This window comes from Periophthalmus magnuspinnatus, chromosome 3 (assembly GCF_009829125.3).
Source record: "Periophthalmus magnuspinnatus isolate fPerMag1 chromosome 3, fPerMag1.2.pri, whole genome shotgun sequence".
NCBI classification, from domain to species: domain Eukaryota; kingdom Metazoa; phylum Chordata; class Actinopteri; order Gobiiformes; family Gobiidae; genus Periophthalmus; species Periophthalmus magnuspinnatus.
In genome coordinates, this window is record NC_047128.1 from 27034997 (window position 1) to 27156892 (window position 121896).

A 121896-nucleotide genomic window follows, 5' to 3' on the forward strand; every position below is an offset into this window, starting at 1 on the left:
AGAGAGCAGGGGATCACTCACCTTCATCTTTTAGATTGATATTCTTTTTAAATGTGACTTTAGTGATGTGAATCTGCAGGGCTGACCGCAGCAACCAGGAAGGAAACTGTTGTATTTTGTTGGACTCTTTGTTTGGAAAAGACGGTGTTTTATCCTGCTCTTTTTGATTAACGGGGTGATACCAAGTTCACCAAGATTAGACACAGAAGTTGTTAAAATGGGTTAAGACATTATTTTGAATATATTAATGCAATAATTTACTTTCATTTTTGTGATTATTACGGTTAAATAAGAAGAAAACATAAACAAATCTTGCAGTATTGAATAAAACATGATGTTGTTGCATCATTACGATTAAAAGTCACGATTGTTTTGTGCCACCTGCCGCCATATTGGTTCTGGTTGCTAATGTAAACAAATGTAAAGTAAACATGCACGAATTACCCATATCACTGACATTTAATACGTTTTTTTTGGTGGCTTTGTGAGCTTTCAGTTCTAAAATTTAAAAATATCCCTGTGAAAAGCACTTGAAAGGCTGTGTTATTTATTATGCTGCACTGGCCCCAGTATCTATGTGGACTGGCCAATGCAACTATGGACAAACCTATACCTATACATGTATCTGCAACTTAAGGACATTTTTCACTTTCAAAAATGACTTTGTTGTGTATTTACTGCAGATTTTGACTAACTCTGACTGTAAAATGCAACTGTGTTAATGTGAGCCTATCCCATGTTATTAATTTCCTCACATGAAGCATAAGATGTAGCACTAGGCACCAGCGTGTCTCATTTGACCACAGCCCGCCCACACGTGTGCCGTACAAATCAGAGCACCGGGAGGCTGCCTCGTGTCCCACCAGTGCTCCATGTAAATATATGTCCTAACTATTCCTCTACAGCCACATCAATCATGCCCGTATGACAAGGCACTCTTTGTTCTGGGACAGTGCTTGCAAACACAGCTGGCCCCTCTCTCCCCATTCTGTATCATAGCACTACACCTGTCAGCACAGCGCATCAAAAGCTCATTTAAACCTCTGATTAGCCCAATAACACCGATGCTGTTTTCCCCACTCCAGCCATTATCGTCTGAGTCCAACCTCGGCTAATTAAAGACACGCCGTCAACACATGGTCAAGCATGAAAGGAGACCTACCTCCCCCCCCGCCCCAAACACACACACACACATACACACACAAGAGGGGGGGGGGGGTTCTCCATTTATCATTCTGTTTATTTTGTCATCATTTATTTAGCAATCAGGCCTCTAGAGGTTTGTCAAATAGCTGCACATCAAAGTAAAGGCTACATATTTTATACAAGAGGCTCACGTCTGAGATTGATAGATAAAGGAGTGGATAATTATGCTGAACCACTGAACACTGAACCATGAGAGCTGGGGAGAACATTAGTTTATGAAAACACACTGGATCTTATTTAAATATAGAATATCAAAGGTTACGTTAAGGGTAAACTATAATAGACATCTACTATTGTGAATTATTTGCATTAGAGGTTTTATCAAGTTTAAAGAATGTGCCTAATACGTGAACAAGAAAAATAAGACACTTCGTTGGTGCATAATTGTAAAAGCACCAGAGAATCTCACAAAACCAGAAAGTGCATAAACAACAAACAAGCAAACAAAAACATGTATTTGCCCCGACTATGAATTTGATATGATGCGGTTAACATTTTATTTATAAGAAAGAAAACCCAGTATTTCATGATCTTTTACTGCACGTTAAGAAACACTGTACAGTCTCCTTAAAGGTGCATTATGGAACTTTACTAGCTTGTCTCTATGCAGATGTTATTGCTTTACCTGGTTTGTTCCATTAAACTTATTTTGCATTTATTTAACTCCAAGTGTTCCTAAAAATACATTCTAAACGTGCATTCTTTCTGTCTTATCTGTCCTGTAACTTGGCCTGGTGGTGCCATCTGTTTTTCTCCATGGAGATAAATAAGTTTAATGCCATACTGTGGACCATTACTGGCAAATACGCAAATTCTCCATGGGGAACAAGTAGGTGAGGAACCCTCCATCAGCAAAAGTTATGCATTACACCTTTAATCATCATGTAAAAGAATGTGTGGAACAGTTGACAACTTAAAGCACCTCTTGAGTTGAACAGTTTCCAGTGTCACTTTATCCTGTCGCCACTTTTAAAAAACAAAGGTAATGAAAGGTCATGAGGACTGGACATGATCACATGACCTTGCTGGGATAAAGCTCTGCTGCTGATACAGACTATGAGAGTGCAGCGAATTTAATTTTGATTCAGCCGAGTAGTTTGGAGTGTTTTTGTTCTAATGGAATGACAGAGTTGTTGTGTAGAGGTCACCCTGGGCTGCTTTTCAAATGCTAGAGTGCAGTGCAGACAATATAATTATATTATCTTCTCTTCAAGTGCATGGTATGCTCCTGTATTGACTATAAGTGTACACGCTTCGGCTGTATTTTGTCTTGTTTTTTTTTTTTCATTTCAAAAGCAGTATGAAGGCTCAATGACAGGACACGTTGTCATTGGATTATTATCAGTAGTGGAGGAATTCAGTAAGTAAACAAGACAAGTTTAATATTTTAGATCATTTTAAAACATGGATTTGTTACTATGAGTGTTCTGATATAAGGTTGTCATTGGTTGTCAAGTACTACTCGATACTAAAACTAGTATTGAAACACATGTACGGATTTTTTTTTTTTCCCATGTATGTAAACTCAATTTGTCCTGCCCCTGTACAGATATATTGTATACGCAGCACTTAAGATCAAAATACATCTGCTGTGAACTGTTTACAACTTATCAGAGACCACTTTATGTCAAATAATCAGAAGGTGTGCGTTAACATGCTAGTTGATGTTAGCTTTACTGTGACACCAAAACTCCACTGAACATTTAAAGTCATTTTTGGTGAGTTAGGATTTTTTTGAATACATAAGGTAAGTGAGGAATGACTAGATAGATTCCAGCAAAGTAGTTTTACTTTTTATATTACCACTGCTCTTAACCAAGCAATCAGTAAAGCGAGACCTCCCCTGGCCATGCACGGACTGCACTATGAGGGAAAGTGCTTTCTCTCCTGCACTGTGTCCATTTCTTATTCTATTCCATTTTAGCTCAAGGGCTGTGGACTTTCTTCGACAAGACCTTATCAAACTCACCAGCTATGTTTACAAATTCTGTGAGGAGAAAGAGAAAAAAAAATCCAATCCTCCTCTGAGTATTTGGCACTTTTTTCATATATTATTTGAGACATGTCAGGAACAAACTAAAAAAATAAAAACAGACAGATCTCCAGCGGTGTATACCTGGCCACGTTCTGAATTATTTACTGTATCTTCGGTGGAGTCTTTGAAGGTGGATCTTTGTGTCCCTGCTCCTGACAGCTGAGAAACAATGCTCCAAGTTTGTTTTGGGTCTTCTCCTTTAATGCTCTGCTGGTTTGCCCTTTAATTCCACCTCTGGAGTGAGGGACCGCCTCCGCACCCATATGAAATACCACTTGACCTGGGACAGCGTTGTCAGAAGATACAATGACATTTTTCAAAGTCAAAGTGTGTAGAAAGAGTGGCTGTGGGGGTGTGTGCTAAAATGTTTATGTTGTCTGTATATAGCTGCAAGGTTGTGTATCTGTATCTGCAGTTCATACTGTAAATACACATAGTCGTCTGTCTTGTTGACGGGATAGGACTTGTTGCAATGAGATGTTAAAATGCTATATGCCCACAACTCCATATTGGAAGTAATAGATTATATTTTCCTGTTTTTGTGCATCTTTTGACACTATATGGTTATAATGGTTTTAATGGTTTTCCCTCATTGTTCATGCATGTTTAATTAATTCTGCATCGTCCTACATTTCAGGCTTAAGTGCGTTGAGAGTCGTTTTAGATCAATATTGCAGTTTACAATGAACAACATGTAAAAGTATTAGGGTTACGGTTATTTATCAACATTCAAAGAAAAGTTCGAACATACATGTGCACATGGTAAGTGGTCACTTTTTTAGTGGTTCGCTTTTCCAACTTCAAGGCAGTGCTTTAAATCAAGGAACCACTCTCCCATTCAGACACAGCAATGCACAAACGCTCTACAAACTGAGCAACTGTCGCTCAAGATATGATATAGTATTGTTATTAAAAAAAACAAATATAATACATTCTTAGATCCAACTAAAGTGTTTTCTTGCCATTTTAGTTATATAGTACCACTTTTCTTCCAACGATTGTTCCAATATATTTTATCTGTTCAAGTGAGACTTCTATATACAGTAATACCCTGAATACTGATTCTATTGACAAGCTCTGTTCTCTCTATAAGGTACTGCACCTATGGAAGTGCATCACCCCTGTGTGTAAACAGCCTCTTACAAGCCTTGAATCAAATAGCCTGCATACATGCCGCTTTTATTATTACCATCTCAGGGGCTCCACACAACCAAATAAAGAACAAACTCTACACACACAATCCACATGTCTACCTGTCCACGTTGTAATAAAAGTGTAACCATGCTAGTGCTGGTATAAAATGATCTCACTGGGGTTTTATTGCCTGGAGGGAGTTGAAAGGAAACCTGGGTCTTTTCTTTGAGAGAGGGGGCTGCTTTCACATGTGGACATTTTACTCTTGGCTATACAAAAACATGAACTGGATTAACAAAGGTGGTTTACTGAATACTTTATGTGGTTTATTTTAGTTTGGATTGAGATTGATTTCTTTTACTGAAGTATGTCACTCAGAACTGTCTGTCTTTGACCAGTAGATATACCTGGGATCATGTGCATTCACTCATTCATTTACAGATTCCACTTGTGCGTCATACAATTGAACACAGCAGTTATGAAGTGCATATGTAGATGATAGTTGTTTAATTCATAGGCTATGTTTTCAAAGGTATGTTTTTATAGGTTATTAGCCACTGTGTCACATCACAAGTCACACAGAAGACACATGACCCACTTTGCTTTCAGTGTGGATATGTTGGTGATCGGAGATGGTGCAAATTGGCAGCCTTGCTTCAGTGAGTCTGCCCCAGGGTAGTTGTAGCTATAATAGTAGTTTACCACCATGAAGAAATGTATAACGCACAAAGCTGTAAAAGTGACTTTGACCATCAGGAGAAGCACTAAATGAAACCAATGCATTATCTAATTGGTTCAAAAAGTGTAGGAATTTGGCAAAGGTGTGGGTCCGGTTAGGGGATTCCAATATTATTCAAATGACTACAACAGGCTGCTTGTGATAACATATGGTGCTTGAGTTGAGCATGCCATATGGACCCATATGGTCGTTATTCTCTGCATAATGACAACAGAACCAAATTTAGGGTCATTTCTGAGTGGATTAGCTTGTGAAGGAGAGGACGGCTCTAAATTTGGCCCCCTGTCATAAAGTCTAGCCAATCCACAAAAAGGCTGGCAGAGAATGCAAAGAAGATTGACTCTGCATGATCAAAGCGACAGAACAATGACAAGTGCAAGTCACAGGGGGGCGCCGTGCCATATAGTTGCACACTTGGCAATGATGAGTGTTCCAAGAAAGCAAACAAACAAGACAAGCACTCATCAAACTGCTTTGCATATACAATCAAGTGCCAGATAGTGATAGGGATTGAGACCAAAATTCAATCAAATCTTGGACTGGAAATGTGACCAAATAAATACAAGCTTGATTGGCCATCATCTAGAAAGTTGGAACCAATTGAAGTCTGGCAGTGTCAAGTGAGCAATTTTCTCTCGAAGGCTATGTAATTGTGGGGCTGCTCAAATCACCTTTCCACGATTGAGCAGCTCTTGGTGAGATGGAGAAAATAACACAATTTATAACCTGTGCTGTAATCACCAGTTTTGCATATAGAGAAGGAATGATGGGCGTCTAGTTAGGTCTTTTGGTTCACTGGACAAATGAAGTGCCAGGTTTGGACAGGGCTGAAAGTTTCTCAGGTGTTACATTTTAAATAAACATGTGTGCGCTCATTACAATGGGCCAATGGATGGGTAAAGATGTGCTCATTTACTTGCTTGCCCTTGCGCAGTCGATCTCTCTAGCCATTCCGCGATGTTGGCAGAGCTTCGGGCACAAAACTCAATTTCTTGGCCATTGAATAGACATCAATTGGACCAAGCTAACTCAATTGTGAAGATAGTGCAGCCAAGGTCTTGAATAAGATTGAGGCGTTGACTTTAATACAGTGGTGCTCATGTGGCTTGCAAAAATCACATTAAATTTCATGGATGATGAAAAACGGCATATGCTAAAGGCTGAAAACAATTACAAACAAACACACAGCTGGTGTGGAGTTTGCCAATTTTGAAATAGAAAATTTAATATCTAAAATGACTATTACTACGTCTGTGCCATAAATTGGAGAAGAACAACTATAAACACAGACCATTTTGTTATTGGCATTTTGGAAAGAATGTTAGAGGTTTGTAGCCTGGACTTGAATCAAGAGTGTACTAGTTCACTATCAATGCAATGAAAAAAACTAGCCCTTTCAAGATAATTATTATGTATCGACTTATTGTTCAATACATGATAGATCAAACTATAATTTTGGTAAGTCAATATTGATCGTAGGTACTTTCTCGTTGTACTAGTGGCAAATTATCACTATTTATCCATTTTTTTGCAGCTCATATTTTTATTATTTATTTATTTTTATTGTATTTATTTATTTTTTATATTATTTATTATATTATTAAAGCAATAATGTTTAAATGTATTTATTGTATTTATTTATTATATTGTACTTTTAGAATACTTTTGGGGTACAATTCTGCTTTATGGCTTGATTTTAATATTATCATTTATTGTGTATATTTACTTAAACAATATATCACACTTCAAAATTTGTTATCGTGACAGGCCTAGAAAAAACTTAAAACGTCTTACTTCTTGTGAGAAATCATCTTCACAGTAGAATTACAACTTTTCTGACAAAGTTGATCAAAATATGACCACAAAAGGCAAGTTTCGATTGGCTCTGGTATCTAGACCTGCTTAAATGGCCTGTGCTCTATTTTTTCTCATGTTTTTAAGCTAAAATTGTATTGTCCCAGTGCAGATATATTATACAAGGTGACCCAAAAGTCATTGACAGTTGAAAAAAATTCATAACTCTTTTGTTTCTGAATATTTTTCTTTGATTTTTTCAGAGCATTTAGAACTACCCTTCCAACATTGACATGAGCAAATACAGCACCGAGGAATGAACCCTCATTGTACAGTAGTACTTTGAGTCACATGGATCAAATTTAGAAACCCAGCGGTGTTACCGGCGACATTTTAATACCAGAGATGCCCCAAAAGTAAATGCCATTAAAGGAATAAAACATTTTCAAAGACAGGGGGCAGTATGTGATCTCCACAGACCTGACTAGTCCCGATTTCTTCCTGTGGGGCGATCTTAAAGAAAAGGTGTTTGTGAATAAACCTCAGACAATAAAACACTTAAAACAGCCCAGAAATGCTTTCAAATGTTATGAAAAGAGTGTTGGATAGGGCTGTTCAGTGCAAAACCATAAGTAGTGATAAGTTCAAGTGTAAGTGAATATTATAACCATGCATATTGCCAAAAATCTCAGAAGTTTCTGTTTACCTGCTGTTAAAATTTAGTGAGTATAACTTAAGAATTATACGAGTTATTGAAGATTTAAAAGTGTCAGTGACTTTTTTCTGTATGAGCAGCTCTTGACTCAAAATAAGTCGGCTGTGTACTGTCTGCATCTTATTATAAAGTGTTCATTTGTAAGAGAATCAGGATGCACGTGTTAGCATGCTAGTTGTCATTTGCATTACTGTGAAGGCAAACTCTGCTCTGACGTCCGACGGCTGTGAAAGTTCTTTTAAACTCACTTATAATCGTTTGGACCACTGCAAACTAGTTCAGCTGTCCATGTTTAAAAGACAGTCAAAATCCATTACAGCGCTTTTAACGTAACTAGCAACAAATCATTATCTACATCATAGCTATATTGATCATGTCAGCTTTGCACGTAACACCACTGTTAGCACTGAGCTCGATTCAGACGGGAAAAGGGATAGCGATCAAACTATTTCAAGTTGGCAAAGTTTGTTCTTTTTGACAGTTCGATAAAATAAACAGAAAATATAAGTTGACGGGCTATAACTTCAACATTTGCTTCAGCAGTTGGAGCTTGTTACTTCCAAAGCGTGGGCTGAGGGGAGCGCTGGCAACATATCAAACTTAATTACCTTTCGGCTTCTCTCATCAACTGCGGGCTCAATGAAGACAGATAGTATCTTTTCACAGCCACCACAAACACCTCTTGCTTATTTCTGTATTTTAACGGGCCGCTGGAACGACTCCCTCAGTGCCATCATAGACCCTTAACAAGAAAATGTTCCATATTGAATAGTTTTGGTCTGCCCATATCTTATCCCAGTATACAGATGAGACCTCTTACTCTTAGGCTAAAGCAGCACCACAAGGTTGCAGTTTGGATTACATTTGAGCTATAACCGCCTGTTTACCATGTCCTACCTGGGTGATCCTTCACTTTTATGTTGTAACTGCCAGTTGCTTGCCTGGTTTATTGGGTATTACTTTTGTTTTATGGGGCAATTTTCACATGCTGCCCTTGATGATAGTGGCCTCACTTTCCCAACACAAGCAGAGAGCCAGCTGATGAACATGCAGCACAAAAGGGTGATTACGGAGCGCTAAACTAATGATTGCCAATGAGGAGCGGAGCCGGCCACAGAGCGAATTCATTTCTCTGTCGCCGGGAGTTAATGGGTCCTTTTAAGGAGATGAAATCCGGCCACTGGGGATAGACATTGTGAGAGACAGCAGGTAGTGTTTTCCATTTGTCTCTAGCTCTTTCTGCTAAAGTGGAACTCCCGTGGATAGGATGTGCAAACATTGTGAACCTTTCCATAACTTTGATTTTAATAAGGAAAAAACACATCAGATATGTTTAGTGAAAAGAAATGAAAGCTACAGAAAGCATGGGTGAAAATGTTTTATGCAAATGGAAAATGGTGGTCATCCAACCGCAAACTTCATGGTTCAAATCCAACTATAACCACTACATTGTGCTGTTGTGTTCTTCGGCAACACACTTCACTGACCTTTCCTAACTGATTGGCAGTAATTGATAGTTGGAAGTTGGTGTTTTGTGCTAGTTAGCTGGTTACAGAGATTGGCTAGATTTTCAGTTTCGGGAAGAGTCAGTTTTTTCGATTGATGGCATTGCACTTTGGTATGACATTTCAAAAAAGCAAAAGCACTAAAGTTCAAGGTTCATTTAAGTGATGGGCATTTCAACTCTTTTATGAATATGAATCTTTTGGATCCATTCATTTGTTCAAAAAACTTGCTCTTTTACCGTTTAATTATAAGACAGAGGCCGATTTTAACAACAAACTAATCACAGAGAGAAATAAGCGAGGCGCAGATCTGTTTAAAATGTTTCAAACTGAGAGCGGGAGTGAGTCTATCCTTTGAAATGATGCATAATCTACATAAAACATTTAAACTAATAGTTATTATGATGTCAAATATGTTTTTTTGTGCACAAAGCTGGTGTCGCCTGCCCTGCTTCTGAGCTGATTCTTGTGTCAGTTCAGTGTTAATTTGTACAAAAATGCATATAAATTAGAAAGAAAAAGATTCAACACTTTTAAAAAACTAGATCCAGACTCAATTGTTCACTGTATTACAAACAAAAATCTGCATCTTAACAACATTCATTTTATCTGTTCACTAGTGTTAAATATGATTGCCCTATAGAATATTGTTATGTCATTGAAACCCAGCAATAAAATACACAGAGACAATACAGAGTGAGATCTTCATGAAGCTCTCAGTACTACCAGAGTTCACTGGCTGTGCATCTGAGGTCCTTAACCTCTTGTTTGCTCTCCTTCATTTTTCATGTGCCTGGTTTAGAGTGTGGCTCAGGTCTGCCATAGCCAATGCAGCCTGTCTAAATGGTGATGCTGAAGAGGATTTGCTACATATACACTATCTATTGAGTAAACATTTATAAATGATTTAGAAGTGTGGGGGGGAATCTGCAAGCCACAGCAGCTGTTGGATCAGCAGTTCTATGGCCACGACTGCAACCGCAACTTATATAGAGCTGAGAAAGGCATGGGGGGGGGGGAGTTTAATTGGAAAATCATTAGTGTATTAAAATGTATTACCTTGATGTTCACACTGCTGTTAACAAATACTTTTTTTGTGTTGCGCTGGTAGTGTGAATGGATAACAGACAATGTAGCACTTGAGTGTTTTGCCCAGCACAATATAAATCTGAGTGGTTCTACATCTTATTAAGGCTCTATTGCTGTCAGACAATATACAGCCTTGTCTTTGTCATCTCTTCCGCACTTTCTCTGGCGTCCTCCAGCCTGTCTTCACTGCAGCAGCAAAACCAACCCACCCAGCCTCTTCATCTACTCTTCACCATCGAAATTTCCACTATTCTTCTATCACGCTTTAGTTTGTTTCTGTTGTTCTAATTAAGATAATCTGCTCGTCTGCATGGAGATGTTAATGCTTTGCCTGGAAAGTTCCACAGTAACAAAACTATCTTGCATTTATTCAGTTATAAGTGTTTCTCTTTACAGATCTGACCTCTCTCTTAACCCGGTGGTGCCGCCTCTTCGCTATGTATTTGGATGAAATTTGAATACCAGACTGTGAAACATTTGAGACAATGCAAAAACACCTCACAACATGGAGACAAAAAAAGGCGTCAGACCCTCCATCTGAAAAGTTACCGCACCTAACCCTCAAGAATGCAAAAATAGTAGCAACTCATGTAGGTTCAGTGAGATAGTAAACGGTGTACTTAATGTGCATGCCTTATTTAGTTATAGCTCTGTGACATTTGGTGCAAAACGAATACACTGAAAGGCTGTAAAAGGTTTATTTTGAACACAGCACATATGCTAGGTGATAATGGCTGAGAGCAGAGTGTGTTTAATGGAGCTAATTCAGAGCTGCACTTTAGCACTTGATAAATGCAGAATATAAATACACCAATAAACAGATTTTATGTCTTATAGAAGTACTGACTTGTAATTCTACTAATGCTTTCATCAATCATGTATGCATACTTTTAATCTTTGGTTATGGAAAAATATTTAGCTGTGAAGGTAAATAAATGATAGGAACCTTAAAGAAGAAGGTGCCATAGTGTCTGTTAGTTATAATCTTTGACATCTGTGGATCATTACTTAACATTTTTTGACATTTGAAATCATAACTTTGATTTAAATCGACATAAACAAAACAAGTCCACGAGCAAATCTGAAGCGTTGATTTCTAATTCCTCCTTTACAATACATCACCACAAACATGATCACAACAAAGTGCCGTACTGTCGGGCCATGCTGACGGCTCTGGTTATGGAGAACGAAGTATAAAGGAGTGGGTGTGTATGAGGGGTTGGTGAAAATGGGAATTCTTGGAGCAATGACATCTTGATTACAGGAGAATAAAGCTAAACCTACAAGTCCCTTCATAACCTGGCCCCTCCCTATCTCACCGACTTTCTTCATTATTATTATTGTTATTGTTATTGTTATTATTATTATTATTATTATTATTATTATTATTATTATTATTATTATTATTATTACTATTATTACTATTATTACTATTATTACTATTATTACTATTATTATTATTTTATTATTATTTTATTTATTTTTTATTTTATTATTAAATGCATTTTTGTTTAAAGGGCCCATATTATGCTCTTTTCTGATCTATGTTATAATGTTATTTCCTCATCACAAACACACCTGGAGTTGTGTTTTTTGTTTCATTCACACATATTTAACACAAAAAACCTGCACATTTAGGCTGAGTTCTTCTCTCAAACAGAAAACACTCTGTTCCACCTTGTGATGTCATCATGTGGTAATACAGGAAGTGCTCCACTGTGTTTTTAAACTCCAAAAACCTTCACTAGAATCATTTGGATGATTTCAACCCATCTCTGCTGAACAAAAGATAAAAAGTAGCTGTTAACTTGAAAACTGCCACTTCATGACATCACAAGTTGGACCAGACCATTTTGCGCTTTGGAGATGTGGACCAACTAATAATAAAGAGTTACTCAAACATATGTGAACGAAACAAAACGTAACTACGGGTATGTTTTTGAGGAGGTGACAACATTATAACATGGCTTTAATCACACAAGACTCACTTTTGTGTAATATCGGTTCTTTAAATATTGATATAACGCCATAATTCATACAGTTGCTCACATTATTTAGGATTATATAGGATTAAACTGAAACCAAAATCTATTCTGTGTTCTTTAATCCCAAACGCGAGCATAAAACAGCCTGTATATATTATTTAGAGACATTGATCACTCTTATTAAATCTATGACATTGCAGCAGAAATTACATATCTTATGAAAGTCCTGGTATCGCTCTGTTTGATCTGCCTATGTTCTTCTGAAAGGCTCAAGCACTTCAAAGAGGAACCAGAGCTGTGCAGATAGAGGGAGGAAGGGGGGTATGTGCGGCGGATAAAGGCGAAATATCACCAAAAGGAACGACCTTATAGTCCATAATATAGTGCCTGCAGATCTATACAGTATCAACAATATAAAGACATGAAAGCACAGCACGGATTTTCTTTGCTAAATAGAAAGAAATGTATAGAGTTGCCATAATAACATTTTCTACATTACTTTATTTAGACAAAAAACAATTGCCCAGGTGCCCTTGCTGTATCAGAAAATAATTAGAACCATGACAATTACCTCCTCTTACCTATAATTTTGTAATATAACCATTTGTAGGAGCCAGTAATAATTTATTCCGTCCTGTAATAGCCTATACATCACTGGCAGGGCTTATATTTCATTTTCCTGAAGCATGAAGGCGAATAGAAATCTTAATGATTTGCCCTTGCTAGCATAATTTTAATTATGGATTTTCTTCTACATGATCGATTTGGAGAAAGCCATAGTAATACAAGTTGTACATTCTACTGTATTAAATATTTGATATACATTAATTTTTTATGATTAATGCTCTGGAAAGAATCAGTTTCTCCAAGCCCGCTGGTTTTATTGCAAGCTAAATTAGGGGTTTTACGTCCTCTGCTAAAGACATAGTCATATATTGTAACAAAGCTCGGGCTGTCATACGAAATAGAGCCATTTTATATTGATTTTGAGAGCATTTTAAATTGAGAGAAACAGCCCTCCAGTGACTCATTTGAAAGGGTTTCTAGCTTTTTACGATATGAGGTATTAGGTTTACTTATTGCATGGTATTAGTTATTTAAGTGTGCATTATAATAGGAACACAGAGCAAGCAGATCACGACCAAGGCATTAGGGCTTCCTGCAATGGTGTAGTGATATAGTGAAAATCATCCAGTTCTGGGATAAACGCTCTGTAATGTGATACAGCCTTTATAAATAACCTATTAAATACCAGGATCTGTGCAATAATGTCATTTAAAACATGTTTATTAACCACTTATTGGCGTAACTCTTTAGCAACCTTGAATAGAACTTACAATGATGGTTTATGAATGAAAATAAAGAAATAGTACCGGTAATTGCATAAAAACAAGCAGCGATAGTGTTAGTTATTGTAATGTTCCCTCTCAAATCAAACGTCTTTAACAACATCATTAAGAATGGCCATGAAAAACTTAGCTTAACTTTTTGGCATATTAGTTGTGGAGTTCTTCTGGCATTGGTTCTACTGAGAATAACAATACATTGCTCCTTCAGCGTGCAAACAAGCGCTGCTGCGTCTTCTGTTTGCATATTTTTAGGTTTGCTGTGCACCTATAACAGATAACTTCATTTATAGACAGTAGGAAAAGGCATATTAGCTCAATATTTTGACCATTAACAGCGAAGAGGATGCTCATCTTCACATCTTCAGTATCTGCAGTGTACATCGTCATGGCAAGACAAATAGAACTGTATTAAACTGCATTAACTCATGAGCCATAATATTACGACCAATCCAACTTCAGTCACCACTTTTTTTTTTTTTCTATTAGCAAACTGTCTAGCACACAAGAATATATAAAACTTAACTTTATCTGTTATCCGTTCTCCCCAGTTAGGCATAAATGGCATTTTTACATGTTACTACTGAAAGGGCCGGATAGGGACTTAAATGCCATTTCAGAAAATCTTACTCTGCTACATTTACTGCTTACTTGGGATTTCACTCCAGTTCCCACCGTTTTAATACAACTCCCACATGACACAGTCTCTGCAACATTCTCCTGTCTGCAAATTCATTATCATCAATAAGTCAAGTCTATTCTATCCTTCATCATCAGATCATTCTTTCCAACTACAGCACCTTTTCTGCAATGTAAACCGATTTATTTCCCCCCTCCATTGCAGATAGTATTAAACAATGCCCTAAGAGTAGAGGGTGTCTGAATGGGAATGATTTATTACAAAGGGAGAAGTGGGTGCGTGGCTTTGCGGAGCTCTGCAGTGTAAAATAAGCTCATTTATATTCTATATGGCTGGGCCTGCCTCACTTAATATTCCCGTCAGCACTCTTATGGCATGCCTTCTGTTGGCTTCGGCTGCAATAAAGCGCCTGCTTTTCAGAAGTGTACAAATAACATTCAACACATTTCATCAGATTAGTGCAATGAGAGGGGAGAACCTGTGATCCTGCCTGGCACTAGGTCAAGTGAACCCTTTCTTTCCCTTATGCACAACATGTGATTGTCAGTTAAATCTGCATCAGCTGCTCCCACCAAAAATATAAGGAGAAGTTTAATTTATATAGACACAGCATCATAAATGTTTCAGGGACTTGTATCTCTCTGTGGTTGCAACCTATATATCAGAGTTGAGCCAGATGTTGTGCAGATTGTTTTGGTGTTAATATGCATACACACTTAGACCTTCATAATGAGACAAAGAGGAAAAAAGAAGAATGGAGTACTGCAGAATACTGTACCATAACATGTGAAAGGTCTAATATTGCTGAGCTGTGCCATTACTGCTCGAGTCATTCTACCCCCTCTGTGACTCGTGGTTACCTCTCATTGCAGGAGAGAGACCAACTACTTCACACTCCCACTTTCAGCACAAGACATTAGTTTGATGATGCAATACACAGCAAAATCAACAAGTTCTTGTATAAAAATGTGTCTCATATCTCTCATATATCTCATTAACAAATCAAAGGTGGACTCCATCAAATGTACAACGTGATTTTTTGCAATTTTTGTTTTATTTTGTTTGCCTTTTAAATGGAAAATCTTGAAGGATGTGTGTATGTGTCAGTATTATATATCAAAAGTCAGTATTGTATATCAAAAATAATTACATTCCAGGAACTTTACTTACTTTTTTTGTGTTTGAGGTTTGATGCATTTCACACCCACATACACCACAGAACAATAACAACACCGAAACATAGTAAGTAAAACTGCATTTGATGAAAAGACATTTGTGTAGCAGTGTTCCATACATTAATTTTGAACTGCATCATCAGTTTTACCATGTCTTTTATTATTCAGAACATCTTATACATTCAAGACTGTATATAAAATACTTATGAAGAGGGAGCTGTAAACCACACCCTCACTTTCAGGTGTATTCCATCATGTTTACAATTTATGTATATTTATTTCATTTAATACACACCATAATTACAACCGCATCAGTTACGTCTTCAGTTTGATCAGTAAATTGCCACGATGGCTCTTCTGTTTCACACCTTTTTTCTTCCCTTTGACGTGATTGGTGGAGGCATTGATTTGGAGACACACCCTTATCAGTCTAGGGCAGGTGAACGCCATCGCCCTGATTTGGACTCTGCCAAATGTTTAGCTGGGAAAATGTGTTTTAATTAAATAACACTGTGCAATATCAATCTCTAAATACATAACTGTAAATAGAATAAACAATAGATTAAATTCTGTAGTAATTTTCCTATAGCTAAATTTACCTGCTTAGTTGTTTTGGCCATATTATATGTTTTTTTTTTTGTTGCACTGTGGTTGTTGTCTGTCCTGGGGAGGTGCTGTCTGTCAGATCTGTGATGGTCTAGTCTATTAAAAGGTGCAGAGGTCGCAAAAGTTCCCTTTGTTTTTTGAACCACTCGAATGCTACGACTTTCCTGGGCTAGTAAGACGCTAAATTGCACTTATACATACATTAAAACATGCTTTGCTCTGCTTCTAATCCCACTGAGTTGCCCACTCAACAATGACCATCCCATTAGTAAAGCAAGACAGACACTTGAACATATTAATTTTTCCTCCGTTTGCTCATATGGTTGTGCTTTCTCAACAAGCCTGCATTATCTTAAAGACCACTAATGACTTTCCCTCAGTGCTATTGTCTCTGCCTGTATCCGTTCTCACAGCAAAACAGCATAATGAAATGATTTTGTCTTTGTCATCATTCTGCTCCTCTAATTAACCACATCAAATTGGGCTAATTGCTCTTTATGAACTACATGATTGTCATTGAGTGCTCGCAATACCCGCAGCGTCTTCCATTTCCAAATGAACATTATGACCGCAGCTAAATGGCTAAAGCATTGGATTCCTCTCATTGAAATAAAGTGGCATTGACGCCGCATACATTTTCCGTATCAATCGAAAGAAGATGCGTTTATGAATTGCTGGGGGTATTTAAGGAGGATAAGTGGGAATACGGAGAGGGCTATAAACTTCACCTGCCATACTGCCAGGTGAAGTTAGCAAAATTCTGAAAACGGCAGCTGCGCCATGAGAGAACAATGTTACACCTTTCCTTAGCACAAGAGACTTTTTATCTAAGCACCTCTTGAACACGTAAATGGAAGTATCCAGCCATTAAAAACAAGTCCATGTTCTAGTTTTTCCTCTCTTCAAACGTGTTCAGGAAGGTCCACAGGAAACGAATGATTTTAACACTCGAAGCGGCGCAATACAGTAACTGCTTTTTGCACACCACTCCATTTAAGTGCTTATAGATTTGCATTATAATACCACTTTGTTAATGCACATAAATAAGAACGTTAAAAAAGCGAGTGTTCCGTGGAGAGGTTTTTTTGTATTTTGGGAAAATCTGATAGCGGTAAATCGAGGAGGAGTGGGCCCACGGCTAATTGGCATATGTTTATCTGCCGTCGGTGCTATGGTGCCCGTTCAAGGACCCATGCAGTCCCAGTGGTATTCAGGGTGCTGCTTTGTGTTTGAGGAAGGCAGGGACTGTACTTGAAAGCTCAACCGACTATTGCGAATGTCCCTGGAGAATTGATTCGAGTGTACTTACATGTGTATTGTTAGACTGGATTTGTTAGGGATTTAAAAAGTTTGAATAAGGAAATTTTCAAATCATATTAATCATACATAAAAGCGTGATTTTGTCCTGAGGCCTTGTTCATTAAATGCCTCCAAATAAATGTAGCGCTTGGGTCACGGAGCAAGGAGAAAGCTAATTTAATCGATATGTATCTGGTCTCGTTAACAGTTGATAACTTCATCCAAATAATATAATTGAGTGCACAGGTCATTAACTGCAAATCTATTTTTTATGGCCGCGCTGTTAAACTTGATCTCGATTGCCAGTTTCAGTATATGTAAAACAAACTGAATACATGCTGTATCATTTAGCAACTAATTTGGTGATGATTTTGTTCATTTTTTACTTTTTCTTTTCGCAGTTTTACTCGATGAGATCACTTGAGATGAGGCGAACTGGCTTGAAACGATCTGAGATGAGTTGATTTGAGATGGGAAGATTTGAACGCGGTATGAGGTGAATCAAAATGAACTGAGTCAAGACGACGTGAACGAGATAAGATGATGACGTGAGCAGAGTTGAGGAGAGATTAACCGAGATCACATTAACCGAGATGAGTAGATTTGAGATTTGGCGAATCAAGATGAAGTGACTAAAGATGGAGATTAGAAACAAGAGCAGTTAACTCGAGATGAGATGAACAAGACGCGATGAAACAAGACGAGGTGAGCAGAAATTTATTGACTCAAGACGATAAAATGATGAGTCGGAGAAGATGTAATCCAATATTCTGTACGTTGAAGCGGTGAGATCCAAGATAAAGTGATCTGAGATGACCAGAGCTTGGAGACAAAACGAGCGAACTCTAAATGAAGGGACTAAAAATGAGGTAAACAAAGACGAACTGAGTTGCGAGGAAGTTACCTGAGATGGAGCAACTCGAGATAAGTTGAGTCGAGATAATGACTTGCGCAGAGAAGATAAGAGATGACATAAACCGGTGAGGGAAGCGACGACGAGAGTTGAGCTGAGTAGAGATCAGACGATTACGTTATCAATCGTTTTGTGAGTTCAGATGATGAGAGGCAAGATGCGGTAAATTGAGATGAGTTAAGTCAAGATGAGGTGAGATTTGTTGAGTCAAGTTGAGGTGACTCGAGGTGACCAGAGCTTAGAGACAAGAGGAGTTGACTCTAAATGAGGAGAAACGAGAAGATAAGATGATGAGTTGTGCAGAGAAGATAAGAGATGGCATAAGACTGGCAAGATAGAGATCAGCTGAGATTAGATAATACATAATGTTGTGAGATGAGATGATGAAAGCTAAGATGTGCAAACTGAGATGAGTTGACACGGGATCAGTTGAGCCATGATGAGGTTAGCTTAGATAAACTGAGTCCAGAGGAAGTTATCTGAGATGTATGGTTTATCCAGGACAATATAGGTCAACTGTAAGGCAGAGTTGTCATGTTTGTTTTTATATATATATGTATTTTTTCAGCTTTTAGTGCAGCTTTTTGTACTCAGACAACTCAACTCACTGCCTATGTATATTCTCTACGGTGTGACAAATTTTAGTGTTTGACAAATTGTTTACACACTGTAGTTTTTCATAACCGTGACAGGGGTGTTTGTGTCTTAACCAGGTCACGCAGAAGGCAGGACACACACAAATGCTGGGTGTCACCCCTGCTCCAGCCTCCTCATCCTGTCACTGTCTCTGGGCTGTCAGGGAGAGAATTGATGGCTCTGCTACTGCTCAGCCTATTCAGCTTTCCTGCACTGCTACTCCGCTGCCATGTTAAAGTCAATGGAGCCGATCAAACAGGTGTGTCAACTGAAATGGGTAAAATGGGAGTTGTTTTGGTTTTTCTTCAGGAATTCTTCAGGAATACAGTTAATCTAGTAAAAAAAATGGACAGTGCAGCCTGCGATGGGGCGTGTAAAATGCTTAAATATTATTTCTTGATATAATTTCATCAAATTTTACTACAATTTTAAGAGGGGCCAAGACACAAATGCCCATTATATATTGTACAACATACTAACATTCATTCTTTAGCTTTGAAATATCGTGGTTCCTTGACAAAAAGCATTTATTCCTGAACCAAATGATTTAGTCTAAGTCCAGGAAACAAGTGTCTACAGCCAGATGGATAAAATACTATATATACCCAACATAATATTGGACCCAAAGCTGTAGCAAACACTAGCACAGAGAATAGCATAGACATGTATTGACAACCCTTTATAATGCATAGCTGTGATCACAGTTTGAATTTCCCGAGGCAGTCATCTTTACAGAACCGTGAACCGCATGCGTGTACAAGTGTGTACGAGTGTGCAGCACCACGATCACAAATGAGTTCAACACTATAGACTCCTTTTTACAGTTGGATTGTATTTTCTGTTATATTGGTGCATTTGTGAGGTCTTATCAGAATCAATCACTCCTTATGTACCTCTGTGGACAGTACAGCCCAAAGGATATCCTATATTTAAAGCCTTACATAATGTTCAAGGATAATGCCATTTTAAATTATGTAGCTGAATAGTGCATTACTGAGGTGCTGAAAAATAAATTAACTTAACATTTTTGCCTTGACAATACCAAAAACAGTCAGTCACCTCATCAGTATTCCTGCAACCTCTGGCACATTGGTTTCTCTGTAGTCCTCGTGTTGTCTTTGTATCTCAGTTGGGTTCGCAAAAGCGTTTGATTGTGGGTAAAAAGGGAAAGACGGTTGGACCTTCTTGGTAGGGGACAAAAGAATAAGATCTTTGAAGTGGAAAATAAAACCAACCATTTTACAGCTTTGATAGGGGGTGTCAGAAAACAGGCATTAGTGTGAAATCAGACCACTTATTTTTTTTTCTTCTTGTGTGCAGTGCTCTTAGCTTACAGCTTTTTAAAGTATTGGTGTATTTTACAGTTTTGTTCTTAATGACACAGTCCCAGTATTGTAAATGCAATGTTAAATGATATAAAAGGTTATATTAAAGTCTATAATTGTTGGTATTTCCAGATTACAATAAGGGATTCCACACATTCACTTCTACATGCCAACTGCACCATAAGTAAGAAGAATATTGACCAAGCTAAACCAAGATAATAACTCTTGCCCTGTTGTGTATGTTCCAGGAAAAACACACACATCAATTATTTCTCTACAAGATCGAATTTTAAAAGGATCTATATGGAAGATGATTAAAAATACTGTTTTACATAGATCTACAAGTCCAATAAAAATACAAAACATAACTAATAGATTCTCATTCACTCTCACCCTGTCAAGCATTTCTGTCATTTCTCGTGGCATTATGCAGATAGACTAGGTAACTATGTATATGTAAAATATGTATAGCAATTAAACAGTGCAATCAAAACATTAGTAATTCAGTAATGAAATAATCCATGTCACCATTAAATGCAGATGAGGCTGGTGTAATTGAGAGGCGCTTGTGCTATCCCCAGTGCCATTAAAATTTCATCACCCTCACACGTTTCCATGAATGGCATTATTCAAATTATGCAAAACCACATCAGCTTTTCTACGGGGCAATGCATGGCATCCATAACAATGACCAATTTGCAAAGTCTAGAATGGCTCTGCATGTGATTCACCAGAACATCTCCTATTCTCATTTTGAACTGTTATAAGAACACCCTGGTGCCTGATACATCTGAGCTGAAGCAGAGAGGAAATTGAAAGTTTTGATTAATGTGGTGACATAGCGTTGAATTGAATAGCATCTAATTTAATACAGTTTATTTGCATTATAAAATATTTAAAGCAGACTTATTATGCAAAATCGACTTTTCAGAGCTTTTAACCATGTTATAGCTTCTCATGTGCCCTCTCAGAGTTGTTTTCGGAGTGATTTGTGCATGTTTGAGCAATCTTTAATCGCTTATTTTCAAGACACCACGTTGTTGATCAATCTCCTTTTTCACCGCCATCAGTACACGCTTACTTCGTTCTTCAATTTTATTTTCTTAATCGATGATACATATAGGATTTGTCATCGTTACATAGTCTTTTTGGTATGAATGAAAAAAAAAAATCTGCTTCTCGCTAGCATGATGTGCAGCTATCCAGGAGGGTCCGACAGCTACACGAGTCTTTGTTGTGATGACGTTTACAGTGACGTCAGCTCCATTGGGCAAAACAGTTTTCTAACGCAGAACTTAGCGGACTTATCTTTTGTTTTGCTGTATGAATGAACATTGCAATTCAAAATTTGCAAATTATAACATAACAGGTTCCACTGGTGTCATAAATTGTAATTATATAGAAGACACAAGCACAATAAGTTTTCTTTAAAAGGATGTGTATGTAGAGAAGTGAGTGCTCTATCAGCCAATTTTATTTCTCATAAATGTAACTATTTAAATTCACATTAATACAGATAATTTTTACTCAACATCCCAGGAATTGTCTCTTTTTGCATAAGAACAAAGCTGCTGCCACAAAGGTTTTTCTTCTGTGGCTAATATCACATGTTTTGTTCATAAATTAACAGTAAAGTGATCCTTAGGTGGTCTCGGTGCCTACTGCGACCACTTCCAATAATAGGTCCATTACAATGAGCATTACGTGTCTGAACGAAGGCTTTGGGAATAGCACGGTGATTCTCATAGTGATTTTGTGATAGCTGCTGTTAATAACACATGATAAATAGCTGAAGGAGGAGAACAAAGCGGAGTGTAATATTAGGTGACCCCGTGTTATTAGCACTGAGAGGAACCATTAGTGAGTTTTCTTAACCTGCCTTAATGAGGTCTCCCTGCTCTCAGTGCAAGACGAGACTGGAGCGTATGTGATGAAGGAGACACAAACTATATATAATCAAACTATGTAGAGCTTTGTGAAGAATTGTGAAATGATAAAGTGTTTGCGTTTTGCCTTGGGATAGCAGTGGACAGTCAGATCAAGCGGAATAAGACAGTGAATGGATAACAGTGTCAGCTCATTGTTTATTCATTACAAAATACATAGTAATGCTGCCAGTTCATTTAATTTTTATTTGTGTTGATAGTCCAGTGTAATGAATGACCTGCAAAAGAAATTAAAAAAATGTTGATTAATACCATAATTACATTTATTTTAATAATTTGTGGGGCATAGGTATTTATTCCCATGCTTGGTGTGTGGTACTTTGCTAAATATTCATGTTTAATTATATGTGCCAGGTTGTAAAGATGATGTTTTTGTTTTGTTTTTTCATTGGTAAAATATACTAAAATAACAGTGCTAATTAACTGAAGTATAAGCCTGCTGCTAATATGAATTTATCAGAGAGCAAATGAGCTCGACTCATGTATAGGGCAAACAATAATGGACATCCTGGCAATGTGCAGAAACTAGTCAGACGTAGAGAGGAAAATTTAAAGTAAACATCATCTGAACACCAAGGGAAAGTTTCTGTGTCTCTGTGTGTGGGGTCAGACTGTGGAAAAGTCTTGTGGAACAGCACAAGCAATGTACTAGTATTCACAAATGTAAGAAATTGCATAAAAACACAATATTTTGACAATATAGAAGAGTATAGAAGCAAGCTATAAGGGTGCTTTACACTTTGTTTATTTCACTATTGTTGTTTCAATTATTTTTCAATTCAATTTTATTAAGTTACCCAAAGTCCTTCACAGAAAAGTAAAAACAAATATACGGATTATACGACACATAGGCAAAGAACAGAAAACAATAAAACACCAAGATATCCTCACTAGCTTGACTTAAATGCCAGGGAGAAGAGGTGAAGTTATCAGCCAGTACTGTTACTGCTTTGCGTTGCACATGTACATTTGAATGTTTAATGTTCTGAATATTATTATGAGATTTGTGTGACTTTATAATGCACGTACAGGAAGCATATTACTGTAGAAATGGATTTTACACGCACAACACGGGGGTGTGAATACATAAGCATTACAAGTGTATTCATGATTTCTTTTTCCTTTCTTTGACAAGTATGATAAATTTTTCTAAATCAAATACAAACTGTACTTTCATAGTGTAGTTAAAGGGTGGATATTATTGTGTTTTCTGATCTGTTATAATGTTGTTTCTCATCACAAACAGACCTGGATTTGTGTTTTATTTCATTCACATATCTTTAACACAGAAACACTGCATATTTAGGCTGAGTACTTTACTGAAATGGAAAACGCTTTGTTCCACTTTGTGATGTCATGTGGCAATACAGGAAGTACTCCAATGTGTTTTTAAACTCTATACATCTTCACTAGAATTATTTGGATAATTTCAGCCCTGGAATTGCCAATCCCTACTGAACTAAAGGTAAAAGGTAACTATTAACTTAACTACCACTTCATGACATCACAAGGTGGAACAGAGCATTTTGGAGCTGTTTGGAGCTTTGGAGATGTAGACAGAATATACATAATAAAGTATTACAACACGTGAATGAAACAAAACACCACTCCAGGTATATTTTTGAGGAGGTAACGGCATTATAACATGACTTAAAGCTCTCAAAAGTCAAATTTGTGTAATATAAGACATTCAAGATAAGCGTACAGTAGACTGAAATACCTCAATTTGATTTTCTAGATATACATTTTGTCCATCCACACCACCAATATTCTGTTAGTACGTTGTTTACACATTACACCTATTTATACAGTTCAACTCAGCAGGACTCTTGTTAGCTTTGTTTACAAAGTACTTGGAAATCTCACAGATCTCAGTGGTTCCTGGATGAGATCAAAATCACTTATCTTTCCCCTCCTATGGCTAAACCCCCACTGATTGGTCATTGTTACACATACAAACATTAGTACATCCCCACATCAGCACACAGTTTAATTACCCCAGGCTTCTGCTGTTATATAATTGCACATGCTGGCATTGTGGTTATTAATTATTCAGCCACATAGGTAGGTAAAGCTTATTTTTGGACGATAAATGTGAGTGACCTAGTTGGGTGTAATGCATGACTAAACAACTGCACCTGTGTTTGCATAGCAGCTTGTTTACTCTCCTGCACAAGGAAACAGATATGCTGGCACTAAAGGTACACTATGTAACCTTTGTTGTATATTACCTGCTTGTCTCTATGGAATTGCTAATGCTTTGCCTGGAATGTTTCACAGCATAGATTTACACTCATCTATCTTGTTTTTATTTAGTTACAAATGTTTTAATAAGTAAATAATACATTGAAAAAGCATGTATTCTGCCTGACTGGGGTCTTTTCTCCACAGATCTGGCCCATAACTTGGTACCAGACTTGTCTTCATGCATATAGTTAAGTTTAATGTCAGCCAAGCAATAAAATCTCCAAGGAGACGGACCCTCCACCAGAAAAATGACCTTTTACGCCTTTAAAGAACTGCTATAAGAAGTTAGTTTCCTCTGTACTTTCAGTTTGGGTTTGGTTAAAGTTAAGCTCAAGATTTGTCCAGTTTGGTGCTGTCTTTCTACTGGTGGAGGCAGGACAACAGCGCCATCTGCAGTCCGACTTCCTCAGGACAGTATCCCAGGTGTGCGAGAGTAAAAAACCCCCCTCGTCCCGCTTTAAAGTCCTGTGATCACGTTTCCATATTTCCACTGCCTCCTTAATCCAGCGACGATGTTTGTTGTCCTCTGTCCCAATGATATTTGCTCCGTCCCCGTCCATAATGTGGTTTTCTCTTTTGCAGTGGTCAGAAATAGTCGATTTGAGTTGCTCCTGTTCTGCTTTGTGTTTCGTTGCTTGTGTGCACGCCTGAGCTGACCCGGCACGTCACAGTAACATCATGTGATCACTCTGAGGAAGACCGCTAGTGAGCAGTCGAAACTGTCAGGTATGAAAACAAACTAAACCTTGGTCTGGAAAAAAAGAATCTATTAAAACAGAAGACCAGATGAACCTCATCGGACTAAAAAAACTGTGAATTTGTGCCAGTCATGTGACACAGCCTCATTACACAGCCATCAGTGAATTGTGAATCTGTGAAGTGTTTATTACTCTGGCCTTCAGGGGAAAATCCATCTGAAATGACAGCTGTTAGGTCCAATTTAGTGAAAAGTGTCGGTGACCTGTACACTGCACAGGAACCATATACAGATCAGTGGATTGGCCGTGGATGTTTACTGTGAGATCTCATGAACATGAATGTTGGTCCAATGACAACTAAAACACATATATATTTTTAAAACCTCCTTACCACCAATAGTGTTTTTAGAACAATTATAACAGCATTGTACATTTAAAATACAAATAAATTAAAGTTATACAGAAAAAAAGGTGAAGAGACCAGATCAGGAGAGTTGAGACTGTTTATTTTATTTGTGTATTTTCTTAATACTAGTATGCTTTATTATTATTTTTTATTTATTTTATTTATTTTTATTTATTTATGTATTTTAATTTGTATTTCTTTCTTTCTTTTTTTTTTTTTTTTTTTTTTACAGAAACACCAAATAGTTTTGCTGTAATTGTTGGTCTATTTTTCATTGTCACGACCTTTTTCTATGATTACAAACTGTGCTCAGGGGACGACAAGTGTAAATTCCTGCTATAATCTGGCACCAGCATCTTTCCTATAACCTTTGTCTTGGTTAATGTACTGCTGTGCACTGCCCCTGTTTAAATAAAAAGCATACTCTATTATACCATACTATACTGGACTTAACTGGACTGTCCAAGCTTACAGAAAGGCAATGCCAGGGAATATGGTTATGCAAACAATATTTAAAAAAAAAACAAAACACAAGGACAAATTCTAATGTTAAAATTATTATGGTTCTACACGTGTGACCTAATAACGAACTGACCCTTCCCATATATAGTCACTGGGCTCATAAAGAATAACCTACATTGTGTTATCTCTTCAGTTACAAGCAAAAGTGCATGTTCAGTCATTTGTCCAGCTACAACAACCACCTGCCCTCTCTCTATCCCGCTTAGAACGCAATACCTCAAGTCTATCATTTACACTGTAGCTCTCGGCTGGATACAGAAGTGCACACACGCCACCGCGCTATGTCCCAGTGTCGCAGGTCTGTGGGGAGGCCAGGACAGAGCACAGCTGTTAAGTACTTTTAGCAGGGCCATTGTTCAGTGAAACAAACAGCCCATTCAGCTTGGCCCCTTTCCAGCGCCCTCTCTATAGCGGCACAAATGTTTATCATTGTTTTGACACTGCATAGAATAGGGCAGCATGGGGTGTGCCTATAGATAACAGCAGAGCGCGGTGTGTGGAGAGAGAGTGGGAGTACAGTGTGTTAAGAGGAGGGGGCATGCTGAAGCGGAGCAAATGGCTTGTTTTACAACACAGTGGTATGGAGGGGAAGGATGCTAACTACGGCATAGATTTACAGGAAAATAAACACAGGGGAGGGAAGACAGATTAATAATGTGTCGTTTTTATTCGATTTCACCTGGTAGATCTGATGATAACCCACAGAAAGGATTTTTCTACCTTCAAGGCACTCAAAGCTCTTTACATCAAGGAAGCACTCACCCACTCACCAGTGTTTGCAGACAGTGGCGGGTGAAGTGTCTCACCCAAGGACACAATGACAACAAACCGGAATCGCACTACCAACCTGTGGACCAGTGGATCCGGCCACTCAACCAATGATGTTTACGTCAAGAGCGGGATTCAAACTGCTAACCTTCAGATCAGAGGGCAAACACTCTACCAACTGAGCTCTATGCTGCATGTTATTCTGAGATATATCACAATTTTTAAGAATCTAATACATTTTAACGACAGTATTTTTACTTTTAAACTACTATCTGATCAAAAATGTGAATATGTTCATTTGCAAAAACAACCTTTATTTCTCTAATCAAGTAATAAAAGTAGCACTATCACAAAATAATTCAGTAAAATATACCAAAAATACTCATGGCAATGCAGCAGCTCACGATCTCAACACTGAATGACCACAAAATATTTTCACCCATCCCGAGCCATGAGGCAGCAGCACAAGAGACATACAGCCTAAACAATGGTTACCACATAAAATACATCTGCAGTATACATTAAAACTGCACCTGCACTTATCAGAAAAATGTAACTCGTAGCATGGACCTGAAAGACTATAAAGGACTATGGAGTTTCAGTTACACTCAGAACTGTGTTGTTGTTTCTAGTATTTTTAATTATTATTATTCACAGTCTCACAATTCTCTACATTGTCCTGGTTGTTTCAGGTATTATATATAATGCCTTATTATTATTAACTTTGCCTGTAATAGATAAATTTAATGATGCAGGAATAGCAAAAAACATATTTGTGGATAGTTCAGAAAACAGCATTTCATTCATGATCCGTAATGACTTGGTTTTAGTTAATATTCAGACTAAGACAAGACACATCTGATGGACTTTAAACGATCAGTTTTGACTGCAGGCCCATGTTGGCTGCTTCTGTAATTGTAGCTCTCCTCTTCCCTTACCCATCCAATCTCTTCATTGTGCTAGTTTGCATTGCCGGGACAGTCCTGCTTTATTCTAATTGCATACTTTCGATTAAAAAAGCTTGTTTTCCTTGATTACTTTGATGTCGAAATGGGAGCAGGGGAGCAATTCACCATCGGTTCAGCAGTATGTTCCTCCCCCTCCCCCGCTCTTTTGTGCTAACAGCAGAATTCCTATTTATATATTGGCAGTGGAACTAAATTACTGCAAACATCTCTGTGGACCAGCCAGGCATAACAGATTGGCAGGATCTTGTATCGTGTCAGTGCCCCCTACTGGCCAAAAAAGGATGTTCAACATTATACATTCAGGGCACGTATTGCATCAGGGACTGTTTGATACACAGTGAACTGGGCTCATGGATTCTTTAGAAGGGGCTGGAATATTTTTTTTTTTTTTCTCAATTCTCTAATGGGAACAGGGCAGCATTGTTGTTTACTCACAGCTAGCAGGAGCAGGAATAGTTGGGCTAATCTCTACATTATTGACATCTAGGTTACAGTTGTCACAGAAACCCATCTTTATGAGTAAATGAGTATAGGTCATGTACCAGGTCGAAACATCTCTCCAACCGTCTAAAAGTAGCACATAAATTACCCTATACTCAATCATATCCCATACATAATCGTCCTTATTTCCCATTAAAGGAACTGTATGTAAGATTGTAAATTCCATTATTTATTCCATCTATTTTTTATTACAAAAATATACCTATATATATTGGGCATGATGGTGAAGTTGTGGATCTCAAGAAAAGCAGAATGAGCATCACATGAGACTCTCATTTCGGTTGCTAAATTCAATGCTAAAATCCTGTTGGTACAACCTAAACCCCAGCACCTGCAGCCCATCATTAATCAGTGCTAGACAGTGTCCTCCCATTCACTTTTTTCTGGAAGTTGCAGTAGGCGCTGCCATCTCTATTCAGGTTGTATTATTTTCCAAGGGGATGTCGATCTTGGCAGCTCTGTACAGTTCTATAGAGTTCTATAAGGACTACAGAGGTGCTTTAAATCCTCCCAGAGGACCAGTGCATTGTAGACTTGTTGGACATGAACATTAAACATTTGACACAAATCAACCTATTTTATATAATGTTTTAGTGATGAAACACTTCCCAAGTTCTCAATTGAAATTAATGGGACTCCAGGTTATCCGGAAATATAACAAGAAGAAGTGTGGTTTTGTAGCATTTACAGCAAAAGTAAGCAGGGCAGAATAAGGTCAATATACAGGTTAAGTTAAAGCACTGGCAACCCACGTTCAGTTGTGAAACTGTAAGAGCGCAGGCTGCATACAGTTCCTGTCACATGATGTAGTTATAATAAGAAAATCTCACATTTGCATTTGATAATATTGTTACTGTTATCAGCTCATGTACAGTATATGTATGCTGTGTACAAATATAGCACCATATTGAAATGATTTACATTACAGTAACCAGCAGTTCAGTATTAGATTTATTGCCCAGCAGCATGGCCACAGCAAAGAGAGGATAAATAACATTCTCTCTGTGCCTTATGTTATTTGGAGTACCCAATGTCTCTGGGTGTAAGACTGCACTCTGTATAACTCTGCACCTCATGTTTACTGTGCAAATTAACCTCGGTGAAAAGCACAAAAGCGAGGCTTGAGTTTAAAGACCAGAGTTGAGTCCCTGCTGAGATGTGAGCTCTCTGAAGTCCCATCATACACTGCCCCAACCAGCACATATCAAAGCACCAATACATGTATGTTTATTCCACATCTCTTACACTTTGTGGGAAGTGGGATTATGCAGGGCAGCAAGTGTTACAAATCAGCCATAGACAAAATATTCATGTAGGAACTTTACAATTTTCTTACATATACATTACATGAAACAAAAATATATATGCATAGAAACTGAACAAATTAAAGGCAAACAAATAGAAACTAACAGAAAATAACAGCCAAAAACAACTGTAAAAAGAACATTTAACACATTATTCTCAGTTTGTCCACCTTAGGAGAGGAAAGATGATGATTTTCTTCAGTATTTACAGGCTGTTTGTCAGTTGTTGAATGTCGACCTCTTCTTTCTAATAGCAGCTAATATGATCTATGTAGCCCCTCCTAACAGCTCTGCGATCCATCTCTTTCTTGTCATGTCAAAGCCTCAGCAGATGCGTCTTGTTTGATGGGTTGTGTTCGTTAGCATCCCGTGTTTTTCCACCGTTTCATGTGCGGGTGTCCTCCTGTATTTGCAGAAAGCAGTGAAAGGCCCAAGACACAACAGAATGTGGGTCACGCCTTAATCGCTTTCATGCTATCTCTGTACTCTCGGAGCTGTTTGTCTCCCATCACACATTTTTTCCCACACTGGGGCTTTCTTCATACGCACCTGCTAACCAACGCATCACTCTCCTTTCAAAGAGATTGGATTTGAATTTGAATCATGAAAACACGGGGGACAGTCGCTGATGTTTAATTTTGATGTTAAATTTATAGCAAACAATAGCGATTTTAAAACAACAGATGATAAATTGAACTCAGTAATTCAGTAAACTTGTTGTATTTTGTTGATCCTTTAGACAGTAATAAGCACAGACAACAGTAGAGCATTCATCTGCACACCCAAATGTTGGCGGTTTAATCCTAACCAGTGCATAATGTTGTTGTGTCCTGAACCTTGGCCTTATGAATGTGTGGCGTGTGAGTGCGAGGCGTTGGCTGGAGAGGCAGTTGGCGCAGATCAGGAACAAGATTCATTAGTCCGTTATTCAGCTGTGGCGTATCAGTGAACAATGCAATGTGAAACGCTTCAAAGGGGCAACATAAACCCACAGCTTTGTCATTAAAATAGTAAGTCAATAGTCACTTCAGCTGGAACATTATTTTTTCCATTTAACATTAATTAGTAGTTAATCATATGGGTTTATGCACATACAGCAAACATTTTAACACAAAGTAAATACTATGAATGCACAGTTATACTAAGCAAAGTTGAGAAGCAGAACAAAAGGTTGCTCGAGTTGTGAATAAAAAATGCAAATCTTGCAAATTAAGCTAAAAGTAAAACATATAAAACATATAGATTACATTATAGATACAAAGTAAAACATATAGATTGAAGTATAGTGAAAAAATAGCACTCTAAAAACAGCTAATGACGCATTGAGCTTGACATAACCCCCAAACTCCTATCTTATAAATGCTAATGCAGCTCCACATAATGATTGGTACCGACTGTGTCCCACCTGGTCAATAACTTTAAAGCAAACACCATACTGAACCCAACAATTTGCTCTTCTTGTAAAAGTCAGATGTCACCAAGTACACATTCATATGACGTTTGTGCTCTATATTTTAGGGCCAATCCTATGAATAACATTAAACTGTGCAGACACACTGCTACACTGTTTTAATCTCATGTGACTGGCTTCGGGTCTATCTCAAAGGTCACTTGGCCTTATATTGTAAACATGCCATATCAAATCCAAATGATATTTTCCTACAGATTTATAGAGGAAATAAATCAAAAACACCACTAGTATACACTGTGTTGGACTCATAGGCATAAATCCATCCAGGAATATTGTTGTTTGCAAATGTGCTGACATGAACATAAAATCCCCACTCATTTTGACCTCTAATTAAACTATGAGAAATAACTTGGATAGGGGATGATTTACCTAACTTCATTTGCCAGCTTTAGGCACAAAATTAGAACAGCGTCAGCAGTTTTATAAGCTCCACACCTATTGTTCCCACCACTTTTCATTACAATTGCATCTCTGTCTCGAAAGTGAGATATGGAGTCGGTGTGTACGCCACAGTGATTAGTGACTATGATTTAAGCTCTTTTTAATTAACCTTGCTTTTCACTTGAATCCCGTCCTTATTTTCTAGGAGAGAAAATGAATTTGTGACTTAAACTGCACAGGCAGCAATAGTCTATTGAGACGTGCTGTTACAGAAATGCTGAATGACTTAATGTGAAGTACAGGTGACTTTGAACGTGTGTTTTTCTATTTGTATTAGTTATTGATCATGTGCCATTGTTACTTTGTTTCCCAAGTTGTTAAGTCACTGTATAAATGTCTCTTGATGTCAGTAGGAAAAATCTGTAAAAACATAAGATGTGACATTTTATTACTATTAGAATATTTTATGGAACTGTATATAGAGTCCAGACATGTTCTAATGCATTAGGCAGTTTCACACTATAATAATAATTTACAGTACTATTTTGATACTCCAGTTTCCCCCATCAATCCAGAATCTGCTTAGGACCTGGAGATGGGTCTGCCAGTGCTACACCGCAATCACACACTGTTCCTACTTCTACAAATACAAATCTATTTAGGGTCCCAAACCCACAAGAGTCAAAGTGTTCGGTGACATTTGTCAGACTAAACTGCACTGGTCCATGTTTACAGATCAGACGAGAGCTCTCCAAAAGTCATGTTAAGTACTTTTAAAAAGCAGCCCTGGGCCATACAGAGTGCAGAGTGGTTTAATCCAGTGACCACATGTCAGACATGTGGATCTGCATGGCTGGAAACCGCTCTGAGGCTATATTCATGAGCATGCCATATTAGCCCAGCACACGACTGTGCTATCTCCCCACACACCTGCAGCTCAGACAGGCCATCAGTCTATTAGGGAGCTGAGCAGCTACACTCAAATGGATTACCTCTGCATTTGTGCATACTGCCTGTGTAATATCCCATCATATTATGAGCCAAAACTCAGGTTATCTCAAGGCAGACCTCAAATGCAGAAACTGCAGAAAGAATGTATCAGAATAAGGCATTAAAAAACAAAAATAGAAAAACAAATATGTTGGTGTATGGACCTGCAACACGGTCAAATTATTATTGCTGTGTTGTGATGACAGTGATAGTGTATCCAAGAGACACTCTCCAAATTGCCCACTCTAGTCTCAAGGACAGCATCCAATGTAAAAAACAAACAAAAAACATTGTAAATCATGGCTGCTTTTTATGTTTTTAAGCCTTCCCCAAATGAAAGACAAGACCCTTTACACCTGAAACTATATTCCATGTAAATGCTGCACTCATTTCAGGATTAATTCAATCTCTAACAGCCTTACCTGGTAAAAGTGTGCACATCATATAATCTCTTGTGTGCGTTCCCCCGCTGCAGAACAAGGTGCTGATTATTCCTATTAGAATCATGTTGTGTTCCAGCCACAGTAACAGCAGTGTCATCTGCCAATGTTATTTCATGCTCGGTTGGGTGTGAATCAATTTCATTCCAGGGAACAATTACTGAAGATTGCAGATTTTTTTTTCCCATTCTCTAGTCTTCCCAATCATAACATTTGTATCAAATACTTGTCTGCAACCTCCACACAGAGCCAAAATCAAAACATGTCAGCAGTGATCATGTGACTCTGAAGGGAATGACAGGCAACTTTCAAAATAAAAGCAGTTGTTTCTTGTACAAAGAATATATAGGCCTCAAACCAATGGCAAAAACAAGATTCCTCCTTGTTCCACCACTGACAGTTCTTTCACAGGCTTTACAGTAAAAGGAATGGTTACACACGAGGATCCATGCTCCAACAGTTCGAGGTTGTGTAGCTTTTTCGCTAAGACGGAGGTGTCATTCAAGCCTGGCTAACTCTAAGTGGAGGAGAGGGTCCATCCATGGATCACTAAACAGGAAAGACAGACAGGCCCTTTACAATTAGAACCAAGTCCAATGGATCCAGCCGTCCACTGGCCTTTAGTCAGACATGGCTGCTCTGACTGTTCCTGGTTACAACAACAGTGCTCAGTAATTCAAACTAATAAAGAACCAAATTAGCTGCTATTTTTGCAGCAGCATATTGTCTTAAGCATGAATGTTTCTGTAAAGTTAAGAGCTCTAAATTAGCACTTCCCCTTCCACAGCATAAATATTCTTAGGCACAAAAATAGCAAACCCTTTTGTAAATTTGCTGTAAATAAACATCTTGACTTTAAGCATTTGGGCTTATAATACTTGCCGTAGATCTGTGGACTTTAATTAGATGTGACATGATGACATCTGCTGCACAGAGATTATATGGTGTGTCTAAGAAATATGGCGGAATAATGACATCCCCCTCCCTTTTGGAGGTATTGAAATTTATTGTAAAACAAGTATATGTTTGAACTGGCACTTGAGTCTTTTTGCACATATTGACCTTTTAATTTTGTTTAGTTTTACAGTATTTATTTTTCAGTTATATTGTTAATTTATAGTTATTTGATTCATTTTTGCTTATAACAATAGTGTAACCACCTCAAATTGTAGAAAAAGAGGGATGTGTTATGAATGTGGTGGGACATAGAGGGACAGGTCATACATAATAACTAATACACACAGAGACAAGAAAAGTAATAGGTGCAAACATATTACAACAGCTTTATTTTTATTCACAAGAAAAAAACAAACTTCTATGTCTCTCCTTATATAATTCATGTGGTATCAACATAGACTTTATATATAAAAGGACATAGCTAACCTGCTAGGTGCTGCGTTCCAAATAGGAAGTGAGCACGGGCGCGCTTCTGGCTCCATCGATTCTGGCTCCAATTGACTTTCTCTTGAAAAACTGTCGCCCGTCTCTCTGTAACTGCTGCTGTCAGGCTTGTCATTTTGGTCTTAAAATGTTCGTATTAATCTGCGCTACATGATTCTGGTGTTTTTGGCTGTTAAGAACATTAATAACCAATGAGATGCCTTCTTTTCCCGAGGTCACTCCTATTAGCATTAGCAACAGGTTTGACTGACAGCATTACTAAGCACTACCCCTGCTAAACCAGCGTTGCAGGCGGGGAATTGGCGATACTTTCAGCAGCCTCGCTCAGGATTGGCTCTTTGGTTGCTATGATACTCGAGGTCGTAATTCCAAATATGGAGCTCCAAATTCGCCGCTGTAACCGCGAGCCTCGACGAGCTTCATTTGACTGGAGATGAACGCTGTGGGTGACATCGTACTCACTTAGTCCACTTCTTTATACAGTCAGGGGTTTCGATGACAAAGTGGGACAGATCATCTTAAATAAATGGTAGTTTTAGACGTGGAGGACGTGAAAACAAAAAAGTAATGTTGGTATTATAACACAAACGCTCTACTAAACATTCCATTACCTTGACCTCTCTTTAACAAACAGGCAAGAGCTTTTTAAAAGATAGTTACCAAGTCTCATTTCACACTTTGCACAATGTCAAATCAACATTATATGAAACGGTTTCTAAAGAAGAAGCTCACAATGAAGTAACAAAGTAGTATAGGAACACAAATCGATAGAGTCCTATTTTACCGCGTGGTCCATCACCTTCCACCCACTCTTCACAGATCTAAACAGACACTGGGCTTGTTGTTCATCGTGTTTCCACAGCAATATTTCTGTTTATCCTGCAAGACAGCTATACAAATAGATGAAGTGCAACAACCTGACATTTTCTGTACTTCAATTACTTTGCAGGGCCGGGCCACGTGGGTTAAAAGCCAACAAACCATAACTTTCCCTGACATTTCCTCCCCCCACAGTGACCGTTGATGGATTCTCCCTGACAAAGCATTCATTATCCCAGAGAACAGAGAGTGCACTAAAAATCTCTCCTCTCTTCTCTCCTCTCCATCCTTTGGCTAAATCAAGATGAACTCAGCCACAGAAACGAATCGGCTTCACACTTCCCTTGTCATGAAGAAAAAAAGCATTAAATCACTGTAGGATATTCGCCGGCAATCAAAAAGTATGTCCTTATTGCGGAGTGGCCATTACGGAGAGCTGGGCAGAAGGGCATAGCGAATGGAGACAACTGTTAGGTGCCAGTTTGCGTTTGAGTTTGCTACAATGAGGAAGGCTGCAATGGAAATGAGCTATGATGGCATGCCAGGGAAGATTAGCGCTGTGTTATCATTTATCTGGAGTTTAGTGCACGGGGCCTTTATGGGCTGAGACACAGTGACTACACTTGACAGAATCTGGCCGCTAGCACATTCAGATACAAGGACAGTGTACAGTGTGGAGGTTTTAAAGGGGCTATGTGTAAGATTTCAATTTTAAAGTGCCCGTATTATGCTATTTTCTGATCTATGTTATAATGTTGTTTCCTCATCGCAAACATACCTGGAGTTGTGTTTCGTTTCATTCACTTCACACATGTTTAACAGACACACCCTGCATATTTAGGCTGAGTTCAAGCAGAAAATGCTCTGTTCCACCTTGTGATGTCATGTGGTAATACAGGAAGTCCTCCACTGTGTTTTTAAACTCTTCACTACAATCATTTGGACAATTTCAGCCGTGAAATTGCCAATCTCTACTGAACAAAGCTAAAAGGCAGGTGTTAACTTGACAGCTACCAGTACATGACATCACAAGGTGGAACAGGGCATATTGAGCTAAGAATAAAAGATTACAAAGCCAAACTCCTGGAATGTTTTTCAGGAGGAAACAGGATAAAGTATAGGGTTCTTAAATTTCATAAACTTGACCAACCTGTATCCCCAGATAGAGGTAAACATGTTCAAATCAAATATAGCTTTTTTGTTTTGGTTCTCAAGACAATTATCCAATTAGAAAACAGAATGAGCCTCACATGAGTCTCAAGTTTAGGTTGCCAGATCTGACTCCTCACCACCTAAACCCCAGAACCTGTAGCTAATCATGAATCAGTGCTAGTGCAGCCTCTACAGCTCAGTGAGTGAATTTTGGAGGTTCTGAGCTCTTACATAAGGCAGCTTTGTATATACACTGAGGAAAAAAATGTATGTGTCCTCTATGTGCAGGTTTAGGCATTGGAAACCCAAGAGCACAGGCTATAAGTTCCTTTAAGTGAAGTGTGCCATTAAACTGTAAATGTAAGATTACTGAAGCATGGGAAGTAACTTAATAATTTAATAGTGGTTGGCCTATGTCTGGTGATATGCTGGCTTCTTTTATGCACATTTTTCCTAGTTTTTTATTTGAATTTCTATATTAGATTATACAGTTTGGTTTGGATTTAGTCACAGTGTTAGCCTAAATATTTCTTGGTCCTGGTTGAGTGTCATTTTTTGTCCATTTGTTAAGTTCTTACTTCTAACTTGGAAAAATACTGGTGTTTCTGAAGGAAGTTTTGCAAAAATCTAAATTGTTGGATTTAGGGTTATTTTAGGGTCAAACAAATTTTAAATTCAATGTCCTTTTTCAGATCCAGTCGCACTGACATTAACTCTTGACACTTGGATGATGTCCGATAACCTTGGCTTATATCTGCCTGAGCCTTATTACAGTATCAACCCAGGAATCAAGTTCACTTTAAGAGCTTCACGTCACAGGCTGCAAACACATCCATCCATAGCCTGAGGACAGGGTAATAAATAAAAGAGTAACCCAGTGGCAGTAACAAGCCTATAAAGTTCAGCTTTGTTTTACAAGTGAAGCAAACAGACAGCTGAGAAAGATGGGTATCTCACAAAAGACAAGTACCCTTTACAAGGTTGAGAGGGGAGTAACTATATCCATCAGCACTGCATGTACTGAGACAATTACTGACTGAGTTGTACTATTGAAATTCCTCACCCCCCAAGTATACAGTACAGTATATGCAGGAGATTAAACGTTTTCAGCCTTATTCACACTCAAGTTGATGATGTGCACCTTCAAAATTCAACAGTTTTTAACCTAAATTATCAGTCAACACTGTGTGCCATAACCTCTCAGCACAGATCTAAATGTTTCTTGTGCTTGGAGGAGACATTACATCATGTTTCAGATAATATTCAAAGTCAATGAGCATTTTAGTGAGTGTGTGAACAGTCAAAACATGACTGTAATCAGCGCGCACTGCACAGACATAAACACATTAGTCTTAATGAGATTGTGGTCAGAGCTTTGACTCCATCAAATCTAATATATGTGATCCTGGATGCTTTCCAGTTGGTTGCCATGGCGACGGATTCAGAGGGTATGTGGTAAACAGATTTGTTTACCTGCAGCCACAGATGAGAGGATACAAGTGTTTTGTGTACAGTAAGATGTGTTTATGGTGTTTCCAGGTGCTGAGGGGGCGCAGTGTGTGGACAGAGCACATACATATACACATACTTACACACATACAGTCTGTCACATCAGACATATGTTGCCCAACAGCACTGTGTGTAGGCAGACCATGGCACTAACCAGGACTGGCACTAAGCTCATGCAGGGGGACAAGGAGAGGGTCCCAGGGGCCGGAGCACTGCCCTTGGGCCCTACACAGGGGATGGCGAGGTGTTTCTGCTCACAGAGCTACAGCAAGCTACAACATGTAATCATGTCATCACACATCATTATCTATAGGGTTTGCACTCAGAAAAGATTTATCGTATGATGTAAACGCTTCAATATTTCATTTGACACATGACACACAACCAGAATAGTGGCCTAAGTTCACTTCTTTACTCTTAAAAAGTACTTTTTTACTCAGAAAAGTACTGTTTCTTTGGTGTGTTGGTGCATGTAATCATGTCATCACACATCATTATCTATAGGGTTTGCACTCAGAAAAGATTTACCATATGATGTAAACAATTCAATATTTCAGTTGACACATGACACACAACCAGAATAGAAGCCTAAGTTCACTTCTGTACTCTTAAAAAGTACGTTTTTACTCAGAAAAGTACTGTTTCTTTGGTGTGTTTCAAGTTATTACAATATGGGATCAAATTGTTTATGACTGAGAAAGTGTTATTACCACATTATTGAGGTGTGAAGTGTTGATATAATATTGATTTTGTTCATGTCATATATTACCAGTGTTGACACAGGCCTGTAGCTTTGTATCTCCACTTTGTATCTCCACTTTCTCAAAACCCCGTCAGCCTGTCTTGGCCACACTGCACTCATTACTATCAGAGGTAACGTGATTCATAATGTCAGAGCATCACGTCTGGAAAAGCATATTCATCTTTCGTACCTGGACATCTTTGCCATTTGGTAATAATGTGGAAATGAGAAATTACTGTTTTTTACCAATCAGTGTCATTTTTACATTCATCAGAATTACAAATGATCTCTACTGTTGTCCTCGAGTGTAGAACCCCTTATCCTCGTCTTTGTCCTGTGGAGAGCCAAAGACAAGTCGAGTGAGAGCGTCAACCTCTTGTGTGATGTGCAAACATGGTGCTGGAGCTGCCCTGTTCTGCCTGTGTCTGTGTCTCTCAGACTGGGAGAGGACTCTAGAGTTGTGCAGTAACACATCTCTAATCCTGTAATTACTGGCCCATCAGCGCCCAGTAAAACCATAATTGTAACCAGCTGTCTATTTGTTTTGCCTTTGCCTTTCCCAGTCTTTGCCAGACTAGAGTGACATTTGCAAACATGTCAAACTTTCACTGGCAACTGTGTTCAATGAGTAGACATGATTTTAACAATTTAGGAAAAAACAAATAAAAACTAAAACAAATTTCGATGCGACTTCACTGCATTTTTCTTTTTCTATAAAGTGCTTTACTTTGTGTATGAATTGTGCTATTTAAATAATTTTGCCTTGCTATTCTTATTGTGAACGGGGTCGCCTCTCCACAGATCTGACTTATAACTTTGCCTGGTGGTGTCATGGTGGTGGTAGTTACATTTAATCAGTGGAGGATGAAATACTCAATTTTGTTACTTAAGTAAAAGTACAGATACAGAGGCAAAAAGTTCCTCAAGTGAGTAAAAGTAAGTAAGTAAAATATTACATGAAAAAAAATCTACTTAAGTAAAAGTATTTTAGTACCTGTTTAAAGATGTAATTGAAGAGTAAAAAGTGTTATTAATTTGTTAAAGTGTTAAATGTAGCAATATCAATTAAAAATATTAGATTTTGGTCAACAGTAGAAATACAAAGCAACTTATGATTTTTTTTATTATGAATTATGTGTATTTATTTTGTTTGCCCAAAGCCGAACTCGAAAACCACAAACATGGTAAAAAATAGCCCCTCAAATCATATGAAAAGTACTTTTTACTCTTCAGTCCAGTTCAAAAATGTAGTGGAGTAGAAAGTACAGATACCTGCTCCCAAATGTAGTGAAGTAAAAGTAAAAAGTATCCACTGTAAAATTTTCTTACAGTACAGTACTTTACTATTTGTACTTTGTTACCTTCCACCACTGCATTTAAGTATCTACCATAACAAAGCAATGAAATCTATGTTGAGACAAGCAGGTGGTGGACCCTCCTCCAGAAAAGTTACATAGTCCACCTTTAATTGTTATGAAATACTGTTTATTATAGAAAAATCGTGTCTTACTACGGTACTTACACTTATTTTGTTCATATTTCCTCTCTTTTTTCTTTGTATTTTTAGATGACACAATCAAATCACCTCAGCTCTGCCCCAAAATGTGAACTAATGCAATCTGTAGTCCATGCATTTCCATCCCACCCCAGCATCAATATTTTCTTGTTAAATTAGTCCAAATATTATGACTATTTCCCCCATTATGAATCCAACTGCACCAAAAAGTAATTACTGTCACAAACAATTTCAGTCATAGCTCTGCGCTAATAAAAGAAAATATTATTGATGCCATTATATTTTCCTCTCCAGATTTGCAGCCCAGTGTTTACGATTCCAAATCAGCCGTCATAACCTTCACTTTGATGCTGTTCCTTCTTGTATACGTTACATTTCACAGTCTGTTGCTTCATTCTGATGTAATGACTTGCAGTTCTAGCTCTGTCTGATTTGCCCAAAATGAAAACAGACATGACAAACCAAATGACTTCTGCTGCGAAAAGCTACATCGCCTCCAATACTAGAAACACAGCACAACATTAGCGCAAATAAAGAAGCAGGCAGAGCTATCACAGAATACAATTATGATGAAATAAGGCCGTGGAAGTACAAAGATATGATTTAAATAGTGTATGAAATATGAACACACATATTTCTGATTTTCTGAGATAGCATTTATTGGTGTCCTCAAGTTCATTTGAAGGGCTGCCGTGTGTATGATTATAAACAGCAGCAAATAACTCAAGTAAAAAGGCAGTTTAAATGTTTTGTTTTGACCTGGCAAACTGTATTTATGTGGGTAAATAATACAATGTGTCTACAGTGCCCTTCTAAGATTTCTTTCTTTCTTGTTTTAGAGTCAAATTTAATAGTGGAAAATGAATACATAAGCCGATTTCTGGTGTTCAAATTAGAGGTAAATTAGAGGTAATTGCTTTTGCATGTAGTGTGCTTCTGGTTTAAAAAAGGGAGAAAAAAAAAAAATCACTGAGCACGGGATGCCGTGTCATAATATACTGAGAACACAGTATGTTGTTAAGGAAACCTTTTTGTGTTTATTGCATAAATAAATAAATACATGAATAAACAAATGAGTAACTAACTAAATAACTAGCCAAAGGACAAAACCCCGAGCCACAAACAAAGCAATGTGGTCTACTCCACAGTGTAGTAAAGACACCAGTGAGTGTTAGGCTGGAGAAACAAAACAGCAACTCCATAAGAGAATGTACTAACACTGTCACAAGAGCAGCTCAGGACCACAATCCGCCGTACATCTCCATCTCAAAGACACTACCCACTCCTTTGAAGATGGTGAGGTACAGATTTTAGCCAAAGAAAAGAAATGGCTTGAGGGGAGTTAAAGAAGCTTTTTTTTTTTTAGGAAAAACAATCCTTCCTTGAAAAGGAATGGGGGCCTTAGACATAATTTATCTCCTATTTATAACTCCATCCTCAGACCTATATGTAAATAAAGAAAACAATAGGGCTGGCCAGTATGCTAATATAATAACCCATTAGGGGCCTGAACGATTATGCAAAATATGGCTCAGGCACAATTCACACTTAGTGTAGGTCATTAGACCTAGTTAACAAACACAAACTGTAAACAATAGGTGTGTTAGTTTCATTGTAGTTAGCTCCTCCCTTCAGACAGATATAAGGCAGTGTCCACCAGTAATTGGACCAGAACTCAAGAAGCGGCTTGGATGAGCAGCGAAATGTTTTCACTCCAGCAACTTTTTGTCCAATTGCCAGAATAGATTCTTTCTTTTACTATGGATTATACCTGGATGACTGAGGGGTTACATAGACAGTAATATTATTATTATTTTTTTCCAACTATATTTTTGTCAAGCAATTCATTTATTCAACATGTCTGTAAATCAGACCAGAAATACTAAGTGCAATCAACATTTGTTCCTTTTGTAAAACCAATAGATGTCTTTCCAAAAGTGTTTCAGGTGTAAGTGTAAGTTTAGGGACTGGTTTTAGGGCCCATAATAAAAGTGTAATGTCCAACAACATTGACTCCCAGGTTTGATGGGCCTCTGTCTATCAATATAACCTCACTATAACTATAGATCACTGCGCTTCATGCTACAAATGTATACTCTTGATGATAGTTTATGTGTACATTTAGCCGTTGCCTTGAGGCTCTTATTTGAAATGCCACATATGCTCTACCACCACAGGATAATCAAATAGGTTTTTGACTGCCAATCCCCAGCAGACAACATGAGACAGCCTTTCTAATGTGTGCTTGGCTCCTTTTCTGACTCAGTTGCTGGTATCACAGATCGGAATGATGTTTATATATATATATATGTATTGCTTTCTGCGTAGCGGCAGATGTTGGGCATTCTCCCGCAGAGCTCTATTCCAGGGGGAAATCAGACAAAACTACACACTATAAAATTAAACCACCGACACTTCACTGGCCCTGAAACCAAATCGGGCCCGCAGCATCAGCAAGCTGGAGTCAATCCATCTTCTCTCATTTTTACAGGCTCCATCTGCGCTAACTTTCATTAACACCAGTAGATCTGTTCGCAACTACTTTACAATAGATCGGCTCGGATTCTACTAGCAGTAATTGCAATATCAATAAAGGACACATACTATACAAAAGTTAGATCTTTTGACTATGTTATAACATTGTTTCCTTGTCCAAAACATACCTGGAGTTGTATTTAGCTTCAATCATGTTTGTTTGATGACTCCTGTTTAGTAAGTCAAACTAAATACTGTAAATACAAAACAAAAAAATACACACGATTTTAAATTTCACAGGATTGTTTTGTCATAGGTAAAAGTCTAGACATCTGTTCTGCTGTTTTGCTTTGGCTTTTATTGCATTCAAAATATACAAAAACTTGCAACTGTACATGTGAACGTGCTTGCATCTCCACAAACCTGACTCTTATTTGGGCTGGATGAGAGCCTCCTCCTGCTTGTCTCCTAGGATTGTTATGTCATAGGTAAAAGTCTAGAGATCTGTGCTGCTTTTTTGCTTTGCTTTTATAGCATTCAAAATATACTAAAACTTGGATCCTTACAGTGAACGTGCTTGCATTTCCACAAACGTGACTCTTACTTGGGCTGGATGAGGGCCTACTCCTGCTTGTCTCCTATATATTTCAAATTGTGCCGTAAAATGCATCGATCTCCATGAAGAATATTCCAAAGTATGGATTTAAATGTTCATTGAATCATGCAGGTGATGTTTCTCATTTCTTTTTTGCTCTGAAGCAACATTGTCTGCCTGATACTCAGTTATGTTCTAAAATAAATGCTGCAACAGTTGGAATCTTTTCTGCAACTTGGTCCAGGATTTTTAGAGATAGCGCTTATAGGTTAAGTTTTCAGTCATGGGTGTAAACCTACCCAAGCTGGAATACACACCATCTTCACAACAGGCCCAAAACTGTAGGGAAAAAACAAAACAAAAAACAACTATGACCTCTTTTCAGTGATGCAACAGCGTTAGCCGCATTGCAATCAGGATAGAACATTTTATCTTATATGAAATCCTAGAGCATGTACATGTAACAGCGTGGCCTCTGGAGCTCTATCAGTCTACGTGACTCCTGTTTGAACCGGATAAAGAGATTTGACCAGAGGCATTATGGAAATAGTGAGATCAGAAGAGGAGCAGCAGTGGTCAGGCCGCTGGTGCAGGTACTGGTGCAACAAAGCCTTTTTAATTACACTTCTAATTGGCCTTTTAACAGTATGAATTAGCATTTTAATGATGGCTATGTAATTAGAGTGGAAAAGGCTACAAGAGCTTCTGGTTGCTAATAATGGCTCTCAGCTCAGAGATCAGAGCACCGGGAGAGCGGAGTGGCTGCACCTGAGCGCTCCAGTAGCAGATGTAGCAGAGCACAGCTGCGCACACCTCTGTATGGGGAAATATGGGAACTACTGCATTTTATTCAAACAAACCAGTTCAACAGCTGCCAATGGAACACGATTTGCTTTGCTACTGACCCACTGTAGCTGCTTTATGTTCGGTATACAGTATCACAATGGTAGAATTCCTATGTTTATTCCCAACGGTCACTATTATTATTATTATTATAAAGAGTGTGTGGTTATTTGTCATAGGTCCCCACGGAGGGTCTTAGGATGCAGTCACACTTGCACACACACACATACATGATACTTACCTAACCTTAGCCTAAAATAAATGAAATAAACAGTGTATGACATTATGAGGACTTGATTTTTGGCCCCAGAAGGGAAGCAGGTGAATAAATTGAGTTTGTATACAGATTTTAGTCCACACAATGAGATAAATACCCACCCAGGCTAGTAATTCAGTGCTTTACAGGATTAGAAAGACATTAAACTCACAATCTAAACAAATCAAAACATAAATAATCATCCTAAAATGCACAATAAAAGAAAAGAGTGTGGAATAAAACCCTTTTATATCCACAGCTAACCAGCACATCATCTGGGTCTTAAGAAAGAACTAAACCTGAACCACGAATAGAACAGGATCCAACCAAGTCTACTATATTTCAGATGAAGGCAATTGGTTGTTTGTAATCAGTAACATAAAAAATACATTCTCTCGGTCTCTCTCTGGTTCACATTCATCTTGTCCATGCAGCAGAAAACCTAGCTCAGACAAAGTGCTCTTGCGCCATTTACAGCTGTAATAGGCTGCATGTAGGGACTGGGAGATGGTAAATGATGAGAGTAGTTTGGCTACAGGCTTTCCAGCTAATTAAAAGTCTAATGTTGCCTCCAAATGACCATTAGTGTGCATTCATGTGTGTGGAAAGAGCAGAAATACATCCCTCCATGAAAGCAGATCACATCAAATATGCATGTAATGTAATGTCTACTTATTAAGAAAGCTAAAGTGATACTATGAAAACAAATGCTATATGTCCCAGAGACAGTGTAACAAACCATGAGCGTTCAATAGTTTATTAGACCAGCATTTTTTCACTGAAGCTGATCACCACTGAACAAAAACGCTGCTGTGGTGTATCGTGCACTGTGAATGCTATTATGCTGTTCAAAAGGGGGACAGGTGCACACTCCATATTACACTATATTCTGATCTCTGTAATAATTTTTCTCATTGCAAACAGACCTGGAGTTGTGTTTTGTTTCATTGTTTCACACATGTTTAACACACAAACCCTGCATATTAAGGCTGAGTTCTTCTCTCAAACTAAAAACACTCTGTTGAACCTTATGATGTCATGCAGTAATCCAGTATGTGCTCACAATGTGTTTTTAAACTATATGACTGAAAGGTTTATATTTTTATTCTGCACTCTTCTGTTTTAATGTTAATTTTATGATGATAATTTATTTATTTTTATTTTTATTTTTATTTTTATTTTTATTTTTATTTTTATTTTTATTTTTATTTTTATTTTTATTTTTATTTTTTTATTTTTTTGTGATTTTAATGTCTTTCCTATTCTTTAAAGCACTACTTTGTGGACGAATTATGCTATACAACTAAACTTCATACACCTTCCCTAGAATCATTTGGATGATTTCAGCCCTAGAAATTGCCAATCTCTACTGAACAAAAGGTAAAAAGTAGCTGTTCACTTGAAAACTACTACTACTTCATGACATCACAAGGTGCAACAGAGCATTTTGAGCTTTGGAGATGTAGACAGACTAATAATAAAGAGTTTCTCAAACACACCTGGAGTTTTATCTGGTGTTTTGTTTCATTCACACGTGTTTTTTGAGGACGTAACAGTATTATAACATGGCTTAAAGCTTATAAGAGTCAATTTTGCGTAATATAAGACCCTTAAGAGCCACAGAATACAGAGCGAAAACAGCTTTTAGGCACACAATTTTCACAGATATTTCATTTTGACAATTTCATGACGATATTCCGACAATGTTATGTGCAGTCTATCCGAGTTGTTGTGATTGAAGTTCAGGTTTCTTCCATCTCGTTCCAAGTACAAAATTAGGTTGACAAACTGAGGTCAGGGTCATGAGTGCTTATAAACTCGATTGTTGGTGAAATACTCAATATCTAGTGATGAATAGGAGGTCTGACCTTGCTCAAATCATTTAGTAACTAACCATGGCAACCAGATACAAAGCTGTGAAGAGTTACCTAAAATTATCTGGTGGAAAAAAATCAAAAGATGTAATATTCCTGTGTTTTATCCAAATCTTTTATGCCTCAGTATCATTTGCATTGTTTGGCTCTTCAGCGTAATTACAGCCTGGGTTTATTTTATCATGAACATAATGGAGTGGGATTGTCCTCTGTCTGTTTTTACTTGTCCAGATGTTCGGCATTTATAGCATCGCAACAATATGGTCGATTTTTTATGATGCAAAACAGTTGAACTCATTGCATTTTATTTGCTGTATACAAATGAATCCAAATTGGCATTGGTTTTCGGATAGTTATGTTCTCTATCAATGCTGCTGTTATTTTATTAGCCACAATTACTATAGCAATGAGATAAATGTTTTCAATTACACTAATAGCGAAGTATTTTTCTCGGAAACTTCAACGTCATTGTACTTTCTTTCAATCCAGATAGTGGAATGTTTCAAGAAGTCTTTTCTGATGTGCTACTGGTGCTACCCATGCACGCCGCAATCACTGTTAGGTCAGTGACAGTGTTTCTCAATCTGTGGTACGTGTTCGACTGGTGATACGTGGAGCCCTCTGCAGTTTGAGTATTTGTTTAATTTAGAGGCATATCTATTCATGTTTTTGTACTCTTATCGAGAACTACTTTATGCAAGCTTCTCTTTTTTTACCGTGTTTAAACCATCGACTGTATAAAGAACTGAGTGAGTGTGACGTCACCCACAGCGTTCAGTTCCAGATGAAGCTCATCAAGGCTCGCAGTTATTTGGGCTAATTGGGACCTGATAAGTGTAAATACAAACAATTATCTTTTTACATTATGTAGTTTGTGAGACATTTTAATAATTTTGATAAAACATTTGAATAATGATTTGCAAAAACTATTTATTAAGACCCTGAACACAGCAACATTTGTCCTGAATGTAAAAACAAAATGAGAAACAACAATCGTGCCTCTTGGAACAATGTGTCTCATGTGAAGAGCTGCTGACGGGAGCTTACCAAAAAACAAAAAAAAACAAAAAACATTCTAAACATTCTAAACTGTTAAAAAAACCTGAATATATTTGCATTGTTGCTGTTCTTGTATGCTGTTATTATTATTAAAAAAATTTGTATTGTGGCCTGGACAACCCAAAATGCGTTATCCTCTTGACAGCATTGCTAAACCAATGGTACGGGCACTTAGCAAGGCCGTCAATGTGACCGGTGGACGTCTGCGTTGTGCTACTTTGCGAGGTACTAAGGAGCCACGAGACACAGCGGTAACTTTTGGAGGAAGTCACCTTTAATCTGTTTCACAAAATGATAAAACTGCATGAACATGTGCGTTAATTTGGTCCAGCCCACACTACACGAGCGAACACGATGACATGACAAAGTTAGCATCTCCCCGCACTTCCCCACATAAATAAAACAACAGAACAACAAATGAGCTAAATATTAACTTATATACAAATAAAATATAACCACAGATGTAAACGAAAGCAAAGATAATTACAAACTTAATTACATACCGAATTTATACCAGGGGCAAGGCGAAGGACACACGAAGAAGAAAGAAAAACGTAGAAGAAGCGGCTGGAGGACCAAAGCTGCACATAAAATTAAACACCAGGCACAAACAAAACTGCAATAAACAAAAGCGTTATTTTTGTGTAATTATACATATGTATGAACCGGTTACATCAATCTAACGCTGACGGGAGCGACTTCGGGGAAAGAAAGTGCATGATTTGTCTGTTATTTGTGTTTATATCTTAATTTACGGACGCAATAGTGAAATAATAATCATGTAGAGCGTGTTAATATGAACATTTAGGACCAAAATGATGAGCCTGACAGCAGTAGTTACAGAGAGAGGGTCAACATTTTTTCAACAGAGCGCGCCCATGTCCATGCCGCTAATTGAAACGCGATGGCGAGTCTATTTATATAAACAGTCCCATTTTGATGCACCATTATGTTTTATCTAATGGCTAATATTTCTGGACATCTCTATTTATTTATTTTTTTTCCTTACTATGAGATCACATTCCTTTTGGTCCAATCACAGCACGTTTAGTTGAAAAGTTCTGCACAAAGACACACAAACACACAAACGCAGCCACAATAATCCCTGGTAATTACAACCCCAATTCAAAATAAATATAACAAAGTAATTCAATCGTGTGAGTATTTTCTTACAACAAAAAGCATATTTTGTCTTCCTCTGAGTCACACGGGACTATGGCATGATGACACAGCGGGCAACAACCCCATTAGCAGACTATTATTGTTATTTGATGTGCATTAAGCTACTCCTCCACAGATGGTTTAGTAATGCTAGGGGTATTAGAGCTGTTGTCATGGTGAACGCTTAGCTCAGAATCAAAGTGTCCGGAGAAATTACTGAGATAATAAGACTTTTTTTATATCCTAATGGCTGCTTTTCTTTAGTGCTGCTTACTGTTGGATAAGCTCAGCATATGGCAACACATTTGTTAGTCAAAGGGAAAAATGAATCAAAGAAAGTTGCTAAGTTGTAAGTCAGTAGTAAAAATAAAACATATATATAAAAAAGAAAAAAAAAAAAACACACTGTCCACTATTTCTCATTTGGTTTCCTGTTTGATCCGTCTTTTTATCACGTGTGATATTTTGCACCTTACAATGGGAGTAGAAGGTCACCCTGACATCCGAGCTGAATGAATGAATGACATTTAGAGCGCAATTTCTGATTTTTCACCATTTCTTTTTAAAGGTATTGCTCAATGTACCGTGCTCATGTTCTCATATATGCCACCGAGCCACTATTCATCTGTGACAAAGTTATGTGCTCTTACAGTGGAAAGTGATAGACGATCCAATCAACGACGAGAACTTTAAGTAGCGTTTTTGTTTTAGTTTGTCGGTAAGTTAAAGATATTCATATACTTGACCAGTTTATGCGCAAAAAATAGGACACTCAGCTGATTTTGTATAAGCTAAGATGGGCTAACTTATAAGAACAGGAAAAGGTAGCGTATTTAAATCTATTTCTGCTATAATATGGCTCTCAGAAACACTTTACTACTATTCACATGCATCGTTTTTGCTTTAAATCAGCGTTTTTAGACAGTAATGAGACTAAGCGTGGACTATCATCACCCAGCCAATCAGCTCAAAGCGTCTATGAAATATACAATTAGATGCAGACTAAAGATAGGCTGACACATCGGGACGATATTTGGACTTTTTAGCGTATCAGTTATCGGCCTTAAATTTCCAGAATAAGCCGATACTTTGGTTTGATCAATCAGCTGCTTCAAAAATACACATAAAGCTTTACGTTAACACTTTAGTACGAAGAGATAGCCGCACAAAACGTGACTACACAGCTCTCTAATAAGTTTATGGTTTGTAATTAGTTTAAATTTGTGGAAAATAATCAAAATCAGTCCTACATATCTGCACAGAGCTCATCTACAATTGGTAAGGGCCATGAAAAAACCCATATCGGTCGATTTTTAACGCAGACAGTGCACTGTGGTCGCATTTTGTCACAAAGTGCTGCTTTTACAACACTTTATGGGGTAATAAACACAATTTACTTGCTGGGTAATGGAGCTTTATTGTAAATTTGACACGTATTTTGTATGTGGGTGATCTGGGACAGTTAAACTTAAACTTTTCACACGAAACACCTGAAGTTTGGTCTAAACGGGTCGAAAGCGGGACTATTTGAGGCTACAAAATGATCTAAAATTGGATTGCACTGCTCCGTTCTGAAAAGGAGTGAGCTAAAGGAGGACAAAATTGTGGATTGTAAACAGTATAAAATCTCGAAAAACACCTGAAGAACCTCGCTTACCTCGTGTACCACAGTTTGAGAATCACTATTTTAGAAAAAAAACGACCTTCTACGTGATAGTTAGCGGGTAATTATCACCTGTGTACCATGCATGTAAAAAAATAACTCATCTTATTCCCGTTTGACGTATTGTTTTTTCGACTCTTCCATGAAAATGAAGCTGTCAAAATGGCTGCTTATTTCACCACCAGCCTCTTGACCTTTATCACCTGCTAAATCTCATGAACTTCCGCTCATTTACAATCCGCCTATAGCATGGTGTACTTTTCACTGTTTTGACATTTTACAAACCACGAAAGAGCACGACAGCGAATTAATCCCGTACCTATTTCAATGGTTGGTTACTTTCCGAGCGAATTTATATCATCTTAAACGGTATCAGCTTGTGTCATACTTCATGTTTTCTGTGTTCACAGCTCATAAAGCATATGCAGGAGAGTAGCTGTATGTGGTTGCAGTGGTGGGAGCGGGGGCAGAGGGGAGCGGCAGGCTGCTGGAGTCAGTGACATTCTTCAAGGCCAGTGTAAGATTAAAGACTGGGCTGTCGCGCCTCTGATCATATATTCACAAAAGGAGAGAGTGGAGAACAGGACTATAAAGTGCACTGGGATCAGACTGAGAGGCCATCTTGTGCACATCATTATAAACATCATATAAGCGCACCATTACTGTGAGGACATTACACCAGAGATGCTTTTTGGACTTGTTTTCCTCTGTTTGCACAGTTTTTGTAGCTGTATGTGCCAATGCTCTACCCCCACGTTTAGGCGAATGTGCGTGCAAATGATGGAGGGAAAGGGGCAGCATCAGTTGCACAAAATGGAAAAAAGTCAAAAGAAAAACATATGATTTGTAGATTTGATCAATTTTGTCAGATTTATTTGGTTATTATATCCAGATTCAGGCTAATTTGTCGTTTTTTTAGCTTTGTTATTATGTTAAAAAGCATATTTATTTATTTTGCGTAAAGAAAACAAGTTAACTAAGTAAAATCTGTCCACACTTAAAGATGCACTGTGTAACTTTTCCATGAAGAGGCGAGAAATACCTATACCTCTAATGCAGTTATTGAATCTTGCTTCTCCAGTCCTTCCAGCTTCCTGTTATGTACAACATTTTGAGGAGCTTTTTCCATTCAAAAGATATAGCTAGTATTATGTTTTCAATGGTTAATCGCTATGGCAACAGTCCTAATTTCTCAACATTCTTAAACCCGTGGAGTCAAATGTTTCTTTATGCGTTTCATTTCATTTGTATGTCTTAATAAGAGTGTGTTGGATGGGTAAAACACCACTGTCTCCTTTCTGCTGAATGGTAAAACACTGATATAATTGGCACATGTGCGCGCATATTAATGAACACATAATGAGATGATAAGGTGCTCTCTATTCGCAGGTGTAGAGCCTCCAATCAATTGGCAGCAGTGAAACAGGCTCAAACTGGCTTCTTTCATCCCACTGCTAAAATTAAAAACGTATTTAGATCCACGTTTTCCAACAAAGTGCTTTTCATTTATCTTCCCCAGCACATTATTCAATCACTCCCTCCATTTGTGTAATGTAATATTTTCATGGCATTTTCCCGCTGGCTCTGAGATGGGTATTTTTTGATATGGTTTTGTTAAATGGCTATTCCATTCCAGCTCCTTTCACTCGCTGGTAATAAACTTACAACCTATATTTCAGATTAAATGTGTGGACCAAACGGGGCTTGGCTTGGATGTTCATGGAGCATCGTAAAGATCAACAGTGCCCTCTGCTGTTCAAGGGCTGAATTAAAGGCCTGTGCACTTCTGCCCCCTGGTGTCCTAAAATAGTGTGCTGCGTTATGGCACAAGTTTGAATAAGTAAATAAACTGTCACTTTTGCTAGTATTATACCTCCAGCAGCTAGTCAAAAAAATCAGTGCAGTTTTCATCCATTTTGTTTATGTTGATCTACTTAAATTCATATGTGCAATAGGTGTAAATAGCCTAACTGGTGACCTATTACAATAAAATTAAAGTCATGATTGTATTTATATTTATTTTTGAGTGCCCAAATACCTATATATATGATAATCTCGTCTTCGCCGTTTTTCCAAGCTTTACCAGAGGCCTCGGAGCTTGAGGGTTCTGCACAGGATCTTTGCTCAGTCATTCTTTCCTTTGGAGTTGTTTCCCTCCTTGATCTCGGGGTCTCCAGTCCATGCTCTGCACAGATGTTTCTGTGCACTGTGCCTGCCACTTGATTATGCCGCTCCATGTATGCTTTCCCTATCAGCATCTTACACCATCTTATGTACTGGATTGCCTCAGGGGCCTTTTGCCTCTTAGCACAGCCTACATCTCGGGTCTTGTCTGGTGTGTCCTTGTGTGTGGTAAATCTGGGCCACACCGGATCTACCACACACAGGGAACCCTTGATACTTGGAATGATTTCAGATTTAAAAGAATATATCTGAATATGTTATTTTGCATCCTTAATGGTGTTTCCGTAGGATATTTTTTGCATAAATATAATTAAAACAAGAATGAAATTGTCAATATATTAGCAAAAAGATTTGAAATGACTAAAAAAACACTGGTACATAAGGCGTGAGACAGAGCTCATGGGTAATCGAGACAAAAATAGGTTTACGACCACTGGGTAGCCTAAACTTGACCACTTTGCAAAATAACATAAATAAACTTACTCTGGTATAAACAGATCTCAGATGACTGATGATGTAGCTATTAAAATAGACAGTGCAACAGAATTAAAATGTGTTTATTACAATGATTGTAGTTGAATCCAAACTGGTTGCCAGTTGTTTTGGATTTGTTGGTAGACCGTGGTGTGACACATGGCTTGGTTCCATTAGGCAGGCCCTCCTTCACTCAGGACAGGCCCATCTGCAGACACAGTGACACATGTCAAATATCATGGAACAGACTATAATAACTATATGCCTTAATTAGCCATAATAAATCATGAACAGAGACTTAACTTATCATGAACAAATCAGTATTAAGAATGATTCAGGCTTAGTTACTATTTAGGATTAGGAGTTAGGGTTAGTGTATAAGTGAGTCATTCTTAATAAACAGTTTGCCCATTATGAATGAAGTCTTTGTTCATGCTGCGTGTTCCCCTATGCAGAATTGAAATAAATAAAACATTAAATTAATAACAAGATGACTGTTTTATTTGCCTTTATCAACATAAAATTTGGTTAAATATTCTGAATATCTCCTTTAGTATGACATGTGGTGCAGCAGTACAGGCACTGGGTATGTGGTTAAAATGCCGCTTCTTTTTTATTCCTTTAATAGAGGCATAATCCAAGAACTTTTCTGGTGGAAAGTTTGCCATCTGTTTGTTTACATGGAGATGTTTTCGCTTTGCCTGGAATCTTCCACAGTATGGCATTAAACTTACTTCTCCATGGAAACAAAACAATCAAGCCAAGTCAATTTACAGGTCAGATCTGTGAAGAGGTACCTTTATGGAAAATGCAAAATAAAAAGCAGTTTTAACTGATTGTGAATGTCAATATAAAATCAGATTACTTTAATAGGATTTCCAAAACTACTGATTTACACCGTCTCATGAAATGTGGCCAAAGCAAAGCTTAAACATAACTTACATTTCAGAGTAGAAGCAGTTCTCAGCTTACAGTCTCCACTTCCTCCACTTGTACCTTCTCTGCTGCCTCATGACCCTCCTCTTGGCACGGAGGCGACTCTGTAGTCGAGGCTGCCGTTTTGGGTCGTTCTTCAGGCTTCTTTGACGGGTCGACCACTGTGGTGCCCCGGCTTGTGTTACACCCCATGGTTTGAAACAACAAAACAAACAATACAATCCACAATGCTGTCTGCTCCTGTGCTTCCACTGAGGTTATTGATCAGACGTATGTACAGGTTTGTGGGTGTTGTAAGCTCATGTGCTTGGGTCTCTATGGTAACACTGGGACGTCCCGTCAAACCTGTGTACCTGACTATCACAGGGCTAAGTCCCTTTGTTTAGGGGCAGTACAACTCAGTAGAGAATTAACTTCAACATGGTTACTGATAAACAAAGGGAAATGTGTCATTCTTTTCACTTTGCATTTTCCTCTTTAGAAAAATAAATAAATCATAAATCTTTAATAAATAAAGTATAATTTTAAAAGACTCAAAACAATGGTCAGAGAAAACAATAGATTTTATTAATTTATTGCATAGCTGGTCATGAATAAAAGGAAATGAAACAACTTGTTAAAAATTGTATTTGACCATATGAAAATAACTGCTTTTACAAACTTTTTAAACAAAAAACTGTAAAGTGCCAAAAAATTTAATGTTTTATTCAGTCGCTTTCTGTGACAAATTAACCATTAGAAGAGTTACAGCTGATCTTTATTTTGTTATATATTAATCATACCATATAATCATAATTTACCATGAAAAGTAAAAAATCCTATAACATGCATTAAATTACTGTCAAATTGTGGTGATAATATGATTAAAATATTTAATTAAAAATATCTTTACTGCTAATAAATAACCACAGGAGGAGAATATTTATAAAAATCCAAATACTGCTTATGGTTTAAAAGAGTAAATGCTAAAAGGCTGTTCTAGAGATCTGAAGATGGCTCGACCTTGTCATTCTCTATCTGCATCCGATCCCGCTCCACCTCTAGGATTCTCCTCTGCAGGCTGCTCATGGGAGCCATGTTAGCCGAGGGGCCACTGACACCATCCATATCATCTTCATCCTGTAATCTACTGTAATCAAGCTGTAATCTTCCTCGCTTGACAGGAGGCCCGTGCAATTTGACCATGGCATTGATGTCACGAAGGCACTAAAACAGACAAAACTGAATGAAGTGCTTAGCTAACTTGAGCTAAAACCACACTGACAGAGGGAGAGCAGACCTGTGATGGGCTGGACTGGAAATCATAGCACATTCCTGCAGGTTGTGGTGAAGAAGTTTGTTTGTTTAATTGTGACACAAAAACGTTTAAATTGTTGCTAACTCTGTATTTGCGATTCGATGGTGAGGGCTGTATGGGGTATGGAGACAGAGGTGGCGTCTCAACCTGCAGAGAGCTGAGTTAGTTAAATATCATTTTGAAACACACTGGCAACATTTGAAAGTGTCAAAAATCAAGCAACTCACCCCAGAGGTTGGTGCTAACTTTCTGACAAAGTGCCCCATGGCAGGTGTGTAGACCTGGCTGTAAAAGCAGGTGATGCTGTCATACTCCTGATCACGGACTACTGATGGGGTGTTTGGAGTGGGAAACCTGCCTCTGGTGACTAAAAGATCAGTTAGTGAGTTACTATGATACTTTCATGGTTAATATAAACAAAGATACTGTGTAGGATTTCACAATATAGTACAAAACTTGTACTGTAACTTTTGTATTTAGACCTTAGATCTATAATAAGAACTGGATAAGACATTGCCCCTCTGACCCCGTGTGAGATTGACTAGTGGCCGCTCCACAGGTACTGCCCCGGGAGCTCTGGTGTAGAAAGAATTCTCCCACAGAGCAGAAAACATTTTTTTCGGAATTCAAAATGCCTGTGTTTGACTGACAGGGCATCGACAGCTTTCACAAAGATTCGTAGTCTTGTAGGGAGTCTTTTGAACTTTTAAGATATTTTAGAGGATTTAAAACATTCTAAAAGTTAGCTTTATAAAATGGAGCCTTGCCCCGCTCTGAGCCTCCGCTAGCTCCACTCTAACAGCTATTACTCTGAACTGATCATGTGGTGCATGTTTCTGATGTCAAACAGTGCGCAATACAACAATACAACGCCATGTTTGATTCATCCTCCAGATCTCATTATACTTCCATGCTTTAGACTTACTGTTATTTTGGGATTGTTCAGGGTGTACTTTCTGTATTGGCGTGTTCTTGTTCACCTGTGCAGAAATAAGACATTTGTAAGTCAGACTCCACAAGAGTAACTTAAATGCATTTAAATTTTCACTCAATGTTTATAACATTCTAACAATGTCTATATTATCTATAACACAAAATAGCTTCAAAGTAATATAAAATTGTTAATTCATTACTCATTTCAATTAACTCATAATTGCCACCTGTAGCCAACCAGGGGCCCCGCACAAACTTTGACAACACTGGAAAGTCACAGCATCCAAACCAGGAAATAAACCACTCACCCACCAAAAACATTTTTCTTGTATTTTGAATAACACAATTTTCTCAATAGATCACACATTAGAGTTACAGTTTTAAGTACAACAAAAAAGGAAGTCAGAGGTAGAAAAAATATCTTACATGTTTATTTTTGTAGCAGTGAATTATGTGCTTGAAAGGGAGCTCATCTTTTGTATTCTAAAATATAAAAAACAAACTTTATTTTAGCAGTTGATTATACAGGACTAGTAAGATTATATTAGAATTATTATGTGAATACTGCACCTTGGTCACGCCATGGATGGCACACAGCAGCAGCCACTCCAGGTGACGGTCTCTGAGCAGGTCAAAGTGGTGAACCAGGGAGTACTCAAAACAAGTCCAGATCTTCAGGCGCTTCTCATCTTGTAGGTTCAGTGCAGAGCACAGTGTTCTCAGTCGTTTATGCATTAACCTGTAAACCTACAAATGTATTGCACCATTACAGGGGGGTACATATGAAATGAATGAAGTGGTTGGTGTGTTGCTCTTAGGACTGACCTTACGTGCAAATATATAAAGACGGATGTTTCTCTGCAGTCTGTTTAAGGTCCGGTTCTGCTGGTCAGAAGTTTGTTCAGCTGTCAAAGAAAAGCCAATTATTATTGCCACACTTTGCTGATTGCCACATATCAGAAGCAGAGATTTTACTGGGAGTTGAAATGGTTCATACTATAGCAGTAAGCATTAGAATCCTATAATGCTTTAGTAATTCAGTAATTTTCTGAAAATCTAGTAAGTTGGAAACTGGATTTAAATATTGTTTTCAATCTGAAAAGATGCTTAAAGAAGACATATTGTGCTTTTGTTTGCTATATAGATCAGATCTATGACACCCATTGATCATTATGTTGTATTCTGGACATTTAAAGTCACAATATTTATCTAAAAAAATTAATGAAAGAAATAAGTCCATTGGAAAATTGCTTTGCCCTATGTGGTATATGGAGCCATTTCAGGTTCACCCCTTTACGTTATGACATGTGATCTCTATCACAAGACCCTCTTTTGGATAGCCACAAGCTCACACGAGCAAGCAGCTGAAGTAAAGAGCAGAGGGTATGTACTGGCAGTGGTGAAAACGGGGTAGACTGGAGCAATGATGCCTTCAATAGAGGAGTATAAAGTTCATTCAAACATGAACGAATCACTATAAATACAACTCCACGTGGGTAAATGAGAAGGGAAAACATGGTTATAAGCTCTGAAAAGTAATTTTTGCACAATATGTCTCCTTTAATACCATTGTTTACAATTACCTTGAATTGAGTCCTGGTCCAGCTGTTCCATTCTCATAGGGTCTTCTAGTTCTTTAGGGGACATAACCTAAAAGAGACAAAACATGAGCACATTCTCACACATTTGAATGACAGGCTCACAGAGGATGACAGACCTGCTGGCAGGTGGGTAGTTTTCCCTCATTTGCCCTAATTTCCTCCCAGAGAGGAGAATCACTTGTCCAAGCCAACCTCTCAACAGTCATCTCTACAACTTTGAGAAGATGATGGGTCACGTCAAGTGTCAAGTCAACTCGAACATGTAACACCAGATCTACAACCTGCAAAAATGAATAAAGAAACCATGATACCATAACGTCACATAATGCGTCATACTATTATATAGTCACACCTCATAAAGGTTGTATGCTGCCAAATTGAAAATGTGAAGTAATCGTGGGTTGAAATAATACGCTATCTTGTTGGTGCGAAAGGTGATCTCTAAGCAGCACAGCACCAAACTGCGTTGAAATGGGGTGTCTTCTAAGAAACTCTGTAAGGAAAATCAAAACAAATCAGTAATCTGTTTACATTAGTATTTAGATTTACAATCAATTTGAAGAATACTTACTGAGATATACTTCTTGAGTCTAGGTTTTCGATCCTTCTCCCGCAGAAGGCTCTCCAGTATGTTGTAAAACCAAACTTTGCTTTCAAAACAACACTTTTCTGCTTGCACTGCAAACGGCAAATGTGAAAAACAAATTAGACCACATTTTATCAATCTTTACTCTCAATCTTTTTCCCACTGTAGTTGTACCAAAGTTTTCCTCATTAGTTGTGGTGCCTCTAGATGATTCCATTAATCTGCTGAGTAGTTGGTTCACGTTGGACTGCACAGCCTCAGTGGAATCTGTGGAGTAGGCCCTACAAAAAGAAATACGGCTCGCTGTAGGTATGTCGTATAACATCTTTGAGACTCATGTTAACAGGAAATGTTCCTCACCTAAACATATTGATCAGAGCATCACTGGGGCCCACTTCCTGCCACTTCTCATAAGAACGGTTCATGGTGACACTGTGTCCTCCAGTGATAATGTATCCTGACAACACTGAGGACACCTGCACACCAAAACACATTTATTGCTAGAGGGATACAACAACATGCATAAACTATTCAGAAAGGCTTAAAGGAATGAACAATAGCATTGATGTTAGTTTTTTATCGTTGATACATGAATGCAAAGTATTTACAGAGTTCAGTCCTCTACCCAGATGATTTTGAACACGCCCTGCTTCCTACAAAGTGTGGGGGCAACGTTCACATTTCCATCGCTGATCCTTGAACTAAGCCAGCCTGTCCTCTGACCTGCTTGGCCTGCTGATACATTACATGACTGTACCACATCCACACTTTGTAAAACCACTGAAACAAACTCAACTGTGGCTGAAAATTAGATAAGGTAATTGTATCAGATGCATTCATTGACTGTATCCATGGATTTCAGAATGAGGAAAAGCTCGGACCTTTGCCATAGTAATTAACAATTCAAAACTATAGCCGTGACTGTCCAAAACTCCTCAAAATGGCACAACAGGAAGCTGTGTAGGCTGCACGCATGTGAGGCATGTTTCCTCCCACGCTTTCCGCCCACACCCCACAGCCGTCAACCAATGAAACGACGAATGGTCTCCGGATTGGTTGAACTCTTCTCCGTGGGCGGGACATACATGCGCGCGAGACTAAAATTTCCCGCCAAAGTACTATCACGTGACTGAAAAACTTTAAACGTCTTAGCGCAGTGCTTTTACCACGCTAGAGTACTTTCTGTAAACTAATGTGCACCGGGTTGACATTAAAGAAGAGCTTTTAGGCAATTAATTGTTGTATAAATGTCGTTTTTAGCCACACTGACGTGAGAACACATACCCTAAACAACAAGGAAAACCGTTAGCTAAACCTCTACACTACAAAGGCAACACAACGCTTAAGTGTGGCCAGAGTAAATCGCGGAAATCTACACAACATGCTGCTAAAACTCACCGAATGTTGTTGAGGAAATGCTGATATACTAGTTATAGGTCCACTCCGCGTCTGTCGTCCGCTACAGTGCTATAACTGCATATGGAAGCCCGTTTCTATGGAAGCCCGTTTCCGCCATGAAAAAAAAAATAAAAGCCCCACAGAAAGTCGAAATTACGAGTTTTAAACTCGTAATTATGAGTTTAAAACTCGTAATTATGAGTTTAAAACTCGTAATTATGAGTTTAAAACTCGTAATTATGAGTTTAAAACTCGTAATTACGAGTTTAAAACTCGTAATTTCGACTTTTAAAACTACTAATAATGAGTTTAAAACTCGTAATTATGAGTTTTAAAACTACTAATTATGAGTTTAAAACTCGTAATTAGAACTTTTAAAGTCTTAATTGAGCTTGTAGCACACTGCAACTGAGTGTACAGAGCAGAGGAGACAGGAGGAGGACTGTTATGTTTATCACCTACATACTTTTAAAAAATGAATAAATTAAGCTCCAGTAAAGTTTCTGGCGTCTTGAACAAATCAGTGGGCCCTGAGTGCTGTTCTGACCACTCATGAGCTGTGCTCTGTGTCTGTGAGCGCTCGTTTTCCTGGTCTGAGCAGAGTGCCAGCTGGTCACAACCCCGCTGGTTTATTGAGGAAATTATTAAAATACCAAATTCATTTAATCAAAATTGATGAGGTTCACTTTTTGTAAATGTTACATTCCCAAAATTACGAGTTATAAACTCATAATTCATACTTTTAAAAGTCCTAATTACGAGTTTTAAACTCATAATTAGTAGTTTTAAAAGTCGAAATTACGAGTTTTAAACTCGTAATTACGAGTTTTAAACTCATAATTACGAGTTTTAAACTCATAATTACGAGTTTTAAACTCATAATTACGAGTTTTAAACTCATAACTACGAGTTTTAAACTCATAATTACGAGTTTAAAACTCGTAATTTCGACTTTCTGTGGGGCTTTTATTTTTTTTTTCATGGCGGAAACGGGCTTCCATACGTTTCCGACATGAAAAAAAAAAATAAAAGCCCCACAGAAAGTCGAAATTACGAGTTTTAAACTCGTAATTATGAGTTTAAAACTCGTAATTATGAGTTTAAAACTCGTAATTATGAGTTTAAAACTCGTAATTACGAGTTTAAAACTCGTAATTTCGACTTTTAAAACTACTAATTATGAGTTTAAAACTCGTAATTATGAGTTTTAAAACTACTAATTATGAGTTTAAAACTCGTAATTAGAACTTTTAAAGTCTTAATTGAGCTTGTAGCACACTGCAACTGAGTGTACAGAGCAGAGGAGACAGGAGGAGGACTGTTATGTTTATCACCTACATACTTTTAAAAAATGAATAAATTAAGCTCCAGTAAAGTTTCTGGCGTCTTGAACAAATCAGTGGGCCCTGAGTGCTGTTCTGACCACTCATGAGCTGTGCTCTGTGTCTGTGAGCGCTCGTTTTCCTGGTCTGAGCAGAGTGCCAGCTGGTCACAACCCCGCTGGTTTATTGAGGAAATTATTAAAATACCAAATTCATTTAATCAAAATTGATAAGGTTCACTTTTTGTAAATGTTACATTCCCAAAATTACGAGTTATAAACTCATAATTCATACTTTTAAAAGTCCTAATTACGAGTTTTAAACTCATAATTAGTAGTTTTAAAAGTCGAAATTACGAGTTTTAAACTCGTAATTACGAGTTTTAAACTCATAATTACGAGTTTTAAACTCATAATTACGAGTTTTAAACTCATAATTACGAGTTTTAAACTCATAATTACGAGTTTTAAACTCATAATTACGAGTTTAAAACTCGTAATTTCGACTTTCTGTGGGGCTTTTATTTTTTTTTTCATGGCGGAAACGGGCTTCCATAACTGCACGTGTCACTGCGTAATAATTTTATTATTTTGTGGGCGTGTCTCGTGAGGTAACGTGCACGAGCCTGTTTGTGTCATAATCAAGATTTGTAAGAGACTTTTAAAGGTCTTAAGACATCACCAGAACAGTTACTTTTTAACACACTGATTTGGTTTCAACTGGAGGAGGTGGGGATGTGCATTGGTTCACAGAATTACTTTTATTTATCATCCCCCAAAAGAAAAAGGTTAATTGTTTCCATGGAGCTCAACAGTTTCCTTCCATACCTTAGTTATTGTGTGGAAATATGAATATATATATAAATCCAATATGAATCCGGTATTTTTACTTCAAAAGAAAGCGATTAGGATTGTCAATCAGGCAGAATATTATGCACCCACTAACCCACTCTTTGTTAAACTAAAAACATTAAAACTAAACAATCTGGTTGAGTTTAATACAGCAGTTGTTATGTATAAGGCCCATAACCATATGCTTCCACACTGTATCCAGGAGCTGTTCAGACCTAGAGAGAGTCGCTATAATCTGAGGCGAACTGGTATCTTCCAAAAAACTATGGCAAGAACTACAAAAAAAACCATGTGCATCTCTGTTACAGGGGTTAATTTATGGAATCGTTTGGATAATGAATGAAAAAGCTGCACTTCAATTAAAGTCTTCAAAAAATGTACAAATTAAAAATTCTAGAAAAATATAGAGCAATAGTATAACTGTTACTATGACAACTGAACTGAACAATAATGAACATATTATAAACTTTGTCTATTACATAATATAAATAATGCAATAAGAAAACAAAATAGTAATAATAATAATAATAACACCTATGATCATAATAATAAGGACCACTAATGATTTTATATATATATATATATATATATATATATATATATATATATATATATATACAAAACCCAGAGGTAACTGTATGAATATAAAAACAAATGTATTTCTTCTGTATTGTATAATTATTTGAAATTGTTGTGTTTTCTCTTGTTGTGTATATTGTTATTTATATGTGGAATTAGGCAGGCATAAATAAGCTTAGCTTCAGCCAATTTTCATTCACAATAGGATGGATTCTGTGTGCGTGACTGTGACATTGTTTTGTTTGTTTTTCTGTGTGTGTCTGAATAAACTAACTAACGAACACACAGTAACCGCCCACCCTGTCCTGTACCGGAACTGAAATTCCCATTCATTTTTCTCATGCTTTCCGAAAATAAAAAATATATTAAAAGTTTGAAAGATTGCTCGGGTATAATTACGTGGTAACAAATGACCACAGGACCTATAATTTAAATTACAATTTGTTTCTGAAACTTTATAAATTGCGAAGTTATTAAACACTTCACAGAAAATGAATGGAAAATGTACTTCCGGGTTGAAAAACACTGGGATAGTAAACATGTATGGAGAGTGTCTGCATTAAATCACTTTTTATCACGTATTCACAAATAACTATTTATTTATATTATTACTAAAACAACTTCAACACATTAAAGGTATGAATAAAAAGACAGCTAGAGACAAACACATTATGGATAGTCAGAATATGTTTAATAAAAATAATTAAACCTCATTTTCCTCTATAGAACTTCATAGAAAGTAATCCAATAAATTACAAATGACTTTAAGACATGTTTTTCTGCAACTACATAGAGAATTATCAGACTACACAGACCACAACTTGCAAATATTACAACTGTATAATGTTCAAGGAAAAAAATCTGAGAATATCAGAGTGATAATATAATAATACAAGCTTGAAAAAAACAAAAAAAAACAAAACATCAGTTCTGATAGTCATGTCAGTGAAAGCATGAACAATAACTGCAAGTAAACTTCCCTGTACAGCAGTAGTAGTGTGTTGAAAATCTGTCCTTGCATATTGGTCTTCAGTTGTGAGTATAACTTCAATACTGCCTCTAGTCAAGTGAGCAATGCATTGTGGACATCCCTATGCAGTGCAGAACAGGTGAAAACAAAAGCTAAGGAGTAAGTGAACGTCCAATTTAACTTCCACTAATTAGAAGTCTTACAGAGGCACAGCACAATCAGAATTTCAGCATGTTACTTCAGGGCACCAAACGGAAGAGAGATGATTCCTTTAGCCATGATTAGGCTTGTTTGCATAAGGGCACTACACGTTTTAGTAATGTGGGGATGCAGATGCAACATCATGTGACAACTCTGGCCCATACATAGAAAAATAAGCTTGTTATATAAAAACACAAACCCAACACAAGGGCCGTAGAACAGGCATAAAATAAGCAACTTCAGAGATCAGATCAGTGCTAAGAGTGCATGGTTTGTGAAGCACTGCAAAACACTGGATATAATGCTACAGCAATACCTAAGGAATACCGCTTTGACACCAAAGAGACCACCTGCCTGATTTTAGAAATGATCACTATTGTACTTATCTAACAGTCTACTGTTTAACAGCAGTCCTAGAGCACAAATGTGGAAAGAAACATTACAAAAAGGTACTTCCGGTCTCAGTGAATTCCAGTGTAAAGTTCCTGGGTACAGTTCAGTGATTGTAAAAAATGTGTATGGACACATAATCTGTTTAATTACAGCGTGAGGTACAGGATAAGGGCACTTCTACATCTAACTCAAGCTTCATTCATCAGCAGAAGCAAGTCAAAGACGACAAGCTACACACTTGTTCTCACCACACAGCTAACCATTTCAGCGTTTTGTGGGTCTGGCACTGTATTCACTTCAATACACATAGATTTTGTATGTTAACAACAATCTCTGCCAGAATGTAAATTATATGTGCTTGTACCATGTATTGTCTGTAAGACTTGTTAAACAGGTGGTCAAGTGACCAAATATCTTATCTGAATGAATTTATAATCTGTTGAATCCTATCAGAAAAAAACTAAAACACTTAGCATCGCATTGTTGCAAGTTTTCAAGGCCCCCTCCTTTTTAACAGGAGTATCTTAACAACATTCGAACTGGAAAGTATGGAAGCAGTAGAAACCAGAAGAGAGGCACAGGCCAGCCACACAGTACTACACTGTGGAAGCTCTCAATCTTAAACAGAAACACATATTCCAGCAGGAAAAAGAACTATGTACATACTATAAATACCACACACATGCACATTTTGCACAGTGAAGCCAATCTGTTTAGTAGTTGAGGTAAGATGCAGTCAAATACACCAGGGTTGTAATATTATCTGTGTTGTCCTGAAACAGTTTCTGATGACAGAGACCATAATACCCAGTAGGGATTTCACAGCATCCCAGGGCAGTTTGGCACAGTATTAAGGTTGTGTTTTGTCCCCAAAGACTCCAGAGGATTATTATACTCAGGCAATGCCAGAGTCAGATGAGGTGCAAGTGTACTGTGGGAAGCTAAAGTGCGTCTTGGACTGACATGTATGTCAAATGCAAATGCATCTTATCAGAAAATGCATTACAACATAAGACTTTTTGAAACATTTTAACTTATGTCCTTTAGAGATAAAATTATATTTATTTCATTTGAATCAGCAGAGTGGATGTGATCTGATCTTATTATAAAAGAAGTTGGGCTGTTAGTTGTGCACTATGATGGAAAATGGCAGACAGAAAATCTACAGCTTCAGTGACATTCATTAGCTGCCCAAGTTATTGCTGGCATATCCAACATATGATCTGCAAAGCAAAGTGTCAAGAAAGTCCTGGATATTTACATGACAACTGAGTGACAACTGCCCAGTTCCAACAATCAAAATATATTAAGAGTACAGCTCAGCTCAATGAGCATGTTTATGAAGTCTGACTTTTTAATACAATTAAATCTCAACATAATTACATTAATGCCTTTTTGTTGCCTTTGTACATAACTGTAATCCACATTCAGAGTTGAAAATCTTCTGAAGTGTGACATGCATGTCTCATAACAGAACTGTACCTTCAACACTGAAATCTAATTTCAGTGTTGTCTTTCAACATTTTTGTTTTCATACAACTTTTAGTTAGTGTATATTTACATGTAAAGAAATTGAAACATAAGTGCTAGAAAATCAATTTCAGTGAATATATGATACATTTTAGGCAATACATAAATAAAAGTCAAATTGTATTCATAGATCAGTCTTCATCACTCGAGTCAGAGTCATCTGATGAGGAAGAGCTCCCGGATGCTGATGACGATGATGAAGCTTTTTCGGAACCTTCTGGACCACTGTTGTCTTTTTGTTCAGCCGACTCCTCCTCATCTTCTTGTGTCTCCTCACACACTATGTCTCCTTCTCCCACTTTGTCTTTGAAGGCTGCTGGCTGTTTGGGATCCTGTGTTGCTGCTGAGGCCGCTGTGGGTACAGGCTCATTGTTAGCGCTCTGTGACTGTGTGGCAGACACAGGAAGGTTAAGGCCTGGAGTAAGAATCATCCCTGGATAAATCATACTGGACAGTAACAAAGGGTTAAGGGACAGTGAGTTGGGTGAGCCAGGGGATGTGGTGTTAGAGTTGGAAGGTGATGTGTTGGAGGCCTCTGTCCTTTCTGCTTTATTGTCCACTTTAGAGCCTGGCTGATCCAGCCCAGAACTCACATTTCCCTTACCCTGTCCCTCAGCACTTGCAGCTCCCTCTTTACCCAGCAGTCCACCAACACTCAGCAGATTAGGCAAGCCTGACACGCCAGAGAGCATCATGGGAAACATGGCTGCTAAGTTGTTGGCTGCCATGTTGCTAGCTTCAGATGGGAGCCCCATTAGGCCTGCAGTGAGCTGCAAAGACTGCAGGCTCTGCAGGTTCTGCTGAAAGGCCTGAAGGCTGCTCAGGTCCACTCCCGGCAGCAGACCATTAGTTAACAAAGGGCTCAGCCCCAGGGAGGAACCTGTTGGCTTTGGGGCTGCTGCTGCTGCTCTCGCCAGAGGATTTTTGGGTCGCCTTCCTCGACGACTTACTTCTTCGGGAACAATGGGCCCAGTAAGGATTCTGTCAAACATGCTCTCAGGAAGATAACCCTGGAGTTGACAACATGACATATGAACAATTAACAACTACTCATCCATGTAATCAAAATAAATATTTTGAATCCACCTACCGACTGTTTGACAACATCTGCCCATTCTGGTGGGACCCCATACTCAGGGTTCTCCTGTAGGAACCGACACAAATCCTTAAGAGGAGGAGCAAATGCCCCACCAATCTGCAGAACCAGAAAAAAGTTACTAAAGATTATAATATACAGCATATTTATTATGAAGAAAAAAAATGAGCTTTCTAAAATGTTTTAACAAAAACAAACAACCTTTCGTGCATTTCTTCTGTTGATTATCTGGACACGTTCTTCTCCGGTTAAACTATTTACATCGATCTTGTTAGGGTTTCGACAACGGTGCCTCTTTTGTTTGGGACGCCCATCCTGGAAATGGAACTGCATCTGCATTTTATTAACCGCCTAAAGACAGAAAAATTTTAGACATTGTTGTTTTCTTTTTTTATGGTACACTAATCTAATTCTTACCGGAATAAATGCCCCAGTATCAGCCACAAATCCTGGGTGTTCCTTCAGCCACTGCTCTAAATCCTTTCTCTTTGGAGCATCATCTCCAGCAAGCCTGGTGCCATCTTTGAGGTTAATGACTGGAACTCTGCTCTCAGAGTCAGCAGAACTTTGGCTGTAGCCAGGCAAAGGTGCAACTGGTAGACCCACCTGGCCTATACCTCCCCATCCAGGGGGCACCTGAAATAAATAATAAAATAATAATGATAATGATACTACTACTACTACTACTACTACTACTACTACTACTACTACTACTACTACTACTACTACTACTACTACTACTAATAATAATACAGAGCTACATTCATATGTATGTGGACAGTATCTTCACATTCTACAGTCAATGTACTAAAAGAGCTTATAATGTAATGCGACACAATGTAATACTGCCACTATTTATATGGATGTATAATTGTATAATTCTTATTTAATAATTTAATGCTAATACCCTTCGCAACATTTTAAAGTGAGATTTGATCTGAAAAGCATACCTGATCAAGAGCTGGAGTTGCTCTGTTTCTGTTCATGAAAAGCAGGTCCATTCCCTCAACATTTTTCCTTCTTCCTCTGCGTTTTTTAACCATTGGCTGGCCCTCCACAGCTCCATTCATCCTTATGTGACCAGGGATACTTGCAGACACTACAAAGAAAAGCAATATCACAACTATGGATGACTTTCTAAATTAAGATTTAGAAAGTCATCAGATGAGATAAGATTCTAATTTGTTTGTAAATAGCACACCATTCTGATAGCTGTACTGTGGTTTGCTGATGTCAGTCAGGCCTGTGTCTGAGGCATTCTGCAGCTCCTGAAGTCGAGCCAAGTACTGCTGCTGAGCCTGGGGCCCCTCCTCAGAGTCTAGGGGCCTCTTCACAGGAAGTCCCTGTTTCTGAAAGGTCAGCTTCAATCCTCCCTCCTGCTACACAGAAAAAGCATAATGTTTTTGATTGAAGAACAATATCATATTGTTATGTAGGGTCATTTTGAGCAAAAAAGGTTAAGTTTGCTAATTTGAACACAAAATTAAAATACAGGTGTGAAACCATGTAACAGCAACCACAACCAAACCCAGGGTTAAATCCAGACACTAATAACATATTTGGTCTAAAAACACTTTTCACATTTCACATTTATATTCTCATGGCCATGTCATTTGTGCTCATGAGTGAAGTGGAATAGATAGGAAGGTAGCTTATAAATGAACCTCTCCCCTGACAGCCATTTGGCAGCATTAGCCAGAGAACAAAAAGAGGAAAACAAAGAAACATGCTGATTGCCATTCACAACAGCAGGTAGATTGGTCCTAGGATCAGAACGTAGAGGCAGAAGGGAGAGGACGACAATAAAGAAATCAACATACATTGTTGAGTTTTACTGAGAACTCCTTGTTCTCTGCAACATGCTTGGTCACCTTTGACCCTTGCGGAGAGGCTGAGGGATCCTCAGATGGACTGCTCGTGGTTTCCATCAGCTTTGTGGTGTAGAAAGAGGCCACAGAACTTCCAGGCTCATAGACACGGCGAATTCCAGGCCACTTTCCCTTGAGCACAGCCTGACAGACACTGTCCAGTCGGTTGATAATCACACGGTCCTAAGCATAATGAATATAAACACATTCATGGAACAAAAAAACATTATTTTTCTACAACAATATTACAAATATTACCAAGTATGTACTGCTCAAAAGAATAAAAGGAACACAAACAAAATCTATTAAAGTACTGTGCAGTTCACCTTGGGCCAGTAGGATACAGCAAGCGTGTACCCTCCTCCCTGAAACAGGTGGGAGTGGCTCCCATTAGCAACAGTAGCATCCTGTGTGTCATCCTGGGTCATGCTCAGTGATGCCACACTGTCCTCGTCAAACCCCTTGACAACGGTTGCTGCAGGAACTACATGTGACAAAAAACATATAATATAAATAGAGTAAGCAATAACAAAAAAAGTGACATCACCAATTGCTTGGGTTACAATGTTGTACCTTTCTTTTTAACATCTTCTCCATCACTATCACTGTCATCAGAGGAGGAGGAAGAGGATGAAGAAGATGAGGAAGAACCTGAAGAGCAAGATGAAGAAGAGGAGGAGGAGCTGGAGCCTGAGGATGTAGAGGAGGATGAGGAGGAAGACGAGGAGTGGGAAGATGCGCTTGAGGAAGATCCATCAGAATCGGAATCTGAGTCCCTTCTGGCCTCCTTGCGGCTCCTCTTGCTGGACTTCTTGGATTTTTTCTCTGAAGAATTTGGAGTGAGGGGTTTGGTTCTGGCAGCTACCATCTGCCTTTCACTGTCCCCCATCTGCGGCTCGAGCTTCACTGCCTGAATTGTGGCAGTAGAGGACGCATGGTTTGTAGTCCAGCTCGGAGCCTGCTTCTCTTGACTTTCTTCCCCCTCAGAGTCAAGTTCCTGTTTGGGTTCTATTTTGGGCACTCCCCCTGTGGTTTCAGTCTGTTGGGGCGGGGCCACTGGAGAGCTTGTTGGTGCTGAGGTGGAGGCCATGAGGTGAGGCTGAGGAGGTTGTGTGGATGTGAGAGATGGCTGCTGTGCTTTATTCTGGCTGTAACTGCGCTGTGCTACCATGAAGCTGAGCTCTGGGTCTCTCAGTATGTGGTAGTCTGTACGACTGACCCCGTGCTTGGCAGCTCCAATCAGCAGGTCCCGGTCATGAGTCCCAGGCTTCCACCAGACGGGCAGGTCGGAGCTCACCTGGCACAGTGACAAGCGCTCATATAGTAATGGATGACGAAGAACCTGCTCCCTGACCTGCCGCAGCAGCTCTACTCGGTACAGGGTACGAGATGCCCGCTCCTCAGTGATTGGCTGGATGGTCAGAGAGGGGTCCACCGCAGAGTCTGAAACCAATGCCAAATAGCACTTGATCACGTCTGTGTATCTATTTATTTAAGATAGCTACAATACATCATACTACATCGCTTTCATAGAAATGTACATCACCAGATCAGCCGCGAACAGAATTTTTAAATAAATAATAATATAGTTTCTGACCTCCTTCCTTTGGTGGGAGACGACACACTCTCCTGCACATTGCAGAGAAAGCACACAAGTATTTTTGCAAGCTCTCATCAGTTTTCTTGTGCAGTCGAGCCATAGCCCTAAACTTGGTCCAGTCAAAGCGTCCAATGGTAGGATCAAAAACAACACCAAAAGTGGAGACAACGCGATAGAAGTCGGCTTCTTCACGTCTGGTCCATCTGAGGAAAAACAAATATTTGAAAATTTGCACAGATTTTGAATCAATTTTAGAGAGAAACTCTGACCTTTGCTGACGCTCAATCTTGGCAGCCATCTTGGGGTTGAGTGTTTGGCTCAGCGAAGGGGGCAGTGGGCAAAGAGCTGTGGGCAGCATCAGTGTGGGTTGAGCCTGAGACTGGGTCTGGTGGATGTGAAGGATTTGCCGACTTTTGGTGAAACGCTGAGAGGCTGTGATGAGACGTCTCAGTCTTGCTGTAAGCGCAGAAGCCGAAGGCCAGTACACACTACTACCCTCTGTCATCGGAGCCGCATCTGATGTAACAATAATGTAAATTTATCTGTTATGTTTTAGAATGCTTGATTTTATGAAATCATTTTTCTGCCTTTGACTAATATGCATCAGTGTACAAACTTGCCTCCAGGGTTTTCAGCAACAACTAGGTCTCCGGGTGAGGCTGCATCATCCTGCATACAAATACAGAGTTAGCCTTCATTTGACTGAAACAAACAAACAAAAACAAAAAAGTGTTACTCTGTTCTACCTCCATTTCATCTTTCACCAAAGTAGGAGCAGGCTTGTATTCTGGATCATCCACATCTCTGTGAATAAATAAATAAAGCTTTTAGGTGACAGGCTGGGAGTGAAAATATTCGTCACATGCAACACATGTAGTTAGACATTTTTCAAATAAAATAAACTCACCCATCCATAAAATCATTGCTCCTTTGTTCAGCAGCAATCGCTTTCTCATCTGGTCGCCCAACGCGTTCTAGAAAGCAGAGTGTGGGGTCTGCGCGTATAGTGTTGTACTTTTCATACCCTGTAATTGTTGATAAAACAAAATATAAAACTCTGACTTTACATTAACAAATTCACAAGGAAAAACTCAAACCATGTTTGAAGACCCCCAGCAGCAGGCACTTGTCAGAGATGGGGTCCCACCACAGAGCTGGAAGCTCAGAATTGTCCGGTTCTGGCACCCAGATTTTAATCTCACTGTTGTAGACAATAAATTCAACAGGTAAGAATGTGAAATCCTTACAGTCCCACACAATTATTGCTAACATGCCATATTTCACCAGCAGGTGGAGCTCTATAATTTTTGAGGAATTAAAACAATTCACCAGGTTGATTTCATCTCAAAATTGCAAACATTTATTTTTAGTAATGTTGTAACTATTTTAAGTAAAAAATGTATATATTGTTTTAATGTATTAATATATTATTAGGGATATAACTCGCTCCAACACTATAATCAACTTACATATGATTGTTTATATAAAAACAATACTGTGGTTGAGTGTACACAGAAAAAAATAATGTAGAAGAGGTCAAAGTTCATCTTACCTTGCATCAGCCCCGTCTAATACCTTTTGGGCTTGGCTTCCTATCACCTCTTGTTTCAGGTAGTAAAGCATTCTGACCCTGAGCAGCACCCTGCACAGAGAAAAGCTGGCAGTCACAACAAAGCCCCAGGCCACACAGACAAATGCTGAGTGAGCAGAACACACACAATCCAACACATCGCAACGTATGATGTGAACTGTGTGACAGATCGGTGTAAGCATTTTATAGACAGATTTTGCTGTGATCCCAGACACTAATTCCTAAAACATAAGATACAACATTGAAAGCATGAATGCTAAAGACTAGAGACTGTCAAGGTGGAGACAGGCTGACTCACTGGAGAGACTTGCGTTCTGTGACGCATGATCTCACATCAGACAGACCAGACCAGAGTGGTAGGAGGCATGGAGAGCCTCTGTGTAAGCCTGTCACAATGCCTTTTACGCTTTTACATTTGTCTTAATGCAAAAAAGCATCTGTGTAATCATTTTGCAAAAACATAATGTGGTATTGGAATCTAGTATGTAATGCCTGTTGCAGTGTCAAGGCAAAGCTCCAGTTTTAGCTTGAATGAACTGAAGCTTGATTGCAAGAAAATTGGAAAACAATTAATCAATAAATACATTTTACAAATAGTTTAGATATTTGATTAACTAATTTCATTTATTTCAATGCAATTATTACTTAATTTTCATAAAAGATTACCAACTATTGACTGACAGCATTGACAAAACATGAGTGAAGGTGAAGTGACTTTGGCCCAGGCCTAAATCTCTCCGACTAGAGCCTTCGAGAATCAGCAGAGCCACAGAGCAAACCCTCCTGCCCTCACATAACTTAGAATGTCTCCATTATCAAAGATAGTGTGGTAAACAGCTTTTTGCAGTTTTAGATTATATACGTGTATAGTGTATTATTTATGCTTAATAATACAATACAAAAACTTAAAAGCATTTTTACAATATAGTACTTGACTAAACTAATCCAGGAGTTGCTATTGTAACAAAGGTTTCAGATGTGATGTGTTATCTCTCATCCAACAGCAAGAATTGATACAGCCTCTTGGATGAGAGGTGAAATGTCTTCCAAGACCAAATTACTACTTTTGAAACGGTACTATAAGTAATATAATAGTTAGGGAAGTAATTGTGTGCACTGCTCTCAATTGGTTACATTCCACGACTTCACGATGAAAAACACAAGTCAGCATATTCTACACACTGTTCTCCATTGCTCAGTGTGTCACATATCAGGCATTCTCTAGCTTCAGCACTACCAGACAAGAAAACAATAGTGACCTTTCTATGGCAGGCAATGAGGCCTGCAGTGCTCTATAGCCTACTCAAAGCTGAAGCTCTGAGCAGAAGGCTTGTGGCTTAACAGAGATGTTAAATTCAAAGTACTACTACTACTACTACTACTACTACTACTACTACTACTACTACTACTACTACTACTACTACTACTACTACTACTACTACTACTACTACTACTACTACTACTACTACTACTACTACTACTACTACTACTACTACTAATAATAATAGTGAGCATATCTCATATTTTGAATATTCCCATTTTAAGTAATAATTCCATGACATAATTAGTATGTGTCAATACTATATGTCCTTGCTATTATTCTAATAAATCTATTATCTATGTAAGTCATCTGTCATGAAGAAATATAATGTCTGTCTTAATCTCTCCACAGTCTGCTTTGTGATGTTGTACAGTTATTATTCTGAAGTGTGTGTAAAAAGATGGGGGAGAGACTTACTTGTTGCAATGGTGTTTGAGGTGTTTTTTGTAGCCATCATCTTGAAGCATGTACTCTGGGTTGTGTTTCCTAAGCCACTCCGCCTTGTGTATGTCAAACGAACTCGATTGCGTTTTCATTTTTTTGCCCTTTCTGCCCCTCGGGACAGGAGCTGACAGACCTTATATGGCAAACAATTCCAAACATAGGGTATAAGACAATACCATATAATATACTTTTGGTTCATCATCTTTAAACTTAATATTGAAAATGTATTGTAACATTTTTTATGCTTTTTAAGCAGATTGATTTTATGGTTCTCACCTAAATGATTCTGCAGTTCCTTGGTTTGTCCATCCTCAGTAGGAGCAATTAGGTCCCACATGAAGCCTTTGATCCTGTCATCTCCACGGTAGTGAACCAGACAATAGGCTAATAAGGCTCTACAAATAGTTTCTACATCCCTCTCGGTCAACTGTTTCTTAAAGCGACCATGGTTCAGAATGTCCTTCCATCTGCCCCATCTGTTAACAATATAAAGTCTTAGACTACCAAAGGGAATTAAGATGACATTTTATCCACAAGAACAAATTATACCCATAAACAAGTAGGTTCTTCTCGACCCTGAAGCACTCTGTGCGTCCATAGCTGTTGAGGCGGTCATAGGTTCTGCGTAGCTTGGGTTTGGTTTCATCACTATCACTGTCACCCTCAGAAAGCTCTGCTAATTCATCCTTGGTAGCACTAAATGGCCTAGTCTGCTTTCTCACACGAGGAGTGTCTATGACTAAACTGTTCTGTAGAGACAAAATGACAAAGACGTGCATATGGCAAATATTAGATTTAAACAAGTGTTATGTTTGTGGGGGGAGTTGTATTTAAAGGAAAAGGAAAATAAACGTACCCTCCCATTGACCATTTCCATATCAATATCTGCCTTTTGAGCCCACTTGTCCCAGAAGTTTGGATCATCTAGAGAAATGTCTGTGCGGTTTCCAGATGCCACAAAACTGGCCTGAAAATTTTCACATTATTAAAATTATAAATACAATACAATTATACATATTGAAATACATAAGAACTTGTTAGACCAGCTTTGTTAAAGAGATCAAGATACCTTTGCAAAAGTAGATCCTCTTCCTTCAGTCTCAATGGTGATGGTTTTTGTCCTGCGCTGAAGAATCTGGTCAATGTCTTCCTCACAAAATTTTGCACCTTCATCTTCTTCATCCATGATGGCTCCATAGGCACCACGTCTCAACAAATCCTCAATTTCTTTCTTTGAGAGCTGTTGTACTGCCTGTAAAAACAATACCACAAAGGTTTAGGACATATCCAATACCATTGGGCCTTTTCATTAATGTTTTCTTTAAGAAGTCACAGAGAGAATTCAACATCAGACTTTTGTCTCAATTAGAGTTACACCTAAGTCATCAACATTGCATTTACATCAGACTTAGCCTTGTTCAATATAGCCTTCGTTCAGTCCTACTGGATTATTTTTTTTATGTAATGGTAACATATAATTATGTACTATAGATACTACAACACTATTACTATTAACATTTTAAAGCATGTGCATAGTCATCTGGACTGCTCTTGGGATTTGTTCTCCCAGAATTACATTTTTGTTAAGAACAAATTTTGTGAATGTCCAAGATCTTGGTAAATATTTGTAAAAACATGCTATGAATGAGGTCAAATGAGCTCATACATTTGGATTTTAACATGTCAAATAAAAAAGTAAAGATATTTCCATCTACAAAACACTTTAAAACACTCTTAAACTGTTGTCCATTTGACATAATTGAATTTTTCCTTTGCTATGGAACCTACCTGGACGACTGAGGGATTACACAGACATCTCAAATAAAGATAAAAAACTCTTAGAGATAAGACTATGATAAGACATTCATGTTTACATTTAGTGTTTAGTGTTTAATAATAGTCTTTGACAACAAAATTTGTACATTAAAAAAAACAAATAAAAAGTTGCCAAGGGCCATACCCAACATTATGTATCCTAGACCCCTTTTAGGGAACTCAAGCCCAAGTAAATAGTAGTTTACAAAAGTCTATAATTTGCAATTTTTAGAATAAAACTCACTCCTCCCCCTGCACCTCCTCCCAGGCTGTTTTCTCGACCGCTCATGCTCTGCAACACTGCTTTGTCCAAACCCAACTTAAGGCTTGCACGGTCAAACATCTCCCGCTCATACGAGTTCCTGGTGATCAGGCGATACACCTTCACTGCTTTGTCCTGACCAATGCGATGGCAGCGGGCCTGAGCCTGAAACATTCAAGTGACTGCATAAGGTCACATAAGATTACCCAAAACCCATGAGAGATTAAGAAGAGCTACACTTTGTCTGACCTGAAGGTCGTTCTGTGGATTCCAGTCGGAGTCAAAGATGATGCAGGTGTCAGCTGCAGTGAGGTTGATGCCGAGACCACCAGCACGTGTACACAGGAGGAACACAAAGCGGTCGGAGTCAGGCTTACTGAAGCGGTCAATAGCAGCCTGACGTAAATTCCCACGCACGCGTCCATCTATCCGTTCATACAGGTACCTGTATGGTCATGCATATAAATATTATAATCAACAACCACCCACTAAGAAATTCTTCAATGAGCACACAATATCCACACTGTACTGTAGTAAATTAGATTTGGGTACTGTGAACAATATACAAATATACAATATACAGTGCTTACAAAATGTTCTGTCTCCCACAAGACAGTGTCATTTCTTACTCTCAGACATAACGTTACATTTTGGCCAAGGTCATATTTCGCACTTCTTCACAATAGCTTCTTTGATACAGAACGAGTAACACCCACCCTGAGGTGATTAAAAACACTGGTGTAATCGCAAATTGTTAGACTCTGCATTTGATTCTACATGGACTTTGCATTTGATTCTGCTTTGAATTTTGCTGTACGCTGCCTTTAACCCAACTGTAAAATAAAAATCTACAGAACGATTCCCGAGCCTCTGTGCCTGTTCTTCTGAACAGAAACAGAACAGAAACCGACAGTACATTGGTCAAATTGAACAGTAACAGACACAGTACCTTCTCTGAATGAGGTAGTCTTCCAGAATGTCCAAACATCGCACCATCTGAGAAAAAATTAGTACTTTATGCCCCCCTGCCTTCATCTTAGGCAGCAATTTGTCAATGAGCACAAGCTTTCCAGCCGACTGGACCATAGCTTGCAGATGGAAATCTGAAGCTGTAGGGCTGTAGACTTCCCTAAAATCCTCTAAGATCTTTTCTTCTGCCCCTGCAAAATGGATTAGTAAAAGGTTAGAATTTGTAGTTTCTTCCAATTTAAATATAGAAAGGTTACGTTCATTTCCTGATAAAACAACTTGCCCTCTCAATCAACCACTTTTAATCAAACAATTATAATAGTTTTACCTTTAATGAGGTAGGGATGGTTGCAGCACTTCCTCAGCTCCATCATGGTGTTGACTAGATTAGGCATATTTGACTGACCAGCTCCTTTAGCCAAAAAGGAGAAGTTCCTCTCAAGTATGGCACGGTAATATTTCTTCTGAATATTTGTAAGTTCAACTTCAATGATGGTTTCCTCTTTAGGAGCAAGCTTTTTTTCCACATCTTCTTTCAAGCGACGCAGCATCATGGGCTTTAGGATGGCCTGAAGCTTCTGGACCTGTATTTGACAAAAGTATCTCATATAACATGTTTATAATACTTAAACATGTATTATATTACAGGTCTATTTATAATTTGTGATTGATGCAAAATTATCTATTAATTATGTACAATCAAAACAATCCCAAGCCCCTTCATAATCCCTCTTGTAGCCCATGCCACTGCCCAGTGCAAGAGCACACCAACATGGAACGTGCCCAACCTGTTCTTCAGTCTTGAGGTCACCAAACTCTTGCATAAAGGTGTTTTCAGAAGGGAAGCGAGATGGCTCGAGGAAATGGAGCAGACTGAAAAGCTCTTCTACTGTATTCTGAAGTGGTGTGCCAGTCAGTAGAACTTTGTGCTCCTAAAAATGGAGGGATAATCACACATCAAAGTATTCCAAAGCTTTAGAATGAGCTTTTTTCTGTAAGTTTATTTACCAGATTCATGAGCTTGAAACCTTCCAGCAGTTTGCAGTTTTTGTTCTTAAGTCGATGCGCCTCATCAATGATAACGCAACGCCAGTCAATGGCGTTAAGCTCAGGACAGCCACCAAGAATCATCTCAAATGTAGTAATTACTGCTCGAAATTTGTATGCCCCACGTACAGGACGACCCTAAAAAAAAGGGGTCTGATTTACAATTTTTTCATGACACCATCACAAGTGGGGATTTCAGTTGTCTTCAGAGTCAAACACCACTGAACATTAGTGTGACATGGGAAATAAGTCTTTATCTTATTTATTTGTTTGTTTATTTGCCTATTTGATGTTGCGTTGCTTCACCCACCCCCTCATTTGTCTTTATTGTCCTGACAACAGTCCTTGTGGGATATGAGCTATCTAGTAATCCGCTCCCACTGTTAGCCAGTCAGCCAAAGAGCCGGCGTAGTGGAGCCGCTCTCTGTGATATGCCTGAACAGCGTTGACAGAGACTTCCCCTTGGGGGATGCTATGCATCACAGACTGCCTGGGAGACAGCCCGGTGCCGCTCTGCTGTTTTCTCCTATCACACGCCTTCATTAAACCTACTAACGTGCCTAACTGCCTGTTGTGCAACATCACATGGCCTGCCAACCAAAAATGGCCTCTGCCCGAGATTAAGTGTGTATACACCAACCTACATAGTGCATAATGTGCAACGTGTCTGTGCTCATTCCAATCCCTCCAACTTAGTTCTAGAAATGTTACATAAATTACAAACATACATCTTTGATTAATTAGACATACTCTAGCATATTTTTTCATAGTATTCACCTGTGAATCCCTGAAATACATCTCATATTGCTGCAGCATCTGTCGGCTGACTACGCTCCCGTGGTACACAATGACATTGAGATCGGTCCACGTTCGAAATTCACGCTCCCAGTTTGCAATGGTGGAGAGTGGAGCTATGATGAGGAATGGCCCTTTAATGCCCACACGGTGAATTTCTTCAAGGAATGTAATGGACTGGATTGTTTTTCCCAGGCCCATCTCATCTGCCAGGATGCAGTTTCGCCTAAAATGTAGAGTGAAATTGTGTTAAAAAACAGGAAGAAAATTGATTAATATATCTGGTTATATTAGCAAATTACCAACAAACAAGCATATATTAATCACAATTACTTAGAGTAGAACACTCTCAATAAGAAAACAGCTAAAGCAGAAGCAAAAAGAGAGATGTGGTATTGGGTTGAGTACTTTATTCTATCCAGTGACTGAGGGCATTACATCTTGATGCTAATAACAGTGTACAAGCCCATTTATTTTCTTCTATTGAATCTATGTGTAGACATACACAAATTCCCAAAGCACTTAATGCATGCATGCTGACACCTTCAGAATGCTGAACATTTTAATAATTGCCATATCAATTGGCAATTTAATAAAAAATAAAAAAATAAAAAATAAACATTTGAAAGGGGAAAATTCCAAGCATTCATATGCCCCTCTGCTTTTAAACCTTTTATTTCCCAGGGTCACAGGAACTGTTTCATTGCTGTTAGCAGTGTAGCAAGTCTGCTCTGAGATAAGGAACAAGTGTGTGTGTCTGTCTGGATGTAGAAATGTAAGCAGCTGGACATTATATATTTTTTTCTGACCATTTTGCTGAGCCACTGTGGCTTGCATGCCTTAGTTTGCTGACCACTCCCATAAACATTACATGTCTCATCTAAGGGAAAAGGGCAAGACAACAAAAAGATGACTGACCTGTTGTACCAGTTGAAAAGGAGCCAGTTGACCCCCTCCAGTTGATAGTCCCTGAGGCTGTTGCCATTCTTGTATGCCCTAGACTGCTCCCTCTTCTTCCACAGGTTGGCTGGCGGCCTCTCCTGTTACATCACATTGATTTACCATTACCTTATAATGCTGTGTTATTAATTATTCAGCTAGTAATACTAGGTCAAATGCTGAGGGTGTAATATATGAGAAATGTGGGTGAGCATGACTTACCACCCTGCGAGAGTCTGGCTTGACTGCCTGCAGCTGCTCAAACTCTTCTATCTTGCTCTGATCCACATCATCCTTCAGCTCCCAGGTGCTGTCCTCGTACGGCAGAGAGCACCACTTTACCAGGTAGTACACCACCTCCTGAAGCACGCACAACAAAGTGAGGGCTGGAAAAGACTAGAGCAAGGCCAAGCACTGCTTTCATGATGCTAACAAAGGCTGCAAGGAAGCCTAATAGGATGGCCTTGGGCACTTGTCACACACAAAGACATTTCTAGAGAGAGGAATATAGTGAAAAGAGTGCAACTGCAAACCACAGATAAAGAGTTAAATATTACACAAATTACACACAATAACGTTTCATGGTATCATTACTGAATGAAAGAGTTCACTCTACCTCGCCTGTGTCTTTGTCCTCACAATACGACACCTCCAGCACTCTGTCTACTTCTACATAGTCAGGGTTAAAGGGCTCCTCTTCCATCTGACAGAAAGAGAAATACGGATAAGAAGAAAAGAAAAAGGCTGCTTCTTCAGGCCTACTCACCATCTGGAAACTAATGTATCAAGTGAGTGATAAGACATTCAAATTATGCACACACCCACAGATACTTGTTACATATGAATGTAACCTCTACAGGCTATTAAACTCTATTATAGGCAGTGTAACACAAACACAGTGCATATGTGTCCAGAGACGCACAAACAGAGGGAAGGCTTACATCTGCGAAGAAGAGTGCCCTCTGTGCTTGTTTCATCTTGAAGCGTTTGATCTTCTGCTGAATCCTCTTGTCTTTCTCCAGCTGCTGCTCTGTCGCCCACTCACAGTGTAGGTATGAGCTGACACACACAATATTACAACAAAGTCAGAAACACAATCACCTCAGCTACACAATCAGGGAATTACAGTTTCAATACTGACATCTTAACTCTTAGAATGTTAAATTATTTACCAATGACATCTGTCACTACAAAATGTATTACATATACTTACTAGTTTTTGTATTTTACAAAATACTCCTCCACCTCTACTACAACTCCTGGTGAAACCTACATAAATGAAAACAATATATTTAGTATTTTAGATAATAATATTGAGTTATTTATTCTTTTTAATATAAAGGTGACAAAGGTGTCCCCTGTGTTTGGTTAAAAAAAAAAAAAAAAAAGAAAAAAACACCATTACCTCCTTCTTCACAGTGCGAGAAGACATAATTTTGTCAACAACCGCAGCATCCTCATCTGTGGGATTCTCCTAAAATGCATCAACATTACAATTTTATTAGGGCATTGTAGTTTCAAAAAGACCACTTTATGTCAATTATGTCATTTGTCTTGAAATATACCATTATCATTTAACAATAAAACATATTTCTCATTTTTTTAAGTGTACATGTTTGGTGTGAATCGATTTAGATCTAAAGATGACTTACAACAAAGAGTTGAACAGCTGGCTGCCTGCGAACAGCAGGGTTGGTTTTCTTAGCTTTCACTATAACCTTGACGTCATCATCTGACAACCTCGCCTCCAGCTCCTCTGCATACTTTTTCCTCTTTATCTGTCGATTCGATCGTCTCTTCTGAAGTCAAGAGAAATGAGAAATCATTACAGACAATGGACCTTAGAAAATATATCTTAAACAGTAAAATATTCTTGTAGTGTGTTGCATATTGTAATGAGTAAAACAACATCTGATTGCGAGTGGCTGGTACACTGTGCATAAATACGCTCCCTAAGTTTACATGGACACACAGAAAACAAATTTCTGGCCTACTTTGATTTAGCCCCCGAACGAGACTGATTCCACGCCATGCAAGCCACTCCGCTGTGCTACGACCCCAGGAGTAGTTACACACTGGTATTAGGGAACGTTAGCAGTTCTGCATCCGGTGTGTGCACTGCACAGGGCCGTGGCAGTGCCTCGCTACTGTGCCATCCTCCAACAAAATGAAGTAGCAAGCCTATTTTCTTCTTTGCTGGTGTCCGGGCCAGCTCCCGCTCCGCAGTTCAGAACGCACCAAACAGGAAGGATTATGTGAACACATGGATTTCCATACACTTCGCATATACTTTGTATTCATCTAATAACTTATAGTAGATGTTTTTTAAACAAATTGATGCTTTGATAATTGGACTTAGTACGCTGTTAACTTTAACTTAATGTCACATTGACAGGAAAAGGCTTTAATTGAACTCATTCACTGAATAGTTGAACACATAATTAAACGAGAAAAACGCATGGAAATTGATGTGACGTGAGCTGAAGAGCGGTCTCATTTAACACAACAGTTATCTGCACTCCTGCCGCAGAATAAATTGTTATTTTGGTAAGGTCTCTCTGTACATGCTCTTCCTGAGCTCCTTGCAGCCCTGAGCAGTGCAGCCATGAGAAGACAAAACATATCCAGTAAGCAAGAGTCTGCATCGTCAGTCAGAGGCGCTTTGTGGCGCAGTGGACATGCATGTAGTGGAATCAGCTAGTTAAGGCCCACAGCTATTCTGACTTTATCAACAGAAATCAAACATCGCCAGGATAAATGTACTTAAAGGACTCTGTGCATGTAAAAGTAGTGAATACACAAGCCCATTCGAATACTTAAAATATAAACCTGTAATAATATAGAATCATAACTAAATACAACTAAACCAAAAGTGATGGGTTGGTGAACGATGGCGGTAGGTGATCGATGTCCTGGATAGACTTTGTGTGTATGTTAGAGCAGAGGTGGAGGAGCAGCCAGGCTAGAGTAGAGTGTAATGTAAGGCATCCGTTGGGTATTACCACCTCATCTGCTCAATCTTACCGAATCATCCTTAAAGGTGTGTCGTGGGGGAGGGTCATCATCTGATTCTTCCTCTGAAGTTTCTGGTTTCCGCCTTTTCTTTTTTCCAATCTTGATGACAATTTTTCTGCAAGACATTAAAATCATCAACAGTCATGGACAATGGAACAAGCCCACAAAATGTCAGACAAATCAAGAAAATCAAGAGTCAAAGACAAAAAAACAAGCTAAACACACACAAAAAGAATATACAACTGTAAGTATTGCAATTTTCTTTACTTTTCTGATTTATTATCAGGATCAGTTCACAATAGACATTTTAAACACATCTAGGAGCGTTAACAAGACAGAAGACTAAAATATGAATTGCTGAACTAATACAAGAATTCTGTGCATTTCAGGTTGAGGCAAACATTGCGTTTCGACCATTTTGACAAAATAATACCCGGGAGTGCTTTTAAGCATTATTGGGGAGCTTTTAAGCATTATGGGGGAGTGTTCTAGAGTTTTATTTGAGATTAAAATAAATAGATTCAGACAAAGTTGTCCATCGCAATTTAAAATGATAAGAGTAAAGAAAGTGTAACAGATCTGACTCCAGAGTGTTGACTTGGACTATAAAATGATGAGTAAGTTTTAAAAGAAAGCTGCTGGGAGCGAGTAGAGAAATATTAGAAGGTTTGAAGAGAAGAGGAAGCAGCATGCAGGACATCCATTTGGCAGGCCCAGCCCCCTCTGGATTATATTACATTTCACAAAACCTCTTGACAATGACACATTATGGTTGCCATGCAACATGCCCTTTGAGTCTATCTAGTAAGGTGGGTGGCAGCATTTATATGACATCATTCCCTCTGAAGCTAGTGAACACCAGTAGGTAATATTTCAGGACTATAAATGCCCAATGGATGGAACGGCATAAATGCAATGTTCTTTACAGTGCAAAACAAGCATCAAGATTCAATTTTAATTAAGTAAAATAGACCAGTCAGTGGTTGAAATTCTATAACTCGCAAGGTTCCACCATTTTTGCCTCTTATCAGAAGTGAAAGAACCAGATGATAGGGATGGCCAATATATTATATATTATAGTTGTATAAATTGATACTACTTGAAAAAGAAAATGCTCAAAATGTACAATGATTCTGGTGTTCAGAAGGTGGATATTATCCACCTATTGACGTGCATGCAATGTGGTCTGCTCTCTCATATTATGTGGTCTCATTGTTTCACTCCAAGCAAGTTCACTGAGTTGGAATCCCCTATTAAAGTCAGTCTGCTTCTATTACCAGTATTTTCTTGTCCATTTCACCACACATTATCAACTTGGGCCTAACATTTGATCCACAACATTCACTTGAAACTCACATTAAAATCTCGACATGCACTGGGTCCTGATTAGGGTTCGGAAGTATGACAGTATAACACCCATTCTCCAGTCACTGAATAAATATATTCTTATTCACAGTTTTATTGCTGACTGTTTTTGTTGTTATGTTTATCTTCTTTGATCTGTTTTGCTTGTATTATAAGACAAAAAATAAAATGAAATTTTTAATGATTTTATGATTTATTCTGATTACAAGTAAGCTGACTCGGGAGTTTTATTATTGTTTTAGTATGTAGACAAACATTTCCAGATTCCTCATGTCATGTTATATTTGAAGAGCAAATTTATTGTAACCAACCAATGAGTAAATACATTACAAATTTGTATGGAATGGATACGTACTAGGATAAAAGCTGCTGCTTTAAAGGAGAATTATTATACAAAATGGATTTTTCAGAGCTTTTAACCATGTTATAGTTGTTTCCCCATCTCATTTACCCCCTCAAAGTTGTATTTGGAGTGATTCGTGCAGGTTTGCTGATCAAACCCCATTTTTACTGCCACCGGCATACGCCCACAGCACTGTACTTACTTCTTTCTTCAATTTTATTTTCTTAATCGATGATATGTCTAAGATTCGGCAGCATCGTGTAGCCATTTTGGTACAGATGAAAAAAATCCACTCTCGCTAGCATGAGCTACAGCTATCTGTATGAGGGGACGACAATTTCACAGCTCTTTGTTGTGATAACGTTTATGGAGACATCATTTCCCATTGGGCACCACAGTTTTCTTTTATTAAGTCGTATTAGATGAATATTACGATAAAAAATGTGCAAATAATAATACCATGATCTATGGGTGTCATAGATCATAACTATATATCGGGCTCAAACACAATATGCCTTCTGTAAGCTCTCCACTTGCCTTTGATCAGAAGAGTGACCTAATGTTGTTATCGAACACAAACAACCTGTCCAGATTGAAAGAGCTATTTTACAAGCGCTGCTGGGCTTCTCCTACTGTGCCAAATAACCTCCATTCCTTGTCCCACCAGTGTTGTCCTGCCCTACTTGGCACAGCGCCACTGGGAGTGCATGTGGGATGGTTTGAGTTTAATATAATCTAGAATGATAATGCATCAGTCAGCCATGAGTACATTGCAGGGCTTTCATCAAAAAAAAGCAACATTTTCTCTTTGGAGTGTGATGTCGTGATGCCTTCAGCTTATTCAAACAGAAGAGGTGGCTTTATGAGAAAATCACAGTTCTTATGAGTTTAGTACTAGACCTGGTAGTACCCTGCTACACAACAAACACAGTGGAAGCTGCAACACCAGCTACAACCATGCAGATGCAGGCTTTCATCTGCTGGATGAGAGGTGAGCTGCATATTATATAAGTGCACAAAAGGGTTTTTATCAAATTATGCACACTGTCTCAAATATGTTTCTTGTTCAAAGACGCATCACATCACACGCTGTGTATGAGATTAACAACAACACTTAATTATAAAAAACATGCTTTTCTAGATGAAAAAGTGAGGCAAAAGAGATTAACCAGCTTGTAACCAGGCACAGAAATATGAACAATTACATGTTCAAGCGTATAGACTAGATGTAAACCTCCATTTTCTATCACGTAATTGATCTCATGAGCACCATTTTGTTTAATATTTTACTGCTACCCTGCTGCTTTGTCGGATCAGCATGTTTAAGGCATGCCTGCTCACAGGAAGCACAGAATCCGCAGCACTGAGCGAGCTGGATAAAGCACATTAAGAACATAGGAAAATGTCGAGGAGGAGGTGGAGGAGGAGAACGGTGGGTGGAAGACATATAACAAAAAATGACAAAAGCACAAGCCAAGTAGCTAATGATTATGGGTTATTTTCCAGCAGGTAGAGTAAATGTCTACCCATATAAAGCCATGATCAGTCAATTATGATGGGGAAAGTGTTTTGTTCAGCACTAAGCCTTTTATTCTAAATATTGTAAATGTAGTAGCTATGTAGAAAACAAGAAATATACACCCACTGCATAGAGAACAGTAAGATGCAGTGGGTTACTAAAACACAACACTGCAGCACACAAACCAATTTTAAAAGGCAGAAAACTTGTGAATAATTCTGAAACTGGCCTACAGTGGGATTCCCTCCATTGTCTGAGCTGTTCAGCTCCAATAATGAAAAGTTCAAGACACAGATACGGACCAGGATCACATTCATAGAGAGGAGACATTTATGAACGACACTGCATTTAATTGAGTAAGATCACACTAAGCTTTAAAGTGCAGACTTTCTATTGAGCTGCTACTGAGCTACTACAAACAACTGCAAAGTGATGTTCTTGTATCATCGCAGAAGATGAAAAGTGGGAACTTTACTACAATTCAAACTATAAACAAAAAGTGCATTTCCTAAATTTCTTGGGCACACTTCTGAAGCAAATATAGTTATTAATGAGCATTTGGCAAATGAGAATCTTCACGCCGTCACAAATATTCACACACACCCACATGCTCAACTACACATCATTACCATGTTTGCTCCAAGGGTAATACTCCACATATCAACTACAAGCTCCATATCACGGCACTAATAGAGAACTAAAATACATTCTCTATATCATATACTATATTAAACTAGATATTTGATTCCCATTATGCAGCAAGGTTAATCCTTACAATATTTGTTCACAAGTCCACAAACTGTTCACTTAAACTGACCATACTTAAATCCACTGGTGGATCGTACCCATTGGACCAATGAAATGCCAGCACTGCGGTTTGGCCGGAAGCCACAGGCACAGTGTCCAAAAACAACAAACAAACATGGTGCTGCCAATGGGCTAATATTCACACTAACTATTTCATTAAAAAAAAAAAAGAACAAAGGGAAGCTAGTGCTTTATTAAAGGGATGGTCCTATAGGAATTTTTCCAGCCAATACCAGTATCCAATAAAATGTCCAGCTGCTGTGGCGAATAATAATAATAATAATTTGTAATAATAATAATGTTCGCCAGGACCAATATCAAGGTTGAAAAATCTACAGCAAAGCCCACAAATTGATGGTAACTGTAATGAACTTTTGCTTTAGGAAAAAAATTAAGGATGTATCTATCTGGGTTGTGTAATAATTTGTTGTATGTGTAAACATACAGACACATATTAACCCAAACTCTCTTCCATTTCAATTTGAATTAGGGCTGGGTGATATGGTGATCAAAATCAAATTGTGACTTGGTCCTGAGGTGATCTGCAATTTTGTTGATATTGTGATATTGTAATATGACAATATTCACAAAATTCACTGTTTTTCTATATATTGCAGCTCTATACTGAAACACAGACACTTAACGCCTCACTTCTCCTATAGGTCAGTTTGTGCAAGGCTATGAGTGAGTGACAGCTGGATTTAACCAATCACTGTTAGGTGTGAAATCTCAGAAGCAGCACATGGCTTTAGTTACCTTTTTTGTTACAACCCAGTTATAGTGCTGTAACAAAGACTGGGTTTGTTTGAAAATACTCATCTAAGCTCTGAGGACAAACTACCGTAAGTGCAGCTTGGAAACATGCAGATATGAATATTGGACCACAGGTTTGGACATTTCAGATCATTTCAATACATTATTGTGACAGACAGGCTCCCGTAATATCTGTTATGTGCTACTTTCACTTGGCATACATTTACCACAGGTGTGCCACAGGTGTTACACACAGTGCATCTGGGGCTTTTTAAAAGCAATAAACTAATCACTCTCATTATTAAGTAGTGCTGCAACTAATGGTAATTTTGCCTATCTGATTATTTTGCTAGTCTGTCAATAGTCTTTTACTGAATTTGCCCCATCAAAGCTAATGTGAAGCTCATGTGGCCATCTTGACGGATACAGATGAAAGAGTGTATTGGTCAAAAGCTCTCTATTTACACATCTCCCATGTCATTTTCATGTAATTCCTGTTCTTTGTGTGTTATAAATCCTCTTCTTTCAGCATCTTTTGAAGTCTGTGGACCAGTTAATGATTATTCGATTACTATGGATGATTATTTCAATAATCAATAAGTTACGTTCAAATACTTGTTGCAGCCCTACTATAATCATCTGCCATGCACTCCCTTTAAATTTAGAGGCTAAATAACAGCACAATCTCTGCAGCACACTGTGGCACATGCATGTGCCCTTGTGTCTGTCTCCTCACCTCCACTGCAACACTCCTCTGTTCTCCATATTTTTATGACTAAAGGTGCTTTCTGCCAGTCTTCAGTGTCAGAACCACCACAACACTAAATGATGAACTGATAGTGAGAAAGACAAAGCCATGCTGTGGCTGCAGAGACAAGACCAAGGTGCTCTGTGGAAAGTCCGATTTAAGTTCAGTCTTGGCCCAATACGTCCAAGAAGACAGTAGTGAAAGTTGAAATGTAGCAGAAGTGTGATTTATCAGCTTGGTCCATTGTTGTACATTTTTTTACAATCAAGAATTCAACTCAGTGTACGATCTTTGATGATCTTTTGATGATCAATGAACACAACAGTGTAGAACTCAAATATGACTGGAATTCAAACAAAGTGTAAACACAGAGACATCTGAGGCAATTACTATGAAAATAGAACTTCCACTTAAATCAATGTAAATTTAATTGAGCAAAATTATTTTTTCAGCTATTGCATATAGCAATGGTGTATAAGCATATAACAGACAAATCTGTTACTTGCTTAAGCTTTTCAACCTCTAACAAATGCACAGTACTCTTGAGATGAGAGATTTTGTCACAATATTACTTTAAATAACAATAAATGATGGTAATAACACAAGAGGCCCACTGGATGTTACCACATCTTTTGTTCTCTTCTCCCTTACAGCTCTCAGCCAGACCAGCATAAGCTGATATTTTATTTGCTTGTGCAGGGTGTGGCTTATAGCTACACATAGCATGAAGCAGCTAAAAAACTGGGGGATGGGAGGCAGTATCTATACATCAGCAGTACTTGCCTGAATATTCTCGGTAGCACCATCTTGCATGTAAATGCAGCCTGTGTTTGCTCCTCCCATGTCTCTGCTGATATCTGAGCCTGCTTTATTATTATGGCACGCTGTAAATTCAGCTGAACTTTGAGCATCCATCTTGCACATAAAGGCTGTTTATACCAGAAACAAACACTGTTCTCACCAGTGGTGGGCATAGCAAAACTAAACCATGATGATGATGGGTTGGTTCAAAGAGAAGTCTAGGGACAGCCAAACTAAAACAACAGTAGTGCTAAACGCTGCAAAAATGTCAACCACATTACAAATGCCATAATGTAATGAAAGCATTGCAGCACAAAAATAAACCCTTTTTACATGGTGAAACAAGGCAAAATATTTTTGACTCTTTGTCTCTTCACTTTTAACTATGATTGCTTGGTCTTTTCCTGATTACAGTCACCATGGAGATTATGTAATCACTACCTAGTACCTCTTTGCACACAGCATCTAAACAGCAATAAATACATTTCATGATTCAGCTAAGGCACAAACTAGGGTTACGATGTGTGGGTGAAGGTTATGGTAGTTTAATATTATTTACATTTAAGGTATGTTTTGAGTGTCTTATGAATGAACTGTAAGCCTTGATTATGTTGCATCTTACAAAGTTGTAATAGGAGATGTTTGATCACTTACCCAATCTTGGCCTTCTGCTTGCTTTTAGATGAGGGTACAATATGTGCCTTGCGATTGACTTTGTCTTTGGTGCGTGCCTTGTTGTTGCCCTTATGTTCCCGGTCTCTATATGCTTTATACTGAGATGAGGAGCTGGGGAAACTCTCTGGACTCATGACTCTGGGGATGTTCTTCTCGCCACGCTGCCGAGCTTTGGCAATAGCCTCAGAAATGATCCGGTTGGCCTTCTCCTGCTTCTCCTGTGTGTCCATCTGATGGTGACTATGTCTCCTCTGCGTCCTCTTCTCAGACGATGAACTTGAGGAGGAAGAGGAGGAAGAGGAGGAGGATGAGGAGGAGGAGGAAGAGGAAGAAGATGAGCTGCTCTTCATTAGGGGTCTTGGGTCCTCAAGCTGACTACCGGGTCCATTGGTGTTCTTCCGAGGCTGTGAATGATAGAAATATGTACATTAGGGAAGAAAAAATATATTTAGTTAATAACAGAATATTATGCTTCTCCAAAAATACCTAAAAGACGAGTCCTCCTTTGAAACATAGTGAAAGCCAAATCAGATCAGACCTGGATGACTGAGGGATTACACAGGCCTCCTTTGAAACAAGCTACTTTTTCACATAGAAAGCACTCCAGTTAGTGTAGAATCATTTTGTAATGTTTGTAATTTTTTGTCATAATCATGATCGATCTATAATCTCTCAGTCAGAGGGTCTTGTTAAATTGTGTTTTCTTCTTAATATTAATTCAAATTCAAATCCAAATGTATTTTGGTAAACCCTGCTTACTTTGGTGTAACCGGCAACATGAAGACACATAAATAATCTATCTTGCCTGATACGTGATAATATGTGAATAATAGATGGTGTGACTGCAGTTATGTCTACACACAAAGGCTTTGTGGAGCGCCTAGTGCCCATTATAGAGAAAACCTATAATAAATTGACCTAATTTAAAAATAAATACATAAAATGCATAGCAGTACCAGCAACAGACAATTAGCATCAGGCTGACTAGCAAATATAGTGGGGAATTGAAGCAAATCCTTCAGAAGGAAAATTAAAACTGGCCCACACTGCATTATGATTTTCACGTGTGCAATACGGCTGGGGCCATTAGGTAGAAATTTACTGGATCAGACTGGAATGTTCTTATTCAAGTTAATGTTAGAAAGAGGGGGAGGGGCTGAAAGTAATGCTTTAGAGCGGAAGAACATAGGAACACACGAGGCGATAAGGGAACAGAGAATAATAGTCAAAATAGGATTTTGTACAACGGACACGGGGAAAGGAGAGAGAGAAAAGATCGAATGCACCAAAAGCCAGAGTACTGCAGCTGTGTAATACATCTATAAATAACTGAAATTACAGCCTGCCAGCACTGCAGTGATTTCAATCTACCAGCACTTCGCGTCGTTCCATGAAGACACAGGAGACTATCAACAGCTACAAAAGCTCCAAGCTGTCGATGGCTTTCTCTCACCTTTTTCCATAAACTGCAAGTTGCCTGGGATGAATCACAAACACAACTCAAGAGGGACACAAATAATGTACTGTATACATCACACTACAGCATAGAGCCAGACAGGAGAAAATCGGTCATGTTAGAATGAGAACACAGAGTTTGGAGTGAACAGACTGTGGGGGTGGGGAAAAGACAACACTGTAAATGTAGAGTGTGCCTTGATAAGGTCTAACATGCCGAAGCAAATGAGTGAGAAGGGGAGGAAAAAGCAGCAATGAGTTCAAGATGGCGGCGGTGCAGCATGAGCCAGTGGCAGAGGAGGTTGTTCAGTTCCTGCCGGCCCCTCCTCCTCCCCCTTGTCCAACCTCCCTCCCAGCTCTCGGAGCCGCTCACTTACCCTTCCTCTTGGCCTCTTCACTGTAGACATGGTGTTTTTTTTTTCCTCTTCCTCTTTCCTCCCCTCTCCGACCGGCTAACAAAAGCCTTGCCCTTTCGGTGGATTTTTTCTAGCGCAGCGCGTGTTGCTCGTTCACACTTTCGCTTCTAAACAGACTTTCTATTTAAACAGTGGTTTTCTGTAGCTCCGTTGGTCGGTGTGCGCCCCCCCTCCCCTCCCACTCTCCTCCCCGGTCAGCTCTACTCCTCGGGGCAAAGTGTGTGAGAGCGCCGGAGCCTGTTAGGTCTCCTCCTCCCCCAGCGGGCAGGGCTCAAGAGGAGCGCATGGGAGCTCTCTCACTCTCTCTCTGCTCACAGGCCGGTGTGGGAGCAGCGCTGTGGGCGGTAGAGGAGGTGCGTGGCAGTCCAGGAAGCCCTCATTCTACTGCTGCGTGCCGCTTATTTCACCGTGGTCCGGTTCCACTTTCTCTCTGAAGCCTGAGTATTTCAGAGAGGCATGCCTCCTCTCTCCTCCCCTCTCATTGATTCCCTTTTCTGCTTCTGCCTGCCTTTAGCGTGCTCTCTCAGTCCTTCTCTCCACTTTTCCCTTCTTCTTCTCCAACAAAAAAGGTAGGTTTCCAGCCTTATTTGGGCACACAAAAAGCTTTTGTGTTCCCTTGCCCTCTAGTTTGGCCTGTTGTTTTTTCTTCCTTCTACCTACTTGTGTTGCTCCCTGTTCTTTCGTCTTGCCCTACGAGCTCTCCCTGGCGGAGACAAGTATGGCGAACTCCGGTCTCTGGCAGGCAGGGCGGCACAAAATGAAAGCACAAAGCAGCAAAATGCATCAGCATGAATATTAGAGATGTCGTTAAAACCCAGACTCGTTTTTTTTTCTCTCCCTCACTCCCTCTCTCTCTCTCTCTCTTTGTAAGGAAGTAGGCCAGCAGATGGTGCTAGCAGTTATTACATTAACTTTCACAGCTTAACCCCCAAAGCTCTGGATTTCTCAAACACCACAGATTGTCAACTTTTTTGTCATCTGTTAATTTTTTGCCAAGAACAGACTACGTTAATTATGGAAACAATATAAGTGGCAAATTAACAGCTAAACATATTCCCAAAAGCTAAACAGAATAAAATAGCATTTCATCACAGGCTTCTACTGTCTAGCCGTGCAAGACACATGCACATACTTCCTGTGGGGGTCAAGAGCAGGTCATCTGACTCTGTCTGTTGGAAAATGGTCAAACTGGGATGGTTCCAGAGCGTGAAGTCTTTGTATGTACCAGAGATTAAGCCAGCGTTTGATTTGAGGAAAAGCCTGATAAAGGAGACATGTGCATCGGCCGGCACATGTTATTGGGAGTTAGAAGGAAACACTTACCTAACCCTAAACAAAACTGGGGCAGAGCATTTAGTCCATTAAAAATTATCCAAAAAACAACATATCATGAAATAATTGTGAAATAAATGAGTACCTCTTCATTATTTTGTATTTAAGCACAGCTCTGCATATTCATTATGGCAAGTTACAGGTGATGTGACTTGTATCTCCTTAACAACTTATAAGGATACACCAAAAAATACTTACTATTTTTTGTTTGGTTTTATAAACATTATTTATTTGTTTCCCGCCTCTAGAAAACAATAAATCCAGTATTGGTGAAAAGTGTATATAAATATTGTTCAACTACTGGTATTGTTATATTTTTAAAAAAATATGGTCGTGGAAAATGTTGAGCAGTACCCAGTCTCCCTTTCAGAATATTTAATAAAAAACAATACATTTCTTTGATAAAGGAGGACAATGGTGGCTGTGTCTCACTTATCGAGTATCAACCAGGCATCAGAAACAACGGGCCTTGGAATTTGGACCCAAAAAGAAAATGTTTGCAAGAAGCATGCTTCCTGTCCAATTCAAACAAACCTACAATATCAGGCAGAGACGATTATAAACTACATCAGGGAGAGCTTGACTTAACTGACAAAACAGGTTACAAACATACACTAAAAATATACTTAAAATATTCAAGTCTAGGAAATGGACTTGCACTGAACACTTAGATTTAGGGTCTGATAAAATATTTGACATCAAAACTGACTCAGACTGTGTGTGAGAACGTGAGGTGAGAAAGAAAGACCAAATACAACAGCGCACACATGCCTCAGCGGTCACATGGCTCTAAGCTACAGCTCTTTGGCAACTAAACAGTTAATATGCAAACAGTTTGAGCAGCTCAGAGGGGGAGTGGCTGCCTTTGAGGACACAAGAGGGAGGGGAAGTACCCGGAGAGGAGGGGAGTCTGCTAAACGGAAACCAGCCAAAAAAAAACCAAACATAAAACGATGCACACTCATCAGGGTTTGCAAAATGGGATATTAAACTACTGCAATTCATCAGTTTGTTTACAAGAACAACGTTAACGTAAGAACCTGCAACTGTGAGGTTCCTGAGCTCAGATCTCCTCAAAGCTATGTGGTGTCAGCATAAATTGTATGATTGAATTTCCAATTAGGTGTTTTTAGGTTGTTAGCCTTTGAGATAAAAGTCTCTCAAAGGCTAACAAAGTATTTAATGAAGGCATTCAAAAGGAGACATATTAAGAGCTTTTAATCAGGTTATAATGGTTTACCTCACTCACTCATGAACTCAATTAAAGTTGTATATTGTGTTACTTATGTAGCATGTTTGAGTAGTCTTGATTGTCCTGTATTTGAAAGTCGTTTTAGCACAAATTTTAAAAGCTACAATTGCTACAATCAACTCCAGTTAGCAGGGGCTTCAGGGGCATCAGCAAGGACCAGCGTGGGGCTTTATTGTGATGACACGGACGGACATCAGTTGTGAACTAAAGGCAACAGGCGTTCTTTTAACATTTCTATAACAATCCTTATAAAATAAAATTAACTGGATGTAAAATAATCAATGGGTGTGATAGACTAATTACCAAAAAATATGTCTTATATAAGCTTCAAGTATAGATAAGATATTACAAGTAGTATAACAGGGATGTGCAAAATATACGTTCTATTTTCATTTTACCAGTTAACATTCTGATAGATTAGACATGTGTTAAAGACGTAATATGGTAATGTGATGTTGCCTGTGTAATCCCTCAGTCGTCCATTACTATGGTAATGTGATGTTGTTAAATAAACCACAAAAGTCAAGAAACAGTGGCCACTGGTTTGCACTCCTGCCTCAAAGGTAGAAGGTTTCAGGTATGATTCTTGGCTGGGTGTGGAGTTTCTCTATGGAGGTATGCAGGTAGTCATGTTCCTTAAATATGCAGAGTATACTGTGGAATATTCTCCAGAAAGGTACTCTTCAAATTGCACGTACATAACTCAAGACCTACGGTGGTTGCTCTGTTCCTGACAGTTTGGCTCATAACATTGAAGAGAGGTTCAAGTAGAAAACTTAATAACCCACAGACTACATAGGCTACACAGTATTTTCTTTTTTGGTTAGTTAATGTACTTGATAGTCTCTACTCTAAACTTTGAGACACATATAAAGTGGAGAATCCACAGACTGGTGCTCAATACAGTGAATTGTTCAAAGGAGTGTGTTGATCATGGTGCCACACCATTATTCAGGCCCGCCTCTATTATTAAAGACGGGCTATTATGCAAAATCAATTTTTTTTTTTAGCTTTCTACCATGTTATATCGTTCCTCTCTCATCAAAAACATGTCTGAAGAGGTTTTTGATGTCAACCATACATGTTTGAGTATTTTAGCAATCTTTCCCAGGCCCTATTCGACCTCTCCTTACTGTATGATTCTGTGCAATGCTCAGAGCACAAGCCAACATCATCCACGCTCCCATGACAGTATAAAAAGATGATACAAAACTGTACACAGCAACCTGACAAGCCTGATGTGATGTGCAGTAGTTTCATTAATGGGATGCACGCTGATTGTGGTGTGACATCGCTCTGAAGGGGGAGTGACTTAACATGGAGACCAAAGGGATGGGAGACATGGACATCTAAATCTAAGTATGGTATGTGTTATACCCCATAAAAGTAAAATACCCCCTCTTAAACATGTGGTCTGTTTTAAACCAAAATCTTTGTTATCGAGCTTATGCTGGTTGAGCATTTTTAAAACTGCTGTAAAAAGAACCTCTAATGGTAATGTAAGTTGTTTCATCAGGAAGCCTGAGGGCCACTTGCTGGTCCAAATAATACTTTCACTATAATCTTCTAAGTTGCATAAAATATAGCCCACACATCATAATGATATTACATCCAAGAAAGACAGTTTAAACAAAATATAAATAATTAACTTTTAGTCACAGTTAAGATGACGGTAAAATTAGAAATGCCCTGACTGCTGTTTGAAACAGATTTTTTTTTCTATTTTTCTATTGATCAATATTTATTTTTCATTAAATTTTGTATTTTCTTATAAAAAATAAATCAATTACTTCATGTATATAGACAAGCCAGACGTTAAAAATAGATCTGTACTAAAAAAACAAAACATGAATGTTTCCCACTGTCATATTTAACACAAAAAAGTCCAGTTTGTTCCTCAAGCGATGATTAAAAAGCCCCAAGCCAATCAGATCAAAATTTGATTACTTGCAAAGCACAACCTGTCAGCATAAAAAGATTTAATCCACCAATATGAACAGTCTGCATCAGCAGCAAACTGAAATGAAATGACCACAACAAATAAGAAAACAAGGCTAAGCATCTCAGCTTACAAGACCATTGTGTCCATGACAACTCACTAATAACTTCCTCCTGACGTAAAGCTGTTTGCTCAAGTTACAAATCAGTAACCAGTCGATAAACCTTCATCTTTTAAGACATTGCTAATTATATATAAATAAGAACATACAAATTATACAGGGTTGCTGTAGACATTGTACACATTCTGTAGACACTGGGCATAAGGAGACAATATAACATTTCTGTGTATCTAATTCTCGTCAAGAATGATCTATACCACCAGCAACAGCCCTGGCAGCTGTAAACACAAGGACAGAGGGGTCACGTGAATCTTTAAACCTTTTCTTATATTAAACTAGGCATAATTACTGTAACTATGTCCGAGTTCTCATGTATTTTCAAAACAAAATGTACAGAACATGGCGGGTATGTATTTCAGGCTTTCACTTTCCCCAGTCAAAGGTTATCGTGTGTTCACATACATTATCACGCAGCCAACCTATACAGCCCCATTCATAAAAAATGCAGATTTGGTCGAATCCAGGTTAATCAACACATTATTCCGTTAAAAAAAAGGATCTTTACGTTGAGTATCAGGTACAGCGAAGTACTTTACAACCATATAGAGTCTAATGGCATAACAAAGTCTAGTTTAAACACAAACTTACTGTGTACTTTGGGCTGCCAGCATTCCCACATGCTTCTGACAAGCTCAACTCAAGTGCAGCGTCCTCCTCCCCCTTTTTCATAAGCTCCTCCCCTATCCCTGACCAGCCCCTTCCGCTGACGACAAAGACTGCCCTACTTCCTGTTTACCTTTGACCCCTGCTTGTCCACGCCTCTCGCTGGCAGACCTCCAGACAGGCCAATGACGTTGTATGCTAAAACAGAGAACACTTGACAGAGCAGCCAGGCAAGAGGGAGGGAGGGAGGGTAAGAGATAGGCGTGTGTGTGTGTGTGAGTCTGTGTGTGTCTGTGTGAGTCTGTGTGTGTCTGTGTGTGTCTGTGTGAGTCTGTGTGTGTCTGTGTGTGTCTCTGTGAGTCTCTGTGTGTCTGTGTGGCTGTTGGGGGAGGTGATGAGTCGGGTGTGTGAGTGACACGGCCTATTACCATGTGCTAGCAGAAGCAGCAGGTTTCCCAAGGGTGTGTATGTGCTTGTGAGCAGAATGTGTGCACTGCTTGTAGTAGCAGGGAAAGAGCCAGGGTGTTGTATCGGTTTTCAGGTTGCCAAAGGTATTGCCGTCAGTCTGCTCAGCTTATTTTTCTTAAAGTTATATAAACTCTGTGTACTGGGGGTGCAATTAATCAAATTTAGATTCAGTCATTACTAATTAAGATTCAGTCATTTCTAATCGTCAGTGATCAGCTTCAGTCTTTAAAATTGGAAGGTCCATAGCCAATCCTCTTGTTATTAAAAGCATGTAGTTCAGACTTTGGAAAATCTGTATTGTGTTCATGAAACTATCACTGAAAGCTCTTCTCTTACATTTTAGGTTATCATTCATTGCATGTGGGCAGGTGAGCATTGTTATTTTTCTCACCAAAATATAACTAAAATACCCAGTTAGCCCATTCCCTCAAATGAAACTCTCAAGTTGAATATGCCTTTACCTTTGGCCCAAAGAGGGGAAAAACAATGATCATAAGTTGTAATCATGGACATGGTAAAAAAAAAAAAAAATCTCATGCATGTCATTATTTAAACCAAATAGTGTTCAGTGCACCAAAAAAGATAGAAACTGATGTCCCCAGTTCCAATGCATATAAAAGTCCAGTTCATTTTGTAATGTTTAGAGATTATTTGTATGAACTTTTGCTAGTATCACAACGTGAACAATGTTTGCACTACTCCACTACCTGTCCTTTCTCATTAAAAGGCCCATACTGTGCTATTTTCTGATGTATGTTATAATGTTTCACATATGTTTAACACGCAAACCCAGCATATAATGGAAAATACCCTGTTCCACCTTGTGATGTCATGTGGTAATGCAGAACGTGCTCCACTGTGTTTTAAAAGTCCATACACCTTCAGTAGAATCATTTGGATTATTTCAGCCCTGGAATTGCCAATCTATTAAACAAGGTAAAAGGTAGCTATTAATTTTAAAACTTCACAGCATCATGGACCAGAGTATTTTGAGCTGTGGATATGCAGACTAATAATACTCAGAGGTCCAGAGTGCAACTAATTTGGGTACAATTGCTGCTAAAATTTTGCCCGGTGCAACTAAACCCGGTGCACCTGACAGATCCTCATCACATTCCTTCTCATATGCCCTCAATCCTCATTAGAAACGTGGATTAGAGAATATGGAACACACTTAAGTGATTAGTTGTCAATTAAAACAAACGAAAAAGCATTTACTTGCACTCTTGTGTCACCTCACCTATGACTAGACCACTAAGTCAGTCCGAGAGGCTGATGCTAATGCGCTCACCGCAGAGCTCATAAGTTTGGCTTTTTTCATGTGTTTGTTAAGGAGACACTGTATTTATCCTTAAAGAGCAGCATCAAACCTGTAGCTCCTTCAGTGTGTGAACTTACTCACATGAGGCTGCAAGGTGAAAAAGAAAATAAAACTAGATGGCAAAAGATGGCAAAGATGAACTATTGAAACTGAAAGTAAGAGGACCAACTCCGCACTTACTATAGTGAACTGTAAAGATCCTGAGAAGCACAGACCTCTCACTCTGACTACTTACTTTCTTACTATTTATGATGTAACGTAGACAAAACACAATGTTTTGTGTGTCTTTGATGAGGTAACAACCTTCTAACAGCTAAAAGCTCACAGGACTTTGAGTACTATAGGACCTTTAAATGCTGTCCCCCAGAGGGAAGGCAGGCTAGACTATCAACACAATATAATTAAAGGGTGAAGTGTCAAGATACCCTGATGTGGTTTGTTTGCTACTGCGTTACTCTGTTAAACATAAGGCCAAACTGTAGAAGAAGCTGCACATCAATCTGTGACCTGTGGGCTGAAAATGGAATGTTGTTGTTTTACATCTGGTCCTTTGCACAGTTGGTTAAAGAGCCAAAGGTTGAAGATTTGCACTTTTGTAACAACATTCATTTATTATCTATTTCTCACCGTAAAAATAGGAACTAACAGGAAATAAGCCTTTAACTAATAAACAAATGTAAACCCATGTTTTTAAAACTCTTATCATGCTGACAGTAGATACATTTGAATACGTTACATTTGAATACATTCCAAATAAATGTATTTTAAATAGGTTAGAGCTACCATTATTGCGAAGCTGAGAGTACAACAACATTTTGTGTTAAAGTTGTAAACACACACAAGCGTAACATTTGTTTAAGATGAGACTTTTTGGAGCTTTAAACCATGTTACAACATTGTTACCTCATCAAAAACATACCAGGTTTTATATATCATCCAATCAAGTTTGAGTAATCTCAACAACTCCTGGGCACTATTCGAACCCTCCATGCGATCAGCAGTGAGCGTGTACAAGGCTCAGCCCATAAGCCGAAGTGACCCATGCTCCCACATGTCCATTTTTCAAATCACAAAAGCAGGATACAAAATGATACACTACAACTTCACAAAATTGGTTCGATATGCAGTAGTTTCATTAGCACAATGCATGCAAATTGTGGTGTGATGTCACTCTGAAGGGGAAATGACTTAGCCAGAGGGAGCGAGGGGAGGGGTCAGAGTGCCAAAAACAAAACTGAATTTAATTAAATATTTTGATATGTTGTTTTTGGCGAATACAGCATTTGTAAAACAATATGAAAGGTAACAGAGTCATCAAAATATGTTATTTGTTAACAAGTATAAAATGCAATATACATAACTATATTGAAAATGTAATATTCATATACACAGCACTGCAAGGTGCCATAAAAACTTTAATTCCTGTATACAAAGAGCAGACACTCTAATGCTTCAACTGCTAATCAAAGCTGCAAGCAGTTGACCATTACAGCCACTGGAAATCCTAATTAGCCACATCCACGGCAGGGGATTGAAGAGTGGGTAGCAATCCCTGGTGCCTTGCCTGTTCAGCAAACACACTATCAGCAGGCTCTTCACACATCAGTGAACATCAATAGCACAGTCAGCCTGTAAGCGTCAACAAGGCCTGGATGTTGACACAGACGGGGATAGGCTCTGGTTCAGCCCCCTGTTTCAATCAAGGACCTCTGCATCTGCCCAGCGACCTCTGCACATAAGCTCTGCACATGTCTGCTCTCCTGCAGGCACATCTCTGTAACCTGTTGTCTATGACTGCATAGGGTTAAATGTTTGTTCAGAAAAAGGTTATTATATTATAATACTAATGGCAGTAAAATATATATCGCCTACATTTGACTTAAGCACGTCATCTGTCCTAAAAGGACAGGTTGTGATACTGGGTGCTTTTGCTGCTGGTCACTTGAGGGAGCTTTGTGAATGGTTACCATCAAGCCCAGGTCCGCAACCCGCCTCCTGCATGTTAGAGCTAGCTAATGCTTCCCTGCCTCCCGCTAGCCTCTCTTGTCTGTGTCACTCTCCTGCACACTCTTCCTTCCTGGTTTCACTCAAAACTGTCCTTTCCACGTGATATTGCTCTCTCCATCTCCAGCCTCCCTGCCCCCTTCACCACAGACCAGCACTCTCACTGACACACACACACAAACCGTAGCAGCTACCACAACAGTGCACAACCTCCCCCACACTCCAGCGAGCCAGTGTGCAAGTGCTCCTGGCTTGCCCTGACCCACATCTTGATATAGCCCTAAGTATGCTTACAGCTAAGTCCTGAAGACACTCCTGCCACTCTTAGCCTAATCAGGCCTGACCTGCTGTCGGCCCACTGGGTAGCCAGACATGTCGGCCAGGACAGGCCATTAAAACTGCTTTTCAACCAACGCTGTAGTCCTAGCACCTTTCTTCACCACAGGCACTCTTGACACACACGATATCTGGGATAGTTAAACATTAAAGGAGGCCTGGATTTTGTTCCATTTTGCAGTATATAGATCAAGCAAGCAAAATCTCATTGAAGATGTCCCGGTGTTCTTGTTAACATTATGTAGAAAAAGTTTTACTCAAGGTCCACCTGCAAGTTTAATATCTTGGACAACCTCAGGACAAAATATTTGACAAGAACACTGACTATATTCACCAGATAAAACAACAAAGTAAAGAACTAAAAAGGAGTGAAAAATGAAAACAGGACAGATTTGCTTATTGCCACGACCAAGCCGGATAAGTAGCAGTAGAAAAATGGATGAAAGACACTTATTTTTTACACTAGATAAGTTCTGTAACTAGCGATCAACCACTATTTTTGTAGTGGATGCTGTAGACATTATTTTTACTTATTATACAATAAATTTGAAAGCATAGTGGGCCACAAAAATAGCATCGGCCACGAAAATAGCATCAGCCACGGTTATATGTACTGTGATGTCTGAAGATTTGTTATTTTTTGCCTGACAAAGCTGTTCCACACAATATGTAGCTATCACACTCTGCGTCCAACGATACGATCAGGTTGTTAAAAATGTCACAGACAATGCATTCATTACCTTGGTTTCGGGGTACTCAACAGGTGGTGCTTTAGAATCCTGCCCCATCTCCTGAATGGACTCGCTCCAGGAACAGCTCGATTCTTCCTGTTGGATAAAGGCTTCCTCCAGCTGTGGCAGGATGTCAGGCAGGAGGTCATCATGAGCCTCCAAAACCCCACTGTGTGCATCTGTTTGCTGAAGATTCACTTGGTATCCATTTGTATTAGCAACCCCAAAGCTTTGTCGAGGGTCAAAAGATGAGTGATTGACCATGGTGGGATAGCAGCTGGCAGAATCACCAAACATCTCTTGCTTGTGGTTTCCTTGTGAACTTGCTGAGTTGCCTGTGCTTCTGAAGTCATATTCCTCTGCTTGACTCACTGTTGTCCTCATGTTGTGCTGATCAATAGTTGATGTGGAAAATGGACAAACTGGCCCAGAGGAATTCTGCATGCTAGGCCTTGACAGGGAAGATTGCTGACTGAGACAGGGCACTTCTGGTTCTCCTGGATAGGAGGGGTATGGAGCCGATGGGTAAGAGTTAGCAGATGTAACGTGGTTAGACATAGGGTGCACCATCGACGATGAATGAACAGAAAAGCCCATGTTGTTTTCTCCAGCTCCTGCCATCATCTGGTAGTTGTTCTGTGACTGCTGCAAACATGGCCTGCTCACAGGAGCATTTTTACAATCCAAATATGACTTCTGGGGCAGAGATTTTGACAGGTGTCTTGGATCTCCAATAGCTAAATTGTGCTGACTCTGGTGAAATTGCTGTTGATTCTGTGGAGGGCATTTCCGTTGGTAAGAGAAAGCATGATGTTGTGTGTTGGAAGCAGACATATGATGCTGGTGATGCCCATGGTTTAACAGCTGCTGCCCCATGCACTGCTGCTGCGGCGGAGGAAGGTGGTGGAGGTGTGGTTGAGTCTGGTGTCTGACATGCATCTGCTGATTGTGCAGTTGTTGATGACAAACTGGCTGTTGATGTTGGTAAATGTTAGCATTCTGGTCTTGGTTGCCCCACATTGGGCTGCTGCCGTTAGAGAAGAGACCATTGGTATGAGTTATTTGGCTCATTGTGGTGTTGTGGTATTGGCCATGCTGCTCTGACATCATGCCACCTGCCCCACTACCTGAGACTGCGGGGCCAGGAAAGGAATAACCCCCAGCATTTTGTGTTTTCATACCCATATAGGGGCCCATCTGCTGATTGTAGGTGGGCATGGCTTGATGGATTGAGGCAGAGGTAAGTGGTGGCACATGGTCGTGGGATTTTTCACGGCTTAGTGGATTAGCTTGGATGGACTCAAACTCAGCAGTTAGATTCAACTCATCCACAATTGATGGTCCGGGTGGGAAGGTATCCTCTTCCAACCCCTCAAGACCTCCAACAAAGAGGTTAGGGTCGTCAAAAAAGTCCATGACCAAATCCAGTAGGGGACCAAGCCTCTGGATGAAAGCTGGTCCAGATGAGTTGGCAAAGTTACAGCATCACCATTCTAGTGCTGCCCTGAAATCCAAGAAAAAACAAATGGTGAAAACATGAAACAAACTGTTGTAGAAAATCACAAACATACACAATAAGGTCTGCATATTGAAAACCTGAAGCCGTCTATTATGTATCAGCACTGCCTTTCAAGTGTGTGGCAAAGCAGCTGGTGGAAATGAAGCAGCAGCCAGGAGCAGGTGCCTCTTCCTGTGCGCCCTCCTCTTTACACAAACACACATGCACCTTCAGTGCTCACCCCCCACTAGCACTGCCGATGAAGCCTGCCCTGCTACTGCACTCTGAGTAGGAGGCACACACAGCTGATAGAATTTCAACAGTCAGGCACACAGGCACACAGGTCCATGTGGTCCTTTGTGTGCTTGTGTGCACACTGTGCAACCACAGACCAGAGGAAGATGACAGAAGCGTACTGAGGTCAGTCATTATGCTGACTGACTAGAGCTGCACTCTCAGTCTCTGCCCAAAGCTTGTTCACACTTTTCTCTAAAGTGTCAAGAAAAAGGTAGACAATAAAAGGTGCCGATAAAGCAAATGTTATACAAACTATGCTATAGCATAAGACTGCAGCAACAAATCAAATTAATTGTGGTTAACAGTCACCAAATAGTCGCCAGTCAATAGTTGAGCATAAGCAAACACATTAACCTTTAAATGTCTAAGATATATTTCAAAAATGAAATACCATTCCCGTGTGCTTGTTGTTTACAAGACAACAACAGCCAAAGAAATGCTACAGTTTGTGTTACACAGTATAAGCATACTAGTGTAAAATTTTGACACTAAGGAATAGACTTGATGCTCAATATTGACTCCAGTACCACAATTATAATTAAAAACAGTCATTATTTAGACAATACTGTGAATTGATTTTCCATGTGGCTGCCTGGCAAATCCAAAATTATATCTGTCTGTATTTTTTATACCGACTGATATCAGTCTGGTCCTCACATCCCTGTTGCTCAAGCCTGGTCAAACACTTATTGTGCAATCAGATTGTTGTTTTTTTTTTTTTTTTTGCAGTGACACATGTGAAATGAAGGAGCTCATTAGTCACCTATGATTTACAAATAAAATCAAATTTATCTCACCTCAGATTAACAGAGTTTAGTACTTGGCTCATTGATTCTGTGAAAGAGAAGTTAGATTATTCACCAGTGTTTCTCATAGTTTTCTTTCAGACTAACCATACAGTTACATTTTATGGCAAGAAAAAGTGTGATAACACTACAAACTTATTCTGCCAATGTGTAATCCAGGTTATTTCTGTACTATAGGGGAGAATTGTAATCTAATTAATTTCTAGCATGAATTAGCCAACATGCCAAACAAGCATTATATAACCAAGAAGTATAATTTAGTGTCACACACAATTCTTTATTTCAGATTTGCAATCAATAAAAATTTTTACTATTAGATACATGCAACAGCAGTGGTGCTGCTTTAACAATATAATTTTCATAATTAAGGGGAAAAAACTAAAACAAAATGTACTCATTTACAAGAATAAAGTATGGTACCCAAGCTTTGCAGATAAATTGAGCCTGTCAGTTTCTTTTGTTCATATTGTATCCCTTGACCTTTATATTAATGACAGAATGAGTCATTCAGGTATGTCTGCCCTTAATACTGACAGACTGTAACTTAATAAACATGGTTTATGTGCAAACACAATAGTTTCACACTAGTAAGTAATTGCAGTAATTAGGTAATTGTTCATATTAAGCTATACTGACGTAATACTCCCATTATTGTTAGCCGGGTGATTCTAACACATTTCACTTCACTAAAAAGTAAAAAAAAAAAAAAGTTGTAAATTTCAGTTTGATATGTTTTCAGAGTACTACACTAAATATTCCACAATTGTTTAGAAGGGATTTCGTCCTTTTGACACTGGATGTCAAAATGGGTTTCCTCCGCAGCTGAAAATCAGCACCACTAAATCTGAGGCAGGGTTCCCGATTGGAAAAAGGTGTTCTGCCCTCTCCAGGTGGGTGGGGAGCCCTTGCCCCAAGTGGAGGAATTCAAGTATCTTTGGACCTTGTTCACAAGTGATGTAACGATGGAGCATGAGATTGAGGCAGGCAGATTTGTTACCTGGCCAGCCAAAACCACACTCTTTGATAAAATTTTACAAAGTAATTTCAGATGGACGCGACTGGGGTGGATTAAGGACTGAGAAACAGCTCATATTTCTACAGAATCAACAATCAAAGCAATAAACTCTTATTTATCTTAGGTAAAAGAAGTTATATATTTTGTTCTGTATGATACAAGATTTTTGAGAGGAGGTGTCTTCCCTATTTGAAAGACATGTGACACAAATTACCGGCTGTGGTCCCAAGTTAGGACGGTGGTTTGTCACGCTCTATTCCAGATCGTTCTGGATTCAAACAGAATGGCTTGTCTGGCTGGACAGGCAAGCAGATCAGTGTGGTCTGCAGTTATGCAGTAGCTATGTCAGACTACTGATGGTGAAGAAGGAGTTGAGTCGAAAGGCAAAGCTTTCAATTTATTGGTGAATCTATGCTCCTACTCTCACCTACGGTCACGAGCTTTGGTAATGACCAAAAGTACAAGATCGGGCATGCAAGCAAGTCAAAATGAGTTTCCTCTGCAGGGTGGCTGGGTGCTCTCTTAGAGAAAACATGAGACACAAGAGAGGAGCATGGAGTAAAGTCACTGCTCCTCCACATCGGGAGGAACCAACTAAGGTGGCTCAGGTTGTTCTGGATGCCTCTTGGAATCGTCACTGGGGAGGTGTTTTGAGCACCTATGTCACACTATGTCTCTTGACTGGCCTGAGAACACGGTTGGCCTGAGAAGTGTGAGTGGAAAGAGACGTCTGGACATTCCAGATCAGACTGCTACCTTTGCGACCTGGCACCGGATAAAGTGGAAGAAAAAGGATGGTAGTGGATGTATCGGTAACTAATTTAAAATATACTGAGCGGAATACTCAGCATAACTCACCATGACTGATACTTTACACATAACTTTTAAAATAACACATTAATACATACACAATTATCCAAGTCAAACATTGACAGTGTAATGTTAAGTGGATGATTTTAAGTAGAAAAAGCTATGCAAAAACAACCATTAATATATTTCATCAATGTCAACTGCGTAGCCCATATTTATGATGAGGTTTATGGAAATTGTGACCCCATATACATTACTCCTCAATGGTTCATTACCTTGAACTATTCTTGTGGTTGAGATCATTCCATACCCATTGGTAAATCTAAAATCAAATGTAATTCTATGTGAGTTCAATGGTTGATGTCCAAGTTTGCACTGTGGGTTTTCAATACTTGAGCAATCTCTTTTCAAATATTACTCCAGAAAGGCTGAGGCCTCATTGTGCTGTTGAGGCTGTGACTTTGGAGTGAATCATTGCAGTTTTATAAGGAATTATCCCAGGTGTTAGGCTGTTGACAAAATAGCACAAAATAAAGTATTTGAGCATGGCTCCAGCAACTACTATCGATTAAGAAGTGAACTTTCTGAAGGAGGGTCTGCCAGCTGCTTGTCTTTATGCAGATGTTATTTTTTTGCCTGGAAAGTTTCACAGTATGGCATTAAACCTTTCCATCGTGGAGACAGGCAAGTGACGCCATCAGGTCAAGTTATGGGTCAGGTGTGGAGAGGCAAACAGGAATGCATGTTTTTACTGTATTTTTACTGTAACAGCAAGATAGTTTAATATACCATAGAACATTCTAAGGAAAGCAATAAAATCTACATTGAGACAAGCAATTTTAGACACCCACCCACTAATTTAATGGTGCAACTTTAAGGAATGGACTGGACCTTTTTAAATCTCACAGTTCTTCCAGGTACACAAGTCTAAGAAGACCTAAGATGAGAGATATTCTAATGTTTATGTTCTTTTACTTTTTGATGGGACTGTAAACAACTCCTTTGCAAAGTATTAAATTAAGCTGTAAATCACAGCCACTTGCCAATTTCAAATCTTAGGACAATACTATACTCTAGGCCTATAGGAACTATTTCCAGTTGCATCTTACTTTGTGTTGAGGGGAAAATATCCACAAATAGCCTAATTGTGAGCCTCAACTTTTGGCTCAACCAGCCTAAGTGAAGTTATCTCTAACCCTAAAAATAAGTTCCTACAATATGTTTGCAGTGGTATATTCTGTTGGTAATAGTATGCCTTAATCTCTACCTTTATTTCAAAGCGACCTCGAGTGCATCCTCTTCATCATCATCATCATCCAGCAATGGCTTCGGCGCACAGCGCGCAACAAGGCACGATATGACGTTTGTGTCGGTATAACTCCGACTAGTGTAACCAAAAGTAGATGAAAACATGCGACAGAACATACAGCTTTGGAATAAACGCAAGCCCCAGTCCACCACACGTGTTCTTGGCCAAGCTCTTCTCTGGGAAGCACGGGATTCAAAAGGTGTCGTGACTCTTCCTCAGTGAAGAAGATGGAGGAGGTGGCGAGGGAGATGAGGAGGTCGAAAACCGACTATTCTGAAAAGTCAACTTTAGATTGAAATGAGTGTGTTAAAGTGAATCATATGAGTGTGGATCCTCGTCCGTCGGTGCTGAGTTTGCCTCTGGTCGCTGTCAGTTCAGGACCACCGTAAAATAAACCACAAGGTCTTACGAAACCTTTACACCGGCAACAGTGCGCTTTCGATCAATATAACGACTCTAATTCCGACTGTAAAGTGCAGGACGCAATCAACTTTGTCCAACAACAGGCTTCTTTCTGACGGGAAGATCCAGAGTGATCGAGGCGCTGTGACATCAGCTGAGGCGAAACGCACCAACAGAGACTGTCACACATTTGACAGCTCCACTCTACATTCAATCTAACCCCTGAGACCCCACGACATCCCACAAAAAGACAAACAAAAAGTCATTTGACTCACCTAAAACAAAGCCGAAAGTGCAGTGTTCCAGACGTCGGTGTATCGAGTGTTATGTGCGAAGTTGTGTTGTAGTTGTACTCTTCTGCTGGCCACGGCACAGCGACTCCGCGCTGCTGACGTGACTGTGATAACGCGCTATTTGCATATTACGGACTTCCGCCCTGATTGGACCAAACAGGAGAGCAGAGTTTTGTCTGTTTTAGCTCATATGAAACAGTGCTATCTCGCTGTGGTCATATCTTCTATCCACTGCTACGTCCAGTTTATCGTAAAGTCGACATAATCATTTATTACCAAGTAACGTGCGGTCGCTCGAGCGCATAAGATGGCCGCGTCCACAGCGCAGCCAATCACAGGAGCTTTACATTCGCACATGGATCGAGGTCTACTTCAACTCAAACATCAAGTGTGCAGGTGCCCTGCACTGTGGGTGTTTTCTGCCATCTAGTGGATAACGTACCACAGCAAAATCAAACGTGGTCAACTCTTTTCTTGAATCAATAATATAATAGTTTCACATTCGCACACTGATGAAAAAGCCTCTCTGCGCCCTGAAATATCAAAGATTAAAATTAAAATAAAGAAATAGAAGCATAAATAAATCATGTAGACCCAATAAGGAAACTGAGTTTTTGTTTGTTAGTTTTAAAGCAGGCTAATCTATTAAATATAAATAATAAGCGTGTGAGAGTGGGTTGACAGGGAGAATGAACAGTGATAAAAACAGACACAAGGACAGGATATGCAAGACTCCGCGCTGTTATGCTGCGTACACATAATATCTGCTGGGCAGTTGTGATGGGGGAGCAGGCAGCTGGTGATGTTTCCTTACCAAAATTGTACAATGATAAGAAAATGTTACCACATTATTCAAACAGTTCTCCTTGACTTCATTACTTATTTCACTTGGATGAGAGACCTCTTTTACACAAATAAAAGAACTGATTCAATTAGACATGAGAAAAACATTGGAACCAGTTTGCCCTTTATTGACTTAAAAAAAAAAAAAAAAAAAATTATACAACCTAACAGTTATGTTGGATGAAGCAATACAGTGTGTACCCCTTTCAGCAGTACTTGATGCACCGATTTTGTCATGTTAACAAAAGATTAAAGCTAGTTTTCCTTAACATAATTTAAAAGGGGATATGCAAAGAGTAGGTCTTTTTAACCTCCAGCATTAGGCCTACTGGAATCTGTTCTTGAGCAGTAGATTGCAATAGATTTTAAAAATGAAGGAGGCGCAAAGGCCTTCCATAGTAGATTGTGAACTTATAAATCTGCAAGTAACTAAAATGTATGAAAATACTTTCTAATTGTCCCAAATAACCAAACTGTTCATTCATGGTGAGAATGCTAGCCAGGAAGATCTGTAAAATCTAAACTTTGATGCAAAATACATTTTAACTGTATATATACAAAACTTTAATAGTCATAAGCCAATGACAGATTTAAAATAAAAAATAAAATACACACACTTATTTAAACACATTTAAAATCCTCCAATTTCACTCTGACTTATATATTATAAACTATGTAAGACAAAGTTTTACACAGTAAAAGAAAATTTTCTTTAAAAAAACCCAAACAAACCAAAAACAAAAAACAAAAACACTTGTCAGCTGTACAGCCACAGATGTTGAGAAACTGTGTCAGGCAACCTTTATAGACCAGTAACTAACACGTGTTAAACCAATCTGAATAACAAGATTTAGGTAACCAACCAAAAAAAAAAAAAAATCTTAAGAAAGATGATCTTTGATTGCATTATTGCCTTCAAGCAACATCCATCTGTCAAAGTTTACAAATTATAGACTTTGTATCCTTATAATAAAGCTGGTTGAAAATATCCCTAAAACCGCTTTTAAAGCTGAACAATAGCAGAAAGCTCCCACTGAAGGACCCAGTCCATACAACTAGCTGTAGCAGAGCATCTTATGCCAGTACCTCCATCTAGTGGCCACAGATTAAAACTGCAGTCTCAGCTTTGTGGGGGACTATCTTCTTTACTGAATGGTTGAGTCGATCCAGGCTTCACCCAAGACAATCCTGACACCTGCGTTCCCTTGTGCTGCTCCTCAGGTCGTCTCTAAGCAGCATTAGAACATTTTAATTACATAAGAACAACAATCTCTTCTCAGACGACCCAAGCTTTTACTTTATGGAAACTTACTTTATATGCAAACATTCGTTCTTTAGCTTCCTCATGAACAGCAGGGTTCCATGGAGAAAAACTGAGAATGAATAAAGAGGTCAAATTAATGTATACAATTTGTAGTAGAAAACTGAACGACCCAGGCCCATAAATCACACACCTTATTGCATATGGATCATCTATTTTAGGTTGGTCAAAAAGATGACTGTTGCATAGTTTTACACTTTCTACGACTTTGCTTTTGAAAAGTTGCACATCTTTTTCATATCTGAAAAGAGGGGAAAAAAACAGCATTAGAAATACTACCAGGGCAAAATTCATAGCTGGCCTCTTTTTATTGTGAACATTTATTCTCACTCACAGAACAGCAGCCTCTGGATTAAGTGGTTCTGTGGTGTTGATCTTATAGAAAATAGTACGTGCATACATTAGGACTTGCCAGATATGGTTGTGATTCCGCCTGCAAAACCAAACAGTTTTGTTTTTTTAAGGTGTGCAATGTAAATCAGAAAAAGTATTATCAAATTCATTTAACACACCTCCATTTGGTAAAAGCTCTTCTTACATCAAGCTCTCCTGATACAGGATCAACCAGTGGATGGAAGACAGGGATGTCAAAAACTAATTTCTGCCAAATTAAACACAAACGTATACTTAAACAAAATAATCAAGGCGAGCTGTACTACATGTGTGCCAACAGGTGCATTGTAAATAACAGTACTCCAAGTTTCATACTCACAGGACACTCTCCATCAGGATAGTTGTCTGGAATATACACAGTGAATTTGAAGACGCCATCCTGGTACAAGCCATGTCTGATAAAAATGACACCAAACCACACTGAAAATGGGAAAATGAAAATTTAAGGTTTATGTTACAAATAGTAAGACTTTAGACACAAGTGTTTGTGTTTTTAGAAAAAAGTCTTACTCAGGGCTGACTTGTAGGATGGTTGAACATAAATTCCTGGGAGCTTCTGTTTAATCACTAGTGTACTGCACAAAAGAGCAATTATAAGAAGCCTCACAGTTACAGCTTGTGACAAATTAATATGGGGAAGAAACTCTTGCGTTAAGCATGTGTAGAGGATGTTGTGGAACGAATAATCACTTACAACTCTGCCAATAGTGAGTACTCCAAGTAAAAGGGGCCATAGGAGGCGTGAGTGCCATTTGTTGACTGCACAGGGATTGTAGCTGAGGGTGGCTTTGTGATGGGGACTGCATTCTTGGGAATAGCAGGGAGCTGCTTTTTACCAAATGACAGACGAGCTGGACTGCTTCTGTGGTCCCCATGTCCACCCTGTTCTTCATTGTCAGACCTATGCTGCTGACAGAAAGTGTAAATAAGTAACTGTTCTGTATGTGGTTTCTAATATTTGTACTGCATTTTTTAATGACATGGTTGGCTGTAACCAACTGCATGAGATCATGTCCACATGTCAGGAAGCGCACACACGCACACCACTGTATTTAAGTTATACAATGATATGAAGGAAGATTTGAGCTTGTGCTAAGCCTTACCTTGCGGCTTGTGTTAGTAGACATACTCCAGAAAGGGTTTAGGTTCATCACTTGTAGAGCTGTCCTGATATGTAGGCCCTACTCCATAGGCCCTTTACTAATGTACAGAAAACAGGATCGTCACATGTTAAGCTTATGAGTCAACAGTCGTTCTTAGCACCAAACTAAACGCCCACTATAAAACACAATAACACTGCACGTAAACTCATGTTTACCAGCAAATATTTCACTGACAACTTAACGCTAGCAGACTAGCTTTGGTTAGTAATGGGCCAAGTTGGCAAAAACTAAAATGACTCTTTAGTCGAAACGACAGTTTGTAGTTTGATAGATGGATGCATTTTGTTTTGCAAGTTTCGATAAAGTTTCCAAGATCAATATTTAGCGATACATAATTAGACAAATGTTTAACTAGAGTATCAACACCCGTGTTATGCTAACAAATTGCAAATGTAGGTCTACTTTTGTAACTTATAGCGAACATAGGTAAAATCAAACATTTTAATCTATTAGTTTGAATCTGTAATGAAGCATTGTGAATCTTGTGGTAAGGGACACATATGGACATTTAATACAGCCCCTTGAGTGTAGCCGATTGTGCTAAAACACAGCTAGCTTCTCACTAAGATCTATAGGTATGGCTAACAACAACAATGTTCATTTGATACGTTTTTTTCCAGTAAAACACGAACAAACCGCTGATCTATTACAGTGCTGACGTAAACATGCACAAAACACCACATTATACCTGCTGTCCAACTGATACACTTTAGTTTTCCATTCCTTTCACCGTAGTTTCGCTCAAATCTGGCTAACACTTGCTAGCGAAGCGATTTGACAGTCAGAGAGAGTTCAACCTATCTTAATAAGGGGCGGGTCTTGGGTTAAATGGAGGGCTCCCATTGGCTCGTCACACTATTCTTTTTACAGCTGTACCATGAGCTGTCCTCGTCCTCAGTCACGTGAAAGGACACAGAAATGCTCTACATGCCTACTGGGATCTGCCAACATAACCTATGTTAATTAGTTATCAAAATAGGACCTTTTCAATATTGATTCATATAGGCCTGCTAGAATGATGTCAGCCTCCTCTCACATGGGGCATGATCATTTCTATCAAATAAATTGAACTTTCTATAGCCTATCATGTCAACAAAGTCAAAATTGACTTGAACTTTACCTGCCATTAGCCTATATTGACCTATTACAGTGTAGGCCCTAATGCCAACATGGTGAAGGTGAGACAGTGATCTAAAGTAACTATATAAAACGTTTAGGCATTTTTTGCTGTTTGTTTGGTTATGGCATATTTAGGGAAGAATATTGCTATAGAGGGCAACTTTTCACAAAAGCTTGGTGTGAGAATTTGGCAGGTCCCAATCCCAGTTAGGCCTATGTCTTTACTGTCAGTAGATGTACACACTTTTTCCACTGGGGAGGCACAACAGGGACGCCTATAATTTGATACCAGGTACTACAAGATTTACACTGATGTTTTACTGTGAAAAGTCACTGGCATTTGTGTCCAACAGAGTAGAACATTACTAAGTAAAATGAGACTAATATATCCAATGAAATATACAGAAGTCTGAGGGTTCTCCCTCAGGAGATTTTAAAGTTAAAATAGATAGTATTTCCTGCATTTTTTGGTAAAAGTTCATTCTGTCATCAGTTTTAAACTTATAAATTAGGGATTCTTTTTGTCAGACATTGTGTCTGACAGTGTTTGTTTACCTGCTTTACATGTTTTGGCTACTTGGAATTCGCAGAAAATGTATTGAAATATATATATATATATATATATATATATATATATATATATATATATATATATATATATATATATATATATATATATATATATATATATATATATGCCATGTAGCGCTCCTGCACCCACAAGATTAAATTTGATAGGGACACCAGTGGTGAATTAGCGGCAATGAATGGCACCAATTCCGCTTTTGGAGTTTGTTTGTTTTTTGGTCATTAAATGAAATTGTAGACGATTAAAAACACACACTAACATTGCATTTAAACACACCAGCAATATTTCACTGACAACTTAAAACTAGCTGCCTAGCTTTAGTTAGTAATGGATTAAGTTGGCAAAAAATAATTTTTTAGGCTAAATAACGGTATAGATTGCGTAGATTTCACCTTAACTCTGCAATATCTTGACATTTGGTTTACTTTTCACCTTATATCATCAAAAAGGGTCCCTGGAGATGTGTCTGAAAAATATACTTTATTATAAAGATACTGACAGTTTAAATGATGTCAAATTGATATTTAGTGAATGTGCTCTAACTAATGCAGCAGATGTTGTAGTCTTTGCAGTAGGCTAAATCACTTATGTCAATGTAATAAACACACAAAATGAGAGTTACACATGTAACTAAGGTTCTGTGAATTCTGGATGGCCACCAAAGGGCAGTGGGTTAGGCCATAAGATGACATTAGACCCAGCATTCAGAATTCCAGTGAATACAATTTCCAGCAACTGACAATGCATGGAACTCCCCAACTGTCTTCCCAGAGGACATCGCAAGGAGGAGGGCTGACTTAAATAAACCCCCACCTTAACTGTGCCCCATCAGATAGTTCAAATGGGGGGGACATAATCTTTCCAGGACTAATGGAAGATCCCCTGAAGCCATTCGAGTAAGGGTTGGAGGCCACAGATGGAGGGCACTTTTTTGAAACTGTTAGAAGACCAAGGAAAAGTGTTGGGCAAGATCCTTCAAAAAATAAAAATCATTACTTATAGTCACCCATTACTTTTCCCCAAAACTGCGTTAGTATATGTGTGATGAAAGTAGTTAATTACCAGATAACGTAACTATTTAATTACAAAAAAAAAAAAAAAAAAAAAAAAAAAAAGTTATATTTAGCCTTATTTGTGCTGCAAATCAACAAATGCACCCAGACCCAGCGCTATCAGCTTTTACCCTCCACAGAGCCACAACAATGCAGGGTAAACTACTGTCTGCTTTATGCAGCAGACTGTGGTAGCATAGTTAACATACTAATATCAGAACATTACAAAAATGTAGACACCACATGACAGCACTTATAGAGACCAGAGGTGAACTGCCAAACAGGTATTAGCTGCACTTACGATAAGTAGCAGAAGGCTGTGGGTTGAGGGCTACTGCATCGCTGAGGTCTTTTTTAGCAATCTGTAAACTCCAAATGCACATGTCACTCCCGCTGTAGTCATCGGTTTGTGCTCCCATCACAAAAGAGATGCCACATAATGAAATGTATCCATAAAATCCACAAGAATTGGCATGTTTTCTCATGTGTGCTGAAAACGGCGAGTATTTACCAGTTTGTCAACATCAAACTGGTCATTGTTACAGTCATTGTTACAGTTTATGTCTGTTTTAGTCTCTAATCCCTTGTCTTGGTCTTGTTCACGTCTCAAAACCAAGGAAATACTTTGCAGCCCCCCTGGATGAGACTGTCTTGTCTCTGATCTGTCACTGATACTGAGATTCACATTGAAATAATGAAATCATTGAGCTTCACGGTGAAATAACTGAGATTCACAGTAAAATAACAAGCCGCGTTACATTATCACTAACTAAAGCAAAGGAAAGAGTAATTAGTTACATTAATCGTTACAGGTAAAAGTAACAATGTTACTAACGCCATTATACTTAAATCTCTTTATTCCCAACACTGCCAAAGAGTGGCGGGCTGAAATGGCGGCAACTGACATTTTAATAGTTGAAACAAAGAGACCCTTCTCAAATAGTGTCTGAAGATAGTTCAGTATTGCGGGTACAGAATAATGCTCTGGGTCCACAATGTGGGTCCCTCACCAACCAAAAAATAGTGTCCATCTATCCTCATACAACGCTCTTGGAAAGGCAGCATAAATGTTAAGGATTGTCTGGATCACTGCCTGGTCACAAGTTGCAAATAGACCTGCCTCTGCTACACCGTACCTCTTCCAGATGTACCACCACAGAATTCAATCTCCACTCCCTTGGTTGTGGCTCCTGTCTTGAGAGAAAATTCGCAGAACAGTTCTGCATGTTTGACAGATGGACTGCCATAACACTCTGCAAATGAAGCAAAGAACATAGGTGGAGCTCCCGAGCCTCTGCCAATGAGTGAATAGAGCTCAAGCTTCCTTGATGATTTGTATTATACACTGTTGGTTTGTCTGGTCAAACAAGAACATGCCTCCCCTGGAGAGCAAAAATGAAGAACAAACTCAAGTTCGGCTAGTACTGGGCAACAGCTGGCAGCTTGAGCACGTTTACGTGTTGAAGCCTCACCTGAGAGCTCCAGAACGACCATCCTGTGGTTCTAAACAGTTCCCCATCCTGCAAATGACAATTATTCAACTACAGGAAAGAGATCCCAGAGGAACACCATTGCATAAGAACTCCCTGTTCCCCCATGGATACAGGTGCTGAAGGCAATGACGGGAGAGCTGCACAGACATGAGCTGGTGCAGCTGTGCATGCAGGTCCAGACTGTTGAGCCAAATCTGTAGAAGCCCAAGAGGTATTACTGTTGAAACTGAGGTGCGCTTGCCAATCAATTGGTTAAAGCATACGAAACTCTGATTCATCTGAACATGAGAAACCCTCTGGGGGGACGTAGTGGCCTTCATAGTCACAGAATTGATGGCAATGCTGATGAAGATCAGCTGTTGACTGGGAATCAATGAGCTCTTTGCAAAGTTCACTGCAAGTACCAATTGTTATACATAGTCCATTAGAATGGACGTATCGCTGAATGCTTGATCTCGACTCTGACCACACACAAGCCGATCTTCCAAGTACCTTAGAATTCATAGTCCATGTGCTCGCAGTCGTGCAAGTGCCACAGCCACACATCTGGTGACTGTCTGAAAGGCAAAGGAGAGACTGAAGGAGCGCACCTTGAAGTGGTATGCTAGTTTTTTGAAGACAAAGTGAAGGTACTGTCTGTGGCGTGGCAACACGGATATGTGGAAGTAAACATCCTTCAAGTCGACACTTGTGAACCAATTCCCTTCCATGATAGACAAAAGAACATGTGTGGTACGTAGCATGTGAAAACATAGCACAATCTTATAACGATTTAGGCAACTAAGATCGCTGAAAGCTATTGTCCTTTTTGGAACTAATAGACACCGTTTAACTGCCCTGAAGTCTGAACAAATGTTACGGCACCTTTCTACAGAAGTTCCTGAATATCTTGCCTGAGGGCCATCAACTTCACTGGGTTAAAGCCATTTTCACCCCATTGAACTGGGTTTGATGTCTGAACTGAATGTTGTAACCCTTGAACAACATTGAGATCAACCATGGATTCATAAATAAGGGCTCCCAGTAACTTAAATATCTTGGGGGAAAACTACTGGGACTGCAGTCAAGAGTCAGACTCAACTGTTATGGCCTCCCTGCAACAAGGGGGTACGATCCCGGCAAGAGGGGCTCTCCCTCTCGGTGTACGAAAAGAGGTGTGGAGAGATGGTCAACTGGTCTGTGCTTGTCCAGCAAAAGCACATCCAGCACCTGGCAATGATGAGGTGCTGGCTGAAGGATTAAGGAGCAAGAACTTAATTTGAGCAACTTCAGAGGCCAAAGTGTCCACAAGTTAAAAGACCAGGATAATTAATACATTAATACATAAATCAATACAAACATTTTAAGACCAAATGCATTTAGGCTCTTTAACAAGGCAAGAGGCTAAGGTCAGCTTAAGCATAGCACTTGACTGCTGCCAGTCTAGCAGTCAAGTGTTATAGAGTTTCTGTCAGTTGTATAGAGATGCAAATAAAACAAGCGTCTTTGGTGAGTGCTTGTTTCAGGTGTTCAATCCCAAGACACTGTGGGTATAAATCATGGCCATCTTCTGGGTTTAGAGGGGCCAAGCAACTGTTGCAACCATGCATCAAAGATGTTGACATCATGCCACGCTAGGATACTATTCAAGGCAGTAGTAACATACTACTAATGGTGCCAGCAGTTCAATTGACTGGGAACAATCTACAGCTGTGGATTTGCAGAGGAGCACTCACAAACCACTCGCCCAAGTACAACTGCAATTCCAAACTAATAACAGCGTGACACGAGAGCGAGGAGGCACTCATAAGTCACCAATTAATACTCTAAACACAGCAATCAATTGTCCAGAATGATGGTAGCACTGACACGGGAAAACATTCAATCTAGAGAGCCCCACAAGCTAGTAGTATCAGGTATTATATCTGTAAAAACACTCACAGACTCTGGATGAGAATTGGTGACTAATACAGCTAAATATCAAGAAGCTACAGTGTCGCAGAAGCACTCACAAGGCATCGAGTCATACAGCCCATACACAATTAAACTCATAAAATGGCAGTGCTATCAGAGCGAAAGCACTCATATGGCACCAAGTCACAAGCTAGCTCCTAACATGGCTAAGTAGTCAATGTATGGTATTGTAGAATTAGCGTGCCAACTCCAAAAATCTAATAATAGCCAATCCACAAGAGTGGAGTCACTCACGCCAATGACTACTGGAGATAAAATACTCATGGGGTCAAGTACTAGTTCAACTAGTACATAGAACAGATAAATGTACTTGCTTAATTAAACCGAGTAATAACGCTAGCTGTATAGACTGCCGAAGATATGCAATGCTAGCCTGCATATAATTATTATATATATAATTACACTTTCTATTATAGAAACTATATTTTGAGCAGAGGCAACACACACAGTCCTCTACAAACCAATATTTGTATTGTTTTGGCTCACAGCTGATATGCGTCTGTCACCAGACAACATCCCATGCTTCCTGTTTATCCTTTTTACTGTTTTACCACACAGTTGTATTTCAGGGAAAGTGTAACTAAAAGTTACTAGGGCAAGTAGGCTAGCTGCGATCTAATTAATCATACAATTTTCAATTGTAATGACTGCGTTGCTAAAAACTATAGTTTTTAGCAACTTTGTAACTATAGTTACCGCCCAATACTGAAAACAAACCAAAATTCATCTAAGAAAACTGGTTCCTTGTCCTCAAAGTACTTTGGCCTCTCTTGCTTTACTACACACCATGTTACACATATGGAACAGTCCCAGTCTTTAGAACCCAGGCCTTGATTAACATTTATGTTTGTATTAGTTTGTATTGTATTTAATGTCTTATTCTGCACTGAATTACTTTGTGTACAAATGTGCTCGACAAACAAACCTGCCTTACCTAAATAAAGAAAATAAATAGGGCTATGTCTCGTCTCGTTCACATAAGGCCCTGTCAACCATACTTTATTGGCAATTTATTCTGCTGATTGATTTTCATAAATTATTTTTGTCACCAAGAAAAAAAGTAATTTAACACATGAGTGCTTCCATTAAGTAGCAGAAATGACAATGTCCAATACTATACAAAATTATTGACTCTGCTCATTATCTGAATGTATCCTGACCAAAAGACAATTGATTGGCAGTTGTAATTAGTGTCCTGGCTTAATAGTTCAGTAAGGGCAAGGTCACCATCACTCTTCTGACAGTTACAAATCAAAGATCTTTGTAACAAATAACTTTATGCTTGCTTTGTCTCCATTGACATTGAGATAAACTGGCTGACACAAACAAGGATGCAAGTATCCACACCAGTGCTTTTGTAATGAGGTTTTGTCTTTGCAAACACTTTTGTTTCTAATCAACTGTCATGACCTTGCTTGGCCAAACAAATATTCTAATCAGTCTAATTAAGTTGGGTGATTGAATTAGGAGCATGACCCACTACTGGATGTTTCTTATCCAATAATTACAGCACTAACTTAGAATATCCAGTCAGGAAATAAACATTTGATGAGGAAAAATAATCTTTATTCTGGAACATTGAGATATATTATCCAAAATGGTTCCTCCACAAGGTGGCTGGGTGCTTCCTTGGATAGATTGAGGAGCACGGTCACTCAGGAGAAGTTTGGAGTACAGCTGCTGCTCCTCCATAAAGATAGATTTGAACAAATATCAATACTAAAAAAAAAAAAAAAAAACTACTACTAGCTTTAGTTTATTATTATTGTTGTTGTATTGAAACTGGTATAGATTATTATGCAGTTCCCCTTAAAAATCCGGAAATCTAGATTACATATGTAGACTAGCTATGTGCTGGAAAGTGAAGTAAGGTATTGCCAGAACAGCTAAACTGCGCTGGTATGATCAGAACAAGTCTTATTGATGATATTCATGGTTTTCAAGCTATGCCAATAGTCCTTTGTCGCAATAGCAATTAAGCAGTTCAAGCCTAAATCTTTTGAATGCCACAAGGTCCTTTGAAAACGGAAGGAATCATTTTACATTTTAAGTTGCACAAAGTCACTTTAGCATAATGTATACCCTTTAATTGAAGTGAATCATAATCAAGGTTAGAATAAACTTAGAAAATGAAATACAAAATGCTTGATCACAATGAGAAGACATATCCTATTACACCAAGTTATAAGAAATAGAGACTTGCATTGTGTTTGACAACGTGCAACAAAGGATTCCCGAATCATATTAAAAATAAAGGTGCTATCTGTTACAAAACAGCATTTAACAAACACTGGACAAGCACATTTAAATATAGTCTACATTTAGTAATACTTCCAAATGTATGCCAGGGCATACTATTTGTCATTGGCAAGTTATTGGATTTGATTGTTTCCGGGGTAGAAGACTTTGTTGTTTCAGCAGCATTTTCTGGCTCCACCTAAGCAATTTCCTGAATGTAAATTTGAGATGAAATATGTTCTTTTGCAGCAGTCAATTTCATCTGAGAATTTTAGGCTCTCTGAATACAATCTGCACTTGGCTGTAAATGACAGTTAAAAATGACACGGGCCATTCCCTGGCGTAACCCTCCACGGTCACTCCGACATAAAGGAGCTGAAACAGATGACTCCATGTCCACATAATGTTTAATAACAACATTAGTTTGAATAAAAATGCCAAGCGTAGATTCAAATGTAATATGCATTTTAAAAATATGAACAACTAGGGAATAAAGGTTAAAAAAACACCTGCCAAAGCCTTCATATAGCAATAGTCTTTTCTTATCCCTAAGGCTATGGCCGGGCTAAACCTCAATGCAGCAATTATTGGCTGCAATGACTGCAGTTCAAATAAGCCTGGAGATTTTATTAAACCAAATGAGAGAATCATGGGTGTATTATCACCTTTTGATTGACAGTGACAAGTGTTGGGCAGATTCGGATGTGAGCATGATGAAGAAGCTCTCTGCAAAGCTCTTGATAATGTTACCCCTGATAAAGTTGCCCAGAAAACCTCAGCTAACAAATGGAGAAGGAAAGCTGCACGCATATTAATTCCAATTGTTAGATCCCTTCAGTGGGGGAGGAAGTAATCTGGCAGACATCCCCGGCTGCCCCTCAATTCACTGACTGGCATTTTAGACAACTAATGAAAAAGAAATCCATTGTGCTGATCATATGCATAGATTTCACTCAATAATAATGATGAAAATGAAATATTCATAATAAAAGTAAAGGTCACTCGATGCTGTGGCTAAGCTTCCTAAGCTGCAACCTTTTGCAAGAGCAGTTGTCAGGTCCCAGTGATAAAAGAGGGAAGAAGAACAGAAGTCAAGTTAGAAGTATGTGAGGACACAGAGGTGAGAGTACAACTCACTGGTCACCTGTCCTATGAGGGGACACAGCAGTGGACAGTGGAGGTGCTTGGATGGCCTCAGCCTTACTATGTCAATACTCTGTCACACTGTAACTAAAACTGTTCTGTGCATTTTCCAGCTGGGTCTCATCAGATTCATAAAATATATGGAAATGTAAGCATAGCATGCATGTGTCTGTGTATGTAGGTCACCTGAGCGGCAGGAGTCGACAGCAAGTATGGAAGAATCATGTCTCACCTCCGAAGGACACTCTGCTCTGTTATTGCCCGCTGTGACTTCTACACTGAGCCCTATCTTCATATGCATCATCCAATGGCATTTATTAGTGCCACGTACTTAGTACGGGCCATGTTATTGAATTTGAATATCAACGGCAAAGCCTGGAAATATAATAAGATGAAGCAATCCTATTTGATAACACCCAAAACTAATAATAGAAGGGCAGAGTGGAAATTAAATTCATGAATATTGCTTGGGAGCCATAGTGAATCCAAAAACAACGTTGCCTATCATACTCATCTGTATGTAACGCTACCAAAAACTGTCCAAATGTAAAAGACTTTACTTAGTTTTCATTTTTAATTGGGAAAATCCACTGGCATAAATAAAATAAAACACATAATAGCATTGTTTCTTGCATTTGAATGAATTTTCAAAACATAAATAAGTCAAAACTCACTTTCTTTCTCAACACAAGGCTATAATTCCCTGCTTGTGTGTGTGAGGGACAGCTCTGCCTGTCAGAGTGAGTGCTGTTGTGAAGAGCAGAGGCTCTGCTGAGATGTCCGACAGGCCTGCTCCATCACTGTGTAAATGTTGGCTCCCATTGGAGCTGTGACTGTCAGTCATGAGCCAGCCATCGCACTTCTATTGATCTCTACATATATCTTTGTCTGGACTTCCCAACCTTCATCAACAGATGCAACTCAGGAATTGATTAGCCACAAGTCAATGAGCAAATCTCTTTGGAAACATTTTATTTATGTGTGTGTTTATGTGGATAGCATACCATTAGCTGGATTACCTTTGAGGCTTGGCTGAACAACAGATGTTCAAGGACAACTCAATCAATCTGACTTACAAGAGCTTGCTGCATTTGCTGGAAGCGAGCGTTCTGTATAAGCTACATAAAATCAGCTCAGTCTGTTAAAACAAGAGAACAAGTCACTCATTTACAGGGAGATCACTCTTGGCTTCACTAAGACTGAGCACACTCTTAATCAATTAAAAAAGGCCTTAAAGCTTACTA

The 121896-nt window shown here is 38.8% G+C and overlaps 3 protein-coding genes across 11 annotated transcripts; all 3 read right to left on the bottom strand.

Moving 5' to 3' along the window:
* Positions 1-53989: 53989 nt before the first annotated feature.
* Positions 53990-59341, bottom strand: LOC117393870 (retinoblastoma-like protein 2). Its single transcript, XM_055231950.1, has 14 exons — positions 59259-59341; positions 58221-58336; positions 58035-58141; positions 57846-57952; positions 57627-57767; positions 57391-57555; positions 57257-57323; positions 56499-56578; positions 56244-56420; positions 56100-56156; positions 55666-55720; positions 54968-55107; positions 54723-54887; positions 53990-54649 (listed from the first exon to the last, which is right to left on the bottom strand). Exons 2-14 carry the CDS (start codon positions 58283-58285, stop codon positions 54422-54424), a joined length of 1554 nt encoding a protein of 517 aa, XP_055087925.1. The 5' UTR covers positions 58286-58336; positions 59259-59341; the 3' UTR covers positions 53990-54421.
* Positions 59342-62679: 3338 nt separating this feature from the next.
* chd9 (chromodomain helicase DNA binding protein 9) lies at positions 62680-107517 on the bottom strand. Of its 8 annotated transcripts, none has more exons than XM_033985262.2 (39): positions 107328-107517; positions 100925-102419; positions 88857-89281; positions 81876-81981; positions 80504-80650; positions 80257-80325; positions 80065-80120; positions 79793-79910; positions 79468-79554; positions 79074-79211; positions 78831-78952; positions 77895-78138; positions 77079-77255; positions 76859-77002; positions 76399-76654; positions 76051-76261; positions 75351-75546; positions 75084-75266; positions 74094-74276; positions 73881-73991; positions 73574-73773; positions 73301-73500; positions 72998-73157; positions 71221-71310; positions 70766-70869; positions 70576-70693; positions 70415-70472; positions 70289-70337; positions 69938-70184; positions 69666-69871; positions 68642-69511; positions 68395-68552; positions 68072-68251; positions 67402-67576; positions 67151-67299; positions 66618-66836; positions 66402-66551; positions 66195-66299; positions 62680-66114 (listed from the first exon to the last, which is right to left on the bottom strand). In XM_033985262.2, exons 2-39 carry the CDS (start codon positions 102329-102331, stop codon positions 65236-65238), a joined length of 8697 nt encoding a protein of 2898 aa, XP_033841153.1. In that variant the 5' UTR covers positions 102332-102419; positions 107328-107517; the 3' UTR covers positions 62680-65235. The 8 variants fall into 8 exon arrangements, with proteins under 8 accessions (XP_033841153.1, XP_033841146.1, XP_033841139.1 ...); XM_033985255.2 differs by having other exon boundaries at positions 67402-67579; XM_033985248.2 differs by having other exon boundaries at positions 68021-68251.
* Positions 107518-108295: 778 nt separating this feature from the next.
* aktip (akt interacting protein) lies at positions 108296-111876 on the bottom strand. 2 transcript variants are annotated; one of them, XM_033989357.2, is made up of 10 exons: positions 111754-111876; positions 111006-111102; positions 110597-110808; positions 110413-110477; positions 110222-110322; positions 110022-110110; positions 109844-109942; positions 109643-109750; positions 109501-109561; positions 108296-109416 (listed from the first exon to the last, which is right to left on the bottom strand). In XM_033989357.2, the coding sequence occupies exons 2-10, from the start codon at positions 111051-111053 to the stop codon at positions 109309-109311; spliced, it is 891 nt and encodes a 296-aa protein (XP_033845248.1). In that variant the 5' UTR covers positions 111054-111102; positions 111754-111876; the 3' UTR covers positions 108296-109308. The 2 variants fall into 2 exon arrangements, with proteins under 2 accessions (XP_033845248.1, XP_033845241.1); XM_033989350.2 differs by having other exon boundaries at positions 110597-110811.
* Between the last annotated feature and the right edge of the window lie 10020 nt (positions 111877-121896).

Bases quoted from the DNA above. Each gene is read 5' to 3' on its own strand.
- chd9 (XM_033985240.2), bottom strand. From the start codon at position 102,331: ATGGACTTTTTTGACGACCCTAACCTCTTTGTTGGAGGTCTTGAGGGG. The intron at 73,501-73,573 runs GTATAATTTGTT...TATTGTTAACAG, and splicing joins AAGAACCTACTTGTTTATGG to ATGGGGCAGATGGAAGGACA. The intron at 70,473-70,575 runs GTGAGTTTATTT...ATTTATTCACAG, and splicing joins AGCAATGATTTTATGGATGG to AGATGTGGATGATCCAGAAT.
- aktip (XM_033989350.2), bottom strand. From the start codon at position 111,053: ATGAACCTAAACCCTTTCTGGAGTATGTCTACTAACACAAGCCGCAAG. The intron at 110,478-110,596 runs GTAAGTGATTAT...TCTTTTGTGCAG, and splicing joins TACTCACTATTGGCAGAGTT to TACACTAGTGATTAAACAGA. The intron at 109,751-109,843 runs GTGAGTGAGAAT...CCCTCTTTTCAG, and splicing joins AATCCAGAGGCTGCTGTTCT to ATATGAAAAAGATGTGCAAC.
- LOC117393870 (XM_055231950.1), bottom strand. From the start codon at position 58,285: ATGAACCGTTCTTATGAGAAGTGGCAGGAAGTGGGCCCCAGTGATGCT. The intron at 57,768-57,845 runs GTAAGTATTCTT...TTTTCCTTACAG, and splicing joins GACTCAAGAAGTATATCTCA to AGTTTCTTAGAAGACACCCC. The intron at 56,579-57,256 runs GTAATTGTAAAC...TTTCTTTGACAG, and splicing joins GGACCAGGACTCAATTCAAG to CTGAACAAACTTCTGACCAG.